This window comes from Mustelus asterias, chromosome 11, assembly GCF_964213995.1.
Source record: "Mustelus asterias chromosome 11, sMusAst1.hap1.1, whole genome shotgun sequence".
Taxonomy (NCBI): Eukaryota; Metazoa; Chordata; class Chondrichthyes; order Carcharhiniformes; family Triakidae; genus Mustelus; species Mustelus asterias.
This window is the reverse complement of record NC_135811.1, coordinates 86,188,620-86,332,798: the sequence shown is the minus strand read 5'-3', so window position 1 is coordinate 86,332,798 and position 144,179 is coordinate 86,188,620. Positions and strand designations below refer to the sequence as shown.

General features: G+C 41.3%; 1 protein-coding gene across 2 annotated transcripts; it reads right to left on the bottom strand.

Moving 5' to 3' along the window:
- Window positions 1–49,029: 49,029 nt before the first annotated feature.
- On the bottom strand, window positions 49,030–133,999 carry kat7b (K(lysine) acetyltransferase 7b). 2 transcript variants are annotated; one of them, XM_078223884.1, is made up of 16 exons: window positions 133,816–133,999; window positions 115,804–115,867; window positions 104,844–104,991; window positions 100,371–100,547; window positions 93,738–93,977; window positions 90,167–90,249; window positions 88,293–88,382; window positions 81,934–82,032; window positions 79,560–79,670; window positions 77,898–78,089; window positions 70,103–70,192; window positions 60,877–61,017; window positions 56,610–56,703; window positions 52,863–53,009; window positions 51,531–51,637; window positions 49,030–50,827 (listed from the first exon to the last, which is right to left on the bottom strand). In XM_078223884.1, exons 2-16 carry the CDS (start codon window positions 115,825–115,827, stop codon window positions 50,726–50,728), a joined length of 1,845 nt encoding a protein of 614 aa, XP_078080010.1. In that variant the 5' UTR covers window positions 115,828–115,867; window positions 133,816–133,999; the 3' UTR covers window positions 49,030–50,725. The 2 variants fall into 2 exon arrangements, with proteins under 2 accessions (XP_078080010.1, XP_078080011.1); XM_078223885.1 differs by lacking the exon at window positions 88,293–88,382 and having other exon boundaries at window positions 133,816–133,951.
- Window positions 134,000–144,179: the final 10,180 nt, after the last annotated feature.

Here is a 144,179-nt window from a genome sequence, read left to right as displayed (position 1 = left end):
GGTTAGCACTGCTGCCTCACAGCGTCAGGGACTTGGGTTCGATTTCCGGCTTGGGTGACTGTCTGTGTGGAGTTTACACATTCTCCACGTGTCTGGGTGGGTTTTCTCTGGGTGCTCCACTCAGCAATCCACTCAGTTCAAGGGCAACTAGGGATATGCAATAAATGCTGGCCAGCCGGTGACACCCATGTCCCATGAAAAAAAACCTTCCTTAACTCCCTCTTGTAGCTTCAGCTAAAAAAAATCAATTCACATCATTCCTGAAACACCATTGTCACAGCTTTTGTAACCTTTTGGAGCAGAAAACTTCAAATTTCTGCTCATCCAGAAAGCTCAGACTGGCATTGAACATGGACAAGTCCAAAGATGTGCAGGTTGGGTTGATTGGCCATGCTAAATTGCTCCTTAATGTCAGGGGGATTAGTAGAGTAAATATGTGGGGTTACGGGGATGGGGCCTGGGTGAGATGGTTGTTGGTGCAGACTCGATGGGCCGAGTGACCTCCTTCTGCACTGTAGGTATTCTATGATTCAATTTTTTTTCACTTATTTTTGCTCTCATTCATATTTCTTGTCTTCCCACTTCACTGAAGTTGCGTTTCTGCTCTGTCCACCATCAACCTCTGATCAGTTTAATTCAAGTTGAGAAACAATCCTGTAAGATTCTGACACTGGTGTTAATTATAAAGCATAAACTAACTTGCTCCAGTAAACTAGTATTGTCTCTATCACAGAATGACTATGCTGTACTTTGTCTGAGATTTGACATATTGAAATGAAAGTCTCGAAAGTCGCGGAGGACCATAGGCTGCTCTCCTCCATTTGAGAGAGAGAGAGAATTGATAGGTGGCGATTTAACCTGAAGCTCACCACGCCTCAAGCGAGGGGGAAGGTTGCGAAGGCTGGGCCTTCAAGGATAACCTCAGTCGGTACAGGAATTGAACCCACGCTGTTGGCATCACTCCGCATCACAAACCAGCCATCCAGACAACTGAGCTAATGTTATGTATTCTGTAGGCAGAAGTCCTTGTCCATGTTCAATGCCAATCTGAGCTTTCTGGATGAGCAGAAATTTGAAGTTTTCTGCTCCAAAAGGTCACAAAAGCTGTGACAATGGTGTTTCAGGAATGATGTGAATTGATTTTTTTTAGCTGAAGCTATAAGAGGGAGTTAAGGAAGGTTTTTTTTTTCATGGGACATGGGTGTCACCGGCTGGCCAGCATTTATTGCATATCTCTAGTTGCTCTTGAACTGAGTGGATTGCTAGGCCATTTCAGAGGACAGTTGAGAGTCAACCACATTTCTGTGACTCTGGAGTCACATGTAACCCAGACCAGGTAAGATTACCTTCCCGAAGGGGCATTAGTAAATATAGCTCAATTTGCACAGCCCAAGTAAGTCCTCACTGACATTGGTCTGCCTACAAGGAGTTGGGATGGGGAAAGGTTCAAGACAGCAAGATTACCCAGATAATCCAAGTTTCATTGTCAATGTGCAGCTGTGATGCTGGAATGAATGTCCAATATGAAACATTGAAAGAACAGCAGTTCCGGATGAATCAATGCACCCTGGTGAGCCTTTATCCTGGATTGTACTAATATTAGACAATTTTGCTTCGTTCCTTTTGGAGTTGAAAGCTAAACAATATGCACATTCATTTTCTAATCAATTTAGAAATAACAAATAAAGTTGTTGAAAAAAACACTGGAAAATACTACTTTAATTTTGGGAGGGGAGTTGAATCCCACAAACGACAATCTTTCTGATACATCTAAGAATGTATAGTCACAGCACCCTGTACCCTACGACAATCACAAGATAATGAGACGGAAGGGAATGACATCTTAATGTGAATCGAATACGTCGGTGATGTTTGGTTCTCGCTCAGAAATAAAACGGTTTGGTAATGATGTTGATAACAGTTGCTAATGATATTAGGCCTGTCTCTCACACTGTATGAATTATGATAACATTCTTGTTTTGCAACATCCAGATAGATAACGAACAGATGAGCCAGGTGATGATTCTGGGAAGTGAAGTCCAAGTCCCAGCAAACATCGAGTAACAACTGTTTTTGTAACCTATGTCATTACCCCATTCAGAAAGATTACAGAAATAAACCTCAATGACTACTATTTCCAAAAGAATGTTACACTTTAAGCCCAGATTTTGCAGCCAGTGACAAAAAGGCAGCGTTTGTGGCTTATGGAGCTCCAGTAATGATATCTGAAGTGAATTTGGACAACTATAGATTTAATTAATAGATGGGGGTATAGATTCTGGCGCCTGTTACTTACTACAGTGCTTGAGAGCCTGCTGGAGGTATCATTGACAGAGAAAATCTTTAAATTTAAATAATTTAGCACTTTGTTGGCTGGATTCAGCTTTTCAATCTATTGTGTAGGAGTGACTGGAACAGGAGCACTGTCCAGGATCAAGCAGGAAGAAGCATTTTCTATAGATATGTGTGGAACGTGGAAGAATGTTTCATCAGGTGGTCCTTTAGTCTCCGATGAGATTGTCTTGTTAAATCTGTAATATGACAAAGTTTTTTCTACATTTCAGTGAATTTCTGTCCATCACTTCCTGGTCCTCACTGATGTTTCATTTCATACATGTCAAATACGTCTCATTTCAGGAATGACAGATTTCAAACTCCTGCACACATTTGGTTTGAAGGAAGATATGTCAATGCTAAAATTCACTCAAATAATCCAAATAAAAGCTATGGTTGAACTCACTCCTATATCCAAATCTAGACTAGACTTCATTCAACTCACTCCTATATCAACATCAGGACTAGACTTCCTTCAACTCACTCCTATATCAACATCTGGACTAGACTTCCTTCAACTCACACTTATATCCAAATCTGGAGTAGACTCCCTTCAGCTCACCCCTATATCCACATCTGGACTAGACTTCATTCAACTCACTCATATCCAAATCTGAACGAGACTTCCTTCAACTCACCCCTATATCCACATCTGGACTAGACTTCATTCAACTCACTCCTAAAACCAAATCTAAACGAGACTTCCTTTAACTCATCCGTATATCCACATCTGGACTAGACTTCCTTCAACTCACTCCTATATCCACATCTGGACTAGACTTTCTTCAACTCACTCCTATATACAAATCTAGACTAGACTTCCTTCAACGCACCCCTATATCCACATCTGGACTAGACTTCCTTCAACTCACCCCTATATCCACATCTGGACTAGACTTCCTTCAATTCACTCCTATATTCAAATCTGGACTAGACTTCATTCAGCTCACCCCTATATCCACATCTGGACTAGACTTCATTCAACTCACCTCTATATCCACATCTGGACTAGACTTCATTCAACTCACCTCTATATCCTCATCTGGACTAGACTTCATTCAACTCACCTCTATATCCACATCTGGACTAGACTTCATTCAACTCACCCCTATATCCACGTCTGAACTGGAGAGCCTTCAATTTACCCGATAAACTGTGTCAGAGACATTGGTTAACTTTAGTTCCACGTGTAATATCGCTGATGTTCGTTTTATCAGAAAATGTCTACATCCAAACACAGTACATCCCAGTGAGAATATGTAAGTAGTTAGTTTCTGATTTGATCCAGCACACTCCGAATAATTGGGAGTGAAACTCGATCGAAATCCCAATGTCCAGCTTTTACCACTCGGTAAATTCCATATTCGATTGTAACGGAACAGTTAAAAAGTCATTTTAACAATGGTCTGTGTGCGTGGGGTGGATATGAAGAGGAAAAGGGGGACATGTCGAAAAATGAACACTTGCTGGCTTTATAGTTTTTCAAATTGATGAAATGGACAAGTCGAAAGGAAACTAATCAGTGTACCCAGATATTCCAAATGTAAGATTTTACAATGGGGGACGGGGAGGGGGGGGGGGGGGGGGGCAATAGCCTCCTAATCCAGCCCTTAATCCCTAATGATTCCCAGGAGCGAATACCCTTTACAATCTCGGTAGGTGTTTTACAAAGAGATGTTTGTTAGTTTAATCCCTTAAATAAGGGAGAAACTGAAACGTCGAAGTGCCTGCTCCACATACAGTTTGTCCTAACTATCACAGTTAAAATAGCTGTTTCGGAAAGGTTGGGGAAAGAGTGAACGGGCGAGTATTCAATTGTCTCCTTTGTAAGTGTTTGTGTGCTTGTGTGTTTCTCTCTCTCTCTATTCTGTATCTGTGGGTTTTGCGCTCTTTCTGACGCCCTGGCTCCCACTGAGCTGGTTGGAGAGGGAAGGAGTGGAGAAAGGATGTACAGGATGCACTCCTTATTCAATAACACACGTCTGGAGACGTCTCCCACACCAATGTGATTGCCAAACGACAGGTTGGTGATTCATTCGCTTCTGATGGGGGGTGGGGGGAGGGGGAGGTAGGGGGAGAGGAGGGCTTAGCCCTCCACATCACGTTGAGATTTGGTATAAATGAGTCCCGGGCGCACGGGAAACGTCAGAGAGAAGCTTAAAGAGGCGAGTGAAACTCACTAAAAGGTTGTGAAAGTAACTTTTTAGTTGTGTTCTGTGCGATCAGAGATCTGCTGTGCTGCAGACTGTCTCTCGTTCTCTCTCTCTCTTTCTCTTTCTGTTCTTTGCATAGATTTGAGCCTTTCTTTTCATTTAAAGACTCTTGTGTCACACTTTTTCCCTCCACTGCAAATAGGAAATCCCGAAGTTGCCCGTTCACGCTCCAGCATGGAGAGCCTTAGAATCGTCCTTGTGCTGAGCGTGGTGTTAGCACATGTTTGCGGGGAGGAAGAACCTTCGCCAGCTCTGGAGGGGGACTCGTGGAACCTGGACAGCGAGAACTGGCAGGTAAGCCGGCAACTTTTAACCTCAGCAGCGTTCCCCTTCACAACAAAAACACAAGGAAATGCTGGAAAATCTCTGACAGTGAAGAGAGAATAGAGCCAACGTTTGAAGTCTGTTCTCTCTCCACAGATACTCTCAGACCTGCTGAGATTTTCCAACATTTTCTTTTTCTGTTTCAGATTCCGGCATCCACAGTAAGTTTAAGGAGAGCAAAGAGCTGACGTTTGAAGTCAAGATGACCCTTTGTCATCTTTGTCCTCTTTTCTCTCCTTACAGATGCTGCCAGACCTGCTGAGATTTTCCAGCATCTTCTCTTTTGGTTTCAGATTCCAGCATCGGCAGTAATTTGCTTTTATCCGCAGTATTTTGCCTTTTTAACTTTCTCCTTCTCTCTGGCACGCTGCAATTTCCCAAAGCCCACCAAAGTTTAAAGTTTACTTAAGTTTTAAATGCATTTATTAGTGTCACAAGTAGGCTTAAGTTAACACTGCATTGAAGTTACTGTGAAACTCCCCTCGTCACCACACTCCGGCGCCTGTTTGGGTACACTGAGGGAGAATTTAGCATGGTCAATGCATCTAACCAGCACCTCTTTCGGACTGTGGGAGGAAATAGGAGCACCCGGAGAAAACCCACGCAGACACAGGGAGAATGTGCAGACTCCGCACAGTGACCCAAGCCAGGAATTGAACCTGGATCCCTGGCGCTGATTTATTAGTGTCACAAGTAGGCTTACTTTAACACTGCAATGGAGTTACTGTAAAAATCCCCTAGCATCAGCTAAAATAAAATAGCTGGGGAGCAAAAAGGGGGAGATGGAAGGAAAATCTGTACATGCTGTAATTATGAGCAGGAAGGTATGAGAGGGACACTGATGGAATGAGATCAGTGAGGGGAGGAGATTGAAATGGGGCAAAGGATTGGTGCAAAATATTAGTTTACACTGAAAAGAATGAATTGAGGGAATTGATATCCAATTTTCTGTTTCATCCAGTGAAGGGTACACCGACCTCAGCAACTCCCCCATCTCATCCCAGGAAGGCTTAAATTAGAAATGACTATCTTGGTTATCCAGCTGCAGATCCAGATGTTTCCATCTTCCTTCCGCCTTGCCCTGCCCTGGGTGCCAAACTAACCATCTGAAGAATGTTTCTTCATTTCTCCTCGAACGTCCCTATCGCAACACCCCCCCCCCCCCTCCTTGATAAAGACAATTTTTATCATGTGCTTTTAACAAAGAGTGTTTGAAACCCCCTTCCCCGTCCCAGTAAGTAGGTGCTGCAAGGTCGCTTGGGGTGAGGTACCCCCCCCCCCCCCGCCCCCCCGTACCTCCCCTTGATCGACCTCTATCTCTCCCACCTCCCTTTGACCGACCTCTATCTCTCCCCGTTCCTTGCTGTCGGCATTTTGTAATTGACAAGGTTGCCCGTCCGTAAAGTTAAATCCGGCGTCGCCTTCATTTCCAGTTTCCTGAATAGTAACGGTATCCTTTCAAAGAGTGAATGACACTCAGTCGGGGCGATATCAGAGTCTCTCTGCTGTTCACTCTGCTGGTGAAGTGAGTGAACTGGGCAAACCCAATAGTTTGGAGAGAAAGTCGCCTGTCGTGACTTACTTTGGAAGGGAGATGATTAGAACAAAACGCCAAGGTTATCCGCTCAATAAACGCTGTCACCACGTGTCTAGTCTCACTTCCAATGCCCGATTCCAGTGGGATTGTGTCTGAGATCAGTGTATGTCCATCTCCCTCAAGCCCATGTCTCTCCAGTTGTGTGAGGAATCTAAACATGACTTTAGCTGTTTCCCCTTCACTGCGTTAGGGTTAGGTGGCAGTATATTTCCTATATAAAAGCTAAAATAAGAAGCAGTAATCTATTAAATTGTATTCTACTCAACAATTTTCTATTCATGCAAAATAATGAAAGTATTTGTTTCATTACATACACACACATATTATATATTATCATCTATTTATTTTTCTAACATCCCTGATTCACCAGCTATTCAATTGTCAATCCATCAAGGGTTTTTTTCCTTCCATTTTACACTTCAAACCATTTACTCCTCCACCGCACTCAGATGTTCATCCAAATGAGATCTGTCAAGAAAGCTCTGCTTTATTTAAAATATTCAGAAAAGAAATAGGATTTACCTTTTTTCGTTTCTATCTTTAGGATGACTTGCCAGAAGACAACAAAATCATGCAGCAGTTTGCCCGCCTGGTGAAAAGAGCAAAGTTTGATAAGTTCTATGGCTTAATGGGTAAACGTGCATCTGGTAAGAGGTTGTACCTACAATACTGTATATCCTGCTGTCCTTTGGCAAAAGGGGCTTCATTTACCATCGATACGGTGTGCCCTGTCTGATAAGCCACTGTATCTGCCATCATGTATGTACCTGTTCTTGCACAAGATATTATGTTGCTTGAATATTGTCTCCATCCTTGTGTCAGAGGTTGTTGAACCGTGCATATCTTTGTCTTCTGGTAAGAGACAATAGAATCTGTTTTTGAAAATGAATGGAATCTTCATAACATCCAGTCAATCTTTCCCCAGCTTTTGGAATGTAAGATTATGAACAGTTTGTGTTGAGAACTTAGACACCAGTATCTAAAAGCAAACATTCTCGTTAATGCCTCTTTAACTGCTCTTGTACACAGGTTTTCCTGACACCTCAGTTCCTTCAATACTTCTTTTTGACTGACAAATTATTCCATGCAGTTACTCCACTGCATAGTTAAGCTCGCTAATGACTTGTTTGGCTGAGAGGAAAGCATTAATATAGTCATTCTTCGGCGAAATTTGATTGATTTCTCTCAGGGTTTCAGCATTTAGATTAAGAATGTAATCGCCATTTGGCCGATACATCCATTACGGATCCTAGTTTGGTCTCTGCATAATCACAGCAGTCAATGATTATGTCTGAACATTTTTATGCCTTTTGTTTACACTGAAATATATGCACCACCAGAACTAAATTGATTTCAAACCTATCTTCACAGATTGTCATGAATCACCTTGATGCTACTCATTTATAATGTCCTGCACTGCCGGCAATTAATTTACTCTTTTTCTTGATTGGCTTCCATTAGAGGTTATTACAGATTTCATCTCTCACGCTCTCTGAAGTATTATTTTCAATATTTCTTTTTTCCCTTCTAGCCCAATTGGACCTACAGATGATTTACTTCAAGATGTGTGTTTAGATTTATGTCACTCTAAACGAAATTTGATACAATGCTGCTATGTGGTACCAAGTCTGATAAAGTGTTTAAAGTTACCAAACTGTAGAATTTGCTACAGATGATCAGGAAGATTCCAATGAACAATATGTCAAGTGGCAATTGTTCAATATGTTATGTTATCTAAAAACATAATGTGCAGCACAATGGACCGAGTGCTGGAGAAGGGATTAGAATAGATAGGTGCTTGATGAGTAACACAGACACGATCGGCCAAAGGGCCTCTTTCCACGCTGTAAAACTCTATAACTCTATGAACACATTAATCTAATATATAATATTAATGCATTGTTTATATATTTTGTCCATGGTGTATTGTAAAAATAATTCAAATTAATTAGTACCCAGTGCTCATTTTTTCTTAATAGTCAAATTGATATTTTCTATCTTTACAAGATGCATTCATTCAACGTTATTTTGAACTTCTTGCCATCTTTACAAATGTTTTTCAAAGAAATTTGAACATTAATTTGAAGAAACTATCAGGTTTGTAAGCATTGTCCAGTTAAATGTACTAACGATAATACCACATAAGCTCAACTTAAAGCTGATTCTCTGATATTACGTTGTTAGGAATTTTAAATAGAAATAAAATGACTTTAGTAATAAAAGGGAATTGAAGAAAAGGCTTAACAGTGTTCTTTCCACTCACAAAATAACATTTTAATTAATAGAAAATGTATATTGATTTTTATTTGCAATGCTTAAGAGATTAATAGGAAAGAGAACGGGAAAAAAACAGGGTAACGTGCTTCTGTTGATTGCTTTATGCATGCCTGACACATTTGGTCCGTGAAGGTCTTAGATTCAGTTCCTCATCCGTGTTTGTAAACTGTTCAGAGACATCAATGTAAAGTAAACTCTTCATGTGGATGAATGGCCAGGATTGGATGATTAGCTTTGATTCCTTCCATTGCTGGATATCCCACTGACTCTCATCGTCCAAACTCATGCCTGAGGAATGAACAGTCAGATGAATTACCAGAAAGTCATCAGTACCCATTAAACTATCGTGTAGAAGGTATTAGCCTTAAAACAGGGCAGGCAAGGAGTGAAAAAACACAGAACATACGCTCTGACAAAGGATCATCCTGACTCAAAATGTTGGCACTATTCTCTCTCTTGTACATACTGTCAGACCTAATGAGTTTCTCCAGCATTTTCTGTTTTTGAATTAAGGCTGGTATTCATTTGCATTTTCTTTGGTTTTGACCGTTCGTTATTATTTTCCAGGTCCAACACAAGCAGGTATCGTTGGCCGTAAAAGTAAGTCTACCTGAATTATCATGTTCATGTATCTATGTGTTTGTTCATTTGTTAAAGATCTGTTAGTAGGAATTAGCGAAACACCACATTGGAATTTCAAATCAGACAATTCAGATAATTAATTAAATATCAAACATTTCTAGGACATAAATTAGGAACTAATGTGGTTAACTTGGGTTGGATTTTGCATACTAGAGAAGTCAATGCAAATTTAGTACAAATAATTTCAGATTGGTTATAGGAACAAGTGCCCCAAATGTGTTTTATGGGTGTTATATGCCACTTGTGCTACCATACACAGTTGAGATCCATGAGTGCCAACATATTCCTCAACAAAATACATTGTCACTTCTTAATATCAGCTTCTGTTCCTCAGATCATTCAGTTAACTCTATTTATAGCATTTTAGAAATGGATTTTGCATGAAGGGTTTGTAGAGTTGGAGGAGATTGCAGGGGTAAAAAGGACAAAAGCCATAACGGGAAGTAAGTGTGATCATGAGAAATTTAAATTTGAGACATTGGGGTTTTGGAGTCAACATTTTAAGTTTAGTTATTTATTAGTGTCACAAGTAGGCTTACATTAACACTGCAATGAAGTTATGAAGTCAAGAGTAATGGACAAGTGGCAGGATTGGATAAGGGGAGCAGAATTTTGGATGATGTGAAATTTCAAGCAGGTTAAGAATTTGAGACAATTAGAAGTGTTCAGCTGGGAGCGAACATAATCATGAACGTGGGTTTTAATGGCAGGTGGGAAATGTTTATGATGACATGGGTTTGGAAGACAAGCTCCAGGTCAAATAGGAAATTGGGGATTTGTCGGACAAGCATTGTAACAGCAGGGGTACTGGAAAGTGTTGAAAGAACTACAGTTCGGTATCAACAGCAAAGGTGAAGGAGCAAACCCCACATCTTCAGGTAATGTTGGCAAGAGATATCTTGCAGATGAGAAAGAAGGTGGCACAGGTTAGCACTGTTGCCTCACAGTGCCAGGGACCCGAGTTTGATTCCCGGCTTGGGTCACTGTCTGCGAGGAGTTTGCACGTTCTCCCTGTGTCTACATGGGTTTCCTCTGGGTGCTCCAGTTTCCTCGCAAAGTTCAAAAGAGGTGCTGGTTAGGTGCTTTATTCTCCCTCAGTGTACCTGAATAGGCATCAGAGTGTGACGACTATGGGAATTTCACTGTAACTTCATTGCAGTGTTAATGTAAGCCTTACTGGTGACTAATAAATAAACTTTAAGATGGGGCTGATGGAACTCTTGAAGTATTAATTGCGGTAACAGGAAGATAAAACATGGTTGGAAATATTCTGGCTACAATCACAAAGATTAGAGATACCAAGCAAAGGCAGTTGCACTGAGATGAACAACGCGGAGTGGTGTTAAAAGAGAAGGGTGTCCTTTATTGTGTCAAATGTCTCAGTGAAGTTAAAGAGCACAAAGTGGAATAATGCATCACAGTTATAGTAGTAAAGAATATTGTTCATGATTTTGGGGCGGCATGGTGGCACAGTGGTTAGCCCTGCTGCCTCTCAGCACCAGGGACCTGGATTCGATTCTCGGCTTGGGTCACTGTCTGTATGGAGTTTGCATGTTCTTCCTGTGTCTGCATGGGTTTCCTCTGGGTACTCTGGTTTCCTCCCACAGTCCAAAGATGTGCGGGTTAGGTGGATTGGCTATGCTAAATTGCCCCTTAGTGTCGGGGGGACTAGTTGGGTAAATGCATGGGGATAGGACCGGGTGGGATTGTGGTCGGTGCAGACTCGATGGGCTGAATGGCCTCCTTCTGCACTGTAGGATTTTATGGCTAGAACCATTTAGGTGCTGTGCTTGGAATGGAAACTTGATGGGAGGATTAAAACAGGAAGTTGCAGAGAAATAGATCTGGATTTGATAGGTGACTTTTCAGATGGAAAGGAGGTTGGAGATTGAGTGGAAGTTTGCAAAATTAATATTTATTTTGAATAGGGGTGGGGTTAATTATAGCAGTTTTGAAAGGACAGGAGATTTTACCTTAGAAGGAACCATTCACTGATCTAATTTAAAGGAAACTTAAGTATGATTTGACACAGCATATACAATACTAGTATTGTATCTGATTCAAATCTTCTGAATTTGAATAGATAGCATTCAGTGCACAGTGTTGGAAAAATGAATAATTTTATCATTTGTGCCCAGTATGAGTAACACACAGCCACTTTGTATGCAAATCCTCCTCAGTGCGGGTTGTAATGAAATGCCTCAAGTTCAACAATGAGAATATCTTCACTGTGCCTGTGTGACTTATTCATTTTCACAAATCGTATCACTGCAGATTCATTGAGCAAGATCGAAGAACGAAGCTTGCATCCTAAATCACTTTTTTGCATAGTTGACTAATATGTACTATAACTTGAGTTGACAAACTCATTTTTCTTGGGTCTATTAATGAATATTCAAAAGATGGGAGGAATTTCTTCTATCTGGACAGGACTGAAACCCAGTTGATAGAGCAACCGGTATCAGAACCCATAATTCAGCACGGATGCATAGGGGTGCCGCACAGTGGTTAGCACTGCTGCCTCACAGCGTCAGGGACCCGAGTTCAATGCCAGCATTTTGTGACCGTATGGAGTTTGCACGTTTTCCCTGTGTCTGTGTGGGTTTCCTCCAGGTGCTCTGCTTTCCTCCAACAGTTCAAAGCTGTGCAGGTTAGGCATATTGGCCACGCTAAATTTCCCCTTAGTGTCCCAAGATGTATAGGTTAGGGGGATTAGCAAGGTAAATAGGTGGGGTTCCAGGGATTGGACTTGGGTGGGATGATCTGTCAGAGTCAGTGTAGACTCGATGGCTCAAATGGCCTCCTTCTGCACTGTAGGGATTCTGTGGTTCTATGAACATTGCAGACATTTACAGTTTTGTTTCAGTTAGCCTAATAAATATTAAGCAATTATTCAGCAACAATATCTTCTGCTGTTTGTGTCTAATAAAGAAAAACACTGAGGTAAATGTGAGCTAAGGGGGGCTTAGAATTCATAGAATCTCTACTATGCAGAGGGAGGCCAATTGGCCCATCGAGCCTGCACCGACAACAATCCCACCCAGACCTTATCCCCGTAACCCCAGGTATTTACCTTGCTAGTTCCCCTGACATTAAGGGGCGATTTAGCATCGCCAGTTCACCTAACCCGAATATCTTTGAAATGTGGAAGGAAACTGCAGCACTCGGAGGAAACCCACGCAGACACGGGGAGAACGAGCAAATTCCACACTGACAGTCACCCGAGGCCGGAATTGAACCTGGGTCCCTGATGCTATGAGGCAGCCGTGCTAACCACTGTGCCACCGTGCTGCCAACCCATCATGACTGCACAGTTTTCTTTCGAGTTATCAACAGCTCTGTTCCCTGCCCTTTCCCTAAAAAATGTTTATTTTTCAAATATATTCCACTTTTTATTTAAAAGTTATTATGGGTTATATTCCCAACTGTTTCTGATAAGACGTTCCATGTTATACCCATAATCTGCATTAAAAATAGTTCACCCAAACCTCTGCCCAGCTATCGTTGGTGACCTTTTAGATTCTGCCTGTGGGATCTAATGTTTTATCAACTGGAGCACAGAGTACAAAATACAGAGAAAATGTTGAAACCTATACAAATCATTGGTTAGGCTGCAGTTTGAATATTTTGCTCAGTTTTACAAAGAATGCAAAGGTCATGAAGGTGATGCAGAGATTTCCTGAGTTGCTTTACTTACCCAAGAATAGAGAACTTGGGTCCCTTTTCACTAGAGCAGAGAAGGTGCTTATGAGAGTTTGGCTGAAATTCATACTACTTTTAAAGATTATTGTGGAATCCTCACAGTGCAGAAGGAGGCCATTTGGCCCATTGGGTCTGCAGCGACATTCCAACAGAACATCTTATCCAGACCCACCCCCCGCCCCCCCCACTCAATCCCTATAAATCCACACATTTACCCCACTGATCCGACACATCTTTGGACACTAAGGGGCAATTTAGCATGGCCAATCCACCTAACCTGCACAACTTTGGACTGTGGGAGGAAACCAGAGCACCCAGAGGAAACCCACACAGACCCGGTGGGAACGTGCAAACTCCACATGGACAGTCACCCAAGGTTGAACCCGGGTCCCTGGCACTGTGAGGCAACAGTGCTAACCACTGTGCCACCATGCCACTCATATTCGATATATTAATAGTTAACATTTGTACTCAGTAATAAATTAAATATTCCCACAATTAATCCAGTTAGGTGTAAATTCCCAGCAACATTCTTACATATTGCAATCGTTACCAAACCATATTCATAAAGTTTTAATTTTTAATCTGAAACCACTTCAATCTGAAAGATTCCACTTACTAGCTGCTTACTAAAGCTAGATAAAGGCTTCAACGGGGTATTAGTGCCCGTGGTCCCCAAACAGCAAGTTTCGTACAGTTAGTGGCCATCCCAGGGTCAACTTGACAGACTTACTAACGTTGGCCATTGGGAAAACCCTGCATAAAAGCAGCTTAATGGTCTAGGAATTAGAAATTAAAGATGCAAACAGATTGCACACATCTAGAATGGTTAAAATTTTAAAATGCACATTTAATGTAGAGGTATTTGATATGCACTGCAAGAGAAAAGGCACATTAGATAAGATCCATGCAAGAGTGAGTTGCACACTGCCTGAGGAAGAAATGTTAGACTGAATGATCCCCCATTTTGTGATCATTTAAGTAACATGTGGATATTTATTGAAAGCAAAGTGTGTTTTGGAGTGTGGCGTAGTGCCACAGCACATTGAAATTTTAATGTGATGTGCTGTCGGAATAGCAAGACAAGGGTCTACAGCTATGAACAATGAACAAAGATAATTACAGCTCAGGAACAGGTCCTTTGGCCCTCCAAGGCTGCACCGACTATGCTGCCCGTCTGAACTAAAATCTCCTTACCTTCTGGGGATCATATCCCTCTATTCCTATCCTATTCATGTACTTGTCAAGAGGCCCCTCAAAAGTCACTATCGTATCTGCTTCCACTACCTCCCCTGGCAGCAAGTTTCAGCCACTCACCACCCTCTGTGTAAAAAAAACTTGCCTCGTACATCTCCTTTATGGTTTTCCACGTGGTGAATTCCTCATTTTTAGTAGAGGAAATATCAGTGATTCCAGTTTGGTCTCAAATCTTTTTGTATTTGAATAAAGAACAGCATTGGGAGAAAGATGTTGTCAGATTGAGACCAGTGTTTAAACTCAGCCCCAAATTAAATCGAATATAGATTGCTTCTTGCTGTAACTGTAAGCAACCCGGCTGATCTGTGATCAGGTAGTCTTTACTTACCCCCTAAGGCCCAAAATTCAGCCTTAATTGCCAATCAGAGCAGGTTTTTGGAAATAAAGGCAGATTGGTGGGGAAGAACAATGCAACCTACTTTTTTGATCTACTTATGCTTGACCTGGAAGTACTTGATGCTGGCACTGTGTGCTTGAAATGGGAATGTGTGCTTCCAGCTGGCATTGACATAGTATGAACCTGTCATTATAAGTGGTGTTCTTGTCAGTCCTGTTGTGTGCACCATTTGTGAATTCAACAGACTTCCACTGCAAAAGATGCAAAGGCAATGCGATTTTAGCAAAAATATAAGTTTATACAGGACTATTTTCAGGATTATAATAGAAAGTGTGCTCATCAAATATTAGCATTTGCTAAGACACTTCTTAAAAAGTTCCCGTTAAAACTGACGGATGCTCCGGTTTCCTCCCACAGTCCGAAAGATGTGCTGGTTAGGTGCATTGGCCATGCTAAATTCTCCTCAGTGTACCTGAACAAGCACCAGAGTGTGGCGACTAGGGAATTTTTACAATAACTTCATTGCAATGTTAATGTAAGCCTACTTGTGACACTAATAACTAAACTGAACAGTACTGCTACTGCCAACAATGCTGACTTTGGGGGAACCTTACATTGCGGCATCAGTATTTCAGGTGCTGAAATACACCTAATTAATTTTTATTTCTCATGTACCTCTGGAATTATGGTGGCAGGGAAATATTCTAAATATTGGGTGCCTAGCCTTTCTCTATGCTGACCATCCTACAAAGCTGTTTCTCAGGTATCAGGACATTTCTAAAGCTGCATCCTAATGTGAATCACATCTGGAGTTGGTTCTCTCTTAATGCAGGCATCTTGTATGGTAACTCAAGTGATCCGTAAAGCAATTGGAGCTATCCCACATTACGGAACATCTTTAGCCTCGTAATATAAATGCAATATTAATTGTCCCACCTTTTTAATCTATGCACAGTGTTTATTTGTCACAAAGTGCTCAAGGGTTTAATTGTATACAGGCACATTCGACATCTACATAATTAAAAATTCATCCAAAGTAATACTGTTCCAAAAGGCAGTAAATAGTTATCAATCACATGGTACTAACTAATGCATGACATGCAGAATTTGATTGCTAGTTCCCCTTCTGTCCCCAAAGGACCTACTGTGCTTTTGCTCCCGCACTCAAATATTTATCAGCTGTAACAGGCTCATGGTAACAACACAAGCACCCCTATTATAAAGGAGTTCACTCAACACTAAATTCCTGTGAATTATCGATTTAGTATTTCGAATCGAGTGTTAATGCAATGCCAATGCATATTTGGCAGCCTTTAAAGAGCGTCAATTCCATCATATATCTTTTTTAATCGCTTCACGATGGCATATAAACTGGAACGTCTAAGGTTGGTGGTTGTCCGGAGGGAGCTGTAGCAGCAACAAAAAGGAAATGAGTGAATTTTAATGAACCAGATTCTCTTGTAATGTTATGTAACACTGGAAGAGGACCGAGCATTGCGAAGAATATTTCACAGGATTGAAATTCAGTGGGGCAGCAAATTCATAAAAGGTACAGTGGGGTGGGAGGGGGTTAAGGAGTAAGGAAGGTGAGGAAACTGCATTTCTGAAATTGGATGAAGAAACATTGTTGGGACAGAAACATTCTCCAGCATTAATATCCCGAACTTTGATCGACCCGAAAAGAAAGTGATATATAAGTTATCTCTTTTGTATTCCAGTACTTGAAGAGCACAACATAAATATGTAGACATGTGCCCAATCAACATTCTTGATTCTCTTTTTCATTTTTACGCATAGGACAAAAGGGAGAGATGTTCGTTGGTCTTATGGGACGACGGTCTTCAAGTGCTGGTATGTTACTCACCTGGTTCCTTCTTTCTCCTCTCCACATTATGGTATGGGTATACAGCAGTCTATCGTCAGTCAAATCAGGGGCAATAAATGCTGGCCCAGCCAATGTAGAGCACATCCCTTGAATGAGTGTGAAAGAAAATCAGCATTATCATTGTTTACAGCATTTTAATATTTGATGGCTCATTTTCATGGTTCATTTCCACTAATTGAGTGGGACTTTCCAGCCATGCTCGCCCCAAAACCGGAAAATCTTGCCCAAGGTCAACGGACCGTTGGATGGTCCGCCCCCTGCCCGCTACAATTCCCGTGGTGGGCAGAATGGGAAAATTCCCTCCATTCTGTCGATTGCCAGGATTGAACCCACCAGATGCAGGTAAAGAATTGGTGAGATAGATGGTATAACCTTCTTTAGTGCATTTCCCACATCGGCTTAGCCTGAAAAGCCTTCCTTCTCCAAACCGGTTGTGTCTTTCCATTTCTTTCTCCAGCTACCCTTGAAGCCGTTGTGGATGATGTTATCAATTACGCTACAATGTTATGCTGATTACACCAACTACGAACTACGTAGAGGCAATCAAAATTAGTTTTACTTACAGTACTTAGATCTGTCAAACACAAGAGAATTGTCAACAGGTTGCGAGTGACTACTTTATTCTGACTGTGTAAGGAAGTGAATGCTTCACTGAAGATGCTTTTATTGAATATCTGGGAAAGAATTGATTTCAATATTTTCATACTTAAAGGCTTGGTTACATTGAAGAGGGAATATTTCACAAAGTATAACACAGCCAGTTCTAACTGTCACAGACAGGGATGGCAGAGAATTGAAACCCTTGTCTCCCTTACAATCCCTCATCAGTGTGCTTTTGAAAATAAAGGTTGGTATGTTGCTCAACCCCTGAGTGTGGGTTCAATGTTTAAATAATCAGCAGCAAGCGCTTGTGTGTTTAAATAATGAGGATTATTTATTCATTCCCTCACCCTACAAGTCTAAATAATACATCAGTCACTGATATACACGCATACTTGAGAAAGATGGGGTTCCAGAGGATTGTGCACTTTTACAAGCTGCAGACAAAAGAGTTGTTCATAGTTCATGTGTATGGCTCAACATGGGAAAATCAGTTGTTGTGGGCCTGTTGAAGATTCCAAAAAGTTAGTCTAGGTGGATTCAGAAGCTGGAGTCAGTTATTAGCATTGTTGCTGGATTCCCTTGGAGAGATGGCTTCTTCAGCAGATCATAAAATTTGTTACTTGTGGTTTTCTTACCAAGGGGTCAAGTTTCTGTTCATAGAGTCCCTACAGTACAGAAGGAGGCCCATCGAGCCTGCACCGACAACAATCCCACCCTATCTCCGTAACCCCACATATCTACCGTGTCCATCCCCCTGAAACTAGGGATCAATTTAGCATGGCCAATCAACCTTACCCGCACATCTTTTGGACTCTGGGAGGAAATCAGAGCACCCGGAGGAAACCCATGCAGACACAGGGAAAATGTACGAACTCCACACACAAGTGACACAAGCTGGGAATCCAACCCGGCTCCCTGACGCTGTGAGGCAGCAGTGCTAACCACTGTGCCACCATGCCACCCCGTCTAGGTTCTGGTGGACATTTGAAAAGGGACGGTGGGGACACTTTTATAATGTAGCAGTCTCAAGGTTTGAAAGGCAAAGATTTTATTGTCTTTTCTGCTGCTGCTGCTGTTTCTGTAGCTGATGTTCTGTTTAGACTGACCAGCTTTGCTCTGATTTTTGGGATAAAATAACTTGTGAGCTGAAGACAGTTTGAGTCACATGATTATCTGCTATTGTCCACCCAGAATTGTTTAAAGCTAGAAGCCAATGCTATACAATGAAGATTGGATTGGGGGGGGGGGGGGAATGAGTGTTTCTTTGTTAGATTCAAAACATGGAGATGTGAGTCTGCAAGTCCACTAATTTTGAGTAAACCACAAATAATAGCAGGTGTAAATTCCACAACTAGGTTCCATTTAGGTATGCCCATTCATGGGCGAGGTCACCACTCATGAAAGCCTCACTTTCCAGAGGCTTCAGGCATAAATTTCAAAAGTCACCTGACATTTAGCAGCCATCTTAGCCACCTAGCTAGTCACCACTTTAAATAAAAGACTGATCCAGAAAGTTATATACTGAATGCCGTCCATGCTTGAAGTTATGAATAGGAGATGCCTTCAGTGGGCATGAGATAAGTAAAGTTTCAACCTAACACAAACTGAGGAGCTCTTGCTTATGCACCAATGCCACATTAAACATTGGATTTGTTTTGATTTATTATTGTCACATCTATTGATATACAGTGAAAAGTATTATTTCTTGCGCTATACAGACAAACCACACTGTTCATAGAGTACATGGGGAGCAGGAAAGAAGAGATGCAGAATATAGTTACAGTCATAGAAAGATTAACTTAATATAAGGTAGGTCCGTTCAATGATGGCAGCAGGGAAGAAGCTGTTCTTGAGTCTGTTAGTACGTGACCTCAGACTTTTGTATCTTTTTCTCGACAGAAGAAGGTGGAAGAGAGTATGTCCAGGTGCGTGGGATCCTTAATTATATTGGCTGCTTTTCCGAGGCAGTGGGAAGTGTAGACAGAGTCAATGGATGGGAGGCTGGTTTGTCTAATGGACTGGGCTACGTTCATAACCCTGTGTAGTTTCTTGAGGTCTTGATCAGAACAGGAGCTATGATCCAAGCTATGATACATCCAGAAAGGATGCTTTCTATGGTGTATCCAGCAGTGATTGTATGGAGAGAAAAACAATGAAGTGCCCACCTCATCAGCACCTCATCTGGCCAATGCGTATGTTCAAAGTTAGCTTCGGAATCTGTAAAGGTCCTTGACCCAGTCTTATTAGCTGAAGGAAAATGGCATGGGCATAAGCTGTTACAATGAGAGGGTAGAAGAAGAAAGGAATAGGATAAAACTTATTTGGAAAAAGTGATAATCTTATTTGTTTTATTTGTGAAGAAAGTCTTCCGACTTTACCTGATTAAGAATGAGATGCAGTGAAGTCTGGATATATACTCAATTTTTTTTCATCTTTTCCTTCCAGAGGCACCACCTGAATGGGAAAGAGTCCAGTACTACGGTCGAAGGCGCAAATAAAATAGTACAAATGTTAAACCATCTGAATGTCCCCAACACCGTTCCATCAGGAAGGAGATCTTTTTGGCTAAATAACCAGTAACTCAAAATTTGTGCTTAAATTCCTTGGAATTTACCAACCATAAAAACTGATGCAAAACCTCTATTCTAAACAAATCTTATGTAATTGGTCAAATCTTTTCAGCATTTTAACCTCTTCATGCGGGAACTTTTCAGTTAATGTTCAAAGTGACATGGGAGTCCAAGTGATTATGAATGCCAACAATCTACAATGCCTCAGATGATGCATAGGTACTATGTCCATGTAAGAATAGCATGGAAGATGAGTGCACATTTGAAATTTGTTTGCATTCAAAAAAAAATTTGGAAAGTCATAATTGCTGGCAACGAATTGGGGATCTGTGGTATGAAGTGTGCTGTTAATTTTATTCATTTCGTTCATATAAGATTTGATTTGAAAATTTAGGTGTTAAAATAGGAACTCATTCAAGTTCTACATGTGCTTTGACAATATTTGTACAGCTATCTATAGTCAGCTGCAGATACTACTGCAGTCGGATAGGATACAAATTCATTGCACAAATGTAAAATAATATAACTTTTTAAAAAACCCACACGTCAAATAGAAGCATATGGTGCATCAATCATATCACAGTGTCCACGATCCAAGCACTTAAAGTTTGCTATTTCATTCAATTGGCTGTTACATTAAACAAAAGACAAAATAATGCATCGGTTCATTTTCCATGTCAACGGTTTTATGGTGTGTGACCAACAAACTTTTTTAATTGCAAGGGCAGCAACTATCCACATTATTAACAAAATATTTATTTTCTGTGTCTGATTTAAATTGATGATTAGTTATGTGTCTGTTCTAATGGATCAATAAACAGTTATGCATCTTAAAGTGTAAACCTGGACTGTACTGCTCTCTTTTTAACATCACACCACTGGGATTTTGTGCAGGCAACAAACAACATACCTGCAGCATGTTACAATTGAAAATCCACATTCTTATTCAAAAACAGGGCTTGATGTTCCTCCCACTGTTATTCTCTCAAAGGTGCAGCAGTGACTGTGCTTCTCTAATAGATGAGTGAACATATCTAGTTTAAAGTTTAAATGTTTATTTATTAGTGTCACAAGTAGGCTTACATTAACACTGCAATGAAAATTACTGTGAAAATCCCCTAGTCGCCACACTCTGGCACCTGTTCGGGTACACTGAGGGAGAATTTAGCATGGCCAATGCACCTAACCAGCATGTCTTTTGGGCTGTGGGGGGAAACCGGAGCACCCGGAGGAAACCCACGCAGACGCAGGGAGAATGTGCAAACTCTACACAGACAGTAAACCAAGCCGGGAATCGAACCCAGGTCCCTGGCACTGTGAGGCAGCAGTGCTAACCACTGTGCCACCCTCTGTTACTTTCCTTCCACTGTAATCTTCTCCCATGTTCCTCCCACTGCTATTTTCTGAAAGGCGCAGCAGTAGGCGTGCTTCTCTAATAGTTGACTGAACATATCTAATGCGTGGTTGAGCCTACCTGACCGCAAACCTTACCATGAAACAAATCCTGTGCTGATTTAGCTGAGCACAGTAGTGGTAGGGATGATAAAATTGCCCTCGGTTTTTCTGCATTAGGGAGGAAGCAATCGACCAGGTAGCTAGCCATGGGCTCCAGGAGTTTGTGGCGATAGTGGGGTGAGGATACAATTGGATCAGTGTTGAGAATCAGGGCTAAAATATGTGTAATCGCCATGGGGGCCCGTTATGGGCAGGCAGCCAATGTCTGTGGATCGAAGAGGTCAATTATTTCAGAAGAGGAGAGGAGGAAATGAGCAAGAAAAATATACTTCATTCAGACACAGTCTGCGTTCACTTAAATAAACTTTCCCTTTTGTTCAAATAAACTTTCACTGTTAATAGAAACTGGAAATGAGGCATCAAAGATACACAATGCAGCTTGGGGAGAAAATTACATCCTATTCAGTTTCTTTTGATGACTGCTATTGGTCTTTAGCAACCAGGTCTATAAAGAACCTAACTCTTATAAATCTTACCTAATTTCCCAGAGAAAACCTCGTGTCAGTCAATATACATGTTGACCATTGAATCTGGGCCACTGCCAAGCACTGAGCTCAACTCTCACTGTCTCAGCGTAAGGAATAAATGCGGTAATGAGCCCATCAAAAGGGGAAAATTGAAGCAGATAAATAATTGCTCAGTTTTGCAAGACTTTATTCAATTGTGGTGCCTGACTAAAGCTAATTTGAGCATTTCAAATGATAGACTTGTTATCTGGGTATAAATAGGATATCTCTGTGAAAATACTTGAAAAGAGATGATTATTGAAGATGGGTATCACGGAAAACCAGGGCAGAAATCTGGGTCAATACTGTAAGCCACATTATGGTGCAGCTGCCTGATTGCGTTGTCTAATACATTATTACAGCCTCATGAGTGAAGCTTTATCAAGGCCTCTTTCAGTTGGTTAGAATTAACTACAGATTGCAGGTGCACACAAAAATATCAGCGCAATTTATTTGTGTAATAGTTAATCACCTATCATCAGCATTCAATATACAAATTGAAAATGTACTGTGCACACTAGCTGACTACCTCTGACAGCCCTCGTCACAGAGCACAAAGACTCATAAATTGGTCCTACAAGCGAAAATATACAAAGCGCATACATATCTTCAATTTATTTTGCCAGTTATTTAGACAATCATGTTATTATTCATTGGTATTGCTAAAAGGTATTTTGTTGTCTATCGCTACTGGCTCATGTCTTTCAATGCAGAATCTGAATAATGGCCAATTTTCTCTCTTAAATGATACAGTCAGTCAACTGCAGCTCCTAATACAGCTCTACAGACTCTTAGATTTAACTGTTCTCCGCTACTGTACATTGTTACGAGCGGTCCCCATGAGAGGTTTCCCCAAATTTGTTAACCCAGGCGAGATCCCTCAAGTTGTTACCATCCAGCTGGAATTCCCCCAAATTGTTATGCCCCAGGGGAGGAGGGATGAACTGGACCCCTTATCCAACACTCTCTGCTGGTCACAACAAGACTAATCGAAAAAAAAAAGATCCCTCCCTTTACCAAATCCTTCTCCCCAAACCATACTGATGTTTTAAAAGCAGCCAATTTAAACAGGCTTTCTTGAGTAAAAGATATAGTGAGTGGGCTTGTTAATATCTAAAAACAAGAAAATGATAAAGCACACACACACACACACATATATATATATTTACATTCATACAGATTGGAAGTGTGAATTGAGTCCAAAGTAGGTTTAAAAAAATCCTTGATTTGGCTGAGCGCCAAATTCTCCGACCTCTCTGACAGCAGCAGTGGGGCATGAATGGTCGGAGATTCCGGCCACGATTCAATGAATCTGTGCTGATTTTCAGTACTTAGCCCATACATTTCTAAGTGCCAATTAATGCATCAAATTATTGCTCTGAAAGTTTCCCAGCTCCCCCCCGCCCCAAGGTCAGGCTTACTGACCTGCAATTGCCGGGTTAATTCCACTTCAGTTTTTTAAGCAGCGGGTGTAATATTTGCAATCTGTACCTTTTGGCACCATCCTCATATCTAGGGTGGAGATTGTGGCCAAAGCATCTGCAATTTGCATCCTTAATTCCCTTAGTAACCTAGAATCCATCTCATCTGGACTGGATGACATTGCCAACATAAGGACTGCCAACCTTTTGAGTGCAGTACCTCCTTTGTGTTTGTTCTCATTCCATCTAATAACGTTGCTGTCTCCCCTTTACTTGTACATTAGCAGCATCATCTTCCCCAGTGAAGACAAATGTATAGTATTCATTTTGTACCTCAGCCATGCCCTCTGCCATCACAAGTATATCTCCTTTTTGATCTTTAAATGGTCCCATCTTTCCTTCAACTACCCTTTTATTGTTCATTTAATTTATAAAATACTTTGGTGCTTCCCTTTTATGAATCGTCGTTAATCTATTCTCATACGCCAGTTTCTCCATTAATTCACTTTCTTTAACGTTCCTTTGTACTTTCTCTAACATTCCTTTGTACTTTCTCTATTGAGCTTGACTCTCTACTGTATTATGAACCTTACATTATTTTTATTCACTGTCTTTTCTTGAGCAGAGGCATTTCTTGGAACAGAGAGAATGGTAAAATTAGGGAGAGAAGGAAAGGGACAAAATACATCAGATTTGACTGCAGCTGTCACAGGTTGTCTTCCAGCCAACGCTGACAGTTGTTGATTCACAGGCAGACTCAAAATTAGCTGATGTTTGGAGAAGATCATTTTATTCCTTGTTTAAACCATAGTTTAACTGGCTGATTTGAACTGAACTTGAAATTATAAATGTGCACAAAACAGCCTAATTTAATTAATTAGAACCCTGACCACGAGGCAGAATAAAGATTGAAGGAACTTTAATTTATATAACACTTCTCACAACCTCACGTCATCGCAAAGAGCTTCATTGCTCTTTGCAAGAAAATGGAACAGGCAATTTGCATGCAGCAAGGTGCCGCAGGCATCAGTCAGAGTAAGGATCACATAATCTGCTGTTCTGAAGGCCAGGCTGCTGGGAAAATGCCCCGGCTTTTCTTTGAAAAGTACTGTTCGGTTGACAACATGTAGAAATTTGTGAGCAAATTTGGGCCCCACATCTATGGAAAGATGTGCTGGCCTTGGAGAGGATCCAGAGGAGGTTCGTGAGAATGATCCCGGGAATGAAAACTTGATGTACGAGGAGCGTTTGAGGACTCTGGCTCTGGTACTTGATGGAGTTTAGAAGGATGAGGTGGGATCTCATTGAAACTTACAGACTAATAAAAGGCCTGGATAGAATGGACATGGGGAAGGTGTTTCCATTAGTAGGAGAGACTAGGATCCGAGGGCACAACCTCAGAGTAAAGGGACGACCCTTTCGAACTGAGATGAGGAGGAATTTCTTCAGCCAAAGGGTGGTGAATCTGTGGAATTCATTGCCACAGAAGGCTATGGAGGTCAGGTCATTGAGTGTATTTATGACAGAGATAGATAGGTTCTTAACTGGTAAGGGGATCAAAGGTTACAGGAAAAAGGCAGGAGAATGGGGTTGAGAAACTTATCAGCCATGATCGAATGGAGGAGCAGACCCAATGAGCCGAATGGCCTAATTCTGCTCCTATATCTTATGGTCTATGTCCAACTGTGTGAGTTTATTTACATGGCAGGGATTACACCCTTCACATCAAAAGAAGGGAGTGATCATTTTGCCAGGTTAGGCAAGTACGCTATCTTGTTAGATAAGTATTAGTTTACTTCCAGGTGATCTGTCTGATTATCTTACCAAAGAGTAAATAGATTTATATGAAGGAAGTACCCAACAATAATTCCATTGACATTACACATTTGTTAAATTACAAAACACAATTCAATCTTTGATTTAACGTGTATTTCTTGTTAAAGCAAAACTATCATTCAGCAATGCAATCTTCTCAGCATGAAAACTTTTCATCTGTAATTTAAACAGATGTCTCTACCATACTATCAATTTCATCACCATTAAGTCATTTTATTTTTACTGTCAGCGGCAGAATTCCATGAGTAAATATGTTCCTCAGTTTGTTGGAAGCCACCTTGAAATGTCCAATTGTCCTGAATTATTTTAACTTTCCATTAGTTAGCACCCAGATAAACCCAGCAAGTGAAATGAATTCCAGAATTTAGGCAAAATGCAAAAAGCTAAAGAAGTAATTTTCTGTAATTTTATGGTGAATCTTCTGGCATTTTTAAGACAAGAGGCAAGTTGAAACATTATTTTGATTCAACCTTCAAAGTATTTTATGGGGCAAGCAATTCACACATCACAGGAGTAGCATGGCTGCGCAACGTTTCAGACACAAAAGGTGGGATTTTCCGGCCACACTCACCCTAAAGGCTGGAAAATCCGACCTGAGGTCAACGGACCTTAGCATGGTCCGTGTCCCACCTGCTACAATTCCCATGGAGAGCGGCACGGTAAAATTTTGCCCAGCGACTCATAGAATTCCTGCGGTACAAAAGGAGGCCATTCGGACCATCGAGTCTGCACCAACAACAATCATACCCAGGCCTCATCCCTGTAACACCACGTTTTTCCCCTGCTAATCTCCCTGACATGAAGGGGCAATTTAGCATCACCAATCCACCTGACCCGCACATCTTTGGACTGTGGGAGGAAACTAGAGCACCTGGAGGAAACCCATGCAGACATAGGAAGAATATGCCAACTCCACACAGACAGTCACCCAAGCCTGGAATTGAACCTGGGTCCCTGGGGCTGTGAGGCAGCAGCGCTAACCACTGTGCCATAGTGCTGCACCTTAAATTTCACCAACCGTTGTGCTGGGACTCATTAAGCTCTGAAATCTCTGGGACGGTGAGGAGGGAGTGGGGGAACTGGCAGAACCCTGAAAATCCTGGGATCGGGGTGATCCTGTTCACATGTAATGGTAGACTTGACTGGTAGTCGGATGAAGAAATTGGTTGTAGAACACTGCATTGGGGATGGTCAATAGCAATTGGAAAAGATAGGGGTATGGTGGTGGTGGGTATAGGAAACTCGCAGCAAGGCGCAGGGAGAGGGAAGCAAATACTGAGACATGATGGAGTCAGTAGGGGAGGGACAGTACAGCATGTGGACAGACGGTGATCAGCAGAACATATCCCTGAGAGGCCGGGGGGGGGGGGGGGGCAGTCTGCATTCATGGGCTTCTGGTTGGTGGAAAGAATGCACCAGCTTGAGCAATCTGCTTCGGTCTTCATTTAGCCAATGGGTTTCTAAAGCACTAGGAAATTTGATCAGTCAGTGTTAAATTTAAATCAAGCTCTCAGGCTCCCATGTGACAGCCTGATTTCAATATTTTAATAAGCCATCTGCCTCTTGAGAGTGGGACACAGTCGATAGAATCCGTCTCTGTTAAACTGGAGACAGGGTGTTATTTTAGAACTTTTCATATTTAACAACCCACTCTCACCAGCGACCCCCCCTCCCAACCTAAATGTCAGTTTGCAGCACAAAGCAAACAATGTGGTAGATTCAGTAGGAATTAAATAGGAGGTGGAATTTTCTCCCTGCTGTGGTGGGTTTAATAGTGGGCAGGGGGTGTGGGGGGACAATGCTGGGGGAGCTGAGAAAACACTTTCCTGCCAGCATGAAATAACGGTGGAAATGTGCTCTCCCATCTGCCCTGGCAGGCTCCAGGAACCTGGGTTCAATTCCATGCTTGGGTGACTGTCTGTGTGGAGTTGGCATGTTCTCCCCGCCAGGGGCCAGTGTGACACCGATCTGCATCTCCATTACAGGCAGGGGAGGGCCTGATTTGGAATCATCACCTGCTGACTAATCATCCACACTGCCTGCAGGATTTCACACCAGTCAAGAAGTTAAAGTTGATTTATTAATGTCACAAGTAGGCTTACATTAACACTGCAATGAAGTTGCTGTGAAAATCCCCTAGTTGCCACATTCCGGCGCCTGTTCGAGTTCACTGAGGGAGAATTTAGCGTGGACAATGCACCTAACCAGCATGTCTTTCAGACTGTGGGAGGAAACCGGAGCACCCGGAGGAAACCCACGCAGACACAGGGAGAATGTGCAGACTCCACAGAGACAGTGACCCAATCGAACCTGGGTCCCTGGCGCTGTGAGGCAGCAATGCTAACCACTGTGCCACCATGCCACCCCGTGCCACATCTGGATCGACATGGCAGGCAAATGTCAGCACGTACCCAAAGAAGGCCAGCGGCAGCCTGCGGAGAACGGGATAGAGGCCTCCGGTGACCATGTAACCTGGAACACACAGCATTGGGAGAGGGGAGATTCAACCATGTGAATCCTCTCACACCAATGGATTCTAGGAGGTAGATTAGCAAATCTACAGCTTCTGTCAGTAAGGGGATCTCCAACTTGGAGGTGGATGGCTACAGAAGGCACTGTTGGGTCAGTGCTGGGTTGGGGGTGGGGAGAGAGGGGGTGGACAGGCAGGGAGGAGGGGATTGGAGATGTGAGGTGGATACGGAGGCCATGGGTGGGGCAGGTTTGGGGTTGGTAGGAGAAAGAGAGAGATATTGTAGGGTCATCAAATGGGTGAGCTGGTATGGAACAGGAGGGTGGGTAGGGTCATGCTGCAGTACGGGAACAAAGTCGGAGGTGCAGTGGGGGTGGTTGATATGCAAGTGTGAATGAGCAGGGGGGTGTGTAGGTGTGAATGGGCATGAAGAGAAGAGAGGAAATGGATTCATAGGGTGGGGTCTGTAGTGTCAACTGAGGGAACCTGGGAGGATGGCTGAGAGAGAGAGGGGGAAAAAGCAAGGAAGGGGAAAGAGGGGAAAGAGGAAGGGAGGGATACAGGGAAGGTGAGGGAGTGGGTGGAGGGGGGAGCGTGAGGGAGTGGGTGGAGGGGGGAGGGAGAGGGAGGGGTTGCAGGGAGAGTAAGACAAGGATGGGGGGGGGAGTCTGCGGGTAAGGAGGGAAGGCAGAGGCAGAAGAGAGGATAAGGATTGGGGAAGAAGGAGAGGGGATGGGGTGGAGGAGAGTGGGGGAAAGGAATTGAGGTGGGGGAGGGGAGGCGGAGAGGGAGGGGTCGGAGAAAGGAGAAGGAAAAAAGGAGGGGAAGTGGCAGATGAGAAAGAGGGGCTGGAGAGGGAGCACATTAGCAGGGGAGGGCAAGAGGGAGAGAGATGGGACTGATGCATGGGTGGAGAGGGTGAAGGATAGACATGGGAAGAAAGGGACAGGAGCGAGGAAAGAGGGACAGATGTGGAAGGGCAAGTAAGAGAGGGACAGAGGCAAGCAAAAAATTGGGGTGCGGGGGGAGGGTGCAGGAGAATGGGGAAGGCAATACTGGAGCGGAGTGGGGTATGTATGATAGGGAAGGGGCTTGAGGAGAGGGTGGGGGTGAAAGTCAAAGGCCAGCAGTAGGGCCACATATTGATCCAAGGCTTCAGGAAGTGTCGGGAGGGGGCTCTGAGTAGGGGCTGACATACACTCAGATATAAGTACATTTTTGACAGGCCTCAGGGGGAAGGGAGGGTCTGGGCCACTATCAGAGCTGGGTGCTTACTGTTGATGGTTTCCTGGCAGAGGAGGTGAGATCCGGGAAGAAATGGTTTGGGGGATGAGGGGGTGGATATTGTACCACAGGGATGTGGTTTTTATCTATGAATTGGGCAATGTGTTGTTTTCTTTTGAAAGATGTATTCACATTCATCTTTTTCTGACCTTTCACCTTCAGGCGTACACCTTGCTGGGATATCCGGTTTTCCTGGGCAGACGTGGCCTGGATGATGGACAGGACACCACCCTGGGCTATGGTGACTGTGCTCCCCGTCATTGCTGACAGGGAGCTGCAGGTGGTGGGGGCTGATACGGACCTTGTTGTTCCAGGGCCACATTGCCCCTCCAGCTCCTGCATCACGTTAATCAGGAACAACCAAGAACAACCAAGTAGATGGGGACAGTTAAGAAGGGCATTCCAGGATTTTGGCACAGCCACAGTTTAGGAATGGCTTGTGTGTGGATGGTGTGTGGGTTGGAGAGGAACATGTAGGTGATGATGTCTGCATTCGCCTCTGCCCTTGTCCTTCTAGGTGTTAGAGGTCACGGGAAGATGCTGACGCAGAGCCTTGGTGAGTTGTCAGCTTTCTTCGTTCCTTATATACTTTTAAATTTAACTCCACTGCACTGTTACTCCTCAGCGGTGCCACATTTACTTTGTTCCTTACGTTATTAACTATTTCTTTACCGTGCCACCTATCCTACCCTTTGCACAGTGTCCTCTTCCCCAAAGTTGGTGAAGGAATTATTCAATGACGAACTCCACAAGGTGGTCACTCCTGCTGATACTACCATGGACAGATACATCTGTGGCACAGAGTTGAGGATGGAGTCAAATATATTATTCCTCCTTTCTCTCGCCAAATGCTGCAGACCCAGCCTAGCAGCTATGTCCATAAGGACTAAACCAGCTCGGTTAGTAGTGGTGCTACCGAGCCACTCGCGGTGTTGGACATTGAGGATCCCCCCCTCATCCAGTGCATATTCTGCACCCTTGCCACCCTCAGAGCCCCCTCTAAGTGGTGTTCAACATGGAGGAGTGCTGATTCATCAGCTGAGCAGGGCGGGGGTACATGGCAATCGACAGGTCTCCTTGCCCACATTTGAGCTGATGCCATGAGACTTCATGGGGTCCGGAGTTGATGTTCAGGACTCCCAGGGCAATTCCATCCTGACTGTGCACAACCATGCCGCCATCTGTGCTGGGTCTGTCCTACCAATGCTACTGGACATACCCAGGAATGGCGATGGTGGTGACTGTGCAGACTCTGCCCAGATGGTGACCCGAGCCAGGAATCGAACCTGGGTCCCTGGCGCTGTGAGGCAGCAGTGCTAACCACTGTGCCACCGTGCCGCCCCATTGGAGTCAGTAGGTGTGGATGGGGGCTTTACAGTATGTGGAGAGTAACTCTTCAAAGGTAGGATTGCATTACGATTTAAGCTTACTACAAACTGTTTACTTCTATCTAATTTAGAAGTGCATTTCCAGAGGGAATCTCTCAGTTATTACGAAGTGAAACCTGGCCTTATGTGTAAAGTATTGTAAGAGAAAATGGCAACATAGCAAATAAACTTTTAACCTTTAAGCTATGCATTAAAAATAGGATGATAATCATGCACAGCAACAGATCAGAGGACTAGAGCTGAAAGCTTCCAAACCCAGTTTTATTACCAGGGAGTTACAATTTGAAAGGAAAGAATCAGGTTTATTATTGAAGTCAGATTAACAAAAAACAGGATGAAAACAAAGCAGTCGGTATTGTAAAAGGTTTCATATTTAAACTCCTTCAAAGCAAAGTGCCGAAACCACAGTATTCCTTGTAACTTTGATCACACATGTGTGAGGAAAGTCTTTGCAACGAGAGTGATCATTATGGAGTGCTCAACATAGTGACACAGTAAGGTAGGAAAACAATTAATAATTTAAACCACCAGTCTGAGTTATACTTTTCTCTTTGAAGTTGCGTTTTGACAAGAGAATGGTTAAAAAAAGTATCCTTCCTATAAGGTAGAACTGTCATAGAACCATAGAAAATTACAGCTCAGAAACAGGCCTTTTGGCCCTTCTTGTCTGTGCCGAACCATCTTTTGCCTAGTCCCACTGACCTGCACTTGGACCATATCCCTCCACACCCCTCTCATCCATGAACCCGTCCAAGTTTTTCTTAAATGTTTAAAGTGACCCCGCATTTACCACTTTATCCGGCAGCTCATTCCACACTCCCACCACTCTCTGCGTGAAGAAGCCCCCCCTAATATTCCCTTTAAACTTTTCTCCTTTCACCCTTAACCCATGCCCTCTGGTTTTTTTTCTCCCCGAGCCTCAGTGGAAAAAGCCTGCTTGCATTCACTCTATCTACACCCATCAAAATCTTATACACCTCTATCAAATCTCCCCTCAATCTTCGACGCTCCAGGGAATAAAGTCCCAACCTATTCAATCTCTCTCTGTAACTCAGCTTCTCAAGTCCCGGCAACATCCTTGTGAACCTTCTCTGCAATCTTTCAACCTTATTTACATCCTTCCTGTAACTAGGTGACCAAAACTGTACACAATACTCCAAATTCGGCCTCACCAATGCCTTATACAACCTTACCATAACACTCCAACTTTTATACTCGATACTCGGATTTATAAAGGCCAATGTACCAAAGGCACTCTTTACGACCCTATCCAATCAACTATAATTCAAGAAAAACAACTTGCTTCCTCAAAGTTCACGAACAGTGACAATTTACATACAGCCTATCGTAAAACATCCCTATACACATCAATGAAACAATATCGTAGAGCAAATGAGGGAGACATTAGGACAGGTGACTATAAACTTGAACAAAGATAAAGTGTAAAGTTTAATTATTAGTGTCACAAGTAGGCTTACATTATCACTGCAATTAAGTTGTGAAAATCTGCTAGTCGCCACACTCCGGCACCTGTTCAGGTACACTAAGGGAGCACGTTTCTTTGCAGAAGGAGGCGTTCACCCCACTATGTCTGCACTAACCCCCTGAAAGAGCACTCTACCTAGGCCCATCCCTTCCCCGTCCCCTTAGCGCTATCCCATAACCCTGCACATTGATCAATCCACCTAACCTGCGCACCTTTGGACTGTGGGAGGAAACTGGAGCACCCAGAAGAAACCCACGCAGACACAGGGAGAAGGGGCAAAATCCACAGAGTCATCCAAGGCCAGAATCAAACCCAGTCCCTGGTGCTGTAAGGCAGCAGTGCTAACCACCATACCACCGTGCCGCCCCCATGGATGGAGAAGCAGGTAAAATGATGGACCAACAATCTATAAGGCAAATGAGCTTCAGGAGAAAATATTTCTATTTTCTTTTGGCACCCAATTTTAAAGCGGTCTCTGTCCTTGAATCATGCATGCAACAGAAAAGCCTTCCTGGTTCCAATTTTTCCCCAAGTCCCCAAAAACTCAATCAAGTCTCACCTGTTCTCGTGTTGAATGAATAACATGTTCTATGTTCAGGAATCAGACTTGTAGCCCTTCTCCAGATTTCCCCTAATTGTTAGGAAAAATATAAAGTTAAGTTTCATTTAGATTTGTACGTGAGAGTTAAGGAAGGAGGAACATGGTTCTAGATTCATTTAGAGATTTTTTGTGAGCTGGATGCTGGGAATTCTGGAGGCCCTGCTCGCATGTGTGTTTTATTTCATGAGGTTTTACAACCCTTGTTGTGAAGAGATGGGGCTACAAAGGGTTAGTAATTTAGTGAGTTTAAGAAAGAAACATAGGAGAACAAACTGTGCTTTTGCTGAGTCATGATGTGGAGATGCCGGTGTTGGACTGGGGTAAGCACAGTAAGAAGTCTCACAACACCAGGTTAAAGTCCAACAGGTTTATTTGGTAGCAAATACCATAAGCTTTCGGAGCAATGCTCCTTCGTCAGATGGAGTGGTCTCTGTTCTCAAATAGGGCACAGACACAGAAATCAAATTACAGAATACTGATTAGAATGCAAATCTCTACAGCCAGCCAGGTCTTAAATGTACAGACAATGTGGGTGGAGGGAGCATTCAACACAGGTTAAAGAGATGTGTATAAATCCAACATTTATGTCACATTATCAGTAACCCCCACAGCTTGCCTCCTGGACTTGCACAATTTCACAAGCTGTACTGTCTGGAGACAATACACATCTCTTTAACCTGTGTTGAATGCTCCCTCCACCCACATTGTCTGTACATTTAAGACCTGGCTGGCTGTAGAGATTTGCATTCTAATCAGTATTCTGTAATTTGATTTCTGTGTCTGTGCCCTGTTTGAGAACAGAGACCACTCCATCTGACGAAGGAGCATTGCTCCGAAAGCTTATGGTATTTGCTACCAAATAAACCTGTTGGACTTTAACCTGGTGTTGTGAGACTTCTTACTGTGCTTTTGCTGAGTGTCAGGGGTCCAGGGACACACAGAGATGAAGGGAAAGACAGAGGAGCAGTCGGTCAATGTTTGTCTTCCAGAGGATAAACGCAGACCTTCTAAGCTCTCTCGTAAAAAATCCTGGAAAACTATCGGGGAATGGAGTTTAGGGAACTCGTGTTTGCTCTGAAGTTGAAATAATAGATTGTGGATTGAGATTTTTGGGAGTCTTCGAGAGAGTCATAGAGGTTTACAGCATGGAAACAGGGCTTTCGGCCCAATTTGTCCATGCCGCCCTTTTTTTTTAAACCTCTAAGCTAATCCCAATTTGGCCCATATCCCTCTGTACCCATCGTACCATGTAACTGTCTAAATGCATTTTAAAAGACAAAATTGTACCCGCCTCTACTACTACCTCTAGCAGCTTCTTCCTGACAGGTATTAGCTGGGGGAAAAGCATCTAGTGAAAGGTCAGAAATCTGCAAGAAAAAACTGTTTTTACTTGAGCCAGTCCAAGTAGCAGTCTTGGTGTTGTGATAATGGTAAATCTTCACTGGGATTTTGTGCCTGTTAAGGATATGCTGGAATAAAAAGCAGTATATGTTGGAATCATTTTCTGGCGTTTATATCAAAATCTTTCCAACTTTTTAAATTACTTTTCCTTGATAATAAATAAATATTTTGTTCTGTGTTAAAAGTAAATTGGCAGACTCTTGAGTCTATGTTCAGTCACTGACTTCCACGGTTTCTAAAAAAAACAAAGTTAGGATCTATTTCACCAGATCTTTCTCTAGGATCTGACTTGTCCAGTATTAACATTAGCTGGGATCGTAACACAATAAATCTCATGCCAGGGGGTGACTTCTGGATCTCACAAACTTCCTCTTATGCCTTCTGGCCAATTGCTGTTCTCCACCCGCTTCAGGTGAACAGTTGATTGGTGGAATGTAAATGAGGCCTGGTAGCTTTTCTAAAAGAAAAAGTAGGCCTTAAATTTATGACCACTTTTGTATTTCACATTTACTTCAATGCTACCCTCTCAAAACTGCTTTGGGGGTTTACTGCATTCTTTCCTCTTTCGGCAGTCTCAAGGTCTTTGCTATGTCATCAACAAATTCGGTACCATGACATTCTTGAAACATTTCACATTTGTGTGCCTTTGCCCAAACTCCATGTTCTTCCAAACATTGCAGGACCCTTTTCAACCTGTCATAGAATCCCTACAGTGCAGAAGGAGGGCATTCAGCCCATTAAGTTTGCACCAACTCTCCAATAGAAGTCCACCTCCCTGCCCTAACCCTACTAATGCCCCTAACCTACACATCTTGGGACACTAATGGTCAATTATAGGATCCGGTTTCAATTCCAGCCTTGGGTGACTGTCTGTGTGAGTTTGTACATTCTCCCTGTGTGTGTGTGTGTTTTCTCCGGGTGCTCCGGTTTCCTCCCACAGTCCAAAAATGTGCAGGTTAGGTGGATTGGCCATGCTAAATGGCCCTTAACTTTCCATGTGTAGGTTAGACGGATTAGCCAGGGTGTGGTTACATGGATAGGGTAGGGTAAGAGGGCCTGGGTAAGATACTCTGTCAAAGAATCAGTGTAGACTTGATGGGCTGAATGGCCTCCTTCTACACTATAGTGATTCTATGGATGTCAGCAACATACTGCAAATGTGTTTTTTTAAAAACTCAACACAAGTCTGTCCCACAATGTTCTCCCTTGAAATTTTCCAAAGTTACAATGGATGGACAGTTTTTTTCAAAGCCACAATAAGGTTTCCAATGTGCTCCTGAGTAACTGATTCCTTGTTCCAAACTGATAGCTTTCTGCCATCTCTTAAAGGCTTGGGATTGTAGTGATGCTCAAGCTTAGACAAAATGTCTGACAATGGCTTATCTTTTGGCTTGGCTTAGATGAGAAAATTCTTGACTGTTTCACACACTGCTGGCCCTGCTTAAGTCAAAAATATTTCCCTTTTCCTTTCCATTACTGCCTGATTGACAGTTTGATTATCAGGATCATTGAGGATCTTAGTCGTCATGAGAAACATCTGTAGTCGTACCACATATGCACCAAAAGGTTCTCGGCCATGACTACATTCTCCCAGTTGCCCAATAATATCTGTTGATGCAGCCACTTTTGAAGGTCAGGCCACCCACATCTACAAACCACAATTTCATAAGATTGGATTTTTAAGCCTATTTCTCATCAAAGAAAACCTCTCAGTCCCTCTGCTGGTTTGCCGTAAGTTACTCCACCCCAAATCTGTTTGGCGAGGCGATCCACGATTTCCACTTCATTGCCAGACTATGATGGCCATGATTCTCTGGCCATTCACAACAGCAGGATTCTCTTGTCCCACTGCAGTGAACGGAAATTTGGCTGAATGCCAAATTCTCCATCCTCACTGGTAGTGACGGCAGGGCGTGAACGGTCGAAGAATTCTGGCCGATATCTTGCAGGGCAAAGAGACAGATGGCTGCATGTGTTCAACTACCCGACCAGACTGGTTTATTCTGGTGTGTTTATATACAAACATACAAAACTGGCCACAAGAAGGGTGCTATCCATTGTTAATAGCAGGAAATTCAAAAGAAGGAAAAATATATCATAGAGTTATCAGACACTTAGGCAGTTGTTTCTGCTTTAGCCCACAAATTAGTCCGTCTTTTTTAATGTGACTGCCTCTCTCTGAATTACTTTAAATATTTTGTGATTGAAATCAATCTTTGCTTTACTATCATTTTGCAACTATTAATGGATTTTCTGTAGTTCTGGGGCAGTCTATCTTTTTTCATTATCAGCTGTTCATTTCAGCCCTCTGAGTTTTTAGATGTCCAGATCACGAGCCAACACTATCATTAAAAAAGCCCACCAACGCCTCTACTTTCTCAGAAGACGAAGGAAATTTGGCATGTCCACTACGACTCTCAACAACTTTTATAGATGCACCATAGAAATCATTCTTTCTGGTTGTATCACAGCTTGGTATGGCTCCTGCTCTGTCCAAGACCGCAAGAAACTACAAAGGGTCGTGAACGACGTCCAGTCCATCACTCAAACCAGCCTCCCATCCATTGACACTGTCTACACTTCCCGCTGCCTTGGAAAAGCAGCCAGCATAATTAAGGACCCCAGACATACTCTCTTCCACCTTCTTCCGTCAGGAAAAAGATACAGAAGTCTGAGGACACGTATCCACCAAATCAAGAACAGCTTCTTCCCTGCTACCATCAGACTTTTGAATGGATCTACCTCGCATTAAGTTGATCTTTCTCTACACCCTAGCTATGACTGCAACACTACATTCTGCACTCCTTTCCTTCTCTATGAACAGCATGCTTTGTCTGCTTAGCGTGCAAGAAACAATACTTTTCACTGTATGTTAATACATGTGACAATAATAAATCAAATCAAACATTGTTCCAGTTCCAAAGAACCCACTTTACATTGATTGAAGGACATGAATTCACTGACCTACATTGGCTATCAATTCTAGACAGCTTCCAAAAAATGCAACATTTAGCCTTGCCCATCTCTATCTCAGTAACTTCCTATAGACCAACAACGTACAGATGCTTGAACATCCCACTCTTCCTTCACCCCTCTATTAGTGGCTTTACCTTCAATTGCCCCATTCTCTGGAACTCCCTCCATAAACTCTCCTTATCCACCTCCTTTGAGATTCTCCTTAACACTCATTTCTTTCATCAAACCTTTGGTCAGCCCTCCTAATATCTCCTTCCCTCACATAGCAGTCCGTTTCTGACCATACTGCTGAAAAATGCTTAAAGGCATGCTATAAATACAAGTTATCTTGGTGGAAAGATTGGAGGAGTACTTTTTGTTCAAAGTATCACCTTATTACATATTTAAAGCTAAGTGCTGCTGCAAAATAAGCTAACCTTAAATGGTGATTGGCTTCACTGAAAGCAAAAGGCTGCGTACTTTTGAATAATACCGTGAGGCAGAATACGAACATATGAAATAGGAGCAGAAGCAGACCATTCAGCCCCTCGAGCTTGTTCTGCCATCCAATAAGATCATGGCCGATCTGCTTGTGTTGAATTCCACATTCCCATCTACCCCTGATAAACTTCGATACCCATGCTTAACATGAATCTATCTATTTCTGCCTTAAAAATATACAGTGAACCCATTTCCACTGCCTTCTGAGGCAGAGAGTTCCGAAGTAGCACAACCCTCAGAGAAAAAAGTCTCCTTGTCTCCGTTCTATAATAGTGACCCCTAATTTCAAAACTGTGCCACCTAATTCTGGACTTAGCTACAAGAGGAAACATCCTTTCCACGTCCACCTTGTCAATGCCATTCAGGATCTTATATACTCCAATTGAGTCACCCCCTCACTCTTTAAACTCCAGTGGGAAGAGCCCAGCCTGTCCAACCTATCCTCTTAACACAACCTGTTCATTCCAGGTGTTAATCCAGTAAGCCGTGTCTAATGCATTTACATCCTTCCTTAAATAAGGAGACCAAAACTGCACACAGCACGAAAGATGCAGTCTCACCATTGCCCTGTATAACTGAAGCATAACATCCCTACTTTTCTGTTCAATTCCTCACGTAATAAAGGATCGCATTCAATTAGCCTTCTTAGTCACTTGCTGCACCCGTGTATTAACTTTTCGTGACTCATGCACCTCCATCCCTGGAATTGGTGTGCCACACAACTCTAGAGATTCATAGATATTCACTTCAATCTAAGTTTTGTTGAGAAGGTATACCCAGCATATCATCTCTGAAAAAGTGGTACTCAAGTATGTTACACTTAATGAAAGCTTTACACATCTTGATGTGAGGGGGACAGGTGATGTAAGGGAGCTTATTGGTATTTTTTGAATGCAGCGTCCCATCTGTGCCTTTTCTGATCAGCAATGTGCACACAGATCACTGCTCAAGGGCTCAAAATCCCTTGTTGGCCAGCCAACTAATTTAAATGAAATTTGGATGTATATGGAGTCAAGTACACGGCCACTCTGCACTACTGCTGTACTGAGGTATGCTGGTAGCCTTTGACAGCGTGTAGGCCTCAGTTCTATGCATTTGAACACAAGTACTGGCACTTCCATCTATCTCACCATTATATTAGTCAATCCTAAAAATCATTAATTAATAAAACATTAGTTATTTGATGTTCTGGGCCTTTACAATCAATTTGTTTTTACATGTCATTTTAACATTGTGATAAGTCTTCGGAGGCAGAAGTCCCTTCAACAGAATCCCTTTATTCATCATTCCAACAGCAGTACACAGAGTGCTAGTAACCAGCAGCCTACCTTCGGGAGTGCCAGAGGAACTGACACTCCCAGTTAAATACAAAGAAAAGACTCCCTGATTGGCCCAACAATTGACTCCTTAATCAGGAACATCTTTTTGTGTTCGGGCAGCTCCCGAAAAGGAGGGGAACTGCCCGAAGCAATAGACAAAGTGGAAAGGAAACCTAAAACATCAAATTAAAATGTGGTTAAAGGGGTCAATAATACACCCTAGTCCCTGCGGTGCCCAGTGGGCTTGGAAGGACTCCTTAATCAGGACGTTCATATTCCAATAAGTCAACCTCAATGGCCGGATTGAAGTCATTACAAACATCAAGCTCATCTACGTGGCACCTTTAAATACGGTACTGTCCCAAGCCACTTCACAGGAATGGAAGATGAACTTATGGGCTTGATTGTTAGCCCCTGCCGAGGACAGGATGAGAGGTGGGTGGGCGCTGAAAATTGCATCGCTGGCTTTATCCCTAGCTTCTAGCCAATTTTACTCAGGGATAACGGTGAGGTGGCAGGGATATTGTCCCACACACAGCAGGTCATCAAGATGATTCCATTAAGGTCAGTTAAAGCCAATTAAAGGAGATAGTGGGATTTTCCAATTGGCCTCCAGGTTCCCATGGGCGGCAGGGACTGGTTTAGGTGCCTGGAGATAGCTTTCGAGTAGCAGAACAGGGTGCCAGGGGGTGGGGGTAGCGAGTAGCCCTCTAGTAGATCTAAAAATCCTCCCTGCATGCCCGGGTGCTGCACCCTGTAGAGTGTTTCTCCCTTCCCCATAAAAAGTGATGCCCTGGCTGTAAAACCCATTTTTTATTTAAAGTTGAAGTTGGAGAGAGTGCCTCCCTGTCCCGGACTTACCTTCCACTGTAACATGATACTCCTTTCAAATTGGAAGGCCTCTCATTAGCCCTCCAGCTTTGAGTACCTATCCTTCATGGAATAGCAAGCCAAGTCTCTGGCCAATAATTGACCACTCTGTGGAAAATCATAGAATCTCTACAGGGCAGGAGGAGGTCATTCAATCCATCTGCACCGACAACAATTCCAATCAAGCCCTATCCCTGTAACCCAACGTATTTACCCTGTTCATCCCACTGACACTAAGGGGCAATTTAGCATGTCTAATCTTGGTATTTAGTAGTGTGAGAGAAAACTGGATCACCCAGAGGAAACCCATGCAGACACAGGGAGAAGGTGCAAACTCCATAAAGGCAGTGACCCGAGGCCAGAAATGAACCTGGCTCCCTGGCGCTGTGAGGCAGCAGTGCTAAGCACTGTGCCACTGTGCTGCCCATGTCTTCTTAAAGTTGTTTTATTGGTCAGATTTCCCATTTTAAGACTTCCAAACAATCACATTCTGTATTCACCACACTGCTGTTTTATGTTTTTTAATAGCATAAATTTGTTGACAAGATGCATGAACCTCAAAGTTTCTATTTTTGTTAACTCACTGGCAAAGTGATTATTTTAAAAATGATCGTCTGGAAAGGAGCTGGATTTGACCCTTTGATACTGGAAAAGCTGCAGACCTATTATATCAAAGAGCAAAATATCTCAGTGGAGTGTTTGAATACAAATCAGCTACAGTTCCCCACATTTTTCTAAGTTTTTTCTCATTTATCTAATTTACTGTACCAAGACCCTAAAATTTTGAGAAATTCTTTTGTGCTCAGTATTGGGTGTGAATTGGGTTATACTTTCTGGCTTATATCTGCCCTCACAAGCAGCCCAGTTGTGATCAATAACTCAATACAAGGGGTTTCAATTTGTTCTTCATTAAGTTTAGGATGAAAATAGCTGAGCTATAATTTACCTACATATTTTTGTGTGTGTGAAACCCAGTGAAATAGCCACTAATAAACAGTTTGCTTATGATGCCACCCTGCTGGTTCCTAGTAATTTATCCAAAAACTGTTGAAGGATCATCGACAACGCAACAACTCAGCCAGTTTAAAATCTGGCAATCTGAATCTTCAAATGTAATTAAAGTAACCCGTTAGATGCCTTCCTTTCTCTGCAACAGAAGCTTGTGGGAAGAGAAGACATAGATATGGGAAAATGCTCTATATTACAGGGCAGGTAACTAGGTAACGTAGCAAAGATTTACAGAATGCTGCAATGAAGTTACAGCAATAATGCACCAGAAAATTATCAGGAGTATTTGTCAAGGAATACTTCAAGGATCGTGAATGAAGTCCAGTCCATCACTCAAACCAGCCTCCCATCCATTGACATTGTCTACACTTTCCACTGCGTTGGAAAAGCAGCCAGCATAATCAAGGCCCCACGCACCCCGGACATTCTTCCCCTCCTTCCATGGGAAAAAAAAGATACAAATGTCTGAGGACACGTACTAACTGACTCAAAAACAACTTCTTCCCTGCTGCCATCAGAATTTTGAATGGGCCTACCTCACATTAAGTTGATCTTTCTCTACACCCTAGCTATGACTGTAACATTCCGCACTCTCTCCTTTCGATTTGATTTTGATTAGATTTGATTTATTATTGTCAGATGTATTAGTATACATAGAACATAGAACATAGAACATTACAGCGCAGAACAGGCCCTTCGGCCCACGATGTTGCACCGACCAGTTAAAAAAAAAACTGTGACCCTCCAACCTAAACCAATTTCTTTTCGTCCATGAACCTATCTACGGATCTCTTAAACGCCCCCAAACTAGGCGCATTTACTACTGATGCTGGCAGGGCATTCCAATCCCTCACCACCCTCTGGGTAAAGAACCTACCCCTGACATCGGTTCTATAACTACCCCCCCTAATACATTGTCGCATGTATTAGTACACAGTGAAAAGTATTGTTTCTTGTGCAGTATGCTTTGTCTGTATAGTGCGCAAGGAACAATACTTTTCACTGTGTACTAATACATGCGACAATAAAAAAATCAAATCAAGCCAGAAGGTAAATGGTGGAATTTGAATTCAATAAAAATAAATCTGGAACTAAAAGTCTAGTGATGACTATGAAACCATTGTCGATTGTCGTCAAAACCCATCTGGTTCACTAATACCCTTAAGGGGAAAAAACTGTCATCTTTACCTGCTCTGGCCTAAATGTGACTCCAGATTCACAGCAGTGTAGTTGACTCTTAAATAGCCTCTGAAATGGCCTAGCAAGCCACTCATAGAATCCCTACAGTGGACCGACTCTCCAACAGAGCATCCTACCCAAGCCCTATTCCCGTAACCCCATGTATATTTTTTATTCATTCATGGGATGTGGGCAGCGCTGGCTGGGTCAGCATTTATTGCCATACCTAATGACGCTCCATTTCAGAGGACATTTGAGAGTCAATCAAATTGCTGTCAGTCTGGAGTCACATGCAGGCCAGACCGAGTAAGGACAGCAAATTTCCCTCCCTAAAGGACATTAGTGAACCCGTTGTGTTTTTAAGACAATAGTTTCATTGTCATCATTAGACTTTTAATTCCAGATTTTTATTGAATTCAAATTTCACCATCTGCTGTGGTGGGATTTGAACCTGGGTCCCCAGAGCCTTACCCTGGGTCTCTGAATTACTAGTTCAGTGCCAATACCACTAGGCCACTGCCTCCCCACTAATCTACACATTTTGGGACACTAAGGGGCAATTAAACCTGGCCAATCCACCTGAAACCTGCACATCTTTGGACGGTGGGAGGGAACTGGAGCACCCGGAGGAAATTCACATAGACACAGGAAGAAAGTGCACACTCCACACAGACAGTCACCCAAGGCTGGAATCGAACCGGAGTCCCTGGTGCTGTGAAACAGCAGTGCTAATCACTGTGCCACCATGTCGCCCTCAGTTCAACAGCAATTAGGGATGGGCAATAAATGGCGGACCACCGCATCCTATGAATGAATTTTAAAAACTGAATCCCGAGAAGAGCATTCACAGAGTCATTTCCATCTTCTGCAGTCTCATTTTGATCGTTGAGGATAAGAATACTGAATCTGACAGTAAGTGCTCTATTTAAGGTTAGTTTTGGCTGTTACAGGTCTGTCACTTAAATCTCATTTCACAGAGCCCTAACAAATGTTAGTGTACCTTATGGGCTCTTTTGATTGGTAGATTGCACAAATGAAAGGACAACATAAATGTTAAGTATCGTTCAGCTCATCCTGAAATTAGGCATTTATTCAATGCATTTGTGATTGTTTTCTCTATCCCATTCCCACCTTTTTAAGATCTGCAACTTTTTAAGGTACCAAACTTGATGGAAGAACTGGAGCCTTTTTTGTAACTTTTCTAACCACAAGAGGTCATGGGTCAGCTTAGCAGAAGGAACGCTCCATCGTGATAGTAATCACAGTCACAGAAGAGGAGCAGATGAAGGCGGCTATTTGGTACATCCTAGTTCATCCATCTAGAATGACATTAAAGACCTCCATTAGAAAATCCAATTGCACCTAAATGGTTCCAGGGCTTTCAGCTCCACTAAATTCAGGAGTCCATTTCATCCGCTAATCACACTTGGCGTGAAGCGAACCTTCCCGATATCAGTGCTCAATTTACCTTTATCCAGTTTGAACCTGTGACCATGTCCCACTTTGAATTTAATTTTCTGGTTTTTACCTTTCCCATACCATTTACAATTATGTATACTTCCACAGATCAATCTTCCAGATGTCTCTTTTCAAGAGAAATGAGTCTTAATTTTTTCTCATAACCCAGACCAGCAAGTATTCAGCCTTGTAACTCTTCAAACTAAAACCAGGGCTCAAACGTCTCAAGTTACTGGAACTGTACTTAACATTACCTGAGAACTGTACAATTTAATCACTTCCTTTGACTTCTAACTTATTGTTTTAGTTATAAAATTCACCATTCTATTTAATAATTATGCTTCAGTATTGTTTGGATATTTTGAAGTCTACTAAAATTCTTGGTTTTTTTTACAACATAAGCAATAGGAGCAGAGGGTGGCCATTTACCTTTTCAGATCCACTCTGTCATTCAATAAGACCATGGTTAATCCTCAATAACATCACCGTCCTACACTATTATCCCCATATTCATTGATTCCTTTGGTGTCCAAAAACCTATTCAAATCTGTGTTGAATATAAGTTTTAAGTTTATTTAAAAGTTTTAAGCTTATTTAAAATAATTGGAAAAAAAACAATAACCTGTTCAGTTTCAAGTTTATTTATTATTGTCACAAGTAGGCTTACATTACCACTGCAAGGAAGTTACTGCGAAAATCCCTAGTCGCCACATTCTGGCGCATGTTCACATGTATACTGAGGGAAAATTTAGCATGGCCAATGCACCTAACCAGCATGTCTTTTGGACTGTTGTGACGTTAGTGTACCTTTAAGAGATTTTTAAAAAATCATGTTCTCTGCAGCTCTCACAACCTCAGCTCTCATTATTGCTGGGCTGTCTGTAGAAGTCCTTTTTATTGCTACTTCAATGGTTTAAATGGGGTTGTATATTTTTACTCTGGGATTTTTTTATGACCTTGCAATGTTAGGAGGAAGACTGGTGGCAGGTCATGTGTTTTGGACATTTTTTTTCTTCATAGTGAATTCAAGGTTTTACTTTTGATTTGGGCTGCTGGCAGTTCTAGTTTTAGAAGGGATATCACACTGAAAAGAAGTTTCTCTCTCTCCCTGGTTTTGGAAATTCTGCTGGTTAACTGAAAGCAAGGCTTCTTGGAATAGAAAATCTGCTGTTGGTAGCTTGACCTGATGTTCTGGGAACACTCTCCTTGGTGTTCTGGGAAGCTGTTCTGACTACAAACTGTTCTGGGTATATCCAGAGGGCTGCTCGAAGTTACAAAGCTGAGAAGTCAGGGTTTCAATTCGCCAATCAAAGGACTTGGTTCCAGTATCACATGAGCATTAGTCTTTGCTGTGTTAAACCTGTGGAAAGGGTCTGTCTATGGAAAGTTTTGTTTGACTGGAACATTTTAGATATATTTGTCAAGGGTTATACATTATTGTGGTGGTTTTGTTTTTGTTTGTAATTGATAAAAGTTATTGCTAATTTTCTTTCTATACGTGTTAACTATATTCTTAAATATATCAAACTTTGTTCGATTAAAGCTCCCTAGTGGGTCATTTGAATCATGCCAAAAGTGAAACATATCATGCTTATCCTAGCCAAATTCAAAGTGCAAAATTTATGATCCAGGTAGGCTTCATAAAACACTTTGGAGTTTCTGACCTGAATTATAACACTGTGGGAGGAAACCAGAGCACGCGGAGGAAACCCACGCAGGCAGGGGAAGAATGTGCAGACTCCACAAAGACAGTGACCCAAGCCGGGAATTGAACCCGAGTCCCTGGTGCTGTGAGGCAGCAGTACTATCCACTGTGCCTGAATATGCTCACTGGTTAAGCAAGTTTCTCACCTCAGTCCTAAATGGATGTTCGAGTCCCTCTGTACACCAACATTTCCCAGTTTCTCACCATTTAAAAAAAAATACTGTTATCTGTTGTTCCTACCAAAATGGATTATTGTATTTTTCCATATTTGTCTGTGAGAATCTGCCACATTTATGCCCATTATCCAACCTGCCTAGATCCCTTTGCAGCCTCATTCAGTCCTCCTCACAGCCGACTTTCCCACCTAATTTTGCAGCATCAGCAAACTTGGATACATTAAACTTGGTGCCCTCTTCCAAGTCATTGATATAGATTGCAAAAGGCTGAATCCCGAGCACTGATCCCTGCATTAACCCACAAGATGTGGAGATGCCAGCGTTGGACTGGGGTGAATACAGTAAGAGTTTTAACAACACCAGGTTAAAGTCCAACAGGTTTATTTGGTAGCAAATATTTGGTATTTGCTACCAAATAAACCTGTTGGATTTTAACCTGGTGTTGTTAAAACTCTTACTGTGTTAACCCACAAGATACAGCATGTCAATCCATAAAAGATCTACTCTGTTTTTTGTCTGTTAATAAAGCCTCAATCCATGCAAACATTTTCATCAAACCCAAGAGTCCTAATTTTGTGCAATCATTTGGTGGCACAAAATCAAAAGCATTTTGAGAATCCAAGCACACTACATCCACCAGATCTCTCTTATCTACCCTGGTGGTTACAACCTCAGAACCTAACAATGCATCAAACAGTTTCCCTTTCATTAATGTGTTGTCTCTGTCCAATCATAGTTTCTAAATCAAAAACCAAATACTGCAGATGCAGGAAATCTAAAATAAAAACAGAAAATGCTGGAAATTCTCAGCAGGTCTAACAGCATCTGTGGAGAAAGAAACAATTAACATTTGTAATTTTTCATCAGTTCATATTTAAGTGTTCTGTTACCATATCCCTAATAATATATTCTATATCTAATAATCTAATTTCCTTTATTTTTCCCATATCCTTTTCAGTCTTCCTTTGTGTTGTCACAACCTGTACCTGGATGGAGGTCCCCTGGAGTGACATGGTGGCACAGTGCTTAGCACCGCTGCCTCACAGTGCCAGGGACCTAGGTTCGATTCCTGGCTTGGGTCACTGTCTGTGCGGAGTCTTCACGTTCTCCCCGTGTCTGCGCGTTTCCCCTCCAGGTGTTCCGGTTTCCTCCCACAGTCTGAAAGATGTGCTGGTTAGGTGCATTGGCCATGCTAAATTCTCCCTCAGTGTACCCGAACAGGTGCCAGAGTGTGGCGACTAGGGGATTTTCACAGTAACTTCATTGCAGTGTTAATGTAAGCTTATTTCCGACACTAATAATAAACTTTAAAAGCTTTAATTTGTTAACTTCCCGAACTGGACCTGAATTTTGTTATGTTCCCAGGTGAGGAGGAATTTGCTGGCTCCCTTTCTTTAACCAATCCCCTTGGTTGATTGCAACAAGGTTAAGTTAAAATGGATCCCTTCCCCTGAATATACTTTTTCCTGGTCCAAAAGCATTTTAGTAGCTGCAAATTTAATCAGGCTTTCTTGAGTCAATGAAAGAGTAAGTTTATTAGTTACTAAAAACCTGAGAAAAATAGTAAGAAACGCAGTACGTAAATACACATTGATCAGAAATGAGAAGTTATGAGTCTAGTATACAAATCAGTCCTTACCTTGTCCATGAGTCCCAGATGGTGATATGTTGTAGCTGTTGAGTGATTCTGGTAGAGGTGACTTGGGCAGTTCAGCTGTTAGTTTGGGGATACTGAATTATGCAGGGTGGCCAAATAGCTGTCCTATTTCCATTAGATTGTGGCTTTTGCTGAGCCTTTCCCACAGCAACAGTGAGATATTTCACCTACTTGTCTTTTCAGGGGTTGCTGTTTCTTCTTGTTTCTGTGTCACTCACACACCAGCACACTAGTACACACACACACACTAGCTGTAGCTAGATTTTTAACTTCCCTGCGTATTCCTGGAAAGGTAGTCTTGCGCCCAAAGTCCACATTATTTTACATTCTTGGATATAAATCAACAGGAGATGGATTTTGGATGTCTGCTGTGACGTGCAATCAGTCTTCTGTCTCCGCAACCACTGGAGATTAAAGTTCAGTCTTTTGCATCCTTCCTATCAGCATTTAAAATCACTATTTGAAGTCCATGGCCTTTCAGGTGCAACTTTCCATGTTCTCTCAGGAATAGCTGGTTAACTATAATCTGAAAGTTAATACTGTACATCATCAGCCATCTTTTGCTCAGTGTCTTTGCTTGTATTTCTTTTAAAAACACATCTTCCTTAAAAAGTTCAATATGCCTCTAAGTAATTTGGGGTTGGGTAATCCATTGTACCAATATCTAATTATAGTGGTCACCTACGGCAAAGCACTCCATTTTCTAATCACGTCTTTCATGAAAAATATTCTTCCAATTTCCCATTTAGTCCTTGGTCTATGATGCTTAGCAAATTCATTCAAAAATCAAGAAGAAATATACTGTTGCTTATCCTCTCCATTTCGAAAATTTTAGCTTGGTCTTTGCTTAACCTTCTTGCTCAGTAAGAAAAACCGCAATATTTTGATCCTTTTTTCATAACTAGAAGCACTTGTCAACATTTGTTTTTCTCACTGCTGTCTTTCCAAATTGATGGTTTTTAAATTTGTCAGCAGTGTAGCATTATTACTGTGGACAAATTTATGATTTCCAAACTGATAAATTATTGCAACACAAGTTCAAATGCATTGTGGACATGGTAACTTGTTTATAGAAAATATAACATTTGATTTGCAGATGTTATGCATTCGGTAATGTTCAGTAATGTTCGGTAATTACCCTGGTTCGATTCCTGGTTTGGGTCACTGTGCTGAGTCTGCACGTTCTTCCTGTATCTGCATGGGTTTCCTCCAGGTGTTCTGGTTTCCTCCCAAAGTCCGAAAGACGTGCTGGTTAGTTCATTGGCCATGCTAAATTCTCCCTCAGTGTACCCGAACAGAGTGTGGTGACTAGGGGATTTTCACAGCAACTTCATTGCAGTGTTAATGTAAGTCTACATGTGACATTAGTAAATAAACTTTAAAAGTTTTCATTTTTTTTCTTATCAAACAGTTCTAACGGCCCGATTCTCCCATCCCGATGCACACGTTTTTTGGCGCGTCGGGATGGGAAAATCGCACGTTGGCCGTTTCACGGGATTTGCGCATGTGTTCCCGACACACACACGTCTCCCACAGCTGAAGAACAGGCGCAGTCGGGACCGCGCTGGAAACCGGCGGGAAGTGAGATAAGTAATTTAAATCTTTTTAAAATGTATTTTAAATGTGATTATCGGGCCCGGCTCGGAATTCTCCGGGCCTGATAGCATCTCCCACCCCACCAGGAGTACTTCACTCTGGCAGAGTTTAGAGTAGCTCCCCACTTGCGGTGAACTAGCAGAAGACCCCACTAGAGTGAAGGGAGGGGCAATCGGGGGCCCCCCCGGAGGGTTGGGAAGCAGTGCCCCCTGGGCATGGGCACCTTGGCAGTGCCAGCCTGTGCCCCCAGCACTGCCCAAGGGGAAAAGTGCCCATGCACGGGGGCACCTTGGCATTGCCTATTGGGCATCGGGCAGTGCCAATTGTGGGTGATCGGTGGGGATCCTGCTGCCACTTTACATTGGGATCGGATGGGGCTGGGGGGAGGCCAGTGATTAGAGCAGGCTGGGGGATGGGTGGTCTGCCTCCCGTGGGGGGCGGGGGGCAAAGATCGGGGCACTCCGGGATGGGTCGCGGGTGGCCAGATAGGCAGCACTGCAGGGATCCCGGACTGGCCAACGATTGAGCTGGCCAGCAAACTGCAGGTTGACAGTTCGGAGCCACTGTGTATGCGCAGAGGTCTGGAACTGTCAGACTCTGCCGTGAATAGGCCCCGCCCCCCCAAGCTTATAATGAGATTCACGATTGTGACCTCTGCATTGCACAGTGTGTGGGAGATTCGAGTCTGAAGTTGAACTAAAAACAGTTGTGATTTACACCAATTGCCCCCAACATTTCAGAGGAGCAGAACAGAAAAGTAAAACTGTAAACCTTCCAAAGAAAAGCGTAAGGGAGAAATAAGCCACTCTTTTATGTACTGATATATGACTCAATTTGATGAAAACTGAAAATTGTAAATCTCTTTTAGAATATCAAGTCCTGTGAATTTAGGGGGTCTCTTCAGAGTACATCGTCTGGGATATTAAAAAAAACATTAATGACAACTATTGAAAACACACTGTACAACATGCTTTATTCATAAGCAAGTACAGAAGGCATTACATCACATTTGGTACAACAAGTAATTAAGCAATGTTCATCAATTCTAACATTGGCACAGCCATGTCAGGCTGACAGAGTGTGTACCCTGGTTCAATTCTGAAGGGTAAAACAGATACCCTTCTACTCAGACCAAACATTTATAAAGCCAACTTTCTGTTTAGTGCTAAGTTTAGCTGCCAGTGACATAAAAAGGTGTTAAGACACCATGTGACAACTGTGCGTACTACAATACCAAATACAGCTCAACTCTCCAGCTTGTATCTTAAGAAGAGTAAAATGGGCCAGTTTTATAGAAATCGCGTGAACCATTCAACACCTTCATCAGTTTTTGTCTGTATCATAAATTTTCCAATATAAAGCTCCCCTATATATAACATGCATCTGCCCCCCCCCCCCCCCCCCCGCCCCACCCATTTGGATCAAGATTCACTTTTACTGCTCGAGACAGTTTAGATCTGTGTGAAATATGCATTTTACATCCCAAATGAAGGAATTGCCGGAGAAGAGGTTGGGTGGGGGAATAGATTGTGTACTTCACCCATTAGGTTTGATTGAATAAAATCAGGACAATATTACATGTATATCCCACAGACGTTTTATTTACAATTGTCAAGTTTTCATATTTCATTACCTCCCATTAAGTATCAATTATGTTATAACTACACTGATATCACTATGTCACTATGATGCCTAGTGACTTCACAAACAGCTGAATTACCTTGAGTGTTTTAAAAGCTTCAAAGACAAAATTAAGCCTTATTAAGCTGTGATTTTAATATTATGTGATATAGCAAGATAACTTTCTGGGGAGGTCCGGAAATACTCTCTTATATTTACCGTCATTAATAAGACCTTCCATTGTACCAACCATCTCATGAAAAATAAATGGTATTTAACAATTCTTAACGAGTAACCTCTATATAAACTTGAATGGAATTTACAATATATTAGCTCAAGACGAGTGTCATACTGATGTAAATAGCAGGAGCTTATCAGACTGCTAAGAGTTGAACGCTGTGGCTTCAGCTTCCTTTGCTGTTTTCCAACCATTTGTAAAGGGTACACATTTATAAAAGCCATTATGTTTGAAAACTGCTCAAGGACTGCAACAGCTGCAAAGCATACAATGTTTAGGACAGGTGAGTTGGGAACATTCCTACCTAAATAGTCTTTTAAAAACTTAACACCACTTAACAAGCAAATTTTCTCTTAAAAATCCAAAATGGGCTTCTGCCTCTATACTTGTTCATCTTTGATGTAGGAAATATTTTTGCTGTGCAGCATTTGCTAAGAACAAGTTGAACATTTAAAAAAAAATCTACCAGCCATTAAACAAACAAAAAACAGAAAACATAACTGGCAACTTGTGAAAGTTTATATTCCAGGTTGTACAACTATAAATTTCAAGCCCAATTGTCTCTCCTAAGAACATGTGTCAAGCTGCTTTGTTGAAAATGCTACCACAAACAACAAATGGAATAAAAGCACAATATTATATTTGCTGGGGTAGTACGCTTTACTATGTCCTCTGCAGGACAAACAGTGGTAAGGACTATAATGTAAGGCTAAAGATTCACTATGGGATCTTCTGTTTTGTGTACATGAGCTGTTCCAAAGTGGTGCCTTTGTTGAGAGGGAAACATTGGGCAACTAAGTTCCTTTTGGTGGTGTCCATTTCAAACAGCTGGAGTCTATGGTTTTGTTCCCATTCGTTCGTTTTGCTTCTTTGGCCAGCCACTCATCTATTAGATCCTGAAGTGAAACAGAAAAAGGAGTTGTGTAAAAGCTGACAGTAAATGTGATAATCAATATATCCAGGATGCTTTATTGATATAAAAGTTATAACTGGCAAATTGGAAAAGAAACATTACATTTTACAAAGATGTATTGGTAGTTTATAATTTAGCAAATCAACACTCAGATAATACCATTACCTGAAACAAAATTCATCTCACACAGGGGTCTGAAATTGTCCCAGATGTAAACAATATAAATTCTGTATCCAATAACATATCATTGAATAATTTAGGGACGGTGGTCACGCAATGTCCTTTCCTGTAGTATATTTCTATTTCGCTAAATGTGCGCCAGGCTGGTTTCTGAGTCAGAAGGTTTTGAGTTCAAACCCAACACCAGTCTTGACCATTTAAATATAGGTTCTTATTTTAATGCAGTATTGTGGTGCAATGTCAGAGGTGCCATTTTCTGGATGAGGCATTAAACTTAGGTCCCATCAGTCTCATCAAGCAGTCGTAAAAATTCTCATAACACTACTTGCATAAGAGCAGGAACATTTTATTGTCTTCATGGTCAACGTGTCAAGAAACACCAGCCCTGCATATATCTTTGCTGCTTTTTGGACCCTGTATGCAAATTGACTGCCCACGTACTAATAATCTGTAGCGCAAAATAAATATGCAAGGGGTGTAAACATAACCTATAAAACTTTAATTACCTGTCGTTTTAAAACCAAGTGTTTTCCTTTCCAGTATTTCAGCATCTGTAATGCCTGAAGAGTGCTGACAATATCCACAGGATTGACTGCAGTTTCTTGACTGATTTCTGCAGAAACAAGAATGTTTGTTTGGTACTTTTGAGTACTGTACTGTGTAACAAAAATGATTGCTCTGATTAACAAATGTCCATATACAAAGCTTCTGGGTCACAAAGTAGTGTGGATTGGGGACAATTTAAGTATCAGATCTTGAAAGAAAGAAAGTGCTTTTCTAATGACATCTGACACCGCCCGAGAATGTTTCATATTGCTTTGAGTCAGAATTAGATTGGAGCCCGACTCACTACTTGCACTGCCAGTTGAACTGAACTTGCAATGTGAGTTTACTCTGAATGTAGTTAAGAGTAGATTAAATCTGCAAATCAAATAAAAACTTGTACCCTACAGGAAAATTTGTAATATTCTCAGACTTCTATTTGTATTGCAGAGAATGCACTACTATTTTACACAAGTTCTAGTCATTGATATTTTGTTTGAACAATTTGCACTGAAATATCTAACCTCACCATACTCAAAAAATTCTTGAAAAATGGTGCATTCGTATTTTTGTCTCCCAACTGAATCAGAAACATATAATAATGCATTTCCTTTAGCAAACAGGAGTTTCAATGGATCATAATAAATTTGGGTAAACACAAATACAAATGAAAACATTTATTTGTACCATTGCTACGAGACTATGCCATTTTAATTTTGAAAATGTTGCTTTCAAACTCTCAGCTGACTGCAAATTTCGCAATTTGAATTAAGACAGAACAGACTACTTAAAAACACCAGACAACCTTCCAAGGTGAAGGTGAAAAACAAACCTTCAAACCCATCAAAACTCATTATATGTACATCGTATGTAGAAGATTCACCCTACTCGGCAAAGGCATCAGTCAGTGAGCCACATTTAATTCCTGGGGTTTATTGAATTAGCTAATTGCAGCTCGGGAACTAGAATTTGTTGCATTGCTTCTGGGCTGGGCTGATATGGTACAGGTGGTGGGGGCAGTTAATGCATTAGAAGATAGCAACCATTTTATTTTATTAGCCTTGGCAAGAACACAGACCACAGCACAACACAGCCAGGAGACATCTGACATAGTACATTATAAATAATTAATGGCAAATTTTTAAGTGTTCTCAGTGAAACTGGTCTGTTTCCGTTGCATTCAGCAATCAAAGGAATCAAGAATAATTTAAATGGCTGCACAATACTTCTGATCAAAGACAAATGACCCAGACTGAAGACAGTATATAAAAATCAATAAGCAAATTCATTTTTACCTTTGATAGAAATTTCCTTGCCCTGAAAGTTGTGCAAATACCGCAGTAACACTTCCTTCCAATAGCTGCGGTAGCTGATAAGCCCTAGGTCGGACAGAGGACGCTCCGGGGAACCAACCTTTTCTTCTACTTTGGACAGCAAATAGCCTTTTACAAGAAGAAGTGTTATAAAGGTTAATTAAATAAGTGAAACAAGCAGTACTTTTCAAGTTCACTGCAATGATTGCTATGATCCTGTTAGGGAGGCAACACAGAGTGGTGAATGTCTGGAACGTGCTGCCTTGGGAGGTAGTGGGAGCAGGTATAATAGCTGCATTTAAGGGGCAACTAGACGAATGCATGAATAGCATGGGAATGGAAGGATACGGACTCCGTAAGTGCATACGGTTTTCGTTTAGGCAGGCATCATGATCGGCGCACACTTGGAGGGCCGAAGGGCCTGTTCCTGTGCTGTACTTTTCTTTGATTGGTAAAGTTTAAAGAAGAAATTTGATTACTCAGCAGAATTAACCAACAGAACTATCCCACAAGGTTTCACCTTTTTTAACAGAAGAAATGTTATATCAGAAAGTATCAAACAAATGGGACATTTTAAAAACAAGTGGTCACCCATTTAAAACAGAAATGAGGCAAAAACAAATCACTCAAAGGGTCATGAGTCTTTGGAACTCTCTTCCTGAAAAGCTGGTGGATGCAGAGTCTTTGAATATTTTTAAGGCTGAGGTGGATGGATTCTTGGTAAACAAGGGGGTGATGGTTACTGGGGGTAGGTGGAATGCAGATTTGAGGTTACTTTCAGATCAGCAATGATCTTATGAAATGTCAGAGCAGGCTCGAGGGGCTGAATGGCCCATTCCTGAATCTTGCTCGTATATAAGCACTATTAAACACTGTAGTTTTTAACAACATATGCTATAAACTCAGTTCAACTTTCTATCCCCCCACCCGCCCAACAAGAGTTCCTTTATCTTACAAAACCTGTAAGATTCATTCACTTTAACGTGCACCAATTCAAAAGGTTTGCTCAGCTCTCCAGAATTCATTCTGACTGTGTTCCAGCTATTCGTTAAGGTACAATATTTTATGGGGGTCCTTCCATTAGCTGTTAGCTAAACAATCCGCCAGTTTCTTTACTGATCTCACAACTCTGGATTCCACAGCTCAAGCATAGGCCTCCCCGCAACTCCCATGTCGTGGTTTAAAACATCCTTAGCTGTGGTTTGAAACGATGGAAGTGGGCTTTTGGAAACCAAACTGATTACTTCCAAAACTCCAATACAACAAGGTTACCTGCCTTTTATTGAGACAATTACAAAAGATTTATTCTGCTAGCTTCCCTAAACCAGTCTTCCAGGTGTTTTTCCCCTTTCCAACTTTGTCTTGTACTGAATACCATCTCCCAATCACAGGCTGCACCATGGATGATTGATCTCGAATTTGCTCTACAAAGTGTGGGTCTGGCTTTATCTATCAACCTCCAAGAAGCTGCATAGGACCCAAGACTGGCACAGTCTCTTAGTTGCTATTTCAAACTTCTTTCTTGCTGGCTATGCCTTGATAGAATTCAGAGAGCGATAAACTCAAAACAAAGAATCTCACTATGTTCCAGTCATCTCTATAGAACTGTGACACAGCCAGTAGAAATGCAAATTAACTACCTTTTAATTCCAAATCTTTAATTCTAGGAATCACATTAATAACTTAAATACTTAATGCAAATAACTGCAGAAATCATGGACGAGATTCTCCGGCCGTGCGCGCCCCAAGACGAAATTCCCGCCGGAGCTCAACGGACCCTTAAATGGTCTGCTGAATTTTTTGTCTCGCCCACTGGGGTTCCTGCAAATTTCAGCCCACGCGTCCAGTTATTTAGCTAAGTAAAACCACCTACGGTTTATGTTTCTCACCCTTTTACTCTGACTTTAACCCGTAAACACGTGTTATCTTTCAAATTGTAATTATCTTCACTGTGTGGTTTGCCAGCCTCAAGATGTCTACCAGTGGATTTTTCCCATTGAATTTCTAAGACTAAAAAGCTATACCACTAAACATATGAACTATCACATTAGGTACATGCAAGACACAGTAATTACCTGTCAGCCCAATGATCAATAAGGTTTAAATAGCCCACAATGGCAGCAAGATGTGCATCCTTATTAGAGGAAAGTTTTCCCAATAACATGAATAAAGCATATATATGGGTTTTCTGCCAATCCAAAAGTTGATGTGCTGACAATCATTGCTTCTGAGAACGTAACTGACCAGATCATCCCAAAAATCCTCAAAATGATAATCAAGAAAGGGCCAGGTTGCTCAGCCAGGATATCAAAGTGACCCTAAAATCCTGCAATAGTTGTGAGTAATCAAGTCCAGAATACCCCTTCTACAAAGTTTCAACTAACAATCCTTCGCAATATGCTTGTGTATCACACCACAGGGAACTTACCACTTAACCAGTAGTTAATGCAATTACGCAAACAGAAATGTATGAATTATCCCATGATGAATGCAAACTGACTAAATTTAATCTGTAAACATGTTTTTACTTCTCTTTGTGCTAAATACAATTTGAATTAACCATTAGGAGGCACTTGATTTCACCAGGTATGGCCATGTTTCTCATTCTTAAAACACAAATACATCTTAACCACTTCAATGTGTTGTTAATAGTAATCAGGTATTCCCGATTATCTTCCATTCACACAAACTACAAACCAAGGCACATTCTTTGGAAAATTGTGGGAAACCGGAGAAAAATGGTTGGACAAAAGGATATTAGCACAAACAAGTAAAACAAATGTTCAAAGGAAAGAAAACCTCTAGCTTTACAAAGAAATTTCTAAACTAAAGTTTTTTCAGAAGTGACACAAGAGTCCTGAGAATTCCAGCAAATGTGCTCAGTGCCATGAAATAAGGATGAAGTAATGTTTAAAAAGATCAGCACAGATGGAGGAGGCTATTTGACCAATGCAGCTCTTGCTTCAGTAACTAGACCCGAATATGGCATTCAAGGTGCAGCCTTGTCAGGGTGCTATCGAGCTTCAGCTTCGGACTTTATCAAATTGGCAAAAAAGCTTACCATTCTGTTTGCTTTGTGAGTTACTAATCTCCAATAACTGGACATAAGGTTATCCTATCAATCTCAAATTTCTTTCCCCCTCTTCTGAGAGGATTTTCGTACTGCTCATGATGTTATTCACGATTTTAATCCAGTGTTAAACTTTGCACTTATTTGCCCACTTGTAAATTTTATCTATGTCTTTTTGTAGCTCTTTGCCCACTTCACAGTATCAAGCTTCTTCATTTATTATCGACGCATTTGACCAACTTGCAACATATTTCTAAATCTAAGTTATTATACATACATTAAAAAAATGTAGTGACTTTCAGACTTAGCACAATATTTCAAATTTACTCTTTTGCGTAAAATGACAAACAATGATTGAACAGTAATGATTATACTGCAAAGACTTAAAGTTCAACTTCTGCAAAACTACAAATGCTCTAAATATACTCAGAGAAAACAATTAAGCATTTTATATGCTGAAATAAAAACAGAAGATGCTGGAAATACTCAGCAAGTTAGGCAGTATCTGTGGAGGGAGCAGAGTTAACATTTCTGGTCAATGACCTTTTGTCAGATGTTCTGGAAAATCTTCTGCATCAACCAGGCAGCTGCAAATTAGACAGTTCTGTGTCTGACAGTAAAACCCCAAATAGTCACTACCATTACCCTTCAATACTTACTGAAGTCAATTAGCATTTTCCCAAATCCTTGTCTCATATACTGTGGCATCGTCAAAATGCATGACACATTATAGTTGAGGAATGAATTCTTCTCCTGAAATAAAAATCAATCACTTGTTATATACAAGACAGTTTGCTCAAGTATGTTCAAAGCAGTTTTCCACCATCCTCAACCCTTTGACAAAACTATGAATATGAAAGCCTCACTGAATTTGATGACGAAGCCTTATGTTGACACTTGTTACCTGCATCAATCTCAACCAGATGCATCGTCATCTCAAGTCTTTCTTTTGACAGCCCAGCACAGTGATTAAGGTCCAGTTTTTTCTGAACTATCTTCATTCTTGCTAAATTTACCATATTACAAACGCTTCATCCCAACCAACTAACCAATGTTGTTTCCAGTTATCACATTCACAGCATCCCTACAATGCAGGAGGAGGCCATTCGGACCATAGAGTCTGCACCAATCCTCTGAAAGAGCATTCTACCTGGGCCCACTCATCCGCCCTATCCCTGTAACCCTGTACATTGATCATGGGCAAGCCACCTGACCTACATATCTTTGGACACTAAGAGATAATTTAGCATGGCCAATCCACCTAACCTATGAATCTTTCGACTGTGGAATGAAACCGAAGCACCTGGAAGAAACCAACAGAGGCACAAGGAGAACATGCAAACTCCACACAGTCATTCGAGGCCAGAATTGAACCTGGGTCCCTGGTGCCGAGAGGCAGCAGTGCTAATCACTGTGCCACCAGGCCAGCAAAAGAACAAATTATGTCCCATTAGTCAGGAACATAACAATTGAGAACAAGGTTCTCTAGCAACTGACCTAGCATCTTCACTGAAGGCATCAACTGCTGTTTAATGCTGCATAAGCGTGGCTTGGGAAAGGTCCTCAACAAGGAGTAGGGACTAATTTCTGTTAGCAGGCTTTACTATAATCTTGCACATATCTAGTGCCTTTAAAATACGAAAAATTGAGTGTTTCACAGCAATGTAGCCAGACAAACATTGGCACCAAGGATGAGAGACATAGTGCTCAGTGTACGGAGAGAATACCAAATTGCAGGGCCTTAAGCCATGCCTCTGATAGAACCATAGAAAATTACAGCTCAGAAACAGGCCTTTTGGCCCTTCTTGTCTGTGCCGAACCATTTTATGCCTAGTCCCACTGACCTGCACTTGGACCATATCCCTCCACACCCCTCTCATCCATGAACCCGTCCAAGTTTTTCTTAAATGTTAAAAGTGACCCCGCATTTACCACTTTATCCGGCAACTCATTCCACACTCCCACCACTCTCTGCGTGAAGAAGCCCCCCCTAATATTCCCTTTAACCTTTTCTCCTTTCACCCTTAACCCATGCCCTCTGGTTTTTTTCTCCCCGAGCCTCAGCTGGAAAAAGCCTGCTTGCATTCACTCTATCTATACCCATCAAAATCTTATACACCTCTATCAAATCTCCCCTCAATCTTCTACGCTCCAGGGAATAAAGTCCCAACCTATTCAATCTCTCTCTGTAACTCAGCTTCTCAAGTCCCGGCAACAGCCTTGTGAACCTTCTCTGCACTCTTTCAATCTTATTTACATCCTTCCTGTAACTAGGTGACCAAAACTGTACACAACTGTAACTGTGACCAAAACTGTGACCAAAACTGTACACAACTGTAACTGTGACCAAAACTGTCTAAGGGATGATGGAGGAGACAAGAGAATGGGGGATGCACAAGCTAAAAGTTGGAGGAAGAATGTTCTTTGGAACATTGTAGGATTAGGAGAGTTTAAAAAAATAAGGATTTGCACATGAAAATTAGAATTTTACAATCAGTGAAATTATGATCTTGACGCTATTTGATTACTGGAAGAATCCAAAAGATTCATTAATTACCTTTAGGAATGGACACTGCGATCTTACCCAGTCTAGTCTAAAGGTGACCCCATTCCCACAACATGGATTACTCAGCTGCCCTCTCAGCAAGACATTCAGTTGTGTCAAACTGCCAGACAAAAAATAAGGAGCAGCAGCCAAAGGTGGGAAATAATGCTGCCTTTTCTAATAACACCAACATCCTGAATAATTACTTTTTGAATTCCTCATATCTGTTCTAATGCCAGTTACTGGCAAATCTTCAAGCCCCAGATTTATTTGAAATAATTTGCTGGATAGATGAGACAAAACCTTCAGGGATGTTCAAAATAACTGCGCATCACAATTGCAAACGGAGAATGTCTAAGGGATGAACTCTTATGAGCCTAATGGTTTTATCTCCATTCTTTCGTGGATGTGAAGTTTCTTTTGAGATTTCAAAGGTGTAATAAATCAATATTTTTGTTGTAGCGGTGACAGGATAAAGTTGATACTTCTGGAATCGCTCAGAATACAAGTCTAGTGGCTTGAGGCATAATTGATAACATGCCCGCAATTATTTCCCAGATGGCTTAAATAACCGTGTAGAATTCATTCATGTATAATACATACTCAATTTACATAAGGTCTCTTGGGTTCAATATGCTCTGCATGAACCCTGATCTGAGATACTCTGTACATAGTGAAACGGATTCTCTCGTGTTGGTAAACACAAAAATATTTAACAGCAACTCATCTCCGGACGAGGTTAGGAAGACTCATCAACTAAATTAAATTCTCTGAAGAAACCTCCAACTCAATCTTCCTGAGAGAGCTTCAAGTGCTTATAAATTCTGTAGTGGAGTTACAAAATCTAAACAGTAATTGAATGTCATAAAATCTTTCCCTTGGTAAATAAACCCATTGTATTGAGATGTCTTACTTTCCAAATTGCAGTAAATATTTTTCATGATTTATTACAAAAGCTGGGCAGAGTCACAGTGGAGAAACAAGATGAGTTTATGAGGTATAATAATTTTGGCGGTTAAGTTTTTCCACATTAATCGCTATCTAGCACATATCTACGTGTGTACATAAGCTGATGCCTCAGTGTCTGATACAAAATGAGCTAATTCAGGATATTTTCAGTGCAAAATTCAATCATAACTAATAGTATTAATATCTCTAATGAGAAATAAAAATCTGGCAATTATTATTGAAGCTTAACGTGCAGCTTAATGTCTTAATTTAAAGACTGAAGAGAGGCAATTCATACAAATACATTGGCCCAATATTTGCTGGAACCAGGCATCTCATGATGTGCCCAATTAGACATCTTCCCTCAACCATCAGCTTGAAAACATTTTGCAACACAAAGTGCTGGAATTTTGGGCTCATCAGTCTATCTCTTTAACCAATGAAATTTAAGGATTGAAAAAGCATGAGAGGAATAAGGGTGAAGTAAAGTCAAATCAGGCTCAGTAAAAGCAAGGCCAGATTGAGAGAAGAGATAGAATGGAAAATAAGAGAAAGAGTAAAAATTCAAAATGTTATATTTTTAAAAATCTTTTAAAAACATCATGCAGGAAATGAAATGCCACAGTTCTAACTGCTCCCTTTCTGGGTCGTATACACCCTGCCTTTAAAAAAGCCCGAAATGCTGTTAATTACCAACCCTAACGTACTATAGTGAGTTTAGATGTTTCATTAGCATCAACAGCAACTTCTTGACACTCACAGGGAGATGGCCAGCGTTCTCACGAGGCTACTGTTAAGCAGTGTAAATCATGCAATAATTTGTGGCAATTCATAACTCATGGTATTTCTTCCTAACCACAAATGTTGAACTATTTCCAAGTTAATTAATAAGATTACACATTAAAATTCATAGAATCATAGAAACCCTACAGTGCAGAAGGAGGCCATTCGGCCCATCGAGTCTGCACCGACCACAATCCCACCCAGGCCCTACCCCCACATATTTTACCCACTAATCCCTCTAACCTACACATCTCAGGACTCTAAGGGACAATTTTTAACCTGGCCAATCAACCTAACCCGCACATCTTTGGACTGTGGGAGGAAACCGGAGCACCCGGAGGAAACCCACGCAGACACGAGGAGAATGTGCAAACTCCACACAGACAGTGACCCGAGCCAGGAATCGAACCCGGGACCCTGGAGCTGTGAAGCATCAGTGCTAACCACTGTGCTACCGTGCCGCTGTTATTTGCTGTTATTTCCCCAACAAATGCAAGCCCTAATGGGCTTATTAGTCCAGCATCTTGTCAATAGCAATTTGTATTCTAGGTCTTCAAATGCACCATGCACATTGTATGTTTTTCTGCAAATACATTCAAAATGAGATGAATATAACTTAAGACACCAAAAACAACTTGGACACCCCTTACCTTGGAGAAATATCCAACAAGATGACACCCTGTGTTATCAGCTTCTGTCATCACATAAAACAAGAAAGGTTCTACATCATAATATAATGTCTTGTGGTCCAAAAATAACTTAGCCAAAAGGCATAGGTTCTGGCAGTAAATCTAGAACAAAAAAAAGAAAAAAAAACAGAGGCTCCATTTAAAGGAAACATGGCAAATAAAAAAAATCTAAAACTTTCTTCACTGAGACAGGATTATACATTTTTTGCCATCTTTTTTTTCCTTTCCTAAGACAACATTCCACAGACACTAGCACAGCATTAATCGCTATCTAGCACATATCTACATGTGTACATAAGCTGATGCCTCAGTGTCTGATACAAAATGAGCTAATTCAGGATATTTTCAGTGCAAAATTCAATCATAACTAATAGTATTAATATCTCTAATGAGAAATAAAAATCTGGCAATTATTATTGAAGCTTAACGTGCAGCTTAATGTCTTAATTTAAAGACTGAAGAGAGGCAATTCATACAAATGCATTGGCCCAATATTTGCTGGAACCAGGCATCTCATGATGTGCCCAATTAGACATCTGTCCATATGTCCTTTTTCCACACGAGCCAAGACTATCTGTTCAACATGTTCAACTGTTTGGGGTACACATACACTTTGCGACAGAGATCATCATAAATAATGCTGATTTTCCCCTCCTTAGTCAGGGGAACAGAGACCAAGTAAATCATCTGTGGTGCATCACTTGTATAATCAGTGAACTCAAATTTGGCCAAATCTGAATTCTTCTATGTGTTGCACATAGTCTTTGCCTACTCAACCATTAGTGGGAAAGCAAATCTCCTATCATCCTCACATGATAGAAGGATATTGATCTTTTTGTTCTTTTTATATTCCTGAACTTATTTCCTTCTTTATCAAATCCAGAACCAAGTCCAGGAAGACTTAACATTCTTTTCTGCAGGAGAAACAAGTGTAAGTTCAACTTCTGCAATATTGCAATTCTGCCTTCCTCAAATAGTTCAGGATCAAAAGGGAATTTATCTGGCAAAGTCTTGAATGGAAGCACTCACTAGCAAGAAACCCTTTGCCACAACTCTGGAGCTCAAAGGGATCAGGCAATTACTTGGTTGCTGGTCTGGCACAATGAAGGAGCAGGGCAAAAGTTCTTGAATCTGGGGGAGGAGGGTGAATTTCCCCAAGTATCGTATGGGTAGGTTGGAAACTGGGAATTCTGCCTTTATTTCAACTGATTTTGACAGATGAGAGTTAAATCAAAAAACAGAGTTCATCATCTACATCCCTGGCACAGATTCTCCTTCTAAGGATACCTTGAAAATCATTGGCAAATTCCTATTTCAAAGGATGTATTATTTGTATCCCACTGGAGTTGATGAGGCAGATGCATAATGGATTTTCTTTTCATTGGAAATTGAGAACCATTACAACTGGGAGATGTGAACATAATTATTGAAGAAACAAGTTTCAGCTAAGTTAATAGCACGATGCATGCTTGTTTAAAACAGTAGTCAGAACTACTGAATTTAAATTAAAGACACATATAATCTACATTGGCCATTATTTCTGATTCTCGCATTGCTCACATCAGTTTGCAACCAGTGTAAGCACATCCAATCTTAGGATTAGTTTACTGCAAGAAGGAAAGCGGGGCGGAAAGCAAGGCATGGAAAAAGAGGAAGGGATCAAAGCAAAAGAAAAACTAAATTAAATTGTCATTTTAATCATCATTATTATTTAAATACTTCACACAAAATGAATTAGCTTGAAAGACACGGGGGGCAAACTTTTCCATTTCGCCCGCTACGGAAATCATAGCGGGCAAGGGGTGGACCATGGAAAGTTCCGTTGACCTGAGGCAGGATTTTCCAGTTTCGGGGCAAACATGGCCGGAAGATCCAGTCACTGACTTCAGGCATGGTGGCCATTCCATGTATAGTAAGATTTCAAAAGCAGCAATGAGGTCAATGACGAGTTAATTTATACTTTTGTGCTGGTGCTTGGAGGAGGAATATATACCAAGACTAGTGTTATGAGATTCCTTCAATGTCCACTTTCGCCACTGGAATAGGCAGCCAGTGCTTAGCTCACCATCTTAACTGAAGGATACAACCTTGTGTATTGCACTGCTCAAGTCTTGGCACCCATATAATATATTTTTCAACTCATTTACGTGTCACTGGTTGGGCCAGCATTCATCCCTAAATGCCCTGCATTTCAGAGCACATTTGAAAGCGTATTTGAGAGTCAACCACATTGTCCTGGATCTAGCATCACATGTAGGCCACACCAGGTAAGGGCAGCAGATTTCTTTCATTGAAGGACATTAGCAAACCAGATGGGTTTTTTTACAACAATCGACGATGGTTCCATGGTCATCATTAGACTTTTAACTCTATTTTTATTAAATTCAAATTTCACCATCTGCCATGGTGGGATTTAACCCCGGGTCCCCGGATCTTGCCCTGGGTCTCTGGATTACTAGTCCAGTGACAATACTACTATGCCACCACCTCCCCCGACCCAAAGGAGAAAATGCATCTATGAGCCACTTGATACATAATGATGCTTAAATTCTAGCATTTTATACTAAAGTTTATTTATTAGTCACAAGTAAGGCTTACATTAACACTGCAACGAAGTTGCTGTGAAATTCCCCGAGTCGCTACCCTCCGGCGTCTGTTCGGATCAATGCACCTAGAATCATCATAGAATCCTACAATGCAGGTGGAGGCCATTCGGCCCTTCGAGCCTGCACCGACCACAGTCCCACCTCGGCTCTATCCCCATAACCCCTTGCATTTACCCGAGTGAAGTGTACATATTACAGAGAAGGAGGTGCTGGAAGTCTTAAAGCGCATCAAGATAGATAAATCCCCAGGACCTGATAAAGTGTATCCCAGGACGTTGTGGGAGGCTAGGGAGGAAATTGCGCGTCCCCTAGCCGAGATATCTGAATCATCGATAGTCACGGGTGAGGTGCCTGAAGATTGGAGAGCGGCAAATGTTGTGCCTTGTTTAAAAAGGGCTGCAGGGAAAAGCCTGGGAACTACAGGCCAGTGGGCCTCACATCTGTGGTGGGTAAATTATTGGAAGTTATTTTGAGAGACAGGATCTACAGGCATTTAGAGGTGTAAGGACTGATTAGGGACAGTCAGCATGGCTTTGTGAGTGGAAAATCATGTCTCACAAATTTAATTGAGTTTTTTGAAGGGGTAACCAAGAAGGTAGATGAGGGCAGTGCAGTTGATGTTGTCTACATAGACTTTTGCAAGGCCTTTGACAAGGTACCGCATGGTAGGTTGTTGCATAAAGTTAAATCTCACAGGATCCAGGGTGAGGTATCTAAATGGATACAAAATTGGCTTCTTGACAGAAAGAAGTCTAACAACACCTATGTCTAACAATGGGATGAAGGAGTACAATATAAAGGGAAAGACTCTTAGTACTGTAGAGGATCAGAAGGACCTTGGGGTCCGGGTCCATAGGACTCTAAAATCAGCCCCGCAGGTGGAGGAGGTGGTTAAGAAGGCGTATGGTGTGCTGGCCTTTATCAATTGAGGGATTGAGTTTAGGAGTCCGGGGATAATGATGCAGCTATATAAGACCCTCGTCAGACCCCACTTGGAGTACTGTGCTCAGTTCTGGTCACCTCATTACAGGAAGGATGTGGAAAAGATTGAAAGGGTGTAGAGGCGATTCACAAGGATGTTGCCTGGATTGAGTGGCATGCCTTATGAGGATAGGCTGAGGGAGCTCGGTCTTTTCTCCTTGGAGAGACGGAGGATGAGAGGAGATCTAATAGAGGTATATAAGATGTTGGGAGGCATAGATTGGGTGGACTCTCAGAGGCTTTTTCCCAGGTTGGAAATGGCTGCTACGAGAGAACACAGGTTTAAGGTGCTGGGGTGTAGGTACAGGGGAAATGTTAGGGGGAAGTATTTCACACAGAGGGTGGTGGGGGAGTGGAATCGGCTGCCGTCAGTGGTGGAGGCAAACTCAATAGGGTCTTTTAAGAGACTCCTGGATGAGTACATGGGACTTAATAGGATGGAGGGTTATAGGTAGGCCTAAAAGGTAGGGATATGTTCGGCACAACTTGTGGGGCCGAAGGGCCTGTTTTGGGCTGTAGTTTTCTATGTTTCTAACACCAGGTTAAAGTCCAACAGGTTTATTTGGTAGCAAAGGTCACTAGCTTTTGGAACAGGCTGTTCCTTCGTCAGGTGGGTGGGAGTTCTGATCACAAACAGGGCACAAAGACACAAACTCAATTTACATGAATAATGATTGGAATGTGAGTCTTTTGTGTCTTTGTGCCCTGTTTGTGATCAGAACTCCCACCCACCTGACGAAGGAACAGCCTGTTCCAAAAGTTAATGGCTTTTGCTACCAAATAAACCTGTTGGATTTTAACCTGGTGTTGTTAGACTTCTTACTGTGTTTACCCCAGTCCAACGCCGGCATCTCCACTTCTTGACAGAAGCCAGAGGGGTGGTTGTAGAGAGTTGTTTTTCAAACTGGAGGCCTGTGACCAGCGGTGTGCCTCAGGGATCAGTGCTGGGCCCACTGTTTTTGTCATTTATATTAATGATTTGGATGAGAATATAGGAGGCATGTTTAGTAAGTTTTCAGATGACACCAAGATTGGTGGCATAGTGGACAGTGAAGAAAGCTATCTTCAATTGCAACGGGATCTTGATAAATTGGGCCAGTGGGCTGACGAATGGCGGATGGAGTTTAATTTAGACAAATGCGAGGTGATGCATTTTGGTAGACTGAACCAGGGCAGGGCTTACTCAGTTAATAGAACCATAGAACCATAGAAAATTACAGCTCAGAAACAGGCCTTTTGGTCCTTCTTGTCTGTGCCGAACCATTTTATGCCTAGTCCCACTGACCTGCACTTTGGACCATATCCCTCCACACCCCTCTCATCCATGAACCCGTCCAAGTTTTTCTTAAATGTTAAAAGTGACCCCGCATTTACCACTTTATCCGGCAGCTCATTCCACACTCCCACCACTCTCTGCGTGAAGAAGCCCCCCCTAATATTCCCTTTAAACTTTTCTCCTTTCACCCTTAACCCATGCCCTCTGGTTTTTTTCTCCCCTCGCCTCAGTGGAAAAAGCCTGCTTGCATTCACTCTATCTATACCCATCAAAATCTTATACACCTCTATCAAATCTCCCCTCAATCTTCGACGCTCCAGGGAATAAAGTCCCAACCTATTCAATCTCTCTCTGTAACTCAGCTTCTCAAGTCCCGGCAACATCCTTGTGAACCTTCTCTGCACTCTTTCAATCTTATTTACATCCTTCCTGTAACTAGGTGACCAAAACTGTACACAATACTCCAAATTCGGCCTCACCAATGCCTTATATAACCTTACCATAACACTCCAACTTTTATACTCGATACTCCGATTTATAAAGGCCAATGTACCAAAGGCACTCTTTACGACCCTATCCACCTGTGACGTCACTTTTAGGGAATTCTGTACCTGTATTCCCAGATCCCTCTGTTCAACTGCACTCTTCAGAGTCCTACCATTTACCCTGTACGTTCTTCTTTGGTTTGTCCTTCCAAAGTGCAATATCTCACACTTGTCTGCGTTAAATTCCATTTGCCATTTTTCAGCCCATTTTTCTAGTTGGTCCAAATCCCTCTGCAAGCTTTGAAAACCTTCCTCACTGTCCACTACACCTCCAATCTTTGTATCATCAGCAAACTTGCTGATCCAATTTACCACATTATCATCCAGATCATTGATATAGATGACAAACAACAATGGACCCAACACCGATCCCTGCGGCACACCACTAGTCACAGGCCTCCACTCAGAGAAGCAATCCTCCACAACCACTCTCTGGCTTCTTCCATTGAGCCAGTGTCTTATCCAATTTACTACCTCCCCATGTATACCTAGCGACTGAAACCTTCCTAACTAACCTCCCATGAGGGACCTTGTCAAAGGCCTTGCTGAAATCCAGGTAGACAACATCCACCGCCTTCCCTTCATCCACTTTCCTGGTAACCTCCTCGAAAAACTCTAATAGATTGGTCAAACATGACCTACCACGCACAAAGCCATGTTGACTCTCCCTAATAAGTCCCTGTCTATCCAAATATTTGTAGATCCTATCCCTTATCACACCTTCCAATAACTTGCCCACCCCCGACGTCAAACTTACTGGCCTATAATTTCCCGGATTTCTTTTGGAACCTTTTTTAAACAACGGAACAACATGAGCCACCCTCCAATCATCCGGCACCTCCCCCGTGAATACTGACATTTTAAATATGTCTGCCAGGGCCCCTGCAAGTTCAACACTAGCTTCCCTCAAGGTCCGTGGGAATACCCTGTCCGGTCCTGGGGATTTATCCACTCTGATTTGCCTCAAGACAGCGAGCACCTCCTCCCCTTTAATCTGTAAAGGTTCCATGGCCTCCCTACCAGTTTGCCCTATTTCCGTAGACTCCATGCCCGTTTCCTCAGTAAATACGGATGCAAAAAAACCATTTAGTATCTCCCCCATCTCTTTTGGTTCCATACACAGTGTACCACTCTGGTCTTCAAGAGGACCAATTTTATCCCTCACTATCCTTTTACTCCTAACATACCTATAGAAGCTCTTTGGATTTTCCTTCACTCTGTCTGCCAAAGCAACCTCATGTCTTCTTTTAGCCCTCCTGATTTCCCTCTTAAGTAGCTTCTTGCACTTTTTATACTCCTCGAGCATCTGATGTGTTCCTTGCTGCCTGTACATTTCATACAACTCTCTCTTCCTCTTAATCAGTGTTACAATCTCCCTCAAGAACCAAGGTTCCTTATTCCTATTTACTTTGCCTTTAATCCTGACAGGAACATACAAACTCTGCACTCTCAAAATTTCTCCTTTGAAGGCCTCCCACTTTCCATTTACATCCTTACCAGAGAACAGCCTGTGCCAATCCACACTTCCCAGATCCCTTCTCATTTCATCAAATTTGGCCTTTTTCCAGTTCAGAACTTCAACCCGAGGACCAGATCTATCCTTATCCACGATCAGGTTGAAACTAATAGCATTATGATCACTGGATCCAAAGTGTTCCCTCACACTCACATCCATCACCTGCCCTAACTCATTTCCCAATAGGAGATCCAATATCGCATCCTCTCTAGTTGGCACCTCTATATACTGATGTAGAAAATTCTCCTGAACACATTTTACAAACTCTACCCCGTCTAAAGCTTTAACAGTATGCGAGTCCCAATCTATATGTGGAAAATTAAAATCCCCTACTATCACAACTTTGTGTTTCTTGCAGTTGTCAGCTATCTCTCCGCTGATTTGCTCCTCCAATTCTCGCTGACTATTGGGTGGTCTATAATACAAGCCCATTAATGTGGTCATACCTTTCCTGTTTCTCAGCTCCACCCATAGGGCCTCTGTAGACAAGCTCCCTAATCTATCCTGCCTGAGTACCGCTGTAACATTTTCCCTGACCAACAATGCCACCCCCCCACCTTTTATCCCTCTGCCTCTATCCCGCCTGAAACATTGGAACCCTGGAACATTGAGCTCCTCCTGTAGCCAAGTTTCACTAATGGCTATAATGTCATATTTCCATGTGTCTATCCACGCCTTCATCTCATCTGCCTTCCCCACAATACTCCTGGCATTGAAATAGACACACCTCAAAAAATTATTTCCACCACACTCTACCCTTCCATTTGTGATTTTGCTTGAACTAACCTGTCTTTTTACCCTGCTCCACTATCTGCTCTGGCACTCTGGTTCCCACCCCACCCATGGTAGGGCGTTGGGGAGCGTTACAGAACAAAGAGATCTAGGAGTACATGTTCACAGCTCCTTGAAAGTGGAGTCACAGGTGGACAGAGTGGTGAAGAAGGCATTCGGCATGCTTGGTTGCATCGGTCAGAACATTGAATACAGGAGTTGGAACGTCTTGTTGAAGTTGTACAAGACATTGGTAAGGCCACACTTGGAATAAGATATATGTGTGTGCAATTCTGGTCACCCTATTATAGAAAGGATATTATTAAACTAGAAAGAGTGCAGAAAAGATTTACTAGGATGCTACCGGGACTTGATGGATTGAGTTATAAGGAGAGGCTGAATAGACTGGGACTTTTTTCTCTGGAGCGTAGGAGGCTGAGGGGTGACCTTATAGAGATCTATAAAATAATGAGGGGCATAGACAAGGTAGATAGTCAATATCTTTTCCCAAAGGTAGGGGAGTCTCAAACTAGAGGGCATAGGTTTAAGGTGAGAGGGGAGAGATACAGAAGTGTCCAGAGGGACAATGTTTTCACACAGAGGGTGGTGAGTGCCTGGAACAAGATGCCAGAGGTAGTAGTAGAGGCAGGTACAATTTTATCTTTTAAAAAGCATTTAGATAGTTACATGGGTACGATGGGTATAGAGGGATATGGGCCAAATGCGGGCAATTGGGATTAGCTTTGGGGTTTTGAAAAGAAAGGGCGGCATGGACAAGTTGGGTCGAAGGGCCTGTTTCCCCATGCGATAAACCTCTATGACTCTAGTCTCCCTGACACTAAAGGTCAATTTAGCATGGCCAATCCACCTAAACAGCACATCTTTGGATTGTGGGAGGAAACCGGAGCACCCGGAGGAAACCCACGCAGGCACGGGGAGAATGTGCAAACTCCGCACATCTCCACATCAAACTCCGCACAGACAGTGACCCAAGCCAGGAATCGAACCAGGTTCCCTGGAGCAGTGCTAATCACTGTGCCACCGTGCTACCCCAACGGAGAACATATGCAATCTTTGCAATAGCTTGAACGTAACTCAAAATTGTGATGGCTATGAAAACAATTGAGTTTCAGTCTCACTGCTTACGACGCTTCAAATTCTTTCTTGAAAGTCACACAACATAGGTACAGTTAACAGTTAATTCCAATTTCACATTACTATCAAAAGTAACAATATGCTCTGGAATCTTAAGCAAAACATGAACAAGGAGGAAAATTGTAGCATCCCAAACATTGAGGAAATATATTTCTGTTTTGAAGACTTTTTGAAACTATTACTTGGATGCTGTGAAATAATTAAGCATTTGAAAAACAGGAACAGCAAAATATTTGTTATACTCTGCAGACACATTGTTTGGATTAGAAACATTTAGTGTGGAATTTCCAAGGAGCTTGCAATCAATTCATGATAAAAAATGAAAAATAAAAGGTACCTTATTTTTCTTTCCATCCACCTCAAATACTGATATATTTCCTTTTCTATAGATTTCATCTCCTGGGGGATGCTTCCATACACATTTTGCCTAGTAGGAAAAATTGAACAACACGAGTTTACAGAAAGAGTAAACATAACATTCCTAATATTTGCATTGAAAATTGCATTGAATTTGTGTTTTAGCACCTCATGACCTGGAGAACATTAGCTTAAAATGCTGCATGTTGGAGACCATTGAGCTCTGAAACTTGCTTTCAAATTTGGTAGTGAAAACATTGGTACACGAGGTACATAACTTTTCCAAACATAATGAAATAAACTACCCATTTCATCATCAATCATATAAAATTGCAACATATGTAAATATTGCATAGAACATCAAATTAATATACTTGTAAGCAGTAAACTCTCATGTTAAGACACTGACAATCTTTCTAAGATGATAGCATCATCATGGGCCCTTGACTGATTGCCACTTTTCTAGCTACACTCCATATTTGATGTTGCTGCTCTGGTTATATTGTGATGATGTGGAGATGCCGGCGTTGGACTGGGGTAAACACAGTAAGAAGTTTAACAACACCAGGTTAAAGTCCAACGTTGGACTTTAACCTGGTGTTGTTAAACTTCTTACTGTATATGGTGATGGCCAATGTCTGCCATGGATTTGCTGCTCTTTTGCAATATTTAAATCATCTTTCATTGGACTGCTGCTCTTCCCCCATATTACAGTGATTGAAAGACTTCAATCTCCTGCTGAGCTTGTGTCTGGCTATTGATTCAACTGATTTTCCAGCTTCAGCTGGCACAGCAGGAAAGATGCAGTATGGGCCAGGTAGCCCAGTAACCTGGGACCACAAGTGTGATGTGGGTGTGTGGGGAACAAGGCTGTAGTGAACCATCTTTGATGGTATTTGGGGGAGGGGGGAGGGGAAAGGGGAAAGGGGAAAGGGGAGAGGGGAGAGGGGAAAGGGGAAAGGGGAGAGGGGAAAGGGGAGAGGGGAAAGGGGAGAGGGGAAAGGGGAGAGGGGAAAGGGGAGAGGGGAGAGGGGGGAGGGGGGGGGGGGGGGAGAAAGGTGTGTGTGGCAATACACACCTGCACATGATCATGCATTGACTGTGCTAATGCTTCACAGAAAAGCATGGCCTCTAATCGCCTTGGAATCCCCTTGCCATTGGGTCAAGGCCCAGGACTGTCAAAAGCGCATAGTGGTGGGCGTGCAACATGCATCTTCCACTCAAAATTAAGGTTTGGGCCTGGAATCTCAGGACTGTCATGGACAACCCAAGAGTGACAGATGAAAGCACCACACTACCATCATAGCTTGGGAACTTAGATACTTTGAAATTGACACTGCCATCTTAATGAGACATGATGTGCAGGAGACAGTCAAATGAAGTGGCAAGGTGACCTTTTTCTGGAAATGCATATCAGGAAAGGAACAATGCCTCCACAGATAGGCTTCACCATCAAAGATCTGATGCTGCAGGGACTCCCCCTTGGGATAAGTAAGTGCTTCGTGACTGTCCAGCTCACCCCAAACAAGAATCAGTATGCCACTGTCATCAGCACATATATTTGGAGGCTAGAGATAACAGATGAAGCCAAGGAGAGATTCAACAGCAACCTCAAGAAATACCTAGCTTTATTCCCAGAAGTGCACTATCTGATCTACTTGGATATTTCAACACTAAAATCAGGAAGGATGCACATCACTGGAAGGATGTGATTGGCAAGGAAGGAGTAGAGAATATGCAAAAGGAGGTCTCCTCTTGACAAAATGTCTAGAGTGCAACATTATCATAACTAATATTCTGTTCTGCTAGTGAGGCAAGCACAAGATCAAGGCGACATCCAACGTTTAAACACTGCTCGACTACATCTTTGTTCATGCAAGGGACCACAGAGATGTCCACATCACCATGCCATGACAGGTATTGACAACTGCTGGTTCACTACCTTATTCAATCTAACATCCTCATCAGCCTGGCCCCCAAACAATGGAGACAACAGAAGCAATGTTGTAATTTTCATCAAAAACCTCAAAGATCCCACCAAGACCAGCTTTCTCAGTCAGAGCCTCACTGCCAACCTCTCATCCTCCAGCAACAGCGGAACAAAGAAAATAGGAGCAGAAGTAGGCCCATCAAGCCTGCTCCACCACTCAAACAGGTCATGGCCGGTCCTCTACCTGCACACCACATTTCCTTACTATCAATTTTGGTCTTGAACATGCTCAACGATTGAGCTTCCACGCTTCTCTGAGCAGAGAATTCCAAAGATGTACCACCCTCTGAGCGAAGGAATTCCTCCTCATCTCTGTCTTAAATGGCGTGCCCCTTATTCTGAGACTGTGTCCCCTGGTTTTAGACTTACCAGCCAGGGGAAACATTCTATCCACAGCTACCCTGTAAAGCCCTGCAAGAATTTTCTAAGTTTCAATAAGATCACCTCTCACTCTTCGAAACGCAAAGTGAATACAGGCCCAGTCTCCTTCTAATACAATCCTGCCAGCCCAGCGATTAGTCTGGTGAACTTGTATTGCACTCCCTCTATGTCAAGTAGATCCTTCCTTTGGTAAGGAGATCAAAACTATATAGAATACTCCAGGTAAGGTCTTACCAAGGTTCTATTCAATTGTTTTTACTTGTGGACTCAAATCCCCTTGTGAACTCAAATCCCCTTGTGATGAAGACCAGTGTGTCCATACTGCCTGGTCAACCCTAGTGTTCACCATGACAAGTGCCTTCTAGAAGATTCTCGGCTTCTCTGTTAGGAAATGTTGAGTGGTTTAATGAAAATGACAAAGCTATACAGGACCTAATTGAGTGTAAGCTCAAAACTTCCACAGACTAGAAACTTCACCACACCTCAAGAGAAAAGCAACAGTCCTACAGACAGCTGAAGGCATCAAACCCAAATGGTGGGTCGAAAGAGAACAGGAGATCCAATAACTGGCAGATACAGTTTCTTCAGCACTGTCAAGATGATCTATAGTGCATGCACACAAGAGCCCACCCCACTGAGAGCTCATTAAGATATGAGGAGTCAGTCAGATCTCACTGGAGAAAGCACTTCGAAGAACTCCTCAACTAAGATTCTGTCTTAAATTTGAACACCCTCAACTCAGGTGCTTAATACCCCAACCAGCACAATACTGACACCACCCCAATCTGCAGCCATCTAACAGCTGAACAGCAACAAAACCCTTGGAGCAGATGAAATCCCTGCCAAAATTTTGAGACACAGCGGACACACCCTCATGGGATGGCTGCAAAAATTCGTATTCCTCATCTGGGAACAGGAGTGTATGCCAGGAGATTTTAAGGATGTTGTGATCATGACGGTATTCAAGAAAGGAGACAAGTTCAATTATGGTAACTCTTTTCCGCTACAGGGAAGATCATTAGAAGGATCCTCCTTCCAAGGACCCAAGTCTAAGGTCGTGGTTTAGGGGCAACAGCGATTCCCTATATTACTACACGCTTCAGAAAGTTGGCCAACCTACAGCAGGCAGCTCAAAAAATTGAAGTACCACCATCAGTACCTTTACAAGATCCTCCAAATCTAGTGACAAGAAAGGTGGTACAACAGCAGCTTTCTCTCGCAAATTAATTTGTCCAGCATCGAGATGTTAATCACTCAAAACCAGCTCCGCTGGGCAGAACATGTCATTCTTTATATCTAACACTGAACTCACAAAAAAACTGCTCTGCTCAGAATTCAGTCATGGCAGCTGACTCCCAATAGGATAAGGAAATGCTCGAGGGATGTCCTCAAAGCATACCTAAAGGGGACAAACATCTTCACCAACTCTTGGGACTGACCAGAGTGGAGAAGGTCCATTTAGAAGGCACAGAACTCACCGAAAGGCTTAGTCAGGAACATGCAGAGACAAATTTGACGACTTGGAAAACCTCCCAACAACCTGTCTAGAATCATAGAATCATACAGCGCACAAGAGGCCCTTTGGCCCAGAGTCCACACCGACATATTAGAAACACCTGAACTACCACCTAATCCCATCTACCAGCACTTGGCCCATAGCCCTGAATGTTATGATGTGCCAAGTGTCACCCAGATACTTTTCAAAGGATGTGAGGCAACCTGCCTCTACCATTCTCCTAGGCAGCGCATTCCAGACCATCACCACCCTCTGGGTAAAAAAGGTTTTTCCTCTCATCCCCTCTAAACCTCCTGTCCTTCACCATGAACCTACAGCCCCTTGTGACTGACCCTTCAATGAAGGGGAACAGCTGCTCCTTATCAACTCAGTCCATGTCCCTCACAATCTTGTATACCTCGATCAGGTCGCCCCTCAGTCTTCTCTGCTCCAACGAAAAAACCCAAGCCTGCCCAACCTCTCTTCATAACTTAAATGTTCCATCCCAGGCTGCACTCTGGTGAATCTCCTCTGCATCCCCTCCAGTGCAATCACAATCCTCCTATAATGTGGCGACCAGAACAGCACATAGTATTCTAGCTGTGGTCTCACCAAAGTTCTACACAACTCCAATATGACTTCCCTGCTTTTGTAATCTATGGGCCCGATTTTATCATCAAGTTGCGCCCGTTTTCGGGCACGAAAACTTGGTAAAGTCGGACTTGAAGCGAGTAGCGTGATCCGCACCCGCTTCCGCGCTGGTTCCCCCTTTACCAAGGCCCGAAAATAGCCACAATCGGGACCACGCCCAACGGCCATTTAAATGCATTTGCATACATTTAAATTGACTGAATGGATTGCACGCCCAACCTTACTGGCACTTCTTCCCTTACCACCACGTTCGCCTATCCAGAAATGGCACGAAACAGACATGCTCTGCAAAAGCCCGATTCAGGCGCTCAAGTTAGTGAGGAGTAAGTGCCGAGTATCCAACGGCTCTCTGCTTGAGATTGGTGAGGGAGGGGCGGGTCCACTGCCACTCTGCCCGAGATCAGTGAGGGGGCAGGTGGGGGTCTGCAGGGGAGGGGCCTGCAATCAGTCTGGGTGGCAGAGGGTGTGAGGGGATAAGGGGATCAGTAACGTGGGGGGGATGGGGGGGGGGGGAGAGGGTGCGGGGGGCAATGTCTGTGGGGGACGGGGGGAGGCATTATCCGGCCAGGGAGCGATGTGGCAGGGGAGCCGCATTCTATCATTTGTTTCTGCGCATGCGCAGCTGGAGATGTCGGAGTTGCAGGATTTTGGGTGTGTTAAGCCCCGCCCACAGACTTGTGTAGAACGATTCGGAATTGCTGATATTTTTGCAGGCAGAGTGCATATGGGGGCATCTAAGAACAGGTCTAAAAGTCAGACCTGAAACACTCCCAGTTTCAAGTTCACCCAGAACTTAGAATCAAAATGCTAAAACAGAGCCCAATGCCTCAATTAATAAAGACAAGTGTCCCATATGCTTTTTTCACCACCCAACTAATATGCCCTACCGCCTTCAGAGATCTATGGACAAACATGCCACAGTCCCTTTGTTCCACAGAACTTCCTAGTGTCCTACCATTCATTGAGTGCGTCCTTGTCAAATTAATCCTTCCAAAGTGTATCACCTCACACTTTACAGGGCTAAATTTCATTTGCCAGTTATCTGCCCATTTGACCATTCCGTCTATATCTTCTTGTAGTCCAAGACACTCCGCCTCACTGTCAACCACCCAGCCAATCTTTGTGTCATCTGCTTGACTGTCCAAGTACTATCTGCTCTACATGTAGCAACTCTGCATATCTTGCATTGGACTTGGCAACCATCTCAGAGCCCAGCAAATCAGAATGGAAGCAAGTCATCCTTGATCCTGAGGAACTGCCTCAGAAGCAGACTCCATAATTATACCATTACAAGTGTTGGCTAAACACAAAATATTGTTTCACAGCTTGCTGACAGGTACATTTCAAGAATGAAATACAACACTCCCTTAACTGTTGTCTAAATGGATACGTAATGGCTTGAAAACACTTTCAAAAAATACTCAATGATAGGCTATGCTAGAGGAGCAGAAGTCTTCACAGTTTGTGACACTTGGTCGATATAACTCATTTTCAAAAATAATTGCATCTGTAAAACAACTTTTTTCAGGGCCTTTTATTGCCTTAAGTTAATTTTCCACACTTTCTATTAGGAATTATTGATTGATATTAATACTACTTTCTATTACTAACCAATCATAAAGTAACACTCAACAGAATAATTACACACTATATACACCTTGGGCTATGTTAAAAGAACATACAAAATTGAATATTCAATTTTTAACGTACATTAAAAATCCACACTATGTTGTGCTAATAGTTTTCGAAACAATGTTAATCTTTCATTTCAGTCATTTTGCTATCCAGCTGACAATAAATGTTGAATACATAATTTCACTACTAAATTGAAAAGCAGCTCTAAGCAATCAAAATTACTTATGTAGATGGCAAAACCTTCGAAGATACAACAGTTAATTTTATACTTTTGCTCTGATTAACTATTTGACTGATGATATTAATTTCTGATTAATGATTAAAGAGAGGACTGAACTTTTTTCAGAATTTTCTTTGTGAGATGTAGTTTGTCAATTCAATTTTGCTTACTGTAGGTTTAGATTATCTGGTTAGACCAGCATGCACATTCCTCATGCGGCTAGGAATGCCAGAGGATGCCTATTCGTCTGTGTCTGTCTGTCTGTCAGGGCAGATGACTGCAAGCAATTAGCAATTGAGGCATGTTATGGTGAAATTAAAGTGATGGACACAAAATGGTTACCAGGCACACAAAATGGACTCTGGGAAGGGACATTAAAAGGCACTGGCTTTAGGCACAGACAGTTACACAAAAAGTTAAAACCTGCAGTATCTGAATTGCTGCAGGAAACTGGTCAGAGCTTGAGGCACTTTAGATAAGAGCAGACCCAGAACAATGAGTCTGATAATGTCAGCCACAGATGGGGACATAAATGCATAAATGTAACAAGATCAGCCACTGAATGTATATATCGAAACCAGTCATTGATAGAGGACATAACTGCATAAATGTATCCATTCTATATACAATGATATGTTAACTGTCCATGTCCATACCTGTTTGCTTGTCACGATGTGTTAACTGTCGATCTACTCAACTTGTAACGATGTGTTAACGGCTAATGTCCGTACTGCCTATTGTCTAAAAGGTATAAAGATGGTCAACCACCATTGTGTAGTTGAGTAGGTAACTGCCAAGTACTGCGGAGTACCAGTGCTTTCTTCCAAAGCTTTGTCTGAAATAAAACTGTTTTGTTGAACCTCCAAGTCTGACTCCGAAGTGGTAAATTTCCCACAACAAGGCATTTGAAAAAAGAATTTCCATTGGACAGACAAATCAATACATATAACTGGTTAAGAAGTCTGGTGCTTTCAGCCCAAAAGAAAGACTGAATCTGTGCCTCAGATCAGTAATTTACTGCTGTTTGGTTGAACACCTCAATCTGAACAGCTGCCGCTTATTCCTTGGGAGATTCTGCTCAGTTTGAATTACACATTAAGGATGTCACAGAAAATTCTTAACTGCCATGCCTTTAAAACTCAACCGTCACCTAAATTTACATATGAAAATTGATACACTAAAACTATCAAAACATTTTGTAAACAAAAAGTCAATTATATTTTGAGCAATTTTTGAATTGTTAATAGAAATAGATTTTTTCATTCCACGTCCCATTCAGATTTTATTCCCATGTGTAACTGCTGTAATTCACCGCTTGTCTCCTACAAAGGACACTGCACTGCTCATCATTAAATTAAATCTAAGACAATTCAATGATTTGTTTTTGTTGACAAATAACTTACCATATGCCTGCGAAGGATGGTCTGACTTTTCATATATTTAAGACAGAACTCACACATGTACAGCCTCCCTAGACGAGCATACTCTTCAGGGTATGGAGAATGGTACCAGGTATCCAGCTCATATCGACCAAACACTATGGTCTTAATCATGTTGCTGCCTTCTGTAATTTGGCCTTGTAACCTTAACTTCTCCTACAGTAAAGAAAGAAAATGGACACTGTATATCACGCGCAGCACCATCTGTGCTCACCCATTAGCCTCACATTTTATCGGAATAGGAACACAAACTGTCAATTATAGTTGTAAGTTCTAATTATATATGCTGTCAGCGTGCTACATCAGAGAATAGAAGGAAACGAGTTTGCATTCACAATCTTGCTTTCTTTCTTGAAGCAAGGCAGAAAAAGAAAGCTGTAATGACAGGAACAAATGATATCATTCAATACTAGAATCAAAGAAAAATTACTGTTTAAAATGTTGCATTTTGTTCATGAACTTTTCATCAACGCTGCCACCCAGTGTCAGTATCAAGCACTCAAAGTTACAGGGCAAAAGCTTTCATACATTGCCTGTTCTAAACCTCACTGCAGCATTGTGTGTTTTGCGGTTTCCCCATGGATAGCTTGATCTTGGTTTCAGATAAAGCTCGGCACAACATTGTGGGCTGAAGGGCCTGTTCTGTGCTGTACTGTTCTATGTTCTATTACTAATTTAATGCCAACCTGTGTCAAATTACGGTCACCCGTGGTTACCAGGAACTGGGTTGAAACTGTTTAAACTAATTTTACAGGATATTCTTGCAGGCAACAGAGGATAATGTCAGTCAGTCATGGCTGGATTTAAATCAAGGTCTCAAGGTGAAAAGACACCCATCGTGGCATCCACGATCTAAAACTTAAAGAATTAAAATTAATGTTAACATCTGTCTTTCCTTTGATGTTGCTGCTTAAGCAATAAGCGCTGATGAAATCACTAGAGGTTCAAGTTGGTTATCAAACCCAATCACGTGAGGAAACTAAGTTAACACCATCAGGCATTCAATCTTCAACCAAGATAGTTTTTGTAATTACATGTAACGTTATTATGGAAATTATTCTCTTTCTCAATTTAGACTCCGTAGCCCTTTCAGGTTATCTTTCTCAGTATCAATATTAATCATTTCAACTAAAGCAATTTTTCAAATCAACAGAACAGATAAAAATCTTAAAGAATATTGCTTCTCTCTGCTGTTCTGCTACCAATCTGCTATCCCTCAGAAAATTAGAGGCAACATTCTTTTTGTTTTTCAGCAATTTTTCTCATTAAATTTTCAACAAAATCATTAAAATTTAGATCTGAAATGGTTTAAGTCATTGATTAGAGTTCAAAATTCAAAACTAATTTTAAGCATGACAAGTAGACTTTAAATTTCAAGCTGGAATGCTACTGCACAAAGATACAACCTCCCTGACACCATTCTTATAATGCTATTATCCATTGTTGGGCAATTTCCTTTTAACCAAACAAACAATGTTAGCCGAAATGAATTTCCATATGGATCACTGGGTGAAATTGAATTGAATATCAATGCATATTATTGAACACCATTTTTACATCTACTATAATCTTTCTACATTAACAGTGCCATGGATAAAGCGCATGATAAACTGGCATGCATCGTACCAGATCCTCTGATGCTCGTGCTTGAGCTTTGCGGAATAATTCCAAGTCAAAATCAGATGTAAGATTGTCCAAGAGTGGCTCTCTCGTGTTTCCGTGTATCTGTCTGTGCTCCTGTGGGTTTAGGAACCACACAAATATTACAGGCATAATTAAACAGCTATCAAAAAAAACAGCTAAAGTATTAAGATTTAAGGTGAATAAATAGACTAATTCTGAAACTCTAAGTTTCCACAAAGCATCTTTGATACACCGATAAATAACATCCAGAAAATATGTTCCACAACTAAGGTTCCTAAGTTAATAGTCCTGTTGACACTGACTATGTTACATAATTTTGTTTTATATACATGGAGAACCAGAAATCTGGGTAATAGATTTTTATTAGACAAGGGTATTAAGGGATATAGAATCAAAACAGATGAATAGAGTGAAGATAAAATGCAGTATGATCAACCCGAACAGCAGAATAGACTTACAAGGTTAAATAGTCTATGTTCTTACTCACAAATGCACTCTCTTAAGTTGACAGATACATTCGCTCAAAGAATTTGAAGACCAGCCATTTCACAAATATCCATACCCAAGAAAATTCTGCAGTAGTAAATTTACCACCATATTTAGGACACTGACTTTTCATGCGCAAACAAAACAAAAGCAGCTGATTAAAAATGCTTTTCAGCTAATTTGTTTGCAGTTCAATTTGGAGTTCACCAGCTCTTTCAATCATTTAATGTTTTTACAGGTCTGTGAATGCGAACAAATCCATTATTCTTGAAAATGATTTAATAGCTACAGATAGATATTTATTGCTTTGCACCTATGTGTCCTCCTCACAGTTTGCATTTCCACCAAGCTTTGCATCGTCATCATTACCCTGTCTCTTCGTCTAAATCATTAATATAGACTGTAAGTAGGACTGATCCCTGCTTGCCAGCTAGAAAATGCCCCATTTAACCCTACTGTTTCCATCTTTAACCAATTGTCTATCTGTGCCAATATATCTCAAATAAAATCTCAACTAAATTCATCAAACAGGATTTCTGTTTCATGAAACCATGTTGACTTGCTCTAATCATATTATGCTTTTCAAAGTGTATTAAGACTTCCTTAATAATGGATTCTTTTCCTGCCAGTATTTGTTAAGCTCATATCTTTAAACCAGCCAAATGGATCAACAATCAAGTGAATAAAAATTTACATTTAATATTATGAAGAAATAATTTCTTGCCGTAGCACTTAGAAGTTTAATCTGGGTAACCTGGTAAAGATTAGAATTTTTACCATTTCAAGTAAAAAGAATTGTTAATAGGAAAGGGAAAAAGAGAAAGAATGGGGAAAAAGTGACGGGGGCAAGATAGATACGTTCAAAAATAGCTTTATGTAAAAATAAAGTGTTTATTATTTTGTAATATTTCACTATAACAAAGCATTTCAGTTGGTTTATTATTCTAATCTTACTGTTTATTTCAGTATAATAATGTACGAACAGGATACTTCGGGGAAAAGAATAACTGGTCCATGCAGCCTGAACTTTCCCAGAACTGCAAATTAGCTGAAGATTAATACACCAAAAAAAATCTGTTTTATATATTCAAATTTAATCTGAATTTGATAGTTGACTTTTATTTTGTAATGGCACCAAATAACTTAGTAAATGAAAGTGTAGCCTGGTTGGCATCACTATGATTATGCTAACATTAATCAAATTCAAAAATAAACACGTCACACTGATTCTGTGGTTAGTAATGTTCAGGAAATGCTTGTAGGAAATTGCAGCCATGACCTTGTGTTAATTGCGAGGATAAAAATTTATATATTTGTTCTATATTGCAGCTTGTGAAGTATAAAACAGTGCTCAATTGTCTGGTCTAAACTGAAGAGAGCCATGAGGACATATTTGGAAATTGACAGACTGTAAGCATAGTGCTATAATTATAACCACTGCCAAGTTAAAGGGGAAGAGACATTAACAAAACCACTCCTATCCCATTTCTCTGCATGCAAGAACAAATAGGATTGCATCACCACAAACATATGAACAGGGATGAGCAGGAAAATGGCAGCCTCGCCCATGCAACATGTTCTGTTCAACTGCAATGCATTGTGCATCACAATAGTTACACTCCCCATTGCACCCACAATCTTCTGACAGAGGCAAGAAACTCAATTGAAAAACAGACAAAATGGGGGCGGGGATTTAAAAAATCTAGAAACTCCTCACCGACTCCTTTAGGCTAGCAAAGGCTCTCTCTGGCCATGATTAATGTCACATACCTAAAATTTGTACAAGATGATCTTAACCTCAGCCAGAAATAGATTTAGCTTGCGGTTCAAAGAAATAAAATCTATCAGACAACTTTCACAGAAACCTTACCATATATTTTTCTTTTTGCTCTTTGGTCAATCCAGAATTCCTTTTCTTTCGAAGTTCTGTCACCTTTTCTTTGTATCTCAACTGCTTCTCCGTTGGAGCCTAAAGATGTGAGGTAAGTTTTAGTGCAATATTTATTCAACTAGTCAGAAAATCAAAATCTATAGTACTCACATTAATAGAAAGATAGAAAATAGGAGCAGGAAAAACCATTCAGTCCCTCATGCTGTTCCACCATTCAATAAGATCAGGTTGATCCTCACTCTCAATGCCATAATCCCACTCTCCCCCCATACCCCTTGCTGCCTCACGCGTCTAGAAATCTATTTCCTTCTTTAATATATTCAGTGACTTGGCCTCCACAGATTTCTCCGTTGAAAGAATTCCACAGGTTCAGCACTCTGAGTGCAGAAATTTCTCCTCATATCATTTCTAAATTGCTTACCCCATACCCTGAGACTGTGATCACTTGCTCAAGAACCACCCTCCCCCAGCAAGGAGTATCATCATCCCTGCATCCAGTATGTCCAGTCCTGTTAGAATTTTGCACTAGGTTTCTCATTCTTATAAACTCCTGTAAATACAAGCCTGGTTGACCCAATCTTTCTTTGTGCAACAATCCTGTCATCCCAGGAATCAGTCTGGTGAACCTTCACTGCTGTTCCTTTATTAGTCACTGCCTGTCATTCCAAGGAGGACACTTTATTCTAACTCACTGATTCCTGTCTGCTAACCAATTATCAATCCATGCTGACATATTACCCCCAATCCCAAGTTTTTTTAATTTTGCACTCAAACCTCTTATGTGGGATTTTATCAAAAATTCACTGAAAATCCAAATACAACACATCCACTGGTTCTCCCTTATTGATTCTACTCGTTACATCCTCAAAAACTCCAGTTGGCTTGTCAAACATGATTTCCCTTTCATAAATCCATGCTGACTTTGGCTGGGGTTTTCCGCTCCCATTCATGTTGGGCAGGTTTGGCGACAGGAGCAGAAAATATTACAAAACTGCAAAGCCACATTTTGTGGCGGTGTATCTGCGTGAACGGCAAAATGATACAAATCACGTCTGGTTTCCAAAGGCGTGCACCTGGCAAGCAGACTTCCCGGAGAGCCTAGGTGAGTGAAGCACTTGGGGAGGCACGTACTAGGGTGAACTGGTTCACTCACTCTGTTCTGGGGTGACCTTTAAAAATGGTGACTCAATCCTTGTGCTTCTAACTTGCTGACAAGGCAGGCGAATTAAAGGCCATACTCCTAGTGATACGGCATGGAATCCATGGCTTGCATTTCGTTTTTCAAAGTGCTGCTCTATGCGGCAGAGAAAACTGCCATTGCCATCAGCAGCTTCAATGCTGCTCTTCCCATCTGACATTAGCTTTGCCGATATCGTGGAGAATCCCAGCTGTCCTGTTAATACATCCTTTACAACAGGCTCAAGCTGATTTCAGGCTAACTGGTCTGTAATTACCTGTTTTCTTCCTCCTTCCTTTTTTAAATAGTGGGGTTATATTTGCCACCCTCCAACCTACTGGGACAGTTCCAGAATCTACAAAATTTTTGAAGGCGACAACCAACATAGTTCTATGTCATTGACAACTGCTGTAAAGAATAAAGAATGCATTTCTAAGGGAAGTGTGCAATAGACTGACTTGAAATATCTTATCGTAATATAATTAGTAATTTGTCTTTATATTGCAGCAATTTTAGTTTGCTTACTGAATTTGGAAGTATGATTTGCACATTATCTTTTAAGTTCAAGTTTGTATCCAGGCCAGCGCTGCATGATGTAGTTTGTGATATATTTAATTGAAGGCTTATTAAGTGAAACTACGATAACAGGAAAGTGATGTACATAAAGTAACAGAAATAGGGATTAATACTGATCGCTTACGTTTAATGAAAAAAGAGCTCAATAGTGAGCAATCAGCTTATTGACAAATTCTAATTAGTTTCAGTGCATGTCCAAGTATAACTGAATGTACTACATATCTCACAAATCTAACACTAATAATTCTGAGAACAAATCACTTCCTCTAACACATTGCCAATTGCAATGTTCAGTAATGCAACATCAGCACCTTTTTAATGAGCCTGTTGAACCTTGCCACACAAATGACTTGAGAAAAAAACTGCCAGTACAAGGAAAGAGTGCAGCCATTCAACTTGAACTGTATTTTATGTCCTTCCTACAATAAGGTTTTAAATTCATAGCCAACATCTGTTGGTTTTTAGTTCTAATATAATATGCTTTTTTTTCAAATACATCTTCCAATCTAATTTCTATTTTGTTCCTTTCCTTGAGACACTGGTCTACTTTATCACAACTTTCTCTTTTGTTAATTTTCATTATCTTTGTTGTGAAAATAAATTTAGTTCAACACAACCTTTGGAGAATTTTCGGAATCTGTGATGTGTAAACCAAGGCATTCTTGTAACGTAGTCAATTTACAAACAAATCCAATGGATTCGTAAGCAAACACCTTTGAATGCTACTAATTACTGTTTAGTTTCACACAAACTGAAGTAAATTGAAATTGAATCCTTAACATTAATCATTAACAATTATATAACACTTGTTTTATAGAACAGAATTTCCCTGGTCTTCTTCAATGCCCATCTGACAGGGCAGAGAGTGCCTTCGTTAAACCTGAAAAGATTACACCTCCACACTGAATCAGTCACTCAATTCTCCACTGAAGTGTCAGCCTATTAATATATGTTCAGGTCTCTGGACTGGGATTGAACCAACAACCTCCTGTCTTAGAGATAACATGCTACCAAAAGAACCAAACCTGACACATTTTGTTACCTGCTACAGCCTGAAAACTTATTTAAAAACAATTATCCCCAATTATCCCTGCATTTTTGCGACAGTCTGAACAGTCACAAACACATATGCCAATTGTTCAAGATTACAGCTTATTGCTGCACCCTCTACTGGCAGGCATGAAGAATTATAGCAACCAATACAAACTCAAGACCACTGCTCCACAAGAAATATTTTCTTCCAATCCTATCTCAAATCAGTGGAATTTTTAAACTTAAAACAAATGCTGATTTTTCTCCACTTGTCAGTGAATTTCCATTCTTCTATTTCTATATGGAAATTCAATTTTAATTTTATTTTGTTAGTTATTTCCTCGTTCCCCCTCAGACAATAGACTAGAAAGGTGCGTAGATGAATGGTAACACCCAAAACACTGGGCAGGGTTTTCTGACCCTGACACTGGTGAGTACAGGAAAACTTAGAGAGCTACTGTCAATGACTCTCCAATATTTCCCATCCCACCCATGATGTCGTCTGGCGGTGTCAGGGCTACAAAATCCCAGCCATTAACCTTTCCTTTGCATTTACTGTTTTTATTCTCTATATGTTAACCTCACATATGAAGATGAGCTTCTTTAAAATATTGAATCAAATAATTAGATCTTCAGTTCCATTTGATTAAAACCTTAAGTAATTGCAACATTCCAAAAGTATTCTTGTCGGTGATGCTGCAATGTTGCATTGCCTAACTGTACTATTCTACCTCTTCAACTTGGAAAGTTTTTGCCTTACTTATCAAAAATGACTCCACCCAGATGATTCCTGTATTGCTGCAAAATTTTCACATTTACTACCACTTAAAAATTGATTTGCTTTACTACTTTGTTCTTCAGTTCACTGAAAAAACCCATCACCCTGATTGTATTCTGGTGTAAATAATTTGTAATATCCATGAGCAAACCATACTTCCAAACCTAAATAAATCCCAAGTTATACCAAAACACGGCTACGTATCCCAGTTTTCAACTTTTTAATGTGATATGCATCCTTCACATACAGAAGTGACAGCATCCATCTTCACGCTTTCCTTAATCACCCTCAAAGATTGTCAGGAAAAGAATGAACATGTAGCCACGGAACATGACCTCTTTAATAAACCATTTTCATTGTAACTTCCACTCAACGTACTATACTTCCGTTTGAGTCCACCACTGGCTGCAAGTCCCATTGGCAGTTACCATGGCTGTATATAATCTCTTCCCAAACCTCTCTACAAGCTGGAAGCATTTCCAATTCTCAGGTCAATATCAAATCAGTTTAATTTCCCCATATACTTAGGTGACCATTTACAGGCCCACTGGCTACAATTCACAATACACTCCCAAGATAAACATCTTATCCATCATATTTAAATCATCCTGATGAACACCAACCTTGCCCATTAACTCCATTTCCCTTTCCCCAAAGGTTGGCTGGATCATTCCCCTATGTTAACTTGATTTCCTGTTCCTCAGCATCTGCAGTCTTTAACTATCCACCAATTATTCCCTCCACTGTTCCATTTATCTTAACATTCACTCTCTGTTGACTACATTTTCTATCATTGGCACCTTCCCTTCTTCCTCTTTTTACCTCCCCCCCCCACTTCTCTCTCGTCCTCTAGCAATCCTTTTTCAGGTTCTCCCCCACTCATCCGCTTCATCTGTTCAACCTCTCTACCATCAAAACCATCCACTTGGACCAGTGACCCTCTGTCGTCCCCTCTGTCCCCAAACATTCTATATATCCCTGGTCACTCATCCTTTTCTTATCTGCCAAGCTTGCCTTCCTTCTTTATCCTCTTCTTGCATCACCTCTCACTCACCTTCACCTTTTCTCTATCCTCCCCTTCTCCTGAAGTCATACACAGGGCAATCAACTATAAGGATGGCAAGTCTTGTACCCCATTCTCTCCCCCGACCCCCGAACAGCAGTGAACCATTTGAGGTTTCACACATGACAAAATGCGATTCTTAATTTAAATCAGCAGTCAGAGTTTAGGGCCTTTGCCGGCCAGGAAGTGGCCATACATGCTTAATTTGAATCTTTTTCACATTCCTGTTTTCTGTGCATGTGTCAGACGGCAAATGACCACACATGCAGAGTTAGTGGTTTCTCTTGACTTCAAGCGAGTAACTGGTCCTGTGCACACGCACAGTTCATTTCTTGAACTCTTTAGGTGGGAACCAACTCTGCATGCATGTGGAGAAGAGAAAGAAGAAAAGTGAAACAATGTAAAATTGCAGGTCAATAACCTGAAGAGGAGAGCCATTTGAAAGGCGTCTCATGGAGCACGAGATGGGGAGGGGGACAGCGAGAAAGTCCCAAACCAGGAAGATCCCAAATCAAGTAATAGGTCAGTAACAGGTCCCGGGTAAGGGACAAGGACAGAGATCAGAAACAAATTGTGCTAAGTAAAGTTGAGAAAAAGGAGCAGAGCAATAGGCTTTGAATTAAAGAGAGAACGCTGCGGGGAGCAGACTTGAAGCAAAGTGGGCTCGAGAGAAGTCTGAAGATCCAAGAGGGTAACGGAAAGTGCAAAGGCACCCTTTCGGATAAGTGGTGTTCTGCTTGACACAGTCGAAGACAAAAGCGTGCTTGGAAGGTGAAGCTTGAGTGTACGCCGAGATCCAGAGGAAAGGAATCTCAGATGGCGAGATTGAAACCTTGGAGGTGGATTCTGGTTGAAGATGCCTGAGTGGCGAGACATTTAAAAAGAATTCTAAGGCACTTCAATTGTGGAGATTGGAAACACTCATGAAAGGCAGAGTTTCAGTGAGATTAGTAGACTCACAGTGTAATGAGTGTCTGGATGGGTTGTTGCGCAATCCATAGAATCTGCTTTGGTCACATCTGTCACTTACTTTGGAGTCTGGTGCATTTGACCATAGTTCACCAGCTGGTTTACATGTACTGCATACTTATCCTGATTATTAGAGTATAAGGTAGAAACGATAAATTGTTTTATCTTTCTGAATTTACATGTGTCTGTAAAGAGGTAGCTGGAGTGAAGGAATAGTGAGATTTGCATGATTTTGTGTTTGTATTGAGATATTTCTAAACTTTATGTCTGGTATAATATAATTCACTTGTTTAATAAATGTGTTATTCTGTGTGTTAAAAGTTCATCAGTTGACTCCTGTGAATTTTTTCAGTGATTTAACGCCACGATTTCTAAAAAAGGTTAGGATCTATCAAGCCAGGTTTCATACTGGGATCAAACTTGTCTAGTATTATCAGCTGCAATTGTAACATGTGACAATCTAACAGCTTCAGAGTCACTTTTACTTTACAGATATTTTTGCTGAATTTGGGATTTGAATTCACGTCCTGAATTATTAATCCAGTACTCTAAATGTTTTTGTTTAGTAACATTAAAACTAATTAGTTATGCACCTGACTACTATTTGTGGAACAATGCTGAGAGCCAATTGGCTACTTAACAGCATTGGCCTGCAAAAAGAACTGTCTGTCCTGAAGAAGTGAAAGACATAATGTAAATGCAGTTCTTTCTTAATATTTCCAATTGTCGCGATAAGAACTTGCCTGATGCCTGGTTGCATGCCTGTTGTTTTCATCTTGTCTTTGTGATAATGCTCTGTCATCAATCTGCCTTTCACGTTGCTGAGCTCTAACCTGCAAAGGACCGCCAGAAAATTAGCAGTTAAATTCTATAAATCCCAGAAACAACCAGATTAATATTAGAGCGGCAAGTTGGGCAAAAGGTTGAGTAATTGGTATCTAAATATTTAATCAAACAACCCGAATCAGAACTAACATCAGCAAACATCAATAATATATATCCTTTATTTATTGAAGTTCAATTTTTTTTTTAACATAGCCTATTCAGACACTGCTGGACACAAACATACACAACACAGAAATAGGGTTATGCAGCTTCTCTGTTATTCATCTATAACAAACATCTTCATTCTTCTTCCCTGACCGCCACCACACTATAGAATGAGCAGAAAAAGTTGAAGTATGGACCAGTCCAAAGTAACCAAAGCAAAGTTATTGATATATTAATTTGGTTACTTTCTCCATTTCAGGCCCAAAACATTACTGTGTTTCTCCAACTGTACTTCTGTCTTTCTCATTTGAGAATCCAGACTTTGCACAGTTCTGGGTAAGTGGCTCTTCCAGTTCTGGAGAGATTGATTCCAGAAGTGAGTGTAGTTTTTGTTACATTTCTATCATTTATTCAAAAGCAGCAGCATAAAACTGGCTGAAAAGTTGATGTTTGTCACGTGAACACATAGCTGAAAGATTATTCCAGCACACACCTCTTCATCATCAACTACCAAGTACGCAGACCTTTTATTTAGCACTGATGATATTATAACATGGGTGGTTTGGCACAAGTGCAAGCACGAATTCATAATATTTTTGTTGCACAATGCATAGGCACCACAATAGGTTCATTAAGATTTTATTGCAGAGCAAGAGAAAACAATGTATGTCTGTCATTTGGACTATACTCTGAAATATTTTCAGCTCATCATCATCATGTGTGCTCTGTCCATAGGACAGGTTCTTGGTTCATTGCAGATGCTTCATCCCGAGCCCATCGCAGCTTTTTTTAAAAATGAGGGGTGGTTTGCCTTTGGGAGATGTTGTGGCGAACCTGCCTCTAAGCCAGAAGCTCCAGGTTCGAGTCCTACTCCAGGACTTGATTGCCAAGGGAAGTCTGTCCATAATGTGGTTAAACAGGTTGATTATATACCTGTAAATATTTCCAATACACCTACAGAAGGCAGTTAAGAGCAGCATAGTCTACTGATCAGACATGCTTGATATGGCCCTTTAAGTAATAGCCTTTGGTGACAGGTTAGTAACCTGTTCCAGGAAAAACCAACACAAGCATTTGCTTTGTCTGCCTCATGTGTCACTAGATGAAATAAAGCCTCCAAGTCTAAGGTTTGCCAACGCCTTCTCCTCTTAGTAGCAGGGTGAAGAGGCAGGTCCCAAGTCTGTTGCAACTGGAACAGGAATTGAACCCGCGGTGTAGGCGTTCTTCGGAACCACGTGCTAACCATCTAGTCAACTGAGCCAACCAGTCACCAGTTTCAGCACATGCATTGTAAACCATACACGATAAACCAATTTTGGAAGAAATGTTAACTGTCTCAGTCTCTTACTGATCGTCATGACTTCAAACGAGACTTTACTGATGTGTCTAAAACCTATCATTTTAACTGTGTCAGCCACAAAACAAGAGTAGTACAATCATAAGGCAATCTCAAAACCAACAGCAGATCGTCAAAAGAGGATTTTTAAAAAAATGTGAAATGATGGGCAAGGTGATTACATCATCAATTTTCCCCAAGACTCACCTGCCCCATCTACAAAAACAGGAGGTTAAGAATAATCTGAAGTAGAATCAGATGTTTCAAAATATAAAGCAGTGTCTACATTACCTTACATTCATCTGCAGACAGATTATGGTACAATGGACAGCCTGATATGGAGAAATGCCTTTCATGTTTTCCAGTCAAATGACCTACGTTTAACCAGATAAGATAATCACATGATAAACAAGAAATCGTCTCAAAACACATTTCAGCATTTGTTACCCATGTGGTCAGATCTTGGATTCATTTATAAATGAAAAGGTGTATAAGCAATTCAATTTCAGTCGTAGTTATTTTGATTTTTGCTTCTCCATTTAGGACAGACTGCACATGAAACTTTACTGGGCAGCATGACCAGTCATGAAAGCAAGTGCCACCAAGAGGTATATAAAACAAAAGGAAAGTGCTGGGAAAACTCAACAGGTCTAGCAGCACAAGGAAAGAGAAACAGAATTAACATATCGAGTCCAATATGGCTCCAGTTCCGAAGAAGAGTCAAATGTTAACTCTGATTCTAGTTCTGCAGATGCTGCCAGACCTGAGTTTTTCCACCACTTTGTTTTTATTTCAGTTCTCCAGCAAAAGCAGTACTTTGCTTTTCTCCAAAATAAAAAAAAGTTCACCTCAATTAATATTCACATCAAGCATTCAGCTGAATCATATTCACAGCTAGAAAGGCTTGGATACTGTGCATAAAAAACTATTTGCAGCTGAGACCCAGAGAAATTGCTACATAGAGAATTTGAAACCAAAACTAGTGTATAAACTTTGAACTGTAGCAATGCTGCATTAGATATTTATATAATCATGAACAATCATCTTCTGCTTTAAACGACAGTAAATGCAACATTCTTTCTTCCACATGCAAAGGAAAAATGGACAGTGTGGTATTTTCCAGTTATGGGGTTCTAACTTCTAGCTTTTTCCAGTAACAGTCGCCAAATTTTTGCTGCCGTTTATGTCAGCGGGATCTTATTGTCCTACCAATGGAGCACCCCCGTGGTGGGTTTCCCAGCAGCAAGGGGTGCATTCAACTGGAAACCCCATTGACAACAGCGGGACCAGAGATCCAGCGAGCAGCATCCCACCTCCCGTCACTGTGAAATATGTTGCAGAGGAGGAGGGAAATCGCATCCAGTGTTTTCATCCAAGTTGCAGGTAATAAATTAGAGCCCTCACCACAAGACTTGAGCACATAATCTAGACTGACAACTTTTTGTGTGGAAACACTGCATTGCTGAAGGTTCACCTTTTGGAAAACACGTTAAACCAAAAGATCTAATGAGAATTGAAAAGCAGGGGATTTGTCAGATTTCTTAGCCAATATTCTCAGCCAATATCAACAAAACCAAATAACCATTTATCTTTTGGCTGTGGGACATTGCAGCATAAAATTTGTGGGGGGCATTTTCTGACATTACAACAGTAAATGCACTTCCAAAGTACAACTTGCTTGCAAAGTGCTTTGGGATGCACTCAGGATGTGAGAAGGATTTTATCAGTGCAAGATCATTTTTGTACTGCAAAACTATTTCTAATTCCAGAATGCAAATTTTTGGGGAAAATGAAAATCGCACAATTAGGTTCCCCCCTGCAATTACACATTGGAGGGCATTATTTGTTATCTTGTTCCAAAAATACATTTGTACTGAAGATATAAACAGCTCCATAGAAACCAACATTGAATGAAACTACAGAAATATTTGCTCAATTTAGCTAAACGTCCACTAGGTGTCAGCATAGACATCAATATAGATTCTGGAGAACACATACAGATCAAAAGAAGCTAAAGGGATCAAGTGACATTGGCTGGGCGGGGGGGGGGGGGGGGGGGGAGAGGAGGGATCAGGGTATTGAATTTGATGATCAACCATGATCATAATGAATGGCAGGGCTGGTTCAAAGGACCAAATGGACTATTCCTGCTTCTATTTTCTATGCATGCTTCTATGTATGAAACAACAAAATGCTTATTAAAAACAGTTGCATCCATCCCAAAAATGTTGTTCTTTGCAATCATAATCTCTTCAAATGTCTAAAACAAAAGCATCATATCTCACTCCAGGTTTTGTAGGTGACCTTTTTTTATACTTGAAATACAGGCCAATCTACTTTTACTGAATAATGCTGAACTCCTGCAGAGTTCCTTAATGTGGCCCGTTCTTATGAAAAGATAAAAAGAAATTGAAAGATAAATCAACCATGGCTACCCGCACATTCACTTGGTGTCCCTAGAACAGCATTGTCAGCAATCTTGGAGCAGTTCCTCAGACTGCTCTCGAGAATTGGATTTGATTAGGAAAGTATAGAAAAGCAGGGTTTAAAAAAAGGGCTGGAAACAAAATTTTATAATTAAATGTAGCAATTCATTTTACTTTCTCTCCAAGCTGATTATGCCAAAAAGGAATTCATATCAAAGATCTTAACATTAAGAAAAACAAACATCGATACATCAGAACTCAAAATGTTTGGACAAAATTCCTGGATTATTGTTTAAAGATTCATGTTGGAAGAGTGCCTAAGAATATACCAGATGAAACAGCATCAAGTAGACACACAGATATACACACAAAATCAAGATTTACACATGAAGAAATGCCTGATGAAGGCATTAGAAGACATCAATGGTACTGTCCAAGCAGTTGTCTTCATAAGGGAAGAAAATTAATGAAGGGGTATAAATGGAGAAGGGGTTGGGAAAGAGAGGTGATGGGAGAAACACACAAATGGAAACCCATGTTCAGCGCCAACCACCTTCCTTTGATTTACCTTTTAAGAACCTCTATGTACTGCCTTATTTTGGTCCTAGGTAAAAAGTATGCTGATCCCATCAGACACAAACTCTCACATGATGCCAACTTACAATTACCTTATAAGCAGGAGACAGCAAATTATATATACTTTTCTATTACTTCTGGACCCCAGGTCCTTGTGTTAGAAAGATTCTCTGTTCAATGATTGAGTACTTATTTGTTGCACAACAGAAAACAAATCATGTGAACCTTAAATTGTCTCCCCCAGAAAGACGACAAAAGTAGTTGTATTAAAAATGAAAAATAAATATTAGTTCCATGGCGATACATTATTTCCTGAAGATGGAGTTGGCAGACAGTTGCAAGTTCTTTCTGGAGCTAGCGGTCGTACACTTTAACTGCTCACACAATAAGCATAATTCTTACTAGCACCATCTGGAAGCTTAGGGAGAAAGCAGAGGCATAAATTTCTAGTGCACCTTTCAAGGGGTGGAAGATGTGGGGAGATGGCAAAGGAGGCACAGGGAGTGATACAGATCACAGAGTGAGTACTTGATATCACTTCCTCCCCAAGGATGGGAGAGTCACTTTGGACCATGGTTGTCCACTGACACAAAGAGCAACAGCAGTAAAGTTTTGTAAACAGGTAACATGCATCCTGATCATGCCAGTGAACAGTGGTCAAGAAAACCCAAAGAAAAAGTGAAAAAGATTGTTAAAATCGAATTAGACAAACATGAACCTAACAAAACGGTAACATGTAACACTATTGACTGAATATCCGTAACCCAATTGTCCTCTTCCTAAGGATTTCTAGAAAGTAGACAGTCTATTGAATTGACAATATTCTTCAAATGTTCAGCAAGCATAGCTGCATGCCCTACCTAATGAATTGCAACCTGGAGTAGGGCACTTCATGTTGAAATTATAACTTTCGTGAAAACGCCGACGCTTGGGCCTATGTGAGAGGTCACTTCCAGAGTCTTTCATTGAAGCATCCTTTGCTATGCTCTCATCATGCGATGCATTTGGACTGGAAATGTCAATGTCAGATTCCGAGGATGGAGCATTGCCTGTCGGAGTACGTGGGGGAGACTCATCATGATCGACTGCAGTTTTAGTATCTGAAAGTAGACGGAGAAAAATGGCACAAATTAGTAACAGTGACCATATTGCTGTTGGCATCCAGGATCTGAAAAATATCTATTTTTAAGCATTCATGAAGTAGTAGGAAAATACTATGGGAGGCAAGCGGTTCTATGGTTTGGAAAAAGAGATGGAGATAAGTATGAACTTCATGATGGGAGGGAGAGGAGGAGAAACAAAATGTGCAAAGCATCAACAACAACTTCTAATTATATAGCACCTTGAGCAGAATAAAACATGCCAAAGTGTATCATAAGATCATTATAAAATAAAATATGACACCAAGCCACACAAGGAGATATTAGGTCAGATGACTAGTAGGTTTTAAGAAGCATCTTCCAAGAGGAAAATGAGGTGAGACAGACAGAAAGGAGGAAATTCCAGAACTCGGCAACTGAAGACACAGGCACAGATGGTAAGTCAATTATAATTGGTTATGCACAAGAGAACCAGTTTTGCAATGCAGAAGTATAAGATGAAAATTCAGAGGGCTACCAAATAGAACAGCATTGATAAGAGAGGAAGAAAATTAAGAAAAGTTTCAATAACAAGAATGGCATGGCAGGATATTACATATAAAATAAATAAATCATGCATATATAATACACATACACACACATATTTATACACCAGGAAATGAGGCTTTGCTGGTAATCCGTGCAGGAAGACCCGCAACAACATCCCAAATTAAAGGAATATTATTCGCGTATTGGGAAAGTTTTCAGTTTAACACAATCAAGTATTGGGGCGAACACAAGTGTCTAGTGAGAAAAGAAATCATGCAAGTGTTGAAGACTCATAAGAAAACATCTTTGAAGAAGCGGATTGAGTAAGTTTTTGTTCTATTTTTAAAGAGAAGTACACATTCAGCTATAACGCTTTGACAAGCCTGGAGGCTCAGAGTAATGATGGCATAAAATGTAAAGAAAGTCAATGTATTTAAAGTGGAACTGTCATAAGGTGGATACAATAATGTGTGAAATAGCTTATTAAAAAAAGGAACAATAATAAACTAATAGAAAAAATGTTAGTAAATGAAGCACAAAATACAGCAGAGATTGAACAACACAAAAAGAAAATAATCAATCACAAACATAGCTTTGTTGGAGAGCTATACAAGGGTAGGCCAGTGCTGGATGATTCATCAAAATATTTAAGAGCAAAGTTCTGGAGGAGTACTACAACACCAACAAGTTGACCAATAAAATGACCTTTTAAAAATGTATTCATTCATGGGATGCGAGTGCCACTGGCTAGACCAGCATTTATTGCCCTCGAGAAGGACTGACTGCCAAAAAAAAGACAAAATGGTAATCATAGATTAGGTTAAAACTTGCAGTAATTTAAGAGTTAATAACTGTTTACGGGCAGCAGTCTTTCTTTCACATAGGTCAGCAGAAGCACATTTTCAAAAGGGGAGTAAAACAGATTTAGGACCGTGCACAGACCAAGAATAAGATAAGAGATATGCATTTTGAGGATGACAGTGGGGGAACCATGAAGACCAGAAACCTTGCTGGAGTTCAGAGAATGAAGAATTCAACTTCAGGATAAAACTTGATATCTGTCAAAGGTGGAATAATGGAGGAGTTTTTCTTTAAATGAAAAATACCAAGATTAAGATTTTGAGAGCAGTGAGCCAAAAGCAGCAGTGTTTCTCAATGGGAAAGGCAAAAAGAAGGAATCATAAAAGTTACAAGAGCCAGACAGCTTTGGCAAAGGGTCAGGAATGTCATAGAGTCATAGAGGTTTACAGTATGGAAACAGGCCCTTCTTGTCCATGCCGCCCTTTTTTTTAAACACCTAAACTAATCCCAATTGCCTGCATTTGGCCCATATCCCTTTATACCCATCTTATCCATGTAACTATTTAAATGCTTTTTAAGAGACAAAATTGTATCCGCCTCTACTACTACCTCTGGCAGCTTGTTCCAGACACTCCCCATCCTCTGTGTGAAAAAATGCCCCTCTGGACATTTTTGTATCTCTCCCCTCTCACCTTAAACCTATGCCCTCTAGTTTTAGACTCCCCTGCCTTTGGGAAAAGGTATTGACTATCTACCTTATCTATGCCCCTCATTATTTTATAGACCTCTATAAGATCACCCCTCAGCCTCCTCCGCTCCAGAGAAAAAAGTCCCAGTCTATCCAGCCTCTCCTTATAACTCAACCCATCAAGTCCCGGTAGCATCCTAGTAAATCTTTTCTGCACTCTTTCTAGTTTAATATCCTTTCTATAATAGGGTGACCAGAACTGTACACAGTATTCCAAGGTGGCCTTACCAATGTCTTGTACAACTTCAACAAGACGTCCCAACTCCTGTATTCAATGTTCTGACCAATGAAACCAAGCATGCCAAATGCCTTCTTCACCACACTGTCCACCTGTGACTCCACTTTCAAGGAGCTATGAACATGTACACCCAGATCTCTTTGTTCTGTAACTCTCTCCAATGCCCTATCATTAACCGAGTAAGTCCTGCCCTGGTTCAATTTACCAAAATGCATCACCTCGCATTCGTCTAAATTAAACTCCATCTGCCATTCGTCAGCCCACTGGCCCAATTGATCAAGATCCCGTTGCAATCGGAGATAACTTTCTTCACTGTCCACTAAGCCACCAATCTTGGTGTCATCTGCAAACTTACTAACCATGCCTCCTATATTCTCATCCAAATCATTAACATAAATGACAAATAACAGTGGATCCAGCACTGATCCCTGAGGCACACCGCTGGTCACAGGCCTCCAGAGTGGGATGCAAATTATGACAACAATAGATTGTATTGTATAATAATAGACTGGGACTGTAGGGGGTGAGGTCCTTAAAACGATTACTATTACCAAAGAGGTAGTGCTTGGTAGGCTAATGGGACTGAAGGTAGACAAGTCCCCAGACCCGGATGGAATGCATCCCAGGGTACTGAAAGAAATGGCAGAAGTAATAGCAGATGCGTTGGTTGTAATTTATCAAAATTCGCTGGACTCTGGGGAAGTGCCGGCTGATTGGAAAACAGCTAATGTGACGCCACTGTTTAAAAAAGGAGGTAGACAAAAGGCGGGTAACCACAGGCCGGTTAGCTTAACATCCGTAGCTGGGAAATTGCTGGAATCCTTCATTAAAGAAGAAATAGCAGGACACCTGGAAAAAAAATGGTTCGATCAAGCAGACGCAGCATGGATTCATGAAGGGAAAGTCGCGTTTGACGAATTTACTGGATTTTTATGAAGATGTAACGAATGCAGTTGACAGAGGGGAACCGGTGGATGTGGTGTTTTTGGATTTCCAGAAGGTGTTCGATAAGGTGCCTCACAAAAGGTTGCTGCAGAAAATTAAGGTACATGGAGTTGGGGGTAAAGTGTTAGCGTGGATTGAGGATTGGCTATCTAACAGGAAGCAGGGAGTTGGAATAAATGGGTGCTTTTCTGGTTGGCAGTTGGTGACTAGTGGCGTGCCGCAGGGATCGGGGCCTCAACTGTTTACCATATATATAGACGATCTGGAGGAGGGGACCGAGTGTAGGGTAACAAAGTTTGCGGATGACACAAAGATGAGTGGGAAAGCGAATTGCGTGGAGGATGCGGAAAGTCTGCAGAGAGATTTGGATAGGCTAAGTGAGTGGGCGAGGATCTGGCAGATGGAGTATAACGTTGACAAGTGTGAGGTTATCCACTTTGGAAGGAATAATAGCAAAATGGACTATTATTTAAATAGTGAAAAATTACAACATGCTACTGTGCAGAGGGACCTGGGGGTCCTTGTGCATGAATCACAAAAACTCAAGTTTGCAGGTGCAGCAGGTGATCAAGAAGGCAAATGGAATGTTGGCCTTTATCGCGAAGGGGATGGAGTATAAAAGCAGGGAGGTCTTGCTGCAATTGTACAAGGTACTGGTGAGGCCCCAACTGGAGTACTGTGTGCAATTTTGGTCCCCTTATTTGCGGAAGGATATATTGGCCTTGGAGGAAGTACAGAGAAGGTTCACCAGGTTGATACCAGAGATGAGAGGGTTAGCTTGTGAGGAGAGATTGAGTAGATTGGGCCTGTACTCGCTGGAGTTTAGAAGGCTGAGGGGAGATCTTATAGAGACATATAATATAATAAAGGGGCTAGACAGGATAGAGGCAGAGAGATTCTTTCCACTTAGAAAGGAAACAAGAACTAGAGGACACAGCCTCAAAGTAAGGGGGAGTCAGTTTAGGACAGAGTTGAGGAGGAACTTCTTCTCTCAGAGGGTAGTGAATCTCTGGAATTCTCTGCCCATTGAAGCAGTGGAGGCTACCTCGTTAAATATGTTTAAGACACAGGTAGATAGATTTCTGATCAATAAGGGAATTAAGGGTTATGGGGAGCGGGCGGGTAAGTGGAACTAAACCACTATCAGATCAGCCATGATCTTATTGAATGGCGGGGCAGGCTCGAGGGACTAGATGGCCTACTCCTGCTCCTATTTCTTGTGTTCTTATGTTCTTATGCTGTGAGGCATTTATTGATTATCTAGGTAATCAAATTAATTGTTTAATATTGACAGTTTATAAGGAACCAAATTCAAATCTAACTCAGCGTCATAATTATCTATCATCTTTGATCGTTCTCCAAAAACAAAATGCAGGAATATCCAATATTTAAAACATTTAAGTAGTTTTCCCCAATTGCTTCTGTAGAAAATAGATCATGGATACTAAATCAGAAAGCATTCTCCACCGGCATGTATGTAGATTTTACATTCAAGTGACCTTGCAATCTCTCTAAGTGACATAATTAACTCACAGCTGAATCGTAGATAGAATTTTAATCCAGTAGAAACCTATCACAAAGGAATTTCACTCCTCCCCTGGTCAAATTATGAGCATTAAAAATGTGTCGAAAACATATCACTTACAAAACTTGAAGTATTGGCAATACTGAAAGAATCACAGTCCTTTATTCAGTATTCGAAAAAATATATTCTACACTTTTCAATGTAGAATAGACTTTTGTCCTTTGATATTTACTTCTCTTTAGTTCTTCCAATTTTAAAATCATACAATAAATTATTCAATCGTTTTTCTTTCTGCTTTAATAGCAGCAGCTCTACCCAGCCTTTGATCATACCTAAATCTTGTAGAACCATTTTATTTCATCTACCCGTACAAAATAAGATGACCACATTTTTGAACTTTTAAGCATGCCTGAAGCACATACAGTTTACTTTTGTACCTCTGCCAAACTACAATGCCAAAGCAAGTAAACAAAATACAGGAATTTCAAAAGCCTGGTTGCACCAGTTGCTTAAGTGATGCTCGACAATCAAAGCAACTTCAGCACTGACATAATATGTTCAAGTAAACTCGATATGGAGCAAATGAGATGATCCAAGACAAATATGGTTGCCATGGCACTGTAAGCCTCTTTTTGTGTGCAACAAAAGCACAAGGTAAATGCATGCTGTCAGCAGAACAAATAACGGTACAAACAAGCTTCACTGAAAGCATAGAACAATTTTAAACATTTCCATTACAAGCACAATGAAACTTAAGATAAATTCTAAGTTGGCAGATGCACTAAATGGAATCCAAAATTGAATTTAGTGGTAGCAGAATTGTTGAATTTTTCCATAGAAATTACAGTACAGAAAAAAAGACAGAAAGTCTGCTTTCATTGGCATGGTTAAAAGTAACAAGGCAATCTTTTACAAAGAACCTGGTCTGAGAGAACATATGAGTTTTTCAATCCACCTGTTTTTTTTAAAATTCACCTATAGTATAAAAAGATCATCTAAGAAATAAGTGGTACACAGAGACAATGGGTCTGTAGACTAACAGTTTTGACCAAATATATTTACTCAAGTTATAAAAAGATAAAAATTCCAAAAAGTAAAAACTTATTTCCCTTCATTACCTGACAAATCCTGTAATTATTTACTCAGCTTGAATAAAACACAAATTTCTCTATATTACTTTTTCCCATCCTCCCCCAGTCAGCAAAACAAAGCAACAATCACAATGGAACATCCTTGCTTGCATTTTGATTAGAAAATAACCAAGAAAATTAAGGAATCCATCAACGTTGCTTCAGCAACAAGATTCCTTTTGTGACTGCTGTGTTGGATTAGTTAGCTGTTTGGCTTGGTAAAGTTAATTGGGGCTGTGATGTTTTGCAGTACATGACAGCCTCCCAGGAGTAAAAGGCACAAAAATGGGAGAAAGAAAAATAAAGACAAAGAGGAAGCTGAAATTAGAACAGGAGAAGAAAAAAAATGTCTTAAGGATTACCTTACATTAAAAGTAAATCATAAGCACCAGCACTGAAAAAGGATTTGAAAAACAAGCATATCAACGTGACTTGCTATTTGATGCAATTTTTCTTATAAATATGCCCGTGATTTTACCTTTGTCTGACAATTCAACTGCATGTTCTGTTTCTGATCCAGAGGACCGAGTCTGTCGTAGTGGGTATTTCTTAGGAGTGACTGGGGTTGTCTGCTGTTGGCTACGCGTCACTCTTCTCGTAGCATAGGCAGGTTCATCTGAGGCATATGATGGTATCTGGCGTACCGGGCTAGAATCTGCACAAAGTTTGTTAAGACAAAGTCATTTTAGACAAAGAAATAAAATGCAGCTAGCTCTTACAAATTAAATTAACGGAGGAAGAAGTTTTAATGCCTAGCCTGCATTTTCTTTTTTTTTTCTTAAATAAACATCTTGCAAACTTTTATCTGGTGATTATAATTAATGAGCAACTTTACATTGAAACATACAAGCTGAACTAAATAGACCGGTCGAGCAACTTGAAATTAAAGTCAAATCTATCAATTTAAAAAGTAGGTTTTAAGTACAAGATATTATGTAGGTCAGCATATGCAGATAAATACGTGTTTAGGTCTATTTAATCCAGCCAACACTACCAACCATGCATGACTATGAACTCCAGTTAACTTTGGGGCCAATAGGCTGTAGAGAGTTTTTAAAAGCTGAGAGGTTAAAAACATGATTCATTTTATCTGAGGCCTTGCTGTCTTACTTGTAGTCTGGGTTATCAACTGATACCGCATCTTTCATGGTGGGAAATAGGATAATCTCGCACAGTATATGTGAACCATTACTGATGACCATTCAGATAATCCTATGCAGTGAAGTTCAAACTTTTGTTTCATTAGAACATAAGAAATATGAGAAGCAGTAGACCATGTAGCCTTGCAAGACCACTTTGCCATTAAATACAATTGTGGCTGGTTTTCATTCTCAATTCCATTTACCTCCATATTCACAATTCCAAGAGACGAAAAATATCTATTAATTACTTGGATATATTCAACAATTAAACATCACAACTCTGGAGTAGAGAATTTGAAAGATTCACAACCCTCTGAATGGATACATTTCTCCTCACCTCAGTCGTATATGATTGACCCCTTATCCTGAAACCGTGCCCAAATTCTAGATTACCTCGCCAGTGGAAACAAGCTCTTAGTGTCAATCCTGTCAAACCCCTTCAGAATCTTGTATGAGACAACCAGTTATTCTCCTAACTCAAGAGGGGAAAGGATAAGTTTACTCAGGCTGTCATCATCAGACAACCCTCTCATCCCTGGAACCAATTGAGTGAACCTACAATGTATGACCTCCTTCTTTAGATATGGAGACCAAAACTGTGCACTGTACTCCAGGTGTGGTCACACCAAAGCCTATGTAATTGCAGCCAGACTTGTGTGTTCTTGTACTCCAGTCCCTTTACAATTAAGGTCAACATGCCACTTATATTCCTTATTGCTTGCTGTACCTGCATGCGAACTTCCTTGTGCAAGTATCCAAAGTTTTTCTGAACATTAACATACAAAAGTTCCACTTTTTAAAAAATCTGCTTTTTTATTCTTAATACCAAGGTGAACAACCTTATACATATCCACATTACACTCCCTTTGCTATCTTGTTGCCTACTCACTTGTTTTATACATAGATTATTTAAGATGACATTATATGTGGTTCAACAATTGTGCTACCCCAGCTTTTATGACAAATGATGGGAATTCAAAACAAAGATTTGCAAGTTTGCGGATGATACTAAGATTGCCGGAGTTGTGGATAGTGATGAAGATTGTCAGAGGATACAGATAGGGTGAAAAATTGGGCAGAGAAATGGCAGATGGAATTTAATCTGGACAAATTCAAGGTGATGTATTTCGGTAGATCCAATTCAGGTAGGAGCTATAAAATAAATGACAGAATCATCAGGAGCATAGACACACAGAGAGATCTGGGGGTTCAGATCCAAAGATCCTTGAAAGTAGCAGCACAGGTGGAAAAAGTGGTGAAGAACGCATCTGGCATGCATCAGATGAGGCATCGAGTATAAAAGTAGGCAAATTATGTTACAGTTGTATAAAACACTGGTTAGGCCACATTTGGAATACTGTGTCCAATTCTGATCACCACACTACCAGCAGGACGTGGAGGCTTTGGAGAGAGTACAGAAAAGGTTTACCAGGATGTTGCCTGGTATGGAGGGTATTAGCTATGAGGAGAGATTGAATAAACTGGGATTGTTCTCCCTGGAAAGAAAGAGGCTCGGGGTGACCTGATAAAAGTTTATAAAATTATGAGAGGTATAGATAGGGTGAACAGTTGGAAGCTTTTTCCCAGGGCAGAAATGGCAATTACAAGGGGGCACAAGTTCAAGATAAGGGGGGAAAGGTTCAGTGGAGATGTGCGGGGAAGTTTTTTTTTACACAGAGGGTGGTGGGGGCCTGGAATGCATTGCCAAGTGAGGTGGTTGAGGTAGTTACATTAGCCACATTTAAGACTCATCTTGACAAGCATATGAACAAACGGGGAATAGATGGATATAAACAGTTGGTCTAGATAGGACAATGTGATCGGCGCAGGCTTGGAAGGCCGAAGGGTCTGTTCCTGTGCTGTACTGTTCTTTGCTCTTTCTTTGTTCTTTTTGTTTTTAGCTTGGCATTTTAAAAATAACTGTTTCCTTGCAGGTGGAATTTGGACTGAGTATAAATATGGTAAACTACAGTTTTAGTATCACAAAGTGCATGTTACAAATTCATCCTGACAATTAAGGGCAGCTAAAGGACATATTTAAATTATTTTCTTTCACCAAATTTTTCTTCTCTTCTTGAATGTAGTGGTTTATGGTGCAACAAGCCATCGTTAGTACCTCAACCATCAAATGACCGTTATTCAGAATAAAAGCTACTCAACATGGCAAGTGTCAAGACTCATGAACTACAACAAACATGCCTATTTTCATAAACTGATCACAAAGAACAGGACTTCTCAGCCAAATCCAGCCTCATTCTTGTAAAAAGACTGACACTTCCACATTTTTCTGCTGCTAACACTTTCACAGGGAGCTGGGGTCAGGCCCAGGTTGTTGACTCTCTGTTGATCAGCAAACTGGTTAAAGAGCAGCTCTGTAAGACCCCAAAATTGTACTGGCTTTTTGTTTTAAACAAAGGAGGTGAGTTTTCCACCTAGGAAGTTTACAGACTGTGAGCTGGGGAGACCAGCCTACGATTGACTCTTGTTCTCTTCCTGTCTCGCCTTGGGTACTGTCGAAGCCCATGGATATTAATTTATAATTCTGGCCAAATTTTCAAATTTCCCTCTTTTCCACTAACACCAAGCTTCTTATTGTTTTTCCACTATTGATGGGCCCTCATTTAGCCCCTACAATTTTCTCCACCCTCTGCTTTTTTAAAAAAAAGATAAATTCCTAAAATACTTCTCTTCTACAGTACCTTACAATCCAAACCTGTTTATTTCAATAACGTAATCGCCTACCTAGCAGCCATTGTTCTGCACTCTTCAATTTGAAGCAGTGTGAACTGTGTTCTTGTACAAACAGTACTGTAGAATTGGAAATAGTTGTTGATTGGCACAAGAGCAGTGAACCTTCACTGAGTATCTAATTTTCTACATGACCATAAGCATTTGTCAAACTATTTCAAATAAAAATAATGATTAAACCTGATCACTGAAACTGATATTTGAAATATTTACAATTGAAAGCATAGTGACACATCAAGTATCACAATTCTGAGAAACATGCCGGATGGAACAAAGTTCTTTACCTGATAGTTGATATTCATATGCTCAAGTAATTCAAATTTAAAAGTGATAATAGGTACTTCACCACATATAAATGTATTTTAAAATATCACATTAAGCTGGAACATTTGGGTTAGGTTTAACCTATCAGAGAGCAGGTGTTTGTCAATAGTAATGTGGTGGGAGGGCAGATCTTTCTTTAACACGCGGGGATAATAGATATTTTAAAAAGATTTGTAGAAGGACTTTGAAAGTTCTGACCTTTTAGAGATTAAATAAATCGCTAATGAGATTTATAAATCAATCTATATTGATGTGTTCAAAAAATAGACGCTCATAATTTTTTATACCAAATGTCTTGATTTTTAAGAGTTTTTAGAGATGATGGAGTTGGCATTATTGCTACAAATGACATCACAATCATGTCCCTATCTGTCATCAACAAAAGCACTCCAGCATATATCATCAGATCATTACCTGGAGCAGAAACAAGGCTTCCCCTTATTAGGGCTGCTGAGGTCAACTGTATCACACCTCCCACTAACCCAACTGCAACCAGCTAACTAACACAGGCTGAAATCAAATCTGGGAACTTTATGATATATTTGATTTAGCTATTCATCGATTGAACAAGTCACTTGGAGATCTTCAAAGCTTTTTCGTTTCACTTTACAAAAGGACATTTTGTGTTAATTTTACATAATCTTTTTGACTGTAGAAGAAACTACCAGTCTGATAATTTTAGACAAACTTTTATCAGCCATTAAATCTTACTTAACTGTCCTCCTACAATTATGTACCTTGAGAACTCTGGCTGTTTCGTAATGAAGATCTGGTTAATCTGGTAGATCTTCGTGGTTGTCCATCACTCTCAGAGCTATCTGTATGGTCCAGATCAGCAGAGAAGTCAGAATCTTCCGTGCCCTCAGAGCTGCTGCCTGCCTGACGCTGAAATAGAATGCACAAAGGAAAAACTGCTTAAAAATACTGTACACATATGTTCTCAATAGTTAGCTATTAGGAGGGGCAAGGGTTGACAGGATCACTATGTTCTATTTAACTAATAACCTGATACAAATAAGTTAGTGTGAGATTCCTTTGTCTATGTTGCCAAGGTGAAATTGAGCTCAAGGTAATGGGATAAAGTTTTCTTCCCTACTCACTCTTAAGTGTCCTACATGAAATTAACTTGGCTACTCTCAACTGAATGCCTCTTGGAAATAGGGACACAGCACAAAGCTGCAATAATTTGACATAAATTGGCAAAGTCCATTCAAAGGGTCCAAACAATAGTGAGAAAGAGAAAAGTTCACAGTAGCAAAGCAAGGTATGAACATATTGCTGGTAGAAATGTATGTAGTTGGAAAAGAGCAGAATTAGCATTATTATATATTTAGCTAATAACGCACTTGACCCAAAAGAGTTCTTGTGGTGCATCCTGGGTTCGAGTCCCAATCCATGACTTGATGTGGCCAACAACTATCAACTTGCAAAATCCTTCCAACATGCCAATGGCAGGCGATAAGAGTGGGAGAGACACTGGATCAGTCATGTCTTGGTGTGGAGTGGCATCCCTTAAGCTATAAGCCTCTGGTGACAGGTTAGCAACTTGTTCCAGTTAAAACTCACTATGGAATCAGATTTATGTACCAGTAGGTGTGGGAAGAGAAACGACACATGACCCAATCATCCTGAAAATTTATTGTGAGTTATTAAAAATAACAATGTTTGGCTGACTCAGACAAAAACATTCCCATCAATAAGTATCCTTCCTCATATTTCTTGATGTCTCAGCAGTCTTTGGCATAGTCAACCACACCACCTTCCTCACAATGCCTCCTCTCGCTTCTCCAGCTCAGTGGAACTGCCCTTCTTTGGTCTTACTATTATCCAATTGTAGCATTCTGGCTTACCTTCCCAATCTTGGATGATTATATTTGAAGTCCCACTCCAAAGATCAATCCTTGGTAACCTATTCCTCATTGACATGCTACCCCTGGACAACATCACCATGGACAGGGGGTCAGCTTTCAAAGTATACTGACAACAAACTAGCTCAACCTCTCCTGACCCCGCCAATGTCTTTGGTGCTGGATGGTGTGCCTGACACCCAGTCTTGGATGAGCCACAATTTATTTCATTTTATCATTACGAAGGAGTGAATGTTTGTGGATGTGGTGCTAAACAAATAGGTTGCTTTCTACTGGATGGTTTTGAGCTTCTTGAGTTTTGTTGGAGCTGGACTTTTCCAGGCAAGTGCAGAACATTCCATCACGCTCCTGACTTATGCCTTGTAGATGGTGGACAAGCTTTGAGGAGTCAAGAGGTGAGTTAGTCACTGCAAGATTCCTATTTTCTGATCTGCTCTTGCAGTCATGATATTTATATGTTTGGTCCAGTTCAGTTGCTGGTCATTTGTAACTCCCAGAATGTTGATAATGGGGGATTCATAGCATGGGGGTCATGCTATTGACTGTCATGGGGTGATTGTTATATTCTCTCTTGTTTGAGATGGTCATTGCTTGGCACTTGTGTGGCACGAATGTTACTTTCAACTTGTCAGCCCAAGCCTGGATATTGTCCAGATCTTGCTGCATTTGGACATAGACTGCTTCATTATCTGAAGAGTCGCAAATGGTGCTCAACATGGTGCAAACATCATTGAACATCCTACTTCTGACCTTATGATAGAACTGAGATGATTTAACCGCAACAATCTTCCTTTGTGCTAGGTATGACTCCAACCAGTGAAGATTGACTGCAGTTTTGCGAAGGCTACTTGATGCTACACTTGGTCAAATGCTGCCTGGATGTTAAAGGCAGTCACTCTCACCTCATCTGGCGTGGAGATGCTGGCGTTGGACTGGGGTGGGCACAGTAGGAAGTCTCACAGCACCAGGTTAAAATCCAACAGATTTATTTGGTAGCACGAGCTTTTGGAGCGTTGGTCCTTCATCAGGTGAGTTCACAAATAAACCTGTTGGACTTTAACCTGGTGTTGTGAGACTTCTCACTGTGCTCACTTCCAGAGTTCAGCTCTTTTGTCCATGTATAGACCAAGGCTGTAATGAGGTCAGGAGCTGAATGATTCTGGTGGAATCAAAACTGAGCATCAGTGAGCAGGTTATTACTATGCAAGTGTTACTTGATAGCACTATGATGATCCCTTCCGTCACTTTATTGATGATTGAGAGTAGACTAATGGGGTGATAATTGGCCAGGTTGGATTTGTCCTGTTTCTTGTGTACAGGACATATCTGGGTAATTTTCCAAATTGCCGGGTAGATACCAGTGTTGTAGCTGTACTGGAAAAGCTTGGCTTGAGACACAGCAAGTTTAAAAGTTTAAAGTTTATTTTATCAGTGTCACAAGTAGGCTTACATTAATGCTTTTCAAACAGACCAACATTACGTTGAAATTGGAAATCTATTTTCAAAAATTGTCTCATAACCTTAAATTATATAAGAAATGCCTATACTTCTACCAGTGTGCATCACCAATACCCAACTGCACCCACTTTAGAACTAACACTGGAGGGTTACACAGAAGTTTTCCTATCATAGGCCTAATGGAATAATTCATTATGGTTACAATCAGCCTGGTAAACTTAGGTCATCAGGTGCATAAATCCTTTATATAAGTTAGTCGACTGAGAAAAGCTATGCTGCAAACTGGTCACTTCTCAACTGTTTTAAACAAGCAATTAGCAACAAATCTGGCAATAAGTTCTAACTGAGAAAATACTGCAAATTTAAGATGTCTCCCTTGCTCCCCCAATGTATCAGCATGCTTTTCCAGTGACCAGCTGACCCACACAGATCCCATGTGTGATTGCTGTGTTGAGTTAGCTACCATCAGGCAGGCAGCAGCAGGATATTTTGGCCCCAAGAGCCACTGGGCTAGGGAGGAAAAATGAAAGCTGGGGCAGGGACAGAGACAGAAAAACAGTCAAAACTCTTGCTGCTGGTCTCTATTTAGTTTGCGCAAGGACATGTTCACCATTCACCCATTTTTAAATAACCTGCTTAGAATATTAAAGGATGAATGTGAATGATGACAAATTGGATATGGTCCAAGAAACATTTAGCGCCAATAATATACATGCACAGTTGGAGAATAGTCTGGAAAGAAAAAGAAAAATTGCATGAAAAAGATACAAGATTCTCTCTTCAGGTTACATATATACCAAGGTCTTAGGAGCCTTGATAAACTTGACACTCAACATAGCAAGCTATGCAGAGCATTATTCAGACCATGCACTTAATATTGCATCAGGTTCCAGAGCAAAAAAACAAGGAAGACACTGAAACCTTAGATATAGAGCACAGAAAAGCCACAAAGTTGATCACTGGTGTTAGAAATATGAATGATGAGAAAGACGGAAGAAACTTGAACTTTTCAGCCGAGTAAGAAGAGGTCTCAAAGGTGACCATATACAGATATAGAAGGTTGTTAATGTCATGGGAAATATAAGCTCAGAACTTTATTTTAAGTAATTTATCGTAAAATAAAGAGAGACTTTATAAAAAGGCAATTTTGGGGCTGTTATCAGGAAATTGTTCTTAACATAACATGGTCAATATGCAGAACAGGTTTTCTTATAAAGCACTAAAGTGAAAACCGGAAATCACTTAAACAATTAGAAGGTGTAATACTTTAGTATAGGGGGATGAATTAAGATGTGTCAAATGCTCTTTTTCACCCATAATTATCATGTAACCTATGTGACTATTTGATGGAGTATGTTTCCTATTTAACTACCAAGAATATGGGCTGGGGCATTTCAGGAGGCTATAGAATTTGATTTGACCTATTTTGTCACATGTATTAGTATACAGTGAAAAGTATTGTTTCCTCCGTGCTATACAGACAAAGCATACCGCTCATAGAGAAGGAAACGAGAGAGTGCAGAATGTAGTGTTACAGTCATAGCTATGGTGTAGAGAAAGATCAACTTAATGCAAAGTAGGTCCATTCAAAAGCAGAGAAGAAGCTGCTCTTGAGTTGGTTGATACGTGACCTCACATTTTTGTATCTTTTTCCCGACGCAGGAAGGTGGAAGAGAGTATGTCCCGGAGTGCGTGGGGTCCTTAATTATGCTGGCTGCTTTGCCGAGGCAGCGGGAAGTGTAGACAGAGTCAATTCATGGGAGGCTGGTTTGCGTGATGGATTAGGCTACATTCACGACCTTTTGTAGTTTCTTGCGGTCCTGGGCAGAACAGGAGCCATAATTGGACTTTAGGAGAGGGATGATAAATATATATTCCAACTAGTTAAGTGAATCTGGAATATAAATTTAAGTAACTTTTTGTTTCACCAGAATTATCCTTCAGATTCAATTAATTCCCTAAACATTTGCTTTGTGGAAATGCTTGTAATGACTAAATATTAAGAAAACTTTGTGATTCAGAAAACAACTATGAATATTCTCTGATCTGAAAAACAAGTTCCAGAAGAAATAAAGATTGCAGTTTCTTCAGTCTTCTTTCCAATACATTTTTTTAATCAATAGTTTTCTAACTGGCTGCAGACATGACATTTGAACACATATGGCAAGTTACACTTTAGGGGGAAAATTGAAATGCCCATGACAAATGCTCACACTGTAATAATTGGTATGTCTTTTAAGGTACCAACTTAAGCAGCATAAAATAATTCAGCAGGTTTTGTACATTTGCATGTTTCTTCCCACTCCCCAAAAATCTTTAGAATTACTCAATGAGGGCGGCACGGTAGCACAGTGGTTAGCACTGCTGCTTCACAGCTCCAGGGGCCTGGGTTCGATTCCCGGCTTGGGTCACTGTCTGTGTGGAGTTTGCACATTCTCCTCGTGTCTGCGTGGGTTTCCTCCGGGTGCTCCGGTTTCCTCACACAGTCCAAAGATGTGCGGGTTAGGTTGATTGGCCATGCTAAAATTGCCCTTAGTGTCCTGAGATGCATAGGTTAGAGAGATTAGTGGGTAAATATAAAGGGATATGGGGGTAGGGCCTGGGTGGGATTGTGGTCGGTGCAGACTCGATGGGCCGAATGGCCTCTTTCTGTGCTGTAGGGTTTCTATTTCTATTTCAATAGTGGTTACACAGAGGCAACTTAAGTCAAGTGATTGAAGCAGAAACAGAGGAAAGGGACAATCTTACTGGATAAGCTACTTTTGTTATGTATTCTAGAATAAAGTCAATAAAATCAAAAGAGTTATGCTGTTGTGGTTCTGAACATCAGAAATAATCAGTTTAATTCTAATAAATGTAATGAAGAAAGATAATAAGAAACTGGAGTCGGCTATTCAGCCCTTAAGCCTGTTCCCACATTCAATAAGATCATGCCTGATCTGACTGTAGCTTTAACTCCAGACTCCTGCCTGTATCTATAAGCTTGACTCCCTTGTTGGTCAAAAATCCAAAGTCCGCCAAATCTTTTCCCATTCGCTTACCCTACTTACATCATTTTATGTCCTCCTCATAACTTGCTTTTTTACTTTATGGCATCAGAAAATTTTGTTTCCATGTACTCAGTTCCTTCCTCCAACTCATTCTAGACTGTAAATAGTTGAGGCCTCAGTCCTTAGCCCCTGTGGCACTCTACTAGTTACAACTTGCCAACCTGAAAATGACCCATTTATTCTGACCCTCTGCTTCCTATTAGCTAACCAAGCTATTATCCTACCTCCAACACAATGAGCTCCTACTTCTGTTATAACCTCTTATGTGGCATCTTACCATAAACCTTTTGGAAATCAACATAAGCCACATTTACTAGTTATCCATTATCCTTGACGCTTATTTCTTCAAAACTATCATAAATTAGTCAAACACGATTTCCTTTTCACAAAACCAAATAGACCTAATTGTATTATGATTTTCTAAACATCCTGCTATTACCTCCTTAATAATGGATTCTCCCTTGAGTAAGGAGACCAGAACTGTTCGCAGTATTCCAGATATGGTCTCAAATAAGGCCCTGTACAGCTGTAGCAACACCCCCCTACTTTCATACTCCATTCCTCTTGTAATAAAGGCCAATATTCCATTTACCTTCCCAATCAGGACAGAGTTTGGGCTAACTGGTCTAAAGTTTCCTGCTTTCTGTCTCCCCCTCTTTCTTGAATAGATGTGTTGCATTTGCAGTTTTCCAATTGCTAGGACCTTTCCAAAAACCAGAGAATTTTGGAAAATTACAACCAATGCATTCACTATGTCTGCAGCCAATTATTTTTAGATCCTAAGATACAGATCAGCGACGTGGGACTTGTCAGCCTTCAGTCCAAGTAGTTTTCCCAGTACTTTTTTTCCCCCAAGCAATCGTGCTTGCTTTAAGTTCCTCCCTCCCCTTTCCACCTTCTGTGAGGACTGATACAAAATACATGCTCAATGCTTCTGCCATTTCCTCATTTCCCATTATTAATTTCCTAGTCTTACTATCTAAGGGCCAGTGTTCATTTCAGCTACTCTTTTCCTTCTGATACACTTGTAGAAACTTTTACTGCTTGGTTTTATATTTTTAGCTTTCTTTCTCTATTCTCTTAATTTTTTTCTGGTTTTCTTTGCTGGTTTCTAAAATATGTCCAATCTCTTGACCTACCACTAATCTTCACAGTACTGTACACATTTTCTTTCAATTTGATACTAGTCTTAATTTGATTAGTTAGCCACAGATGGTGCATCCTTTTCAGAGTTTTTCTTCCTCAATAAAATATATCTTTGTAGAAAGTTATAAAATATCTCCTTACTGCAATGCAAAACTGCAATATTTTATCCTGGATTCCCCAATCAAAAGGCATAGTGTTTAAGTATGGACTGTGGTACATAACAGAACAAAAAGATAATAAGCAAGAGAATCTTTTTTAAAAGTGGAAAATTGAGCAGCCAAATGTGCAACAGATGTCATGAATATTCTAGCTCCCCCAATCCCTAATTAGATTTTTCCTTCATTATCTAAATGCATCTGAGGCATCCCTACGTCGGTGGTGCAATTCACTAAAGAGTGCCCAAAGGGCAACTGAATTCATGCAATTCTCACATAAACTTATGACTGGTTCAGTGTCCTATAGAAAATTGCATATCAGCTGTGGTGTCAACAAAATATGGGTCCTTTTGCAGCAAGGTGGAGTGCAAAGTATAATGTGCACATAAGCATACTACAAAAATAAAATATACTCCTGATGATGATCAAAATGAAATAGATGTTAATCTTCACCTTTAGTTTCACTGCAACAGGTTGGAATACCACATCATGATACACAGAGGTGACATGGTGGCACAGTGATTAGCATTGCCGCCTCACAGCGCCACTGGCTTTGATTCCCGGCTTGGGTCACTGTCTGTGCGGAGTCTACACGTTCTACCTGTGTCTGCGTGGGTTTCCTCCAGGTGCTCCGGTTTCCTCCCACAGTCCGAAAGACGTGCTGGTTAGGTGCATTGGCCATGCTAAATTCTCCCTCAGTGTACCCGAACAGGCGCCGCAGTGTGGCGACTAGGAGATTTTCACAGTAACTTCATTGTGCTGTTAATGCAAGCCTACTTGTCACAATAATAATTAAATTTCATAAAACTTCCAACAGATAATCTATAAGATTTTGAATTTGCGATAACTACATTCTAAGTCTTCTGTTATAAATCAAACATGTTGCTCAAGAACACCCCCAAAACAGAAAATATGCCAAAAGGATGGAGGTTGAGAGATTTGTGAAGGTGAAAGAACAACTACTGGGCCATTATCAATCATAAATCATGAAGAATTCTCCAGAAACATCAGCTAAATGCTCTAAGCAAAATTAAACATTCTCCAATAAATGTAATGTTTAAGTCACAATTACACACTGCAGTATGCTTTGAAGACTCTTTCTCAACATCACTGTAAATCATCATCGGTCAAGAAGGGAGTGAATTTGTAAAACTCATTCACTTGAATATGCAGGCAACAATGGAGTTAGCAAAAGACAAGCAAACATGTTAAAAACAAAGACAAGCCATTCAGAAGAACAGTTTGGAAACACCATCACACAAAAGGTGAGCCCGTCCACCTCAATTTATAATTCTAAATCTGAAATGAATATATTTTTGACAGTTAAAAGATATAAAAGAATGCGGAGGCATTGAAGGTGGATGAAGTCAAAGAACAGATCAGCCATGATCCCACTGAATGGCAGTACAAACTCGAAAAGCTAAATAGCATATACCTGTTGCTACATGCCTATGAAATGTGACTGCACAAAGAGGAGTAAGTAGGAGGGAAATTAAATCAAACCGGAAGATGAAAAGAATAGATAGAACATTCATAAAAATAAGAAAATCAAAGGAGAAAGGCATTTACAAGCACGGCAAAAGAACAGCATGGCAAAAACATAAGTGGGGAAGGAAATAAATAAATGGGAAGGATTGTGGTTTAGCACTGCTTCAGAGTACACTGCATAGAAATGACTACGGCTGCACTCCAGCAAGATCTCATGGTAACCTTCAAACAGTGCTTCATCACCCCAACAAATACTGTTCTCACCTCAACAACTGAAGGTATATTTAACTTTCCACACATCAAACTCGCTTCACAGCTGCCAGATTGCCGAAGTGCCTCTATTCCTCTAAAAAAAACCTCTATCGCTACCATTTCTTGTTCCATAACTGCAGCACTTTTTCCATTAACCTATCAAACCTTTTTACGCAAAACGATTTTTGTTTAGTTTGAAACGGAAATACTCACAGCCAGCATATTGATGGCATAATTGTGTAACTTTATACTAAAGCGCAACATCCTGCTAAACAAATCAGAGCTGTCCCAATTACCTAGAATTAAACAAAAAAAGCAACTTTATTTTGATTCTGTTCTGATGAGGCTGGCTTGGATCATAACAACAAAAATTAGATGATGCAATTGTATTGCTTAAAAATGAATATAGAGGATGCACGTAAAACAGTTGGCAGTCACCCAGTCTGGATGGGATGCATCCTAAGTTCCTGAGGGACACGAGGGTGAAAAAGCAGACCCTGGCTTTCAAATCCTCATTGGTTAGAGCATTGGAGTAGTCCCAGAGGACTGGAAGGTTGCAAATGTTACACCATTCAGCCTAATGTCTATGGCAGGAAAACTACCTGAGGCCAAATTGACATTTGGAAGAACAAGTAAATAAAATGATAGCTAACAGTTTTGTTGAAAGCAAATTGTCTGACAATCTTGATTGAGTTTCTTGATGATGTAATGGAGAGGGTTGCTAAAGGTAATGTAGATCTCTTGATCCACATATGGACTTACAAAAAGCGTTCAATAAAGTTTCACATAACAGATTACATCAATACTGAAGTCCGTGGGATTAAAAGGGTAGGAGCAGCATGGATGCAGAAAGAAAGCAGAGAGTGGGGAAGTGTACAGTTTTATATATGTATATATATATATATATATATGGCACAAAACAAGTACCAAACAATAATAGCGGCAGACTTCAGGAGCATACATATATAGTGGTGAAGTCACAAGACAGATAACCACGGTAGCACAGTGGTTAGCATTGCTGCTTCACAGCTCCAGGGTCCCAGGTTCGATTCCCGGCTCGGGTCACTGTCAGTGTGGAGTTTGCACATTCTCCTCGTGTCTGCGTGGATTTCCTCTGGAAGCTCCGGTTTTCTCCCACAGTCCAAAGATGTGCGGGTTAGGTTGATTGTCCAGGTTAAAAAATTGCCCCTTAGAGTCCTGGGATGTGTAGGTTAGAGGGATTAGCGGGTAAAATATGTGGGGGTAGGGCCTGGGTGGGATTGTGGTCGGTGCAGACACGATGGGCCGAATGGCCTCCTTCTGCACTGTAGGGTTTCTATGATTTCTATGATTTGAAATTTCGGCAAAGAAGTGATAAGGAATTTTGAAAGGAAGAACAAGGAAAGGCAATATAAACTTGATTGAACCATTTAAAAACAAGGGTACAGGAATCTAGGTTCACATACGCAAACCTTTGAAGGTGGCATTGCTATTTGAGAAGGCTGTTAAAAACTGCATATAGGACTTCAGTTATGTGGAAAGACTAGAGAAGCTGGATTGTTCCCCTTGTAGCAAAGGTGGTTAGGGAATGATTTAATAGAGGTGTTCAAGATTTTGATGGAGCAGAAAGAGAGCAATTGTTTTCACAGTTGGGAAATTTTTGGCAAAAGAACCAAAGAGGAGTTGAGTTTTTTTTATTCTGCTGGCTATGATCTGTATTGCACTGCCTAAAAGGGTGGTACACAGAAATTCAATACTAACTTTCGAAGGGAACTGGATATATACTTTAAAAGTTTAAAAGAAAGTCAGAACTAAAGGAAAGAACAGGGAGGACGACTAACTGGTTAGTTAATATAAATATGGTGGGCTGAATGGCCTTCCTTCTGTGCTAAGATTCAATGATTTTTTTTGAAAATAACTGCAGAAGATATACCCACGCATAGTTATCAAACGATATCAAACGAGAAATACAACGGGTAAAAAAAAGTGATCGGACATTTCATAAAATAATGAATACACCAGAGCCAACAATTTTCATATTTGATTACGAGTGCAGAGTCATTTATCCCATTATTTAGTCAACTGATGGACATAATCCAAAACAAAAAATACATCCTCTTCAGTTGAATTTTTCAATGCATTTTATTCTGATAAGCATAAACAATTGTTAAAAGTATTGCAATTTTATGAACAGTCCTATTTTCAAATCAAATAGTTGATTTTTTTAAAAATGAAATTGCATTCCTTACTACTGCATTACCTTCCCTCTTCCCCAAACATAGATACACACAGCGTCCATACCTGCCTCCTTCGATCACTGTCCATTTACACACTAGGCTTCCACTTCAACTTGTAAGGATGCTTCCTGAGGGAACATAATCGGCAGGGTATGACTGCAACAGTGTAAACATGCCCCATTTATTCTTTGGTTCCTATTTTCTGCATGAACACATAAATGAGAAATGCCTCCTTAGGGGTCATTAGATCAAGGTTAATGAGATGATAAGAATAGAGTGTGTTTGAGTAGACAGCTTATTCCAAGTAATTATGTGAGGGAGGATCGGGGATAACAATTATAACTTGCATCAGTCAAGATATAGCTGGATGTCAGGTAGTGAGTGTTCTTTTGCCAGAGAATTGTGGGCCATCTTCTTGCTTGTCTGGTGGACAGCAATTTATTGGATTGCTTCAAATGAAAGCAAGACCTGTTTCTGACTGGGGCAGACATCACCTCATAGAAAAAGCGACCACTGCATTGTATTATTAGAGTCAGCATGATATCCTGGATTAGTTTTGAGCACCTACTAGGGACCCTCTGACCAAGAGATTTCCAGATTTTAACATCCGTGTCTGTCCACCCCCTCAATCTGGCCTGAGTCATTTGCTTTCTCACCTTTACTAGGAGGCAAGGTGGAGCACATATATATTGTAGACACGCTGGATAGGTCAGAGGGTCATTTTACATTCACCACTGTTCATATGTTCTCTTCTTTCTGAATCTAGTTGAGTTTCAATGTCAGCCCCTTTTAATTCTTTCCACAGAACACAAAGTACCTACAATTGACAACTGTAGATGTTTCAAAAAAAGTATGTGGCTTAAATTAATTGAATGCTCCCTCCCATTCTTTCCCTGCTCCCATTAATAGTTTCCTTTATATAATGCATTATAAACCTGGAAAATTTCCAAAATAACTTGACATTCAAGCATAGAACCCCGACAGTGCCAAAGGAAGCCGTTTGGCCCATCAAGTCTGCACCGACTCTCCAAAAGAGCACCCCATGTAGGCCCTCCTCTCTGTCCTATCCCCATAACCCCACACATTTACTATAGCTGATCCACCTAAGCTATGAATCTTTGGACACTAGGGGGCAATTTAGCTTGGCCAATCCACCTAACCTGCACATCTTTGGACTGTGGGAGAAAACCAAAGCACCTGGAAGAAACCCACGCAGAAACGGGGAGAACGAGAACGTGCAAAGTCCACACAGTCACTAAAGGCTGGAATTGAACTCGGGTCCATGGTGCTGTGAGGCAGCAGTGCTAACCACTGTGCCATCCTTTCACATGTTAGTTATATGAAGATATGCACAAATGCTTAATTTACAACAGAGTGCACTGATCTAACATTTGCAGGAAAACAACATTTCACGTAGAATGGCAGCAGTTGCAAGCTATTTTAATCAGCAAAACCTGCAATGCTGGGGATGATCAATGATTTATGAAGTTACAATGATTACTAGTTATCCATTTTCAAGTATATTACAGAACTCTTTTGTAACTAAAATTTCATATACCACAAAAATATTTCATCAGGAGCCAGCTGGATGATTTTTACTGTATCAGTTGAACAAAAGAGAGTTCAACAGTATTGCAGTTTTGACACTCTTTCAAGTGATGTACACCATGCATGCTGGAACAAAACAAAAAGCTAGTAGAAATATATACCCATGATGTCCAAGTCTACTGCACAATAACCTGTTCATCAACATTTGCCATAATCTTTCTTATGGTAGAAGAAATAAACAATGTTATTCTGAAAAATAAATCCAATAGGGAAAAGACAGATACCCTTAATAATGTGGTCTACCACGATAAGAACAAAAAACTGAAGATAAGAGTTGTAGTCCAAGGATTTTATGCTATTTTTTCACATTTCTATTCCCCTACATGCATTAATCAGTCATATCTCCCCACCCTACAAGTACCCAGTTCAGAGGTGGCTGATAAATAATAAGAACTTGTATTTATGTTAAAATACAGAAAGGTTCAGTAAATCCAGACATCTGGAACCATTGCCACAAAACAGAGCTGACATTCCACAATGCAATCAAGATAGGCCATTGAAGTTTTGCAACTACAGAAATAATTATAAAGTTGGTTAAGCATCAGTCATAGAATCCCTACAGTGCAGAAAGAGGTAATTCAGCCTATCGAGTCTGCAGGTCAATTAGGGATGAATGAATAAAATTTTAAAATTCTTAACTTTTCATATTATAGACATGAAGGAATTATTTCTGGAAGCGAAGTGAGAAAACTATAATGTACCAAACACACAGTAAGGTGTACTTGGGTCAATATTATTTGCTGCGGTGGGAAGGTTTAGTAATTTAGAGAGAAATATTTCAACCCAGTTGTTATTTTCCAGTATGACACCAGCTTCCTGTTGGTTACATTAGCATAACCATAAAACTCCCTCCCTTCCTGCACCACAAGGCAAAGTCATACGCTAAAACTAAACATGTGCTCTGTCATCAAGTTATAAATTCCCAAAGAGAAAATAAAAGAAGTGTGTGTATTATAATATCGTTTGAACCCATACTGATTAAAATACCACTTACCAACCTCCTTTAAATTAATATAAACCAAAGGGATTATTGTTTACGAAGTTTTGTATGATTTTGTGTAACAGACATCCTTAATTAATCAGTCTAGATACAAAGTTATTAGAATGTAATCTATTGCAAAATTACATTTAAATATGTCAACAAAAATATTCTGTATAATTTCTGAACAAAGATGGTTGCAAATGTTGTCGTGCAAAATCAGTTATTGTGGCAGCTCATGCCTCAAGAGATCTTGCCGTAGTACTATCACTGACACTATGGTGGCAATAGCCTTGCTCAAAAACACTGTGACTTGTCCTTTGCATGACTCAGAACAGCCTGTAATACATTCCCGAACCTTTGACTGAAGAGTTTATTTAATGGGCACTGTGATTTGAAATTATTGCAACTCTGAAGCTACACACACACACATCGACAAAATCAGAAATGACAGAAAAATTCATTTTTAAAATTTCAGCAAAAAAAAAGCTTGCTTTCAGGGAACACTCAAAAGTATCAAGACACAAAGTGCTTTGTAGGTACAGTACAACAAATCTCTGACCTTAATACTTTACATTAATTTAATATGTAAGAAAGCCAAAGTATATTTATTAGTCACAAGTAGACTTACATGAACACTGCAATGAAGTTCTGTTAAAATCCCCTAGTCGCCACAGTGGTTAGCATTGCTGCCTCAGCACCAAGGAGCCGGGTTCGATTCCTGGCTTGGGAGTTTGCATGTTCTCCCCATGCCTGCGTGGGTTTCCTCCAGGTGCTCTGGTTTCCTTCCACAGTCCGAAAGACATGCTGGTTAGATGCATTGGCCATGCTAAATTCTCTCGTGGCGACAAGGGGATTTTCACAGTAACTTCATTGCACTGTTAACGTAGGCCTACTTGTGATACTAATAAATAAACTTTAACTTTAAAAGTTTTACAACTGAAAGCCATTTGAAATTTGTTTTCTTTAGATTTCTGCCATATGACCTGAATAAGATTCAATGGACATGATCTTACTGGTCTGCTGTGCCAGTCAATCGGCATAATAAGCTGGAAAGCAGCCAAAAAGCCATTTCTCACCGGGCGTAATCTGGTCTCGCGCCATTCACCATCTTCCTGGCCCTGTTTTGCCAGCAGAAGGGGTGTGCAACCGATTTAAATATTAATGTAATGATTTACATAACATTAGCACATCCGGAATGGCAATTTCCAGCCTACCGGACGTTTTCCCCTCGTCAGTGAGAATCCCTCAACGTCCCCACCTACGGGGACCAGGTGCCATGCCCACACCAGGGGGAATCGGAGGCCATTGAAACCCGCTGGATGGTCGGGGGCATGGCTGGGCAGTGCCCAGCAGGCAACCTGGCAGTATCCACCAGGCACCATAATTGTGCTGGAGAAGTGCCAAGGGGGTGGGGTGGAGGAGGAGAAAGGCCAAATTATTTTGGTAAGATTGCGCTCAAAATGTGGACACTGCATTAAATAAATCACATTCCCAATCCAAATTAATATCGAGATGCCCAATTAGACATGCAGGTAGAATTTACCATTAAGAGCTGTTTATCTAAGGAAATTATTGCAAAGGATACATGACTGTTTTCTCGTGTTATATGCTCTAGCATTTACCAAATATTTGCTTCATGCCTTAAATCATTTGTAAATACAACAGTTGTTTGAGTCTGTAAATTCTGATCTGTTTAATATGCACATTTTCCAAACGATTGAGAGAAAAATCAGTCCAGCAAGGCCAAATGGAGTATATTTTAATACAAGGAGCCTGGGGAAGACGACAGACAAGCTAGGGCTAAAACTCGAAAAGGAGCAAACGTGCTGGGTTGGGTTGTTGGGTGTGTACAATAGACCCCCAATCAGTGAGAGATAGAGGATCAAATACGCAATCAAATTTCAGAAATGTGTAGGAATAATAACAGTAAGGAGTCTAACAACACCAGGTTAAAGCCCAACAGGTTTATTTGGTAGCAAATGCCACTAGCTTTCGGAGCGCTGCTCCTTCATCAGGTGAGTGGAAGATCTGCTCATAAACAGCAAACAGGGCATATAAAGACACAAACTCAATTTACAGAATAATGAATAATGATTGGAATGCGAGTCTTTACAGCTAATCAAGTCTTAAAGGTACAGACAATGTGAGTGGAGAGAGCATTAGCACAGGTTAAAGAGATGTGTATTGTCTCCAGACAGGACAGCCAGTGAGACTTTGCAAGTCCAGGCAAGTTGTGGGAGTTACAGATAGTGTGACATGAACCCAAGATCCCGGTTGAGGCTGTCCTCATGTGTGCGGAACCTGGCTATCAGTCTCTGCTCAGCGACTCTGCGTGTGTTGTGAAGGCCGCCTTGGAGAATGCTTACCCGAATATCAGAGGCCGAATCACGGCCACGGGCATTCGGCCTCTGGTATTCAGGTAAGCATTCTCCAAGGCGGCCTTCACAACACACGACAGCGCATTCCAATCATTATTCTGTAAATTGAGTTTGCGTCTTTGTATGCCCCGTTTGCTATTTATGAGCAGATCTTCCACTCACCTGACGAAGGAGCAGTGCTCCGAAAGCTAGTGGCGTTTGTTACCAAATAAACCTGTTGGACTTTAACCTGGTGTTGTTAAGACTCCTTACTGTGTTTACCCCAGTCCAACGCCGGCATCTCCACATTAGGAATAATAAGACAGTAAAAGTAGGGGATTTTAATTACCCAAATACTAACTTGGATTGTTTGTGTATGAAAGGTAGGGGGGGAGCAAAACATTTGAAGCGCATCCAGGAGAACTATTTTTAGCCAATACGTAGAAAATTCAACAAGGGAGGAGGTAATTCTGCATCTAATATTCGGAAATTAGCCCAGGCAGGTGGAAGGCCTATCAATCGGTGAGCATTTGAGATAGTGACCACAGATCAAATCAAATAAATCAAATCAGTTCACAATACTTTGTGTCATCTACAAATTTTGAAACTGTGTTCTGTACAGTCTAGATCATTAATTTACATCAAGAGCATCAGGGGCCCTAATCCTGGAAAGCCCCCTGTAAAGCTTCCTCTACTCACATTCAACACTAATGTTTCCTGTCACTCTATCTTGTATCCATGATGCTACTGTCTTTTTCATTCCATGAGCTGCAAATTTATTCACAAGTCTGCTTGTGGCACTTTATCAAATGCCTTTTGGAAGTTCTTGCACACCACATCAGCTGCATTACCTTCATCGACCTTCTCTGTTACCTCATCTAAAAATTGAAGCAAGTTAGTTAAACACAATTTCCCCTTAACAAACATGTGCTGGCTTTCCTTAATCAGAATTTGGGCAAGTAATTTTGCCCCAAATTATAATTTCTAAAATCTTGTGCATCACAAAGGTTAAACTGACTGGCCTGTAATTGCAGGGCTTATCCTTACACCCATTTCTGAACAATGGTGTAACATTTATAATTTTCTAGTCCTCTGGCACCACCCCTGTATATAAATAGGATTGGAAATTTATGACCAGTGACTTTACAATTTACATCCTTATTTTCCTGTGTCCTTGGATGCATTTCATCCGGATCTAGTCATATGGACAAGCATAAAATACATATAAACTGATGGCATACTTAGTCCAAAAATAAAAACTGAAGAAGATTGATTAGTTACAATGTCATGGCGTTTCTGCTATTCAGCACAATCTGTCTGAAATCAGCCAACAATGCAAAAGATAAAGGAACTTCAAGAGCAAATTATTTCCAGTTCAAAGAGTTTGCACAATCTTTTTGATTACTTAAAAACACCGCATCAGAAGCCAGCCTCAGCCACAAAACTAGGCAAGTAAATGGGCTAAAATGGATTAATCTTTGCCAATTTGTGATAATTGAGCCTGTTTGCAAGTCTTCAATAAGGTTCATATAATCAAGCTCATTTTTTAGGTGCAAAGACAATATCTACATGTATACCCCAAGGGTCCTCTCCTCCTGTGCCCCCGTTAAAATTATATCCTTTAGTTTATATTGCTTCTTTCAGTTCTTCCTACCAAAATGAATTATTTTACACTGTTAAATTTCACCCTTATTTCCCTCTGCGTGCAGCATTTATAAAAGATTTCAACTTTTTAATTAATAACTGACTCCTGCACACCAATTAAACAAGCAAATTGCATTGCATAGATTTTTTTTAAAGCTATTTATAATTGGGTTATTCCCAGGTGGTGGACTAGACACTGAATTAAAATGCTTGATTTTCAGCTATCTTGATCAAACTGCAACATGCACCACTTAGTATCTTGAATGCTTTTTTAAAATTCTGTAATACAGAATGCACAACTGAGTCAGTGCATGGCAGTTTTTACATTTGGTGATATGCAAAATGTGTTTTGAGCATCAACACAAGCAATGAAAAACACTTCTGAAAACTTGCCAATTGCACCCAAAGTGGAAATTCAGAGAAACTTGACCTTTTCACTTGATTATTCCAATGCTCTCTGACCCCCCCATTCTCCAACCTTTACTCTCCAGAAACTTTAGCTCATCCATAACTTGACCACCTATACCTTATCCCAGATCATCCTATTCATCATATCCGTTTCACCTATACTAGTCCTGTAACACCTTAAATTGAAACTCCTCATCCACATATTTAAGTCTACATGTTCTTGCCTTCTCTATTTCTGTAACCACCTGCATCTTTTGGCCCATAACTTCCAGGTTCCCCAGCGTCACATTTGGGGGGGTACCCCAATGATGCGTTGGGGAATCCCTCCAGGAAGTTCCCATGTAAGGGTTTACCTAGCAATTGGCTAGAAGTGTTAACTTCTTCTGGAGAACTGAGCTGAGAACCATCCAACAGAAGTGATTTGCTAACTTCAGATGGTTCTGCCAGTTATTCTGAAAGAGTTAGGAGAAAAATAATCAAAAAATCCCTTCTAATTCCAGAGTAACAACCTAAACACCCAGGCTCAGTCATGCAGGGACCCCTGCCCCCCACACAACCCACCCCCTTACTCCATGGTTGGCTCCACAACATACGACTCTGAGAAACAATCCTTAATATATTCAATGAACTCTTCCTTGAAGTTACCCTTGCCAATTTGATCCAGCATTGATGGGTCAAACATGGTTAGAGAAATTTGACTGAACTGGGCCGAAATCAATCTGGTGACTAATGGAGAATCAGGCCTCACAAAAATTCTAAAGCAACACACTGTTGTGTTTGATAAGATCGAGGGAATATGAAAGTGAGAGAGCATGGGATCCAATGAGCTGCTGCCCTGTGGATCCAAAACTGGCTTGCCCAAAGGAGGCAGAGAGTGGGTATAGATGGGTCTTTTTCTAAATGGAGGTCGGTCACCAGTGGTGTGCCCCAGGGATCTGTTCTGGGACCCTTGCTGTTTGTCATTTTCATAAATGACCTGGATGAGGAAGTGGAGGGATGGGTTGGTAAGTTTGCCGACGACACGAAGGTTGGTGGGGTTGTGGATAGTCTGGAGGGATGTCAGAAGTTACAGAGGGACATGGATAGGATGCAAGACTGGGCGGAGAAGTGGCAGATGGACTTCAACCCAGATAAATGTGTAGTGGTCCATTTTGGCAGGTCAAATGGGATGAAGGAGTACAATATAAAGGGAAAGACTCTTAGTACTGTAGAGGATCAGAAGGACCTTGGGGTCTGGGTCCATAGGACTCTAAAATCGGCCCCGCAGGTGGAGGAGGTGGTTAAGAAGGCATATGGTGTGCTGGCCTTTATCAATCGAGGGATTGAGTTTAGGAGTCCGGGAATAATGATATATAATGCTATATAAGACCCTTGTCAGACCCCACTTGGAGTACTGTGCTCAGTTCTGGTCGCCTCATTACAGGAAGGATGTGGAAAAGATTGAAAGGGTGTAGAGGAGATTTACAAGAATGTTGCCTGGATTGAGTGGCATGCCTTATGAGGATAGGCTGAGGGAGCTCGGTCTTTTCTCCTTGGAGAGACGTAGGATGAGAGGAGACCTAATAGAGGTATATAAGATGTTGAGAGGCATAGATCGGGTGGACTCTCAAGAGGCTTTTTCCCAGGGTGGAAATGGCTGCTAGAGAGGACACAGGTTTAAGGCGCTGGGGTGTAGGTACAGGGGAAATGTTAGGGGGAAGTTTTTCACACAGAGGGTGGTGGGCGAGTGGAATCGGCTGCCGTCAGTGGTGGTGGAGGCAAACTCAACAGGGTCTTTTAAGAGACTCCTGGATGAGTACATGGGACTTAATAGGATGGAGGGTTATAGGTAGGCCTAAAAGGTAGGGATATGTTCGGCACGACTTGTGGGGCCGAAGGGCCTGTTTTGTGCTGTAGTTTTTCTATGTTTCTATCACGGTTAAATTGAAAAAAGAAGCCAAGCAAAGTTTCTAAGTTCTAAGTTTATATAAAATGCTTGAAGGCAAGGTTGGTACCCTACTATCAGGTTGAAAGTGAAAACAGGCTTGGAACGACTTGTGAAGATGGGAGTCTTGGAACCTGTCAACATTAGTGAATGGGCCACGCCAATAGTACCAGTCTTCAACAAGGATGGATCTGGAGGATTTGCAGAGACTTTAAAGTCACCCTAAATTCAGTATTGTGTGTGGAACACTACCTACCCATTATCCTAGATCGATGTCCTGTTTACCGGGTTGGCAGGAGGCCAACATTTTAGCAAAATCGACCTCAGCCAGGTTCACTTACAGATGAACGTAGACAAGAAGTCACAGGACTTCTGACAATCATATAAAGGCTTCTTCTGGTACCAAAGATGGCAGTTTGGTATTACATCTGCTCCTTCATTGTTTCAAAGAACAATGGATCTGATCCTGAATGGACTGAGCAGAGTCCAGTGTTATCTGGATAACCCTAGTCACTGGAAGATACAAAGAGGAACATCTTCGGAATTTGGATGCCACTCTTCAGAGATTGGAAGACTATAGACTGAGAGTCCACAAGGACAAGTATGAGTTCTTCCAGTCCTCCAGTGAATATTTCGGACATGTGATTGATGCCATAGGTCACAAATCGCCTTCGAAGATCAAGGCCATCACAGAGGTGCCTGCACCTCAGAATATTAACCAGTTGTGATTCTTCCTAGGATTGTTGAACCACTATGGAAGATTTGTTTCAGACTGGACAACCAATTTAAAACCATTGCATAACCTCTTGTATCAGAACCAGAAGTGGAAGTGGTCGGTTCAATGCAGTAATGCTTTCATGCAAGCCAGAGAAATGTTGCTCAAATCTGAAGGTCTTACACATTTTGATCTTACCCTACCACTGCTGGTAGCATGTGATGTATCCTCTTATGATACTGGACTAGTGATATTGCCCATTGTGCTATCGGCTGAAGAAAGACCCATTGCTTTTACATTTCAAACTTTGAGCAAGGGCTAAAAGTAACTATGCATAAATTGAAAGGGAAGCATTTGTGATTATATTTGGAGTAAAGAAAATCTATCAATTTCTAGAAGAAAAAAGTTCAATCGTCCATTAACTACCATTTTTCATACAATCCCTACAGTATAGAAGGAGACCATTTGGTCCATCAAGTCTGCACCGACTCTGTGACAGGGCATTTATCCAGGGCCTCTCCCCCACCCTATCCCCATGACCCCACACATTTACCACGGCTAATCCACCTAACCTACACATCTTTGGACTGTGGGAGGAAACCAGAGCACCTAGAGGGAACCCACGCAGACACAGGAAGAACATGCAAACTCCACACAGACAGTTACCCAAGGTTGGAATTGAACCCAGGTCCCTAGTGCTGTGATAAAGCAGTGCTAACCACTGTACCAGTGTGTTGCCCCACAATTCTGGACCACACATGGAAATTCCATCATTGCCAAGTAGAATGCAGAGATGGGCACTGCTATTGTCTGCGCGTACTTATACGATCAAGTACTGACAATCAAGTCTACACTATAATACAGATGGACTTTCAAGATTACCACTCCCAAGTAACTCATCAGGTAGTAGTTTGTTAAACTTACTCAAGCAGAAGTATCTTCTACTTTGAACAGGTAGACAGTACACCAGTCACTTCTGGACAAGTGAGGAAGTACACTCGGAGCGATCTGATACTCTCAGAAGTGATGGACATGGCATTACAAGCGAAGACCTGATTCGAAACCGTATTCCTCTAAAAGATTGGAGCTGTTAGTAGTCAGGAAGTCTTATTTGGGGGCTCAGTGTGATCATTACACCACCATTGAAAAGATGAGTATTAGACCAATTACATAAGGGCATTGTGGAATTGTACATATGAAGGAAAAAGCCCGGGGTCTTTTTCTGGTGGCCTGGATTGGTTACGGAAATGGAATGTGTTCATGTGCAACGTACAAACCTGCCACTCTTAGCACAGCTCCATCCATGGGAATGGCCAGAAGAGGCTTGGCAGTAAGTGCATGTAGACTTTGCAGGACCTTTTGAAGGACATATGTTCTTAGTAACTGTTGATGCTCAAAGTGGTCAGAAGTTGCTATAAGGAAATCTACTTCATCAGAAAGGACTATTGAGACTCTAGATATCTTTAGTAGATTTGAATTCCCTGAACAATGGACCTCAATTTGTCTCCCAAGAATTCAGAAGTTTTTTGAGAACGGTATTCAACATATTGAATCTGCACTGTGCCGTCCTGCTAAGAGTGGACTACCAGAATGCTTTGTCCAAACCACGAAACATACATTTAGAGCAACCAGGGAACAAGGTTCATTAATCAAATGTCTTAACCAATTCCTACTAATGTACAGGAATACCATTCATTCTACAACCAAAACCTCTCCTGCATTATTAATGAAGAGACAACAATGTTTGGCATTCAACTTGTTGAAACCTCAAAATGAAAAAAAATGTGCCATAGCAACAACAAAGACACAGCACGGGGGCACGGTAGCACAGTGGTTAGCACTGCTGCTTCACAGCTCCAGGGACCTGGGTTCGAATCCTGGCTTGGGTCACTGTCTGTGTGGAGTTTGCACATTCTCCTCGTGTCTGCGTGGGTTTCCTCCGGGTGCTCCAGTTTCCTCCCACATTCCAAAGATGTGCGAGTTAGGTTGATTGGCCAAGGTTAAAAATTGCCCCTTAGAGTCCTGAGATGTCTAGGTTAGAGGGATTAGCGGGTAAATATGTGGGGTAGGGCCTGGGTGGGATTGTGGTCGGTGCAGACTCAATGGGCCGAATGGCCTCCTTCTGCACTGTAAGGATTCTATGATTCTATTCTATGATTGCACTTGTTTGAATTTGCTGGGGACGTTCAATATAAATGGGGAGAAAACGTTATGCATTAATATTCTTTCTTGGTAATTGCACTGAGCACTATGTATTAATATATTCACGCTCATAGAACAGTACAGCACAGAACAGGCCCTTCGGCCCACGAGCTTTATCTGAAACCAAGATCAAGCTATCCCACTCCCTATCATCCTGGTGTGCTCCATGTGCCTATCCAATAACCGCTTAAATGTTCCTAAAGTGTCTGACTCCACTATCACTGCAGGCAGTCCATTCCACACCCCAACCACTCTCTGCGTAAAGAACCTACCTCTGATATCCTTCCTATATCTCCCACCATGAACCCTATAGTTATGCCCCCTTGTAATAGCTCCATCCACACGAGGAAATAGTCTTTGAACGTTCACTCTATCTATCCCCTTCATCATTTTATAAACCTCTATTAAGTCTCCCCTCAGCCTCCTCCACTCCAGAGAGAACAGCCCTAGCTCCCTCAACCTTTCCTCATAAGACCTGCCCTCCAAACCAGGCAGCATCCTGGTAAATCTCCTCTGCACTCTTTCCAGCGCTTCCACATCCTTCTTATAGTGAGGTGACCAGAACTGCACACAATATTCCAAATGTGGTCTCACCAAGGTCCTGTACAGTTGCAGCATAACCCCACAGCTCTTAAACTCCAACCCCCTGTTAATAAAAGCTAACACACTATAGGCCTTCTTCACAGATCTATCCACTTGAGTGGCAACCTTTAGAGATCTGTGGATATGGACCCCAAGAGCTTTCTGTTCCTCCACAGTCTTCAGAACCCTACCTTTGACCCTGTAATCCACATTTAAATTTGTCCTACCAAAATGAATCACCTCACATTTATTAGGGTTAAACTCCATTTGCCATTTTTCAGCCCAGCTTTGCATCCTATCTATGTCTCTTTGCAGCCTACAACAGCCCTCCACCTCATCCACTACTCCATCAATCTTGGTGTCATCAGCAAATTTACTGATCCACCCTTCAGCCCCCTCCTCTAAGTCATTAATAAAAATCACAAAGAGCAAAGGACCAAGCACTGATCCCTGTGACACTCCGCTAGCAACCTGCCTCCAGTCCGAAAATTTTCCATCCACCACCACCCTCTGTCTTCGATCAGATAGCCAGTTACCTATCCAATCGGCCAACTTTCCCTCTATCCCACACCTCCTTACTTTCATCATAAGCCGACCTTATGATGAAAGTAGGGAGGTCCTCATGGGGGAGTTTTGGGGGGGTGGGGGGCACATTAGAGCCTCATTCAGGCCTGCTGTCCCTAAAAGCATGCTTCTCAGTGTTCAAAACATTGGCTGCTTTTCTTTTCTATCTGACTCAAAAAATACAAATTTCAATAAGAATTGGTGAAAAGCACAGAACAGGAATTTAAGGGCTGCTGTTGTACCTGTTAATTCTCACATACTTTCGACCAGTTTGCTTACTCCAAGGTTTTACCCCGGTGCCCTTATTTGCAAGATGGACAAAGGACAAACACAAGTAAAGGTTCAACAAGTTTATTAATAATAACACTATTAACCCAAATTCAAGTATACTACCCGCAAGATGGTTTGGTTAAACTGCAGGCTCGATTCTGAGTCCCTCTGGTCCGTCGTCACGAAGGCGAGTCTCGATGGCAGCTTCTTCCTTCCTTCCTTCTCTGGTCAGTCTTCCGAATGGTCAAGGTCGTCTCCCTCATCGAGTCTTCGCTGCTGGTGTGTCTGAAAATGTGTCCCTTTATCCCCCCGCCTGCTTGCCTTTCCAGAAACTTCTCTGGCTTCCGGCCAATGAGGTCCCAGGAGGGGGTTCCAATACCCAGTGGGTTTCTTGAAGTCTGCCTGACAGGACACCAGGGTCCGCCCCCAGGTGTCCATCTCCAACGGTGGCTTACATGTAACCTGTTATCAGATAAGCTAACTGCAGGAACTCTCGGTGACAGATAGTCTGGTCCAATCTGGGCTTCTAACAATAGGCCGGTGCATTTCAATGGGGTGCAATGATCTCCTGCTAAATATCAGTAGAGTGCAACGACCTTTGATGGGTGATTGATGAGTCAGGCCCAGACATATTTGTGTATTTGTACAATTGGCCTGCCCGAGGTTTGACTGTGTTTGATTTTAATATGCCCAATTCTTTAATTTAGGATATCCAATTTTATCAGCCTTAAAACTAGGCCCTGTTTATATTACCACACTGCACCACATAATGAACCTGTTTCTGGGGAAGTCAGATATGTTCTTGATTGTGGGACAATACTGCAGTACTTTCTTCTTTATGTATTTTTGGGATTTCAATATAAAGGTAAAAATTGCTTCCATGGCTTGTAACCTGAAGGCCTTAAGTCTCAACCACATCATAGATTGGAATAGGAGTTATATGGAGGGAAAAACAGGAAGGGTATGGCAGGTTTTCAACGCTGGCAATTTGTAGAATTCTTGCCTCAGAATCAGAAAGCCATGTGGTTAACATTATTGCCTCAGTGTCAGGGACCCAAGTTCAATTCCGGCCTTGGGTGACTGTCTGTGTGGAGTTTGCACATTCTTCCCATGTCTGCCTGAGTTTCCTCCCAGTCCAAAGATGTGCAGGTTAGATTGATTGGCCATGCCCAATTGCTCAAGTGTCAGGAGGATTAGCAGGGTAAATACATGGGGCTATGGCGATAGAGCCTGGGTAGGATTGTTGTCAGTGCAGGCTCGATGAACCAAATGGCCTTCCTCTGCACTACAGGGATTCTATGATAGAAATCCTACCCCAGAGACATTTTAATGCAGTATCAGGAAATGCTACATTGCCGGAGGGGCGGCATGGTGGTACAGTGATTGGTACTGCTGCCTCACAGTGCCAGGGACGTTAATTCAATTCTGGCCTCGAGTGACTATCCGTGTGGAGTTTGCACATTCTCCCCATGTCTGCGTGCGTTCCCTCCGGGTGCTCTGGTTTCCTCCGACACTCCAAAGATGTGCAGGTTAGGTTGATTGGCTATGCTAAATTGCCCCTTGGTGTCGGGGGGATTAGCAGGATGAATACGTGGGGTTACGGGATAGGACCGGGGTGGAAGGCAGGATGGTCTCCTTCTGCACTGTAGATTCTATGTATTTACCAGAAACGTTGTTACAGGTTGCTAGTGCGGGAAACCGCCAGGGTGAAGAAGCAGCCTTGTAGTGAACACCACCCTATAAATAAAGCTGTTATTTTAACCCTCCATGCTTCCTAGCATTAATTCTTCAATATACAACAGTTCCAATGTCATTCCAGAGCCATTTTAACCCCAGAAACTGTCACTGGTTTTCATGAGACAAATTACAGTACAGTTTTCAGCATTAAAACTTATTGAACAATTCTTTGAGTGTGGTGAGCAGCACAATTCATGATAAAATGTGTAAATGCAGTTCCACTAATTCCTTGCTGCACTATCCAAGATGCCAACTTTCGGGTGAGACATTAAACCACATCCATCTGGTCCCAGGCAGGCATTTTTAAAAATCCCATCGCACTCTTTCAAAGAGCAGGGGATTTATCCTTGGCATCCTGGTCAATATTTATTCCTCACCCTACATCTCAGGAAACAAATCACATTGCTGTTTGCGAACGCATAATATGCTCAAATTTGGCTGCCTCGCTTCTTCCATCATAATAGTGACTTAACTTCAGATGTACTTCATTGGCTGTAAACACTTTTGGGACATTCCATGGTTGTGAAAGGTGTGAAACACAATGCAACCCTTTATTTTTAATCTTCCCAACCATAAGATGAATATTCATGACTGTGTGGAGTTTTCATGAAATCTTTAAATCGCAGTCCCACGAGTTATGATTAGAAACTATCTTTCAACACAACTGATGAACCAAACAGCATGGGTCAAAGGAAAGCACATTAAGCACAAAATTCAAAATAATTAACAAAAAGCAAAAGACTGTTGATTCTGAAAATCAGAAATAAAACAAAAAAACACTGAGAAAGTAAGGTAGCACATGTTGAAGTATCAGCCAAGGACTCTTCCTCAGCATTTCATACTGTCTGCTGACTACTCTGCATTTTTGGTGATCTGTTTTATACGAATTCAGAGGAAGCATCAGCCACTCGGCCCCTTAAGCCTGCTTCACCATTCAATGCGATTACGGCTGATCTGATCCCTGCCTATTCCCAATAACCTATCACCCCCTTGACTATCAAGAATCTATCCACTACCGCCTTAAAAATATTCAGACTCTGCTTCCACCACCTTTTCAGGAAGTGTTCCAAAGACTCTCAACACGCAAAAGAAATTCTCATCTATCTTAAATGGGTGACCCCTTACTTTTAAAGAATGACCCGCTCATTGTATGTACTCGCACAAGAGGAAATGTCCTTTCCACATTCACCTCGTCACGAACCCTCGGGATCATAAGTATTCCAATCAAGTCATCTCTTACTCTAAATTTTAGACAGTACAGATCTAGCCTGTCCAACTTTACCTCATAAGACAACCTGCTCATTCTAGGTAATAGTCTAGTTAACCTTCTCTGAACTGCTTCCACTGAAGTTGCATCCTTCCTTAAATGAGACCAATACTGCACTCCAGATCTGGTATCACCAATGCTCTCTCTAACTGAAGCATAGTCTCCCTACTTTTGTTTTCGCAATAAACAATAACATTCTATTAGCTTTACAACTATTTCCTGCGTCTGCATGCATTTATGAACTAGGACACCTGGATCCCTCACGTTAAATGAAAGAGTGGATGGGCAATGCAGAAAATTGCTACATCATTGACACATTTATTTGCATAGAATGATCACTATGATGTATCCCTCCTGTGAACCTAAACTGGATATGCACAAGTCAAAACAACAGTGGCGGTAGCAAACAACTCAAAACACAAAGGGGTAAAATAATTTGCTCTGGGCATAGACACGTGCACTAACTGCCTGCTTGCAACTGTATGGAACCTACTATAACAACTGCAAACATGACAAGATTGGTTGCAAGGATCACCCAGAGTATGAGAAACAGCACGTCACAGATAAGGGTACTGAAAATCCATCCAACTCTCATTAGATTATATATTTAAATAATTAAATAAATCAGGAAATTTGTTCCTTTTTTTCCCTTGTTGTTTACGACTGGACACGGTCCCAATCCTGCAAGCGTTGGTTTCTACCTCGCTGTCTGACGTTGTGTTGGCGCATGAGGCAACAAACCGCAGAAGGTGCAGCGATGCCATTCACTGCACACAAACTGGTCAGTCACCCAACTCGAGGACAGCTTCTTCCCTGCCACTATCAGACTTTTGAATGGTCCTACCATATAGCAAGCTGATCGATCTCTCTCTCTCGCTCCACACCCGATCAGTAACTGGAAAACTGCACCCTCGCCTTTGATTCTCCCCTATGTACTCTATGAACGGTATGCTTATTGCCTGTATAGCGCATATAGCTTGTGTATAGCTTCTCCCCAATGTACTCTATGAACGGTAGGCTTGTCTGTCTAGCGTGCAAGAACAATACTTTTCACCGCATCCCAATACATGTGACAATAATAAGTCAAATCAATTCCACCCAAGTGCAACTGTGCGTAGTGCTGGTTGCGGCTTGTCCTTGTCTTACCCTGCGCTACCCAGCCCCCACTACCAAGCAGCTGCTTCTGCACAGAACGCTTCCCTCCTCCAAGCAAAGCTGCGAGGAGGCGGGATAAAGACCAGCCCGAGTAACCAATCAGGTGGCGGGACGCCGCCGCCTGGGGCGTTGATGGACAGGGGAGGTGAACCAATCGCCGGGCGAGGGGGGCGGTGCTGGACCAAATGTAAGGTGAGGGGGCGGGACATAAACGGCGCCCGGCTGGATCATTGGCCGGTCAACCAACCAATCAGGTAGCGTGCCTTAATGGACATGAGTCCCGCCCAATCGCTCGGCAAAGGGGGCGTGACCAGACCGCGCGCGCGGCTGGACCGTTGGCAGGCCCAGCGCGAGGCAGCGGCTTCTCGTACTTTCCGCGGGCCCAGGCGGAGAGAGAGAGCAAGTGAAGCGGCTCTTCCACTCGCCCGCCATCCTCCAAAAACCCACCCGCCCTGCTCTCCGCAAGTCTGGCCTCACCACCCTCAGGCGGGGAGGATCAAACCTTTTTAGCTGAGGTTTGAGGCAGGAGGGCGGGCGGCGGAAAAAAAATAATCAAGACGGCGGGAGAGAGAGAGAGAGGAATACAACAAACCCACCAGAGGAAGGGGAGGGGGGGTGTATGAGGGAACGTAATGGAACCGCGGCCCTGAGTGACGCTCACCTTCCTCCGCGGCATTATCCTCCCCGCTCTCGAAAGCCTCTGCCCCGAGTAACCGGCGGCCGTCGCCGCACTCACAAAACAATCGGCAGCCGCTCGCGCGCCGTTGCCCCTTGTTGTCTTCCGCCACTTCCGGTGCGAGCACGCACCACCGGAAACCGAGCCCCAGCCTAGACGTTCCGGCCGTAAAATGTTCCCTCCCAGCCAGTCGTGCCCACAGCTTTTAGTTCCGCTGTCTGCAGGCGGCCGAAGAAAGTTTGCCGGCGATACTTCAGGCAGCGTCGGCGGGACAGAGAAATAGCCGGCCAACGATCTTTCATCAAACTGGAGAAAAAGTTGCGAGAGAGAAGGTAGTAGCTTGTGAGCAAATACACCGAGGCAGGCATTTTGTCCGGGGTCATCCAGATGCCAAACGTTACCTCTTGTGCTCCCTCCACGGATGTTGTCAGACCTGCTGAGATTTTCCGGCGTTTCCTGTTTTTGTTAATCTTATGTCGAGCTCCATGGGTTTAGAGAGATCAGAGAGGGAGTTGGCCTAAGAATTAGGACAGTAAGAAGTCTCACAACACCAGGTTAAAGTCCAACAGGTTTATTTGGTAGCAAATACCATAAGCTTTCGGAGCAATGCTCCTTCGTCAGACCACCACTCCATCTGACGAAGGAGCATTGCTCTGAAAGCTTATGGTTTTTGCTACCAAATAAACCTGTTGGACTTTAACCTGGTGTTGTGAGACTTCTTACTGTGCTTACCCCAGTCCAACGCCGGCATCTCCACATCATGACTAAGAATTAGGCACAGTGGTTAGCACTGCTGCCTTACAGGCTTGAGGCTCCGAAAGCTAGTGCTGCCAAATACACCTGTCGGACTTTAACCTGGTGTTGTGAGACTTCTTACTGGCCTTACAGCACCAGGGACCTGGCTTCGATTCCCGGCTTGGGTCACTGTCTGTGCGGAGTCTGCACGGTCCCACTGTGCCTGCGTGGGTTTCCTCCGGGTGCTCCAATTTCCTCCCACAGTCCAAAGGACATGTTGGTTAGGGTGCATTGGCCATGCTAATTTCTCCCTCAGTGTACCGAAACGCACCGGAGTGTGGCGACTAGGGGATTTTCACAGTAACGTCATTACAGTATTATTATAAGCCTACTTGTGACAATAATAATTAAACTTACCCTGCCCAATACCATATTTCCACGATCGTAAAATGCACTGGGATTGTAAAAGGAAATATTCCTGAAAATCTCATCCATATCTTGTCCAGGCTATTCCAATGCACTCTCAGCTGGTCAGCTACATTCTACACTCTGTAAACTTCAGATCATGAAAAATCTGCTGTTCTTGTCTTGACTCGCACCGAGTCCCGTGCCCCGGTCACCAGGGTGCTTGTTGATGTATAATGGCCTCTGGTTGAGCAACATCAAGATTTTAAAATCCTCTGTTTTTAAATCCCTTCCTGATTCATTATTGCACTTTCCTTTATCAAGACTTTCCTTAAAATCTATCTCTTTGAGCAACGTTTGATCATCTGACCTAATATGTCCTTATTTGGCTTGGTGTGAATCTTTGTTTTATAAAACTCCAGTGAAACCCCTTGGAATGTTTTACTACATTAAAGGTACAATGTAAGTACAAATTCTTATTGTATTTGGGCCATAACCTTCAGCGTATAAGACGCAAGGCAATTGTAAGTGACTTGCAGAAAAAAAGTGTGTCTTATGGCCCAATATATGCAGTTGTATGCTGTATTTCCAAACTCTGCACTGAGTTCAGCAATTTTGGGTCATAACCTTTACCCTTTTTTGGGGGGGGCAACTGTTGCTGATGATTCCCCAATTCCCACTTACTACTAGATGCACCTTTTGTAACCTCATTTGTACCGTTATCATGTATTTTTGCTTTGCACCATTGCTATTTTTGTTATTTGACCTCTTGCCTTCTACCCAATCATAGATCTCTTTTGTTCTTAACCTTTCTCATTTTCCCTACCTCTGTACTTGCTTAAAATCTGTTATATCTCTAACGTTTTCCAGTTCTGATAAAAGAGTATTGATCTGTCTCTCTGTCTCACAAGAGAGGCTGCCATTACTGCTAAGTATTTTTCTGTCTTCATACAGTCGATTAAGCCCAATGAAGTAGACCGACAGAGGTCACATTAAACATGATCCACTTGAGATGTTTCTGTCAATCATTTAAATAGCCATCTGTTTTAATGTGCTTTGCTTGAGAAGTATTGTCAATTCTGTTCATTTAAATCAGTTTTAAATCCACCCTACTTTTTGTGATTGTGAATCCATTTTTTTTTATTTACAGCTGTCCTCAGTTGATAGAATCATAGAATGTTACAGCACAGAGGAGGCCATTTGGCTCATTGTTCTTCTGCTGGCTCATAAAAGAGATTGCTACTTAGTCGCATCCTTTTTAGTCTAATAGTCCATATCACAAAAACCATCTACGTTTTTTTGAAGATCTTAAAATTATCTTCTCTGTGGTTTCTGAGCAGGTTTTGGGTTTTTCTTCAGGTTTCTCATCAGTAAGATGGAATCTCTTAATACAAATGAAGAGGGCACATAACTCCACCATTTTATTACAATTACACAGCTTTGTCTACCTGGTTGATGCTCTCTAACTATAAAGCTGAAAAAAATATATTTTTATTAAACGATTCCATTTCACTCCGGAGACTTTGATCCAATCCACATACAACAACCTGCTCTGAAAACTCTGTTCACACTTTGACAGCTGTGAGTAATTACACCATAGCAGCTGAGGCAGTCGACAACATTCTGAATAAAACGTACAACATCCTTAAAAATAAGTAAATTCACCCTAGCTCTCAACTGTAAAGGATACGAAAAGTCCTAAGATCCATAATGTCAGCCTTGCCAGTAACTAATCACTTCTTATGGTCATTCCCTATGTGTGTGCCAGTGTTATAACACTCATGATCTGCATGGGGAAATCACTAATTATCCTCCCAGTTAGATCTGGTAATTAGCCAATCAGGTGGAGCTCATATACCGAATCCTGTGTAAAGCAAGACCCTGAGTGGATCCATTCTCCTTTAATCACCCATAGGCTTGTGGTTATTTTTTTTTCTTCATTTTATGTAATAAAAGCACGGTTCCTTCACAGCCGACTCCTGGAGTTATAGCCAGGTTTTGTTGAAATGCATCTATTAGGTTTTTGAGATGCATTGTTTACAGACAGTTTCACTGGCTGTCTTGTCTGGAGACAATAGTTTCACTGGCTGTCTTGTCTGGAGACAATACACATCTTTTTAGCCTGTCTTGATGCTCTCTCCACTCCCATTGTTTTGTTTCTTAAAGACTGGATTAGTTGTAAGTATTCGCATTCCAACCATTATTCATGTAAATTGAGTCTGTGTCTTTATAAGTTCTGTTTGTGAACAGAATTCCCACTCACCTGAAGAAGGGGCTCAGAGCCTCGAAAGCTTGTGTGGCTTTTGCTACCAAATAAACCTGTTGGACTTTAACCTGGTGTTGTTAAACTTCTTACTGTGTTTACCCCAGTCCAACGCCGGCATCTCCACATACAGACAGTCTAACAGGGGCAAAACATTATCTCGAGTGGCGAAGGTACCAAAGATTTTTTTTTCAGATTTGTAGTTGCACAGTATCGATCCAGCAGAGAAAAGTCTGAAGGAAAAGCTGGGTCATTGTGATAATGCTGAGTTAACGCAGTGTGATGGAGGCAAGCACACAACTGAGTGCCCCTTTGTTGCTGGTGTTTTTGGTCACATTCCACAATTTGATCTGTTGATGCCTCAAATTACACTTCTCATTGCATGGGATTATAGAATTTTTACCAGTTTTACTAATAAAGTTCTGTGATTCAGTTTATTTTTCTGGGAAATCTGTGACGATGCTGAAGCATGTAGATTACAATTGAAATTTATGGAGTTACAGTCTTTAACTTGAAATTGCAATGACACGGTAATGTGATTTTCTTCATCACAACCAAATAAGCTAAATTATTCCAAAAGAAACCAGATAATCCATATTCTGTTCTGTAATAACCATGTAAATAGACTGCTTCCCTTTGATCCGGACATCCACATTCATCCCACTTTATGGCATGTATGGCATGTGCAACATGTCGCTGCAGGAATAAACACTGTATGCTGCTATAGGGGACCAGCTGTAAATTTATTGTGCAGTTTGGTCAAGGTATACATTCAAATAAAAATCTAAACAGAATATTTTATTAATTAAAAATGGATAGGTGCAAGGATCTGCTCAACAATCCCAATAGCATGATGGCCACAATTAGTGGGAAGTCTGTGTAGAAATTTAGCATTGGATGTCTAAGGGATGTCATATTTAGCTTTTTATTGAGTCACCTTACATTCAAACAGCCCAAATAATGTTAGTTGGGACAATATTCTGTCTTAGCCTTGTAAAATTGCAGCATTGGCTGACATTAACTGTAGCACAGAATTGTAGCTTAATGATTATTTTTCCAACTATGCATTAAGCAAATATGGCTATCAGATTATTATCACACGATACAATGAATTGGTTTCATTCTTACAGGAGCTGCAGGCAAACGGTCAACCTGATGTGATATAACAGTTCAGAATCTTCACCTTAATATACCAAATTTCAGCATTTGTTTCAAAGATTGCACAACAGGTCATCTTTTCAATTTCTGTATCAACTAAGCAGATAGCACCCAAGTTCTGTCTGTTTAAACCCACTGTGTTAATAAGTTGGGTTACAAATTCTAGACTCCAGAAGTGGTTGGACTTAATATGAAGTTGTGAGCTGGTTTACTCTATTATTTGGAATAAATAGTAAATACTTATCCCGAGATCAGATGAGAGAGGGCCACCGACTCCATCCATCTCCCTGGCCACTGTGAAGCTGAGCTAGATTGTTCACAATCTTGGTGCCCTACTTAATCCTGAGATGAGCTTCCAATACAGAGTCACCCCAACACCAAGATCACCTACTTCCATCTCCATAACATCATCCATTTCTGCTTCACCTCAACTCAACTGCTGCTGAAACCCTCATTCATGCCTTGCTGCTAGAGTTGACTATTCCAAAGGTCTCCCAGCCAAATTGATGTCTTCCACACTCCATAAACCTGACTCATCCAAGGTTCTACTGGCAGTATCCTAACTTACACCAAGTCCCATTCACCGATGAGTCCTGTGCTCATTGACCTACCTTGGCCCACAATCCAGAAATGGTTTGATTTTAAAAGTCTGATCTTTGTGGTGAAATCCCTTCATGGCCATGTCTCTCCCTCTCTCTCTAACCTTCCCCACGCCTTACAACTTTCCTGCGAAGGTGGTGACGTAGATATTGTCATTGGACTGATAATCCAGAGACCCAGGGTAATGCAGAGGGGGACCTGGGTTTAAACCCCAGCATGGCAGATGGTGAAATTTGAATTCAATAAAAATCTGCAACGAAAAGTCCAATGATAACCATTAAATCATTTTTGTTGTCATTAAAAACCCATCTGGTTCATCAAGGTCTTTCAGGGAAGGAAATCTACCATCCTTAATCTGACCTACATTGGACTCAGATCCACTGCAATGTGGTTGATTCTTAAATGCCCTCTGAAATGGCCGAGAAAGCCAGTCAGATCAAGGGCAATTAAGGGTGGGCAATAAATGCTGGCCCAGGCAGCAGCACCTACTTCTTACGAAACAATTTAAAAAAAGATATCTACACTCTGCCAATTCTGGCCTCTTGTGTGTCTCCTAATTTTATCACTCCACCACTGGCAGTAATGCCTCCCAATTGCCTAAGTCCTGAGTGCTGGAACTCTTCACCTCGCTACCGCACTCTCCTTCAAAAATGTTCTTTAAAACCGATCTCTCTGACCAAACTTTGTTTTACCTGTCCTAATAGGAGTCTCATTGTCAAATTTTATTTGTTAGCACTGTTGTGGAGTGCTTTGGGATCTTTTACTATGTTAATATACAAATGATATGTTACATATAAATGCAATTTGTTATTCTCATTGTAGGGCAGTAACAGCAAAAATCATTTAATAGCTAGATGGTAAATTAAGATGGATAGAAAGGCCCTGGTTCCCCCTTTTTATCTATTAGTCTTGGAGAATAAACTGAAATAACAGACTATCATAAGATGATTGAATATTTTCATAGTAAGTTTTTTTGGAAGGTGGCTATCCTCTTGGTTTAGGCCTTTTTACTTGTTGTGATTAGTTTATTGTACAAAAATGGTGGACTTCTTTAATAGTGACTCATAGTTCCCAAAAGGAGAATGAAAATTCCTCCCAGGAGCAGTAAATTCCTGAAAAAGTTTAATGTCTAAATTCAGTTTGATACAACAAATTGGGTTTTCAATGCCACCTGCTGGTCCTTTAAGATAAATGCAGGATAACCTTTTTGGACATGGATCTTGGTTAACTAAAAAGCTGATAAGTGGAAAGTTAGTTGAGTATAAATCCATATTAGTCAGTTGATTTTATTTATAACCAATATCACTGAAAACAGATGATCTGCTCTTTACCCCATGTGGGAGCCTTGCTGTGCACATACTGGCTGTATATTTCTGACGTTGCAACAATGACTACTCTTCAGAAGTATTTCATTGGCGGAAAAGCACTAAAGAGAATCTTAAGTTTGTGCACTATATAAATACAGTAAGAAGTCTCACAACACCAGGTTAAAGTCCAACAGGTTTATTTGGTAGCAAAAGCCACTAGCTTTCGGAGTGCTGCTCCTTCGTCAGGTAAGTGGGAGTTCTGTTCACAAACAGGGCATATAAAGGCACAAACTCAATTTACAAAATAATGGTTGGAATGCGAGTCTTTACAGGTAATCTCCCACTTACCTGACGAAGGAACAGCGTTCCGAAAGCTAGTGGCTTTTGCTAATAAACCTGTTGGATTTTAACCTGGTGTTGTGAGACTTCTTACTGTGTTTACCCCAGTCCAACGCCAGCATCTCCACATCATGACTATATAAATGCCAGACTTTTCTAACACAACATTTAGAAGTGGTTTTATATGCACAATTTTACTCGTAGGAGATGTATTCCAAACACACTGGAGGGAAATTGATTTGATTTATTATTGTCGCATGTATTAGCATACAGTGAAAAGTATTGTTTCTTGTATGCTTTACCGACAAAGCATCCCGTACATAGGCAAGGAAAGGAGAGAGAAAGGAAGGAAAATTGGAGAACAAATTACTCTGGTTAATTTTGTGCATTTCCGAACAGGAAGGACTTTGTTGGCAAATGTTTGACAGCAAGTAATCCACCATCTTCCCAACAGAGGACTCTTCAATGAAAAAAAATGGAACTGGCATAAAACCTGACTCCATGTTGAATTTTGTTTAAAGCAGCACTATATCATACAAGTATAAATCACTAAAGGTACATTGAATTCAAGAGTGCAGTTATGCTGCCACCTTCACATTGATGGAAAGCAGTCTTATGCATCAATACAAAAGGATCAGTTACCTCCAGAGACTGCACTCAAGCTCTCCTGGATCCTATTTCACTTGATTGATTTGAAGTATGTGCAGTGTAACTCAAGTCGATGGCTACATGTTTACTGCTGCTTTGATATGAAGTGGTTTTGAATACGCATCAATACAAACAGCATAGTAACTCAGAAAACTACTAAGCACACGAAAGCTACTTTAACCTTAGCCTTAAAGAAACGCTGGTGTTGGCTTCGGACACCTGGCTGTCTGTCACACACAAAGTAAATTTGCTGGATTATTTTCAAAATCTTTTCTTGGTACATGGGCACCGCTGGCAAGGCCAACATTTATCTGCCCATTATTAGTTGCCTAAGATAAGTTTGTGGTGGGTCAATTTTGAAATTCTCATCCCTGTTTTCAAATCCCTTCATGCCCAAATGAAACCTGGAAGCACTGCGAGGACGATAACACAGAACTTTAAAAGGACATAGACAAATTGTGGAAGGTGAAGTTCAATGTGGCAAAATGCAAAGTGATTAGGGGCAGCACATTGGCACAGTGGTTTTTGCTTTATTAGTGTCACAAGTAGGCTTACATTAACACTGCAACGAAGTTACTCTGAAAATCACTTCTGCTTCACAACGCCAGGGAGCCGGGTTTGATTCTGACCTTGGGTGACTGTGGAGTTTGCACATTCTCCCCGTGTCTGTGTGGGTTTCCTTCGGGTACTCCGGTTTCCTCCCACAGTCCTAACATCTCCTTATGTGGCTCAGTGTCATATACTGTATGTCCTTGAAGAGCCCTGGGACATTTTCTTTACACTAAAGGCACAATATAAATGCAAGTTATTTTTGTTGTTGAGGTAAACTGAAGGCACAAATAGACTGAATTTGTAGTGTTCAAAACTTGCAAATGAATGCAATCTAATACTGTGTCAAGTTTTAGGTTTGATTAAATCTCTAGACTAATTTGGATTCGATAAATGATCTGATATTTATACCTGCTTTATTAGAAATAAATCACAACTCCATCATCATCTTGTATGATGAAAAAATCTATAACTTGCCAAGTGGCCAATACTTCAAATAATGTTTTCTAATTCACATTTTATGCAATTTTAAAGTTTATTTATTTGTGTCACAAATAGGTTCACATTGACACTGCAATGAAGTTACTGTGAAAATCCCCCAGTCACCATTCTCCGGCACCTGTTCAGGTACGCTGAGGGAGAATTTAGCATAGCCAATGCACCTAACCAGCACATATTTCAGACTATGGGAAGAAACTGAAGCACCCAGAGGAAACCCACACAGATACGGGGAGAACATGTGGACTCCACACAGACAGTAATCCGAGCCTGGAATTGAACCTGAGTCCCTGGCACCATGGGGCAGCAGTGCTAACCACTGTGCCACCGTGCCACCCAGTTAATGCCCTCATGATCTTCCTCACTTTTTTTTATCTATCCCCGCCAACATATCCTCCTAATGCTTTCTTCGCATGTGTTTATCTAGTTTTCACTTAAAGGCATTAATGCTATTCACTTCAACTACTCATTGTGATAGTGAGTTCCATATTTGAACCATTCTCTTCCCTAATGGATTTATTAGTGACTATTGATGTGTATGATTCTAGTCTCCTTCCACGTCATCTCTACATCTAGCCGATGAAATTATTTCATGATCCTAAAGGACTCTATCAGATCAATTAACCGTGTCACAAAGGTCAGAGCCTGTTAAATCATTCGTAATCAGGTATAACTTCTCAGTTCTGATACCATCCCAGCAAATCATTTTTGCACTTTTCATGCCTTGATATTCTTTTCATTATACTTAGACCAAAACTGTCCACAGTAGAGGACTTCAAGAAGCCAGAGGGTGGTTGTAGAGGGTTGTTTTTCAAACTGGAGGCCTGTGACCAGTGATGTGCCTCAGGGATCAGTGCTGGGTCCACTGTTATTTGTCATTTATATTAATGATTTGGATGAGAATATAGGAGGCATGGTTAGTAGGTTTGCAGATGATACCAAGATTGGTGGCATAGTGGACAGTGAAAAAAGTTATCTCCGATTGCAACGGGATCTTGATCAATTGGGCCAGTGGGCTGACGAATGGTAGATGGAGTTTAATTTAGATAAATGCGAGGTGATGCATTTTGGTAGATTGAACCAGGGCAGGACTTACTCAGTTAATGGTAGGACATTCGGGAGAGTTACAGAACAAAGAGATCGAGGGGTACATGTTCATAGCTCCTTGAAAGTGGAGTCACAGGTGGACAGAGTGGTGAAGAAGGCAATTGGCATGCTTGGTTTCATTGGTCAGAACATTGAATACAGGAGTTGGGACGTCTTGTTGAAGTTGTACAAGACATTGGTAAGGCCACCTTGGAATACTGTGTACAGTTCTGGTCACCCTATTATAGAAAGGATATTATTAAACTAGAAAGAGTGCAGAAAAGATTTACTAGGATGCTACCGGGACTTGATGGTTTGAGTTATAAGGAGAGGCCGGATAGACTGGGACTTTTTTCTCTGGAGCGTAGAAGGTTGAGGGGCGATCTTATAGAGGTCTATAAAATAATGAGGGGTACAGATCAGCTTGATAGTCAATATCTTTTCCCAAAGGTAGGGGAGTCTCAAACTAGAGGGCATAGGTTTAAGGTGAGAGGGGAGAGATACAAAAGTGTCCAGAGGGGCAATTTTCTCACACAGAGGGTGGTGAGTGTCTGGAACAAGCTGCCAGAAGTAGTAGTAGAGTTGGGTACAATTTTATCTTTTAAAAAGCATTTAGACAGTTACATGGGTACGATGGGTATAGAGGGATATGGGCCAAATGTGGGCAATTGGGATTAGCTTAGGGGTTTAAAAAAAAAGGTGGCATGGACAAGTTGGGCCAAAGGGCCTGTTTCTATGCTGTAAACCTCTCTAACTCTATG

Coding starts and splice junctions, on each gene's coding strand:
- kat7b (XM_078223884.1), bottom strand. CDS start 115,827: ATGGACAGTGATCGAAGGAGGCAG. Junction 93,978..100,370: donor AGTTGAATTGTCAGACAAAG/GTAAAATCACGG, acceptor GTCTACTTTCAG/ATACTAAAACTGCAGTCGAT. Junction 82,033..88,292: donor GGCATGCAACCAGGCATCAG/GCAAGTTCTTAT, acceptor TCACATCTTTAG/GCTCCAACGGAGAAGCAGTT.